The 144,179-nt window shown below is 38.5% G+C and overlaps 2 protein-coding genes and 1 long non-coding RNA gene across 3 annotated transcripts; 2 read left to right on the top strand and 1 right to left on the bottom strand.

Moving 5' to 3' along the window:
* Positions 1-46,879: 46,879 nt before the first annotated feature.
* On the top strand, positions 46,880-114,731 carry vstm2a (V-set and transmembrane domain containing 2A). The gene is made up of 5 exons (XM_063912305.1): positions 46,880-47,261; positions 48,390-48,556; positions 93,964-94,014; positions 95,568-95,904; positions 113,787-114,731. Exons 1-5 carry the CDS (start codon positions 47,183-47,185, stop codon positions 113,861-113,863), a joined length of 711 nt encoding a protein of 236 aa, XP_063768375.1. The 5' UTR covers positions 46,880-47,182; the 3' UTR covers positions 113,864-114,731.
* A 17,135-nt stretch (positions 114,732-131,866) lies between these two features.
* On the top strand, positions 131,867-133,632 carry LOC134883854 (uncharacterized). The gene is made up of 3 exons (XR_010168338.1): positions 131,867-132,128; positions 132,360-132,534; positions 132,789-133,632. It is a non-coding gene; the product is annotated as an uncharacterized LOC134883854 (long non-coding RNA).
* Positions 133,633-133,650: 18 nt separating this feature from the next.
* Positions 133,651-135,341, bottom strand: LOC134858143 (uncharacterized). Its single transcript, XM_063874049.1, has 3 exons — positions 134,951-135,341; positions 134,141-134,734; positions 133,651-134,016 (listed from the first exon to the last, which is right to left on the bottom strand). Exons 1-3 carry the CDS (start codon positions 135,296-135,298, stop codon positions 133,651-133,653), a joined length of 1,308 nt encoding a protein of 435 aa, XP_063730119.1. The 5' UTR covers positions 135,299-135,341.
* Between the last annotated feature and the right edge of the window lie 8,838 nt (positions 135,342-144,179).

Raw genomic sequence — 144,179 nt, 5'->3', positions numbered from 1 at the left:
TTTTTAGTACCAGGCACATATACTGCCTATTTTCTCTCTTTGGATAATATGAATATTGTAAAAAGTAAAAGACTGTAGAGCTCTTATTAAAGGGACAGATGGATTAGGAAAGAACTCTGCATTCTGGAACATTGAGGATGAATAAAAGCTGGAAGCGTTATCAATGTCATGGAGATCTATTGGTTGGTAATGACTCTCAAAAACTGTAATGCATTTATGTCCATTGCATGCATATACTACAGTGCTTGCTCAACCCACGCTTTATTTTGTATTAGTATTAAAAATGGGGCGGCCATGTTTAATCAAGAATGAGTCTTCCTGCTGTCTTCCAGGAAAGGGCCAGGACTCTGCAAACACAATCACAAGCCACAGTCATCAAGGAATTATCCTGTATTTGTATAAACAAACAGAAATTGCAGTTGGAACTAAATGGTCTGATATCCTGCACACAAGAACAAGCTGTTGTCATGCAGGATCTTTTCAGTTTCCCCTGCTATTCTTCAGTTGTCCAGGAATTACCCGGTACCCTGTGTAGCCCTGGCTAACATTTAATTAAACACGATGTAAATAAGTGAAGGTTAACATACATATGGTTAAAAATAGATATTCAATGCGTAACGGACTTAAAAGTTTAAAGGTTAGAAAGAGTTCTTAAGCGTAGTTTTGTCAACTAGGCGACTTTCTCGCTAAATCTGCTAACTTTCAAAATTTCAAATCTAGCTACTTGTTCAGGTGTTATTGGAGAGTTTTCTGCTGATCATGCCCTGGCTTGCAGAGTGTCCCTTTTTGGTCATTTTGCTGGTCCCAATTAAGCCCGGATAAAGAAGGAAGGTAGGACGTAGAGTAGGGCTGGGCGATAAAAGTATAACGATATGTATCAAGATAGACACATAATCAATATCAATAGATAATGCGTTTGATTTTTTTCTTTTCTTCGTTGGAAGAAACCAGAGCAAAGAGTCTAGCTCCGCTTTGAACCAGAGTGTTACCTTTCTTTGCCAGCTGTCCACCAGCTGGTTACTGGGAAAAAGATGAACGGGACGTTCGGAATCCGTTTGAACACCTCCGTTGTATTGCTGTTCAGTGCAGTAACGATGATAAAGATACTGTTGAACTGCATTATTATTCTGCAGACTGACTGTTGTATTTCTCTGCTATCCTCTAAACTTTCCTCCCTGTGCTTACACCTGTCCAACTCTCACCTCGCCTGCACTCCTCATACACACGCACCCACACAACTCCAAATCCCACAACCCCTTGCAGTTGCCCTCCTTAATGGAGCAGGCCAAGGTTAGTTGCACGAACAAAGGCACTCGTCCTCTGGTACCTAGCAACGTATGGAGTGACACGCTAATAGCCAATCATGGAGCAGTATCAGCTTTGGTTGCGCTATCTTGTTGTCTCGTGTTTCTTGAAAAACAGAACCAGAGTGGCGTGAGAAGTGAAAGATGAGTCTGCAGCAAGCGGGGAAATTGTCGACAAAAATGAAAAGGTCAGCTCGCCAGTATGGCAGTTTTTTGGATTTTATCAGTCAGACCGTAGTCAGATCAACGTTGTCAGCAAATTATGCAAGTCGTCATCCCCACCAAGACCGGTAATACAACCAACTTGTTTTACCACCTTAGTCGCTCTCACCCTTTGGAGCACAGTCGTATTCGACAACGGCCAACAACATCTGTTGCTGCAACACCGCAAAAGCAGCAGCAGACCACTGTGGAGAGGTACTCGGCATCAGTTCCTTATGCCTTGATAACTGAGGTGATTAAAATCAGAGGAAGGTTAAGTTTAAAATAAAAATGTTTAAATGTAGTATATTTTTCTCCTGGTCCTCATTTTAAATAGGTCCTAAAAATTATCAATATCAACCGATATGAAACACTAATATCGTGATACAATTTTCAGCCATATCGCCCAGCCCTAGTAATTCCATCCGACATAAACAATATTTTGATCAAATGTGATATTCTGACATTTAACAATACAGGAAAAAATTAATGTATGTAACGTGGGTCTAGATAAATGATTAAATTGATGGCCTTAAAAAAAAGGTCTTTAGTAGTTTTGGCTTGATTGTAAATCATTGCTCACTGTGGGTGGTTCGCATTTGCCCATTTAAACCAGCATGTGGAAAACAACAGGTTATTCAGTGGAAAGCATCAGTAAGGCAATAACCCAAAAAGCTCATTACAGCTTCCTTTTTCATGACCGACATATTTGGATGAGGCACATTCCAACGTTCACCTTTTAACCAGCATTATTTTTTCTCCCATTTTAATAAGATTTCTCATTTGGATTCATATTATCTAATGGATTGCACAATCTTATCGATTGGGGAATTGACCCAATGAACTGCAGCAGATAACTGAACACATTTCTGACCAGGCCTTTTCCTGTTTACTAATCAGGCAATGAAACAGGCTTGTGACCCCAATCAAACTGCACTACAAACAACAACCCTGTATAGCAGTTAAAGCAATTTGGGTTAAAAACGGCATTAATCAGTACATTATCTTAAACTGGGGCGAAGGAAATTATATTTCTTAGCCTACTGCCGTTGTGACACAAATAAAAGGTCAAAATAGGGTGGAGAAACGAATGGATTTATTGAGAAAGAAATAACCACAATCACTGCAAGAATCATATATGATCACATCCTCCATTGTGTATTTTAACTGAAAGTAATGAAAGCTATATCATCAAGAGGAGTCAGCCCGATAAACTAGCACAATTTATTCGTTTTTAATTAAATATAAATCACCATACTGCAGTGGATGTAACCGTATTCTTGAGATGTTTATAGGGTACGTATAAAGTTTGTGGAGAGCTGTGAGTTTTATTGTCTGTAATCAACTTATCCTTTGTGTGCTTGCCAAAAAAAACATTGTTAGTGAATTGTTAAATAAGAAAATCATATAAATACAGACCTAAACTCCGAAATGCATTCGTTCAGGAGTGTGGCCTGACAGAAGCAATCTTGTCAAACATTAACATTTTTGTTTGGAAAAACTCTTTCAAAGTGAGAACCTTGATACTGGATCCCGTGACCTTAAAATACAAGTATGGAGTGGGACAGCACCAGCATTTGGGCAAAACCACTTTGAACAGATTGTCGTACACATGCTATTGATTGGACTCTGCAGGGTTCCAATAGCTCATTCCCTGCCGAGCCAGACGGCGTTTCCCTGCCTCTCATTCTCGATTGTCATCAGCTTGCCCAGTTCATCTCACACATATGGAAAAACATGCTGAGAATGACAGAAAATGAACAAGGCTGTGCAATTTCATAAACCTAAACAGATCATTGCTTTGATGAATGACACACTGAGATTGGACAGAGGGAGAAACAGGATACAACAGGACTCAGAATAAAGATAACCTTCAGTTCCTCTCCTGTCTAAATCCACAAGATAGGATATCTGGCCACTCTTTCAGTCATCTCTGCTGCTTATTTCTTTAAATTCAGGAGCATGTGGGTAGATGTGCTATGTTCTGCTAGATATGTATTACCCTCATTTCCCAATGAAACAGGGTAGGAAGTACAAGGTGCTCTTTCCACAAAGAAAAATGATGTCCTTGGTGTGGCGCTGATTCAGGCAGGAGCTCTTTGATTACAATGCAACTCCAACACTCTGGGCAAATATGTCATTTGCTAGTCTCCAGGTGGCAATTGTACGTGTTATTAATGAACGTATTTTGAACAATGAACTCATGAAAAACATTTGGCTGCAATTTATGTTCTAATATTAGCATCTCAAGCAGCTTTTGTATCAACACAATACACACAAGGGCATACCATATGACTTCTAAATCAGATTTGCTACGCTTTGGCCCAAATGAGAACATTTAAATAGGTGATAAAGTGTATCCTAAAGTGGCTTTAATCAATACTATTTTATTAACAATGGCTCAGAGATGACAGAATTTTAATATCAGACTCTACAATTCTTCTCAGCCCTAGTGGTTGGCGATACTGCAAAATTAGTAAATAAGAAAGGGCCAGTTCTGCCGGTACCAATACTTTTTTACTTAGACAAGCAGCTTAAACAGCATTTCTAAAACCCTCATCTTCAACCAGAGAGGTCCTTTGCAATAATTTCAGCAAGGCTCCTTGTGATATCCATAACTCTTGGGTAATCACCTAGGTGAAATAACAAAATAATTAACTCTATATGATGTAGCCTATAAATACTAATGTTCCTTTGACTGTTAACACGGAAAGTGTTATTATATTCAACCATATTCATATTTCGGGTTTGAAGTATATAACTTTATATAGGTATATATTTTTAATGTATTTAGATTTTATGTAACCTGCTGAATTATTATATGACTGTCTAAATAGAATAATCAGTCTGCTAAAATTACAACTATGATGACCAAATACACTTTGAAAAATATCATTAACTAATGCTGGAGATGACTAAATCTTACTTCCATTTTAGATCGATCAGCCCACCACTCAGCTCTACAGTACAGAGCTTTATATGGTGACCTTCAGTTCAGGGTTTTAGTTTTATAGTTCACAACTTAACATTTTTGTCTCATGGTTCTGACCAAAACAGTGCTAAATGATATCAAAAATGAGACTTAAATGCATCCGTTGTTCACATTTATGAGTGTAAAAGAGTCATGTTTTCTGTGTTTTTCATCTGTCTTGTAGTGTGATATATAGATGTTGGTGTATTTTGCTGAATCACTTGAGTACTGTTACAGATGTGCATGTTCAGTTATGAGAGAAGAGGTAAACTGATCACTTCAAGCAATGTTGTCAACTTAACTTCTTTCTCAATAGATTCTTTAAAATAAAAAAGGCCTTCTCAAGTTCTGTCCGTCATGGCTCAAAAAAAAAAAATAGAGACATCTTTTCTTTTTGACAGACCATTCCCAGCTGGCTACTGACCAACACACAATCCTATCCTTTTTCCACATCTCGCCCTCTCCACCACCTTTCTCCACACCTCTTCTCTGCCTGTGTCAAGTTCAGCAACTTTCTTTCTTCCTGTCTCCTTTCACCTTTTTACTTCCCCCAGGTTTTTTTTAATGCTTTTTAATGACATATGCCCCTATGTCAGAACGTGCATGAGACTCATCGCGTGATCGAAGTGTGATTCAGTGAAACATACCCTGAACAACCTTCCGAACTTAATACAGAGAAGACCCTTCACCAATTCTGTGTTACGTTCACAGGTACGGATTTGAACCCATGAGCAAGACACAGATACAAACAATATTCAAAAAGTTCCGTTTAATCAAGTTTGGATAAGGCAGGGTCAAAACCAGGAAATCCACCAGTCAGACAAAAAAAGCACTCAAGGTCCAAAATCAGGTAGGCATGGTCAAAAGCAGGCAGAACAGGTAACTACGCAAATAACAACGGAAAAGCTGGAGCCCTTGGCAAAACACACAAGACAATCTGCCAGAGGACAAGTGGCAGTGAGGTAGTATAAATACTGTCGGGCTAATGACGGAATGAATAGAAGGTGAGGGGCGGGGTCGGGGAGCCCAGGTGAGGGGAATGAGCTGATTGCAAGAGCCGGGAGGAAGGCGGGATCTGAAATGACAGAAGAGTTATTGATATGCAAAACCAAAAAACTACCATAAATGTGTTGAACTTGTGACATTCTGACCTTAATACCTCATGTTGTTCATTTTTTCCAAAAGACTGTAAAGCTGTCTTAATCAACACACAGCCAGAGAATAAAAGAGTATTTTTCCTCTATTTCTATATTTAGTTGTAGTATTGAGCTACACTTCCTTCTGCAAAGGGTTTGATGGGGAGAGAGCTCAGCATTTTACATCAAAGATGTTTGTTCTTGCATGGTTTTACAAACTGTTGAAATAGTTGAAATAAAAACAAGTAAATTAATGCATTACATAGGAAATGTTGGTCTTTTAGCTTTTTTTGATTTTCCTTTGTCAGTGTTTAAGTTATTAACAAGGAAATTATGAGGACTAGTTCTGCAATCATCATAATGAGTCAGAAAAAGTCCCAGATGAGTGACTCTTTAAAGGCAGAAATGCTTACATGTGTAATGATTAAAGAATGTTCCAATGTATTACAAACAATATACTTTGACAAGTGTACAAGAGCCCTGCTTTTCACTTTTACAGTATGTCACAGCTGGGATGTCATTTTAGGGAGTGCTGCACAAAAAGTCAGAGATGGCAACTTCATACCTATGAGTTACTCCAGGTCTTTAAACTGGCTTCCTGTCGGTCAAAGAATGGATTTCACAATACTGCTGCAGGTTTAAAAAGCATTGAATGGTTTTTGAATGGCAAAAATACATTTCTGATCTCCTGCTACATTATTATGAACCATCCAGAACTCTCAGGTCTTCTGGGACGGCTCTGCTTTCCGTCCCCAGAGTCAGAACTAAACAAGGAGAAGCAGCGTGCAGTTATTATGCTGCAAATATCTGGAACAAACTACCAGGAACCTGCAGGTCCGCTGCTACTGTTACTTTTAAATCCAGGCTGAAACCTTTCTTTTTGCCACTGCTTTTAAATTAACTGTTCTTATCTAACGCTGGACTGTACACGTGTTTGTTTATACCTGTGTTTTCGTGTTTTATGTTTGTTTTTTCTCTTGACTGTTTTGAAATGCCATTGTATAATATGTTTCCACTGCATTATTTCTTAATGCTGTTAATGTCTTTCATTTTAGTAAAGCACTTTGACTTCCCTTCCCTTGTTGAAAGGTACTACCTTTGCCTTGCCTATGAGCTAGATACTATGGACTAAATTTTGTTTTGAGTACCAAAATCGCATCAATTAGGAAAGTATTGACAGAAGTATAACGGTATTTTAACTTAGTAAAAGTGTCAATACACCAAAAGCATTATTAAGGCCAATGCAATTGAGTTTATTAGATAAGGAATATACAGGCCGGTTGATATAGACAATAGGTTAACATAATACTTTGTATATAACTAAAAACTAAATAATCATCAGCTCTGAGATTGCACTTGCACTTTTTACCTGAATACAAACTAAGCTGCTCTTCAGCACGATTGGGACATACTACTCTGATTTTAAACGGACTGAAGATAGTACCTAGAATGCTCCTGATGCCAAACATCTTGTCCCATTTCCTACATTTATGTAGGTGTCTGTTTAAAGAGATTTGGAAGTGTGGTGGAAATACCTCATGGATATAAAGATTCAAGTCAAGAGATTGTCTTTGAATATTGAATAAGCTTTTCTGAGTCTGCAATCTGAATGAAGAGTGTGTATGGTGTATCTGGAGCCATTGAAACCCATGCTTCCTTGAGACTGAAACCCAGAAAACAACTCCCTTTCCTGTCATACAGAGCTACAGTTATCAGTAAATGAAAACATAGCATTGTAATATTTGGGAAAGAAGGACTCAGTACACAATAAATGGATATTTCTATTACAGTTAATCCTGTCTTACATTAAAATGACAAATACAAAGGGGAACTATCTGAGGTAAACTGTTAACAACTCAAAGACATGTAAAACGTGATATCGAGACAATACAGTCCTTTTTTATTGTAAAACTTCATCAGTGCGTTTGGAAAGGACTAATTTAATATTAATAAACATTTAATTTAATACGTCAATCATGTTTTTGTTTTAAGATCATTATATAGCTGTTAAAAATGTAGTTGAGTAAAAAAGCACAATATTGACCTTTTGAAAGGTAGTGGAGTAGAAGTATAAATTAACTGGCATTTAGATATTAGAAATTGTACAGTATTAAATGAAGTACATAAATAAGTGTACTTTCTTGTTTTCCAACACCATTCCCTTATAACCAAAATATCCATCTTTTTCATATAGGTCACATTCTGGACATATAAATATATACAGATACATATATAGTGTTACACTCTCTGTCACTTTCTCACGCATGTGAGTTAGTTCTTCAGATTATTAAAAATAAATGCTTAAATTTTGGGAAAATATATCATGTTTGTTTTCAAAACTAGCCTTTTTTAGTAATGCAGTTAGCTCAAATGACAGCACTCTGACCTGATATACATGATTGTACATTAGTTGCTTTTAATATTATGCTATATTGGTTATTATGGCCGTGGTTTTACTTGGTATTTGATCAAAACTAGATTTATTGATTTGATTGATTAACCTTGATTTCACAATTTGCAATGTTCAGAAACTGAGTGCAAACACTATATGTTGAGGATATACACATGTAACGTGGATAGAAACATTGTGAAACAACGTGGATATTTCGGCTAAACCGAAATATGAAAAAGCATCACTATATATCCAACAAATTCTTTAAATAACAACAGTACTCAGGCAATAACATACAAGGTTTACTGAGATGAATACTCCAAGCTTTTATAGCATTTCCCAAAATCCAGCCCAGAGTAAGTAGGTTTCCTAACGACACTGCTGCCAACATCCAGATAGATGCTGCCTGCTGTGTAGTGGGCACAAAACTCTGCTCTAGTCTGCACTCAATATTTGTCTTCATACATATGCAAGATACAAAAAAGAAAGGTACATTTTAGCATTCTGCTTTCTGTTCATTTTGTCTGTCCTAAAACATTTTCATAGCCAGTCATTCAAATGTTGTTTCCCTAATATAAAAGCCAGTAAAACAAAATTTAGTTGGATATTAAAGTGATGTAAAATGTAGAACACTCTTTTTTGCTTTAATGGAAACCCACTTGTTCACAATGCCCGAACATTGTTTATGTTGGCATCACAAATCGTCATAAAAATGAGATTACATGGAGTATATGATCCCCTACATTTCTCTCTTTCTGCTTCACCTTTCCCAGTTTAACAACAAAACAGATTTCTCTGATCTAATTTAGTCAGGCCTGCATTTTTGCCCACATGACGCCACTCCAGAAAACCCAGAATGCCTAAAGCCTTTCTTCAAACAGAACAGCTGTAAACATGTCATGCTCCACAGATGAAGCAGCCCCCCTTTGACCCGTTATTGCAGCCCCACCCCCCCTTGGGTGAATCAGTGTAATTTTACATTTGGCTCAACATTTCATCTCAGAGCTTGTCTCTGTGTCTTTTATTCAGAAGCTTCAGATGAAACAAATCATGTTTGAATACTTTGACAACAGATTATAAACTGCTGCATGTTTTAATACACATAAATGAAAACTGACCACTTAATTTGCAGGAGTCTTTTTAATCATGTAAAGATGTTGATGCTGTGTGACATTATTAAACTGGCATCAAATCTGCCTTCAGCCTGTCAAACTCTGAGGACACTGAGAGTTAGGCTTCTGGTTCTGTTCGGGCAGTCTTACACTAATGTCCAGAGGCATCAGTACAGGCTGTCTTGGAGCTTCATTAAACATCAACTGCAATGATGTATGAGTGTCTTTTCCTGGAGCCTCATCCTCCTACAGGTTATTCATTGCGTTCCCAATAGACTTGCATGAGGAATTAAGAGAGAAGAAGCTAAATCCTTGCACAGTACATTTTCTCCAACAGTGTTGTGTAAGGGTACTTATACAGCATTAGCAATAAAACCTTATGTGGTTTAACATGCTGTATAAGCGTACCTATAGAGCATATAAAACCGTTTTATAGATGCACAATAATTATTATTTGCATAGAGTTCAATTAAAAATATATATATCTGATGAGTTTGCTTTCAAAAAGTTTCTTTGTAAACGAATGTCTAAAGATATGTATTACTATATAGCCTACTTACATATTGCCAAACGAATGTGATGTTTACTGTAGCCAAGCATGGAGTCACTTCTGAGGCTATTCTGAAATGTGCTATGATTTTATTGCTCATTTGATTTTTGGTCTCTTTGTAGTCTTTATGTGTGTTTTTGAAGTAGTTACTTTTTACCTCTTACACACAGCTAATTTACATTTAGGTTAGGTTTTGGCAGAGAGCAACTTAAATGTCCCCTATTATGCAAAATGGACTTTTTGCTGTCTTTTATACAAGAATATGTGTCCCTCGTGTGCTTTTCCTCTTCACCCATGGTTTCATAACCGAAATGTGAGCTTACTTTACATTGAACTCCTGGCAACATCCCGCCCACGGGACACGTCTCAACCTATCGTCCCCCATACAGTATACAGTCGGCGAGCTGAATAACCTCCACAGCACCTCTGTGTATGTCTGTGTTCAGCAGGATGTCTGCAGGAGAGACTTAAAGTTGTTGTATATATAATACATATAATGTCACTGTTCTAGTGGTGAACACTGAGAAGTGTTTCAGAAATAATGCTTGATGTGGTTTGGAACATAGTATGGCGTTTGATCACAGCAGCGATTAGCTGAGTATCTTCTCCGGTAGAAAACTTCCACAGAGGAAAGAGAGCTGCATGAGCTGCAAAGGGGCGGGGCCAGCTTCAGGTCAGCTCAAATTTAAAGCGACAGTCACAGAATCAGCACTTCAGGAACAGGGCTGAAATAGAGGGGGATAAGGCATGCTACAATGTGTGATCTGTTTGGTATTTTGAGCAAAACATTTCACAAACATGTTTTGCATAGATATGGCCCTACTATATATTGTTCAATTATAGCATAATAGGAGACAACGTAAACAGTGTCATGTTCCAATAAGATCTTATTCCTTCTTGTCATATTTATTTTCAGTTTGGTAGTACTAAAATCAAGAGCTGTGTTGTATCTTAACCCACAAAATTGTGCTTGTGCTTAATTTTGTAGGTGAAATTGCGTCACAGGACACATTGTCCTTCTAACGCGTAGTTAATGTTTTAAACCATCACGTTTAGGTGACAAAACCTCTAGGCCAGGTTTATGCAACAAAAGTCGTTGGTTAGGATAATGAAAGAGGACATGATTCGGGTTTAAATAAACCCAATAAATAACATACAGACAAAAAGTCTTTGACTCAGTGATGTAGCATCCATCCATAGACAGAGCAGATAAAGCCTAAGATAATGGGACACTGGCAGCCATGGCACCCCCAGATGTGTTTTGATAAGAGGCGAAGGAAATATTCAGATCCAAAAAGAATCCGATCTACTGTAATAATACATTGTTTGACTTACTGACAACCTCCTTTAATGTTTCTTGAGAAGCGTCTGCCAGGTCCGTGGGGTGAGCAGCAAAAACCTTCCGAATGCGGTGAAACACCGCACCTGATCAGCACTCCTGCAGCGATACAGAGATGCATCTGTAAAATAAGACCCTGTCAAAACGTCTTATGTATAATGCACCGCAGGGATTTTCAATTTTATCTCTGACCTTTGTTGCCACCTTTTTTTTAAAAGCGGTGGCACATTTCAGCAGGAATTATGTAAATGAGAAGGTATCCAGTAGTGAGGACAAACATAGCTCACAGAAACCTTTGTGTTCCACTACTGAGTAAGGCACTACATCAAGGAAAATCAGGTCTCCCATCGTGTGTGTGACTTGCAGTGGGGAGGTTTAGAGGAAATGCTGCTTTGGATGTAATAGCTTATGTAAAACTGCAGATGCAATGGTGTGGCATATCTGTGTAATGGTTGGATGGCAATTGGATGCTTTAACCACAAGTGTCTCTACATCGCAGATGTTGACAGATTTTTATCACCCTTATCTTTTCTGAATCGCATCATATACATTTGGCAGATGTCCTTGGTCGAAAACTCCACTGAAAGTGAAGTGCTCTCAGATCTGCTGGTATTATGCCATTTCTGGTAGAGAAGAAGTATGCAGGAGGATGTTAGAATGTGCCTGAACAATTGTCATTGGAGCATCAAACACTGAAAAAGGCTTGGAGGTCAGCTTTAAAAGAAAGCAGTTTTGTTTCAATCCATGTTGAAATGCTCCTTTTGTCACTGGGCATGTCCTATCTTTGAGTACATTGATTATTGTGACATTCTTTCAACTTTGGGGTTGTTGGTGAGAACAAAATGTAACACTGACATCAAAGCTCAGGGAAAACCCACTGTCAATTATTCATAAGAAAATATAAGGTAAAAGACACGAAAGTCGTATTTTTTGAAAAATTAAGTGTGTGTCTGTAAAGCTTTTTGGTAATAACACAGTGTACATAAAGGATCAAAATCAGTTCCAACCGTGTACTAAAAATTATCTGAAAAAATGTGTAAGAAAAAAACATAGAATATACAACCCATAGAGTAAGCACAACTTCAAGTTAATTCTGTATACTATCCTATCCTGTACACTTGTCAGTAAAAGCCAAGTACTGTATGCGCCTTTTGAGTGCAAATTGTGAGACTTGCCATTTTACCTTTTTTGTTGGTGGATTGTTTTCTTTAATTATAATGATAATATTCTTTTGTATGCTAAATATGAATATAGTTCATAGATAGTTTTAGCCATGTTAACTCTATGAAATGCTTAAATATCTCAGCGACAAGGTTATTGGATGGTTTTGCATGCGGTTTGATACACACACATGTTCTCCTGAGGGAAGAAATCTATTCAACAGTTATGTCCTGATTTACCCCGCATCAAATAAGGACAGTTTCAACCAGTTGAATAAATATGTGTGACACACAAGGTGAAGGTTAACTATGCAATTATCATGTACTTCATTCCCTACATGGTAAATCTAACTCATTTGCTTAGGATGCCATGTTCCAGACCATTTTCTTCTTAATGTTGCATTGCAGAAACCTGCCAACATGATGGACATTTGATACACATAGGTGTGCATGGGTGCTGACATCCCATTATAATGTATGTCAAAGTGGTGGATGCGTGGGTTGCATGGGCAGCTTTCACAGAATATCCGTTAGAAACACTGTTATATGTGTGCAGATTCCATAGTATTCTGACTGAGTATATGCTGGGGATAAAGTATGAAAGTTGTATATTCAGTACAGCAAACATACATTGCTTTTTAGCAAGATGGAAGAAAATTGGATGTTAGATCAATCAGAAGTGTGTTGCCGTATTTTCAATTTTGGACCCTTTTTCATTGATTCATGGAAATTCTGTTACCTCATTGTGTTGACTGTGTTGGGACAAATCCTATCAAATATAAGGACTATCAGCTTACACAAACACTCACACAGACCCCCCCAACACAATACCATCAAGGTCCAGCAATGGAAAAGAAGGAAACTCATTTCTAACCGGTAAATATGATATCTGGAAAGTGTCACTCTGTCTTGTCAGCAATCGAGGCGACGTTGTTTACATTACTCTCGTCTGTCACCCATGTCAAACCAGCCTGAGTGAAATAGGAACCATAATTTACATAATGTGTCATCTCGTCTCAGACACAAGACAGTCGTTCACAATCTGGCAATCTGCATTTTATGGGAACCACTCCCCTGGCTCCAGCAGGACTGGGAGTTACCCTGACAGAGAAGAATGCACTCTACTGTACAACACAGCGGTTCCCCTGCAGCAACACAAAGCTCCAGCCGCACTTACAAATACTCAAATGGAACTTTATTACTAAAATTGCATCAGGAAAATCTGATTCATATCGTTTAGCAAGCACAAATATTGATCAAGGTCGATTTGCACTGAAATTTTAATCTGGCCAATATATATATATATATATTTATAGTAATTATGAAATAAGGAATGATTTATTTTAATGAGTTTTAGAATTATTTCCTAGGGGTGGATGGCTCTCCATCCAGTTTGTCCAGTCCTCCTATTAAAAATAATGGCATTATAATATAAATACTGTAAAACTATTGTTTTGGAATACTGACCCTATGGTTGGCATCCTGTTAAAATTCTGTAGATCACAAGGTTGAGCCATAAAGGTTTTTCTTTGTGGGGCCTTAACAGTCATAAAGGGGATCATATGTTTGTAAATAAAAAGGGATGATTCCATAAGGATGACGTAGTTAAAGTTAACATCACTCAATGGGAAATGAATACATATCTCCAGGGACTGCTGTGTTTTTTCTCTGGCTGACACTGACGATGTGCGCTGCAGTTTAAGCAGAGACCTTGGAGCGCCTTGGGCAGCGCCTCTTAACACAAGACACATAGCTTTGAGAGTCACACGGCTGCTGCCAACCATAAATTCAAAGCAGCAGAAGACTCAGATGCGCTAAAAAACAGATCTCATGTGGAAGCAGCCATACGGCCTTTAAACCAGCTGATTAGCAGCTGATTCATACTTTAAAGCTGTCTTCTGTTTCATGACATTTCCTGCAGTTGTGATGTCATTATGGTTTGTTTACGATACATGTGTATATGCTGACACACCATGTGTTAATGATGAAGATTTCAAGCTGAATGTTACCACAGTTGCTTCTTAATAAATTAGGACTATGGTTGCACAGTGGTTTCTTTTATGAAAGGCTTTAGAATTTGGAGATAAACATCAGATCTACAAACTCCGAAAATAGTCCTTGTGTCTTCAATCACAGCTAAAATGTGTTAACAATGGAACAAAGCTGTAACACAGTGGTCTAATGCCAACTAAAGACCAAAATGTGTGTGAGCTCATTTTCAGCGTGGCAATCATGCACACTCATAGGCGGGATAAAAACAGCTGCAAACTTGTCATCCTTCTGGCTGCATTACGACCAGACCACTCTGCCTGCTTGAGCATCATGCGACGGATCTCTGCTGCATATCAAACACTGTCCGTTCAGGCTGTGTTTCTGCTTCTAAGCTATTTGCAGCCATTTGTTTATGCACATTGTCTTGTTTCCATTACGTAATGTCAGTACTCTAGTCTTTGTTTTGTTTTTTATTCAAAGTATTTTTTACAGGTTGAGCAAGTCTGACCAAAAAAAAAATCTGGAAGGCTTTTATTTTAAAATTGAAAGAGGAAGGGCTGAGTTAAAACTAAATATCGGCTCAGAAAATGCTGCTATTTATCTATTTATGTTAGGTTCAATCCTGTATCACATTCACATTTTAAAATGTACAAATTGCTGTATTAGGAAGGTGAAGGGTGGATAATACAAACATTGTCGGATGCAGTCCACCAAGTTCCAAATTCAAAAAGGTGTGACGATGATTTCAAATGATGATCAAACCAAAAATGTTTTACAAAAAAAATTAAAGGACATAACCAATAACCACTTCTCCTTTACTGCAGTCCTTGTTGTTGCTAATTACCTCTCTTGTTTCAGACAAAATTGACAGGAATGTGCTTCCTCTGAGAGAAAACAAGTCACCATCTGCTTTATTTAACCCAGTAGTGAGGAGCAACTAGGAGGGGCGTTATGTGTTGTCAAGGTGCCTGACCAATATGTAGGGATTACTGACATAAAGATAACATGATCCCTCACTGACTTCCCACTTGCAAACATTGCCATTTGTGCTTGTTAGGGTGATAAGCAAGAGTCAACACCCCATTAGCATAAGTTGTGGCAGCCAAATATGACATCATAATGTTGCAACACACTGACAGAACAGGACATGTGAACAGTTTAAACATTTATAGAAACAGTTAGTAGCTTTTACGGATGATATACTCCATTAATATGACCCAAATGCAGAAAAAAGAAAATACTTTGATTTCAGGCTTGGTCCAAGAAGGGAAATCAAAACAGAACAGAACAGATCAGAATGTTCTGAAACACTACAAACAAGAATTCAACAATAACCAAAGAGAAAACCAAGACGGTAATAGAAGCCAAATTAATGAGGGGATAAAATGCAGGAGTAAAGAGCTCATGAGAATCAGGTGAACGTAAGCAAGCCAGGACAGATAATCCAAACAGGTGGGGAAATGACAGACAGGAAGGAAAAACAGACAGAAATACATATTTCAAGATAAAACTGACCAATTCAAAACCAAAACCTACCATCATGACATGTAAGGCCTTTTCACTTGATGTAAGCCCTTTCAGAACAACATGCATTTCATGTTTTTTAACTCAATACAGTGTATAATAGTTAAAGCTCAAAATATATGTTTCGGGGAGGCCTCAAAATTAAAAAACAGATAAGATAAGATACAGTACCTTTATTATGTAGGTGAACATAGCCGCTACAAATCTAGCTACTAATGTTATTGTTTGCTGTGTCAAATAATTAAGGACTGCTCAATTAGCCCAACAAAACTAACAATGGATTCTTTGGTATTGTGGTACATTTATAAATCCTTGAAAAAGGCACAGTTATAATTGATTTGTACAATCCTGTGTTCATTAGAGCAATCCTAACTGCGGCTGTACTGGTCATTTCCAGGACGTTGCTTAGATGGCAATTGTTGAGGGTCAGAGTCCAGCACAATTAAACTTTTAAACCATTAAGAGTGGACCATCTGGGTATTCATCATGTAAAGCATTTTTCTACATTGCTCATTGTGAATTAACTTTTGCAATAAATAAAACAAGTATAAGTACACTAATATGCAGATTGAGACACAGCATCTGTTTCCCTGGCTCTACTTAAACTTATGCACCAGGAAAACATTTTCTCGAGCGTTATTTAACACACACACACACACACACACACACACACACACACACACACACACACACACACACACACACACACACACACACACACACACAGTACCCTTAAACATTAGAAATGGTCAAAGAGCAGGGATTTTACCACTAAACAAACATCCACTGCTTTTGCAGATGTATCTATTCATGACTCCATCTTTGCAATTTTTCGCATTACTAGTTGCTCAAAAACAAATAAAGTTCACCCCCGCTGCCTCACACAAACTGATGATTACATTGTGGCTTTGACATTTGAGGCAGTACCTTGCCAAGTCGGCCCAAAACTCATTGCTCACCCTGTCCATTACCTCCCATAATGACCCTATTCAGAGACAGCGGGACCCAGCCTCGGCCCGGGGACCCGGCAATAATCCCCTGCATTAATTAGATGACCCCCGGAGACGGCGGCTGCCACTGCCTTGGTAGGCACATTGACAGGCTCTCTGCTTATTGTTTATCGCTGGCTGTAAAGTGTCCAGCAGTGGGAGAGATGGGGGAGATCAGAGAGAGAAGGATGGGGGTGGTCAGTTGGTGGAAGATCAGGCCAGATTGAATGGCAATGAAGTAGAAACCTCTTTTGTCTCTACCACAGTGTTGCTGATGACAAAAATTGTTCCTCTTTGAATGCATACTTTCTCACATCCCACAAAAATATAATAAGGGCATTACCACATGACTAATGCTGGGTTTAATACATGATTTGATTATTGACTCTTTCTTGCTGAGTCAACATACTGTATGCTGCATGTCTAGCTTCATGGTCTGCATGTAAACTTTGGAAAAATCAATTGATGCAAAAATCAATGAGGAATACTTTTTCTTCTTCCATGATAATTATTGTGTTGTGTTGAAATTGGCTATTTACACTTTTACTATTAGGTATTTGATTTTTTTTAAAGTGGTTTGTAGAAAACTGTAACCTATACAGTTATGGAATTAGACCCCGCTGCAGTTGTATACTGTTAACATCACATTCTACTGTAAAATGCTGTATAATATCTTAAATAAATACACTGTAGAAAGTAAAAAGGTAGTAAAAAACGAAATTGATTCTAAAAACAGAAAAAAAACAACTGACAGACCTTAAGCTTTGTATGTGGACTTTCTGAAGTTTATTTCAAGTTGTGTTTGAAGGTAAATGACATAGTAATGAATTGTTTGAAACAGGAAATCAGTTCATAAACATTCTTTTTACAACATTAAGAAAAGTAATGACGAACAAAGCTAAAATCACATTGTTAATAGCTGTGTAATAGGGCACAACATTTTGTAAGAACATTAAAGGAACATTATGATCCCCTGGAACTAAAGCTATTATCTTCACTCTCTTTAAGATCATCAGACTTAATTGAAAAAAACAATAAATCTATCCCTCAGAACATGGAAGTTGTTTGTCTGCTACTGCCTAGATTGGTTTGTTTGTTTTAGTGTCTGTGGTTAGGTCATATTCAGGAAAGAGAGACTATAACACCAACAAACAAATCGATTGATTCAGCAGTAGACCAGCAACATGTGTGTGTCTTCTGGGTTGATATTCCACACAGACCTCCTAATATAACTATCACAAATAACTATGAATCAAAGAAAAAAACTCAGCATCATCACATCATCACACAAGCTGTCTGTACTTCAGCGATACATTGAAACAACGGCCTGGGGTGCAAAACGAACGAATGACAATACAATTAAATCAAGTTATTTTGGTAAAACTAATGAAAAATATAACTAAAAATAATATTGTTTTTAAATATATTTTTTAATGTTTTTAAATATTATTTCTTTGAATATCTTAGGTCCTCAGAGCGGCTCGCCACTATTCAGGTCTCATTTCTTATATCTCAGATTTGACAGCCTGAAGTGCCGTGTCAGGTCAACAGTCAATTTTTCCACAGTGACATTTTCAAAGCATAGTACAATGTGCTGTTTATGACTGTCAGGTATGTAGGAAACACACATTAGATTCAACAATATCCAAGTCAAATATTCAACACTGATAAATAATGCAATTTAAAGAGCTAAAAATGCAACACACAGGTGAAAAGGGAAACAAATCGATGGAAAGAACACTATGTTTTATTAATCTCATTATTTCCGTCTGGCTCTGAGATTTGGAACCATCTCTAATACACAAAACATCCTTGAAGAAAGAAACATGATAGTGTAGAAAATAGAAATTGGCCTCATTGACCAGCTCTAGTTAAAAAAGTGCCTGAGGAGAAGAAAGAATGCTGGACATTGTGAAACATACAAACCCTTTTGTTTCAGTGCACACCCCCAAGCAGAGTATGCCTAAATGTTTGACTTAACGATACCCCTTCATGCAGGGATAAAAGTGTGGTGCTGTTTCCCTTTTAAAATAAATAAACATGTGTGGGCATAAACACAGTAGGAGGGAAGAGAACGCTTTGCCAAAACTGTCAGTATTCAGAAATAAGCAAAATGCAGTGTATCAGTAAAACAAATCAATGGCATTTCACTTATGACAACAACTCGAAGTGGTTAAAATAAAACCCAGACAACACAAAGTAAAATCTTGCATGATATGAGTCCTGTATGTGTTCAAGACCATGAACATGCAGCACACTCACGCTGGTGTTGTTAGCATGCACAAAACCCCTGCCGTTTATCTGCAGTGTACGAGGACAGAACCATCAATCCCCATCACAATATACCACAAAACGATATACAGTACAGAAGGTCTCTTGTATTGTTGCATTGCATACTGGCAAAGCTTCACTGATAACAAATAATATCATTTTTTTTCGTCAACAATTGTATACAGAAAAACCTAAAAATTATACACTTAATAAAACAATGTGTTTTCCATTCCTCTCCTTTCACTTTTCATAAAGCCTGATGAATCAAACCAGCCATAAACAAACTGTAGCAGTGTAAGCGGTATGACCTCAAAACTAGTGTTCCTTTTAAATGGGTTTCAAATAACTGTATCCAACACCTTATCAAAATGCAGTGCTAGGAACAGATCATTTTGTGCAAATAGCTAAGTAGGCTCTCTATGCTAAAAGGCCAGTTTCCTTCTTGAGATAATGAACATTTTCCGCCTATTACTTTTTGAATCGTGATTTGGGAGGATGACATCCCTCAGCAACCCATCTATTGCAGGCAACTTCCTCTTTAGTATTGCAGAATCGCAGTCACAACTTAAACAAACAGAGCATACAAGGATTATCAAACAGTACAGTCTTGCTGATCTCATGACTTATTGTCTGGGGCATGAAAAACAAATCCTATTAAAAACCATTGTTCACATTTTCATGTATAGCGTGAAAAAGATAATCAAGGTTAAAGCAATACATGAAGAACTAAACATCCTCCTTGTGTGCAAAGCTCATGTTATTATGTTTTGGATTTGTGTTCATATTTAAATCATACCTGCATCTACAAAGTGCTCCATTTAATTCTCATTAGGGATCATCAGCGTGAAACACACAAATATTTACCGAGCTGCTCGTGAACACACACACACAAACACACACATGCCTGAAACTCTAACGTCCTCATGAGTCACTTCTTGTGCTATCCATCAGTGCATTATCACGATGGGTGGCAAAGACTCATTGAATCCTAACTATGAAGCTGTGGTCTTGCGAAGCACTCAATGACATTTGGTTGTTCGTCCCACCATAATTGGATGTACTCAGAAATCCATCTTCAGAGGCTAATAAAGCACTGAACAGATTTCTGACACATTTTATGATTACATTAAGTGGAAAAAAATGCTTTATGGTTGCACCTCAGCACAGGCTAAAGCCATTAATTGTTCAAGGTTTCACAGAAATGAAGTAGTGCAGGGTTTAATGGGCCTGGATCTGCAAATGTTACAGCTGCATAAAATTGGAACGTAATTATTTTTCCCCAATTAAAATATGACGGAATTATTCTGCTTAAATTAGGCGGTGGTATTTGAGAGCCCGGAGAGATCTATAGCTTTTTTCATATCTAATTTTATTCAGGGCTGAGGATTATAATATATGACTGAACCCAAAAATGAAGGTGTGTGGTAAGACAGCAAGCTCAACCCAAGGCTCGTAGTCCCCCTCAGTCGAACCCCTTTTACTATGGAACAGAGGAATGATGTCAAATTAAATGATAATCTTTTTCTTTTCACACAAAGCAAAGTACATTGGAAAATAAGGGGTGAATATAGTTGTCAAGCCAAGATAAAACGTGTTAGTCCTGCACCTTTCATAAATACAATTTAGTTCAAGGTGCTTAATGTGCACTGAATTAAAAATGTAAATGAACATGGTAGACATGAAAAGGCAGGGATGGTTGGTGGTTATTAATAACCGGTTAGGCATTATGAGACTGAGGAGGAAGGGTTTAAGGATGTGAGGCACCCAGTAGAACAATTAAGATATTCTGCTGATTGTGATTCTTCACCCCCATAGTGCTACACATGTAAAAAGTAAAATCTGACACAAAAACTTTTGTTTAAAAGCAACTTGGTGATCCCAAACAAAGTGTTATTTTACAAGTTTTTATGTGCTAAAAAGATAATGAGTATAATTTCAATAACTCTCCTGTGATGTCACGGGGAATATATTTTTGATAGTGACTTTTATTTTGACACAGTAATTTCTCAGATTGGGGTATGATGTCACTTCCTGTTCTCGGAATAGTCATTTTTCAGTTGTTCAACGTGAAGGGCACATGTCAGCTCAGCTCCTCTGAACATTACCGTTCCATTTTGGTGTGGCATTGCCAGTAAGTACATTTGTGTTGATTAACCTGTAGAAAGAAGGAGTTAATGAGTAAGTTCATAGTTTAGGCGAAGTGAATTCATGTGGACACAGTAATGCAGCTATTGGACTGGAAATGATGTGTGACTCAGCTAATGTTAGCAATTCCTGTGTGGGATTTACCATTGACCTTATTAGCATGGAAGCTAAGCTAAGTATAGCATTCAGTTACTTATTTGTGCTATCTATCTGTATAGATATTTGTAATACTTACCTTATTATTTGGTACTTACCTGATGTTTAGATATTATTTACACTTACCTGCTGTATTTGTATTTATTTCAGTTTTACCTTCTTTTCAATAAACCTTGCTAACTACAAGACCTGCCTCTTCCTTGGGGGATTTGTTGAAGAGATGAGTTTAGCTGGCTGTTAGCTTTAAGAACAGTACATCTCCCATTGTAAGAAAACAAAAACTGTAAAACAGTAACGGTTTTGTTGACAGTTCTTCAAAATGTAAATGTACCTGTTGACTAATGTTAGAGTAATTCTATACCAAGTCAAGGTGTTTAAAACATTATTTTGTTAGTGACGTTTAAAGTATGATATTAAATTCTTCAAACTGCTGTTCATTCATCTCCAGCCAGTCTCAACTACTACTGCCAGAGATATACTGATGGTCACTGTGTACAGTAGGTTGCAAGATCATCAGCTTTGCATCGATCTTTCTGATAACACTGTAAAAAAGTGTGAAGAACAACTAATTGTTCGGAACGTGACACTTGGACTCAGATGCACGACCCAAAAGAAAGTTTCAAGTTCAAAAAAGGTTTTGACTTGAGATAAGGCAAAGTATAACAAAAAAATCACTCATAAGAGGCAAAACGTAGAAAAAGCAAACTGTAAACATGATAACCTAATAAACTTGACTAAGGAAGCTAACTACAAAGGTATCTTGGTGTGGAAAGCTGATTGTCTTGACAACACAAGGAACAAGACAAACTGGCACAGGATAAAGGGAGACGAGGACTATACTGTATATACTACAAGAGGTAATGGGACACAGGTGGCAACAATCAAGGGAGGGCTGACAATCACATAGGAAAACACACAAGGGCAGGAAGGATCTGAAATGAGAGGGAAAGGTAAATCAGGAAGTGCAATGACAGGACAAGACAAGGTGAACAAAGAGACTTGACAAAACATAAATCTAACTGGACTATGAACTAAAATGAAGCATATAAGATGAACCTGATTTACTAACTAAACATGACATGAATAAATTACCAGACATGAAAGGATGTTACACAAATGGCATAAAGCCAGTGGAAGTGTCTTGAATATTCAACTTGTGTGATTTTTGCTTTCATTATAGCAGAGATGTTTGTTCATTTTTTCCCCAAAATGATTCTGCCTTATTTGTTAATGGCATATGGCGTTCTATAATAAACTGAAATATAACCGCAAAGAATCCCCAAACTGCAACATTTCTAGTCAAAATACTTAAGTAATTAAACTTTTAAAAATAGGTAAAATACATTTATTTCATTACCAATTTGTAATGGACAAGACAAGACAAGACCATACCTGATGTCTCTAATGGGGGCTTTGGCTTGTTTTGTGTTTTTCTAAATAGATGTTATTTTTCATTTTCATTTCATAAAGAATTTAATGCTAGGTATTGATATATTAAATGAGGATATATTCTGCTCTTTTTCAGGTTCATATTTGTATTTTGTGCCTCTACTGTGACATCTTTACATGCTTTTATTTTCAAAAAGGTCTTTGGTTTTCTCATACTGACTGAGCTGCAGCACAAACGAAAGCCCAGTCTGCTCTGATTGGTTCCGTGGCCGACTCTGTTGTTATTGGTCAACCACTTGACCTGTTGAAATGTCCTGGCCATTAGCCTATCACGTACGATGTGTTGGAGTGCTAGCCAGTAGAAGCAGTGAATGTCACATAGTGATGTCACTATTTCACAAAAGTAAACAAAGAATTTCAATCGATGCGTTTCAGGCAGATGGGGAGTGTGTGGGAAAGAAACTTCCTCTGGAGGGAACTGTAGGATTTTTGACCTTTGCAGACCAATTACATGCACCAAGGAAGAAATAAATAATCAATTTTCTGCTGTTAATGCCTGTCTATTTTCTTGCCCGTAATTTCCAGGGTTGCTAAACTGTGTTAACTATTGTGTTGTTTTAAAATTACTCCATTATTGTTTCTTCACTTTACCTACAGTGGTGTATTTTCTGTCTTTGTTAAGTAGAATAGATCATTATAGAAACCGCTCAGTCAGGTATAATTATCACAGCTGGACATTCAGCCCTTGGATAATCCTTGTTAAAGGCGGAAGTGTAAACAGGTGGGTGATTAGTTTAGGAAGATTTAAGAAAGATAAGGGAGGATTTACAGTGTAAACTTAAGCACATAATGCCTCGAACATCTGCGAAAATAGGAGGAACGGACACCTCCGGCCTACCTTATTTGAAAACGACTTCCATTCCATAGATCCAGTCTTAAAGTGCTAATGGCACATGGCCATCAGGATAGCAATGATCAATTTAGCAGCCTAACCTGATGTTGCTGGAGATGGCTTATTGATGTCCTCACATTGCGTGCAGCAGAAAGGGTGCTGCTGGGGATTTAATGATAGATTGACTCGCAGGTTGAAGCTAGATCCTTTTAGAATGCTAAGTGGCATTAACCTTATCATGTAGTGAGTTGCTGAACAATTTCGAAAATAAATCTCAAAGTTCCAGAGGCAAAGATTCAGACTTGACAAAGCGTTACGAGGTGAACAAGGCAAAAAGACAGAATGGATGGGGAGGATTCAGACAAGAAGGTCCTCTATAATAATCGTAGCATGAAGAAATGAAAAAATGCCATGCGGGAATATCTTGTGTAATTTAAAGGAGATAAGTTGTTATTGTCCTAACTGTAATACCCTGTCATTTCTCACTGCTGTTTTAAGGTGAGTCACAGGCTGGTTTCATGAATCATCCCTTCATGCCCACACAGAGCTCACACACACATATGCTCTCATCAGCCTTGGTTGTTGAAGTTCCACGGCCAGTTGTTTCAAAGTCAGTATGTGCTCTGTGTGCTTATTTTTGTGCCATCTTACCAACCGTCCTCCCTCTCGTTTTTCCGGTAGTCAATCAGAGAGCAACGTCCCAATCTGCAATCTCGCAGGGCATAATTACCACGGCCACTGTAACAATCAGTTCCAGATACAGTGGTCGAGAACACGTTGCACTTTGTCAGTTTGTGTAGGTGTATGCTAAACTGCTTTACTGAGAGATGATTCTTCCTAAAATATGAAGATTAAAACAAAAATGTTACATCATCTTTAATTATGACTCACAACATCTCATTTAATCACATATGCAAGCGGGGATCAGGTCAGAGTCAAGATGCCCTATTAAAACTGTTGTAAGAAACTAAAATGTGAGTTGTGAGACTGAACTTTTTTTTCCTCCCATTATACTGTGTAGTTGAACAACATATTGTAGGGCCATGTTTGTGAAGTGGTTTGCTCAAAATGCCAAACAGATCACCAAATGTGGCATGCGACAAGCTCTAGCTAACATAAGCTTATCGAGGCCTACAGTGACGGAGAGAGTTGAAGAACTTTCTGGTGAGTCAACTTAAAGACAATGTTAAGTCCTTCATCGCATTCTCTATTGCTCTCGACGAGAGCACTGACGTGACTGATGTAGCCCAATTAGCGATATTTATTCGCGGAGTGGATGCTTCCCTGAATGTCACAGAGGAGTTTGTGTCAGTCGTGCCAATGACAGACACCACCACAGCTAACAACGTGTTTGTTAGTCTTGTCGGGGCCCTGGACAATCTGGAGGTGGACTGGAGTCGCGCTGTCAGTGTGGCTACCGACAGTGCGCATTTTATGATAGGAAGAAAGGCAGGAGTAGTTGTGAAGTTGAGAGAAAAGGTAAATGCAGCTAATCCAGAGCAAGTATTCTGGAACTTTCACTGTATACTCCACCAAGAGGCTTTGTGCTGCACAAGTCTGAAAATGGACCATGTCATGCGTGTTGTTTTTAACACTGTGAATTTTATCAGAGCCAGAGGACTTAACCACAGGCAATTCGACGCTTTTTTATTGGAAAACGACATTGATCATGGCCTTCCCTATCACACCGATGTACGTTGGTTGAGCCGAGGCGCACTGCTCAAACATTTCTACAAATTACGCACAGAGATAGCCGAGTTCATGCAGGGTAAAGGGAAGCCTGTGGTGGAATTGGACGGCCCAGAATGGACCAGGGATCTTACCTTTTTAGTGGACATTACCGAACACCTAAATGTGTTGAATGTTACTATGCAGGGCCGCAACAAACTCGTCACAGAGTATTATGATAGTGTTCGTGCTTTTCAAAGTAAACTGGCGTTATGGAAGACGCAGCTCTCCAAGCGCAATGCAGCCCACTTCCCTTGTCTAAAGTCTCAGCCTGTCAATCATCAGAGTATGGACAAGTTCGCAAACTTGCTTTCCGGACTCAAGCATGAGTTTGACAATCGATTCACGGTTTTTACTGAACTGGAAAAGGAATTTGCGCTTTTTCGCTCTCCATTCACGATTGACGCTTCCGAGGTCCCAGAGGCGATCCAAATGGAACTGATAGAACTGCAGTGTTGCGCACCACTTATGGATAACTACGCATCTGTTGCAATCGATTCATTCTATCAATCCTTGCCACCAGAGTACCAAGTGCTCACGGCCTTTGCAGGTAAAATACTTTCTGTGTTTGGGACAACATATTTATGTGAGCAGGCCATTTCCGTGATGAATATTAATAAATCGAAAGTGCGCAATCACCTGACGCACGGACATCTGAATGAGGTTATGAAAATAGCCATTGCTCAGAAACTGTCACCCGATATGGACAAGCTGGTGAAAGTTAAAAGGTGTCTGGCTTCGACAAGTAAAATGTAGTTGAAGTAGGCTGGTCTCCCCATTTGTCATAATCCAGGGTGATATGGGTGGGAGAGAATAAAAGGGGTTGGGGTTCACTTGTGATGACTGGTTAAGTGTGCCTCATCTGTTTGTTTTACTAATTCCTACCTGATATTCAATCACATTATTGTTGTCACCTATTGTTGGAGTACTTTATTCTGGCGCTTACTTTCTGTGACTTGTTTAGGCCTACTTGGCCTGGTTTTCTTTTAATTGGCCTAATTCTACATTGACGTTTTTTCATGTGCAAGCCTTCAATAAATATAATAAAAGTAATTAACAGTTTACACTTGTGTTATTTATAGGACATTTTTGGCACCTAGTGTCTATTTTGTTGCATTTGTAATTTATAAATGTAGGCTACTTGCATGGATAGGAAAATGTTACGTTTTTAGAGGGTAACTGTCTCCTGGTTTAGGCTGTAATTGTAATGTATGTAATTGTAGGCCTCATTGTGAGGCTATTTTGGTGCCAATGCAATTTCATTTTGATGTGTAGGCCTCCATGAATCATTTCAAATAGCCTGCCTATCCATGTGTTGAGTCAGTGTTTGGCCTTTTCAGTCTGAAAGTGTAATCCGGCCCCCTGAGGTCTCACTTGAAAAAATGTGGCCCCCTGTCCAATTTCACCCTGGCATCCCTGCATCCCTACACGTCTACTTATCGTCTATACTATAGACTATATACTATAGATGATAAGTGGATTGTCACGTGGGCAGGATGTTGACAAGAGTTTAATGTAAAGCCAAGCCACATTTCGGTTAAAGGTCATGACCGAAGCAAATCTGGAGCAGCTCGGAAGGAGGTGTTGTCCTTGTTTGTTTGTTTGTTTGTTCATTTATTTTTTGTTTTGAAAACATGAGTGGGGATGAACTATAACTTAATGACAACCATTTCATTAACTCTGTAGTTCCCTTATATATTTATTATCTTCTTCATATATACTTTAAAATGTTTCCCATTTATTGGTACTATCTCATTTAAGTAATTTCTTTGTGTTAATTGAATTATTGGTGTGATGAAATTTTGAATGAATTGTAATCTTGTCCCCACTCACCCTGTAAACATTTAAATATATATAAAAAAAGCACAGGTCATTTATTTTCAGTTCAGTTTATCGAGTACTTCTGATTCAGATTTTTAAAAAAATGTCACTTTAGCTTTTTCACAGCCACATGTAAACAAAACTCAAGAACAGACAAAAAAAAGAAAAGAACAGGAAGTCTTAAAGGTGATTTAATTGGTTAAGAGCTGCAAGACCCCACTTATGTAAACCAAACCAGAAAAACCAAATTAAACGTCTAAATCAAATAAAATGCAGCCCTAAGCTAATTCAAAAAGTATAATGGAATATGGCCCACACTTGAAACTGTGCTTGTCTTATATCGAACAAATCTTAGTTGATAAGAAAAAAACCCAATACCTTATTTCCATAACAAGTTTGAAATATAGCCTCCATATCTTCCCTTATTATAAAGCCATCTGAGTCTGAATCTGTCTGCCAACAAAATAAATGAAACCCTATGGAGAGCTGTGATGGAGGCTGTTTTTTTCTTAAAGCATTTTCAAGTTTAGAGCATAATTTACCACCATTTTATTGATTTAGCCAACTAATAACTTAACGTATGAGTCAATATACCCCACCTCTAGTGAGTGGCCTAGTCCTTTGTATATATTTTTGTATGTGGCCCTCAGTGAAAACAGTTTAGACACCCCTGGTCTAAATGCATAAGTGTCCATGACCTCCAGAACTTTGAATGAAAGCACCACTGTATTGTTATGTTTGGTTAAGTTAGGATTGTTACAGTTAGGGGTGCATTTTGACCCTATGGTTAAAAGGATAACTGTGGGAAAGGTTAAGGAAGTGTTTGAATGTAGTGGTAAAAGCAGGAAATATACAGCAGCCTCCTTTGTTTAAGTCCAAAGTTTGGTCGATCCTTTCATCCAACATGGATTCTGTCACTATGTAACTATGTCCCCTGACTTCCTTCTTTGTTCCCGTCATAATTCCTATAGCTATTAGAGGGTGGTGTCACTTGAAGGTAAACTGATAATGTTTCAGGAATTTTGCTGAAAAGAATGACGCTGTGTACTTGCAATTTTTGGAAATCAAATTCTGATGAGTGACATTGACCCAAGCTGCAGGTTTTTACTGTCTTCAAGTAGCTTGTGAGTTCACTGTTTGACTTTCTTGACAGTTAATCTTCAGCAAGTTTTTACTTTTCATGGCAAATTCACTGGTAATAAAACCTTATAGTTGGGATGTTTTTGCTTTAACACTAGAATTCTCCTGAATATTGGCCAAGACCTTCCTATTCAGGTGGTCTCGGGCACCGTTGTTTGGACCACACCAACACTTGACTGATGGAGTTTACACCAGCCTTAATGAAACAGAGTAAATCTGAATGGAATCAAAGCTTTTTTTCTCCCAAATATTAATGGAATGATCTTACAAGTATGACTGTGGTTGTTCATACTGGCTCAAATATATTTTGTGACAAATAATGTTTTATCAGTTGTGGAAAGTACGTTACAATGTGCATCAGATTTAAAACAACATTCAATATCAATTGTAAATGAGCATGTCTGTCCATTCAGATCCGATGTAAGAATGTCGAAATGGATGATATGTAAACATACAGGAAAAGTTAGGAGGAATGTGCTTCTGGTTTATCTCTTAGGCCAAGCTATGCTCACACGTGTCAGTGCCGTGTTCAGTATACCTATTTTGAATGCATACTCAAGTGATGCACAGTGTGGATGAAAATTCAATGGTGCAAGGAGCAAGCATTAAACTGATGGTAAACAACATTTTAGAAAAAGATGTATAGCCTAATAATCATAATTGTGTTAAGAACAAATCTCGTACGATTAAATGACTGTAGAGTGATCTATATTTTAACCCTTGATTATATTTATTTGAACCTTTCTTCCACATTTTGAAATCCTTGCTAAATATCTGTACATGGGAACCATGCTTAACAGGATAGGATATGATTTAGGATAATGAGTGTTGTCATGGCAGACCCCCTATGGTTAAAGTATGATTAGGCAATTCATTCACTCGTTAATTTTGAAGAAAAATTAAGTTGATTGACTCGCTTAAGGAGGATTTCTAAAACAGAACAGTTAACATCAAAGCATAGATGCAAAAGCTAACCACTAGTTCACCATTCTGTGTGGGTGAAGCTCCTACATTTTCCACAGCAGAACTCAAGGGCAACAAAAACTTTCATTTTTGTAAGCAGCAATTTTTTATGTTTAGTCTAAAACCCAAGATGAGGACATCATCGGGGATTCTTCCTGTGTACAATCTATGTGCCCTCTCAACAAGAGGGCAATATTCAGGGACACTGACAAGTCTTCTGCAATTAAGTCTACGCTTTGTACTCAACCACCCACACCTACAACACCCACAACATTCCTTGTAAGAGGACACACTCATTTCTGTGTAGGCACTGTACATAAAATTTCAGTCATAGAATCCTCCAATATACAGCCGCGGAAAAAATTAAGAGACCACTTCAGCATTATCATTTGCTTTTGTTTTAATATTTATAGGCATTTCTTTGGGTTAAAATATTATTTTTTTGTATTCCATAAACTACTGGCACTTTTTCTCTGTGTTGGGATTAAACAGACACTAGAATGGCTGCCATACATGTAGAGATAAAGATTTAAGAACCATTTGGAGTGGTACATGTAATGGTACCGCTCTGGACTGTCAAATGCTCAATGCAAAGTCAAATTAGGTGGAAAATTCACGACATAACCACATCAGGAACACTTAATCCATCCGTGACATATACTGCTAATTAATCAAGAGCTTAGAGAACATACTGAGGATTAACATTACCTCAAAGTCTAGTGTTAAATCAAAGAGAGTGATCATGTACTATTTTAAAAGCTGTCTTACCACTCTTTCACATGTGGTTGCATCATTGAACGCCGTGTGTTTTGGATTTTTTTTTACTTTTGCTTCTTTTTGAGGGGGGATTAAGCCTTCCTATGTGGTACAAAAAGTGTATAATGGAGTATGTAGGCATGGCATGCTATAGTAAATACATTAAGATTAGGTTTATAATCAATAACATGATTCCTTAAGTCCACAATTGCCAGCTCCTGAGGAGAACCGAGAGAAGTAAATACGATACGTTAAATGTGGAAAACTGGGTAATCTATGACATCTGGATTGATAATGGTGGGGGCTGTCCTTTGAGCTGACTGATTAAGGCTCTCTTACATTAAAGAGAATCTTGCCTGGAGTGCATCTTTAACTTTTCTGCCTGATCCCTAGAATCCTTAGCTTTAATGGACAGCCAGGGAGGCAGCCCTTACTGCCGACAGTCTTCCATCTGTTTATCTGAAGCTGTGATAGATGGGCTGTGGAAATTTCCTCCCCCTTGTGTAGCTGCAATCAGTCTCCCCATCACTACTGATAACACAGCGTGCCAAAAACACAACCTCAGAATGGCAGCAGGTCTTCACAACAAACTGGGTTAATGATGCAGGAGGACTGCCTGTCACCCTCTGGACTCACAGAGGTCCAGCCTAGTGTTTATCTGTCTATCACAACAATTTGGTCTGCAGGCCCCAATAGAAGCAAACACAAGAGGTGGTTTATAATAAAGGAACTTTGTTAACGCTAACTTATGCACGGACACATTTGCTGTTTGTGGTTTGTTGTTTCATTTTAATTTGGCAACCAACCCATACCTGTAACTAAATTAATGTCTATGTATGCCTCGCTTGGCACTTGAGCATCAGCACTTGCAAAAGAAAGCCTTGACAAATTTCAAACAAAATCAAGATTCAAGACAACCCAACCAATTAACATAACATTATCAGTAAAGAACAACTTCTAGAAAGTCACTTTGTGGCTGTTTGTCTTTATAGTTAGTTTTAGTAGGTTTTATAAATACAGTTTATACTGTAGATTTTTTCAAGGTAGGGCAGACATCCAGAGATTAGGCACCCTAAAACAAATTTTAACACTGTAGTTAAAGTATAGGTTTGCATTAAAACATTTTTTACATTGCTCATTATTGTGAGATAATAAGAAAGAAGTATTTTGGGACATAAACCATAGTTATTTAACTCCATATATTGCCTTGGACGCTATTTTATGTATGCATTATTTTCTTTCCAGACAACCATTTGCTTCAAGTCAATTTATTAGTTTATAAAACCATTTTTTTTGCGAAACTATAAACTGGTTTGAGCATTGTTAGGTTTCATACAAAATATTCCTTGTTGAAATGTATGTCAGTTACCTTGAACTTGTATTAAGGTTTGGTTAAATATTAAAAGATTTTACATAAACTTTCAAAACAAATAACTTTTGGTTTACCAGGAAGTGCAAAATACCGTATGCAATATTAGACCTTCGACCTTTGGTAAAAAAGCTGCAAAGCATATGGACCAAGTAGGTTATGATTAAATATTGATATTTACAATGAGGGCTTACTAAATAGTTATGACTAACTTTGCTATTGGCATTTACACCATTGGAAAGTAAGCTTTTATGAATGATTTAATCCTTTTTAAAGTGCTTTTTAGAAATAACTAAAAAACTGAAATAACCAGCATTACAGAAGTGTCTAATTCTGGCAATCAGGTATAAACAAATAATATAACATGCACTTAACTTTTCTCAATCCTCTTCTCTCCAGCAGTTCCAACCAGGCAACAATTATCTCTGTAGGCACACGATAAATTTGATTTCATTACATATTTTATCTTCTGATGCATGTTGTTCAATATTATTAGATTAAGCACACAGAGTGAAGGCATTAGGTTTACAGCATCACATTTACAAAGATATAGTGGGCTTGCTGAAATCCACCCTGGTGAGATGGTTTATTGGCATTAACTAAGCAATTGTGTCATGATTTTCATGCTGCTATTAATTACCCCGTCACATGTATTTGCTGAGAGAAACATAATGCCTGAAATGTGTCCCTCTAACTTTGCTGAAGAGATTATTTATCATCAGGGGTTGTAATTATGCCTGGGGCTCGGCATATTCAAATGGATTTGCTATGGAGCTGATAGCATAAATGTTTGATGAGATGTTTTCATTGATGTGTGACTGGCTTTGCATTATAGAAATAGAGGGGCTTACAGGTTTCCCTCATCCCTGACAGTGTTTGCGTCGATCATTGTTGATATCATCAAAGACTAGTGGAGATTATTTTAGCAACTTACTTATTCCATTCATATATGTAATTTTTCATAGGTCAGTAGCCTGCAGCATTAAATCAAACAGACGATATGGGTACTGCTATAGCAGAAAACATTGTGTCTGTCTGTGTCATCAGACTAACATCAAGTCAAGTCAATTCCATTAAATAGGACAAAAGACAAATGTGTCATGCTTGCAAAATAAATCATCTTTACTTATGCATGTGAGTTGGTTAAGGAGATATTCCATAATTTATATATATATAATGGTTAGATTTTAGGAAAGCTTTCTTCCAGGATAGACAGGCATGCGGTAAGTGTATGGTATGTAGAGTAGACAGTGGCTGTAAAGTACAATTAGGAAAAAGAAAAGACATTAGTCCTGGGAAAACACTCATATGATAGATTTTTGGGAAATTGCATGCCCCAATTGTCCTTTACAGAAAGAAAAAAACAAGATCCTCCAGGGCATGATGGTGTTACAACATGTGAATAATTGCATTTGCAGCTGCTGTTTTGGTTCAAACCTACCCTCTTCTCCTCTTTTAAGTACACCACTAAATCACTTCAGTAGGTGTTCATGGAGCTAAGAACAATCAGAATCAAAGAGTAGTGAGATTTTACCAATGTGTGAAGGTTAGGATGCAGTTTCCTTCATAAATTCCTCTATTGTCCTGATATCAGTCTTGGTGTGTTATGCATTCTAAAATCTTTGGTAATGCACTTTAGTTTATCAGACACCAACATTGTGTCTTTTACATTTCCGAGATTGATTCCTTCCCTTTCTCTCCTTCCATGTTAGTCCAACCCTTCTGAGCTTCAAACAAATGAAGCAAGGAAGAGAAGAGTCAAGGCAACAGGCATTGGACAAAATGAGACATCCTTCCTCAGGGACATTTTTATGATGTAATATATTAGTATTCTATTAAAATGTGACAACAATTAAACATGGTTAGGGTTCAGTTTACGTGTAGGCACAATCAGCTTTTAAGTAACCTAACCGAAGCTTAACTTAACAATATATTGGCTACAGAACCGTGTCAAATGTGAAATTGTCTATACAACAGCATGTCAGGTCCAGTCATCAGAGAATTGTGCACCGCGTTGTCAAGCAGCACAAGGACATCAAGCAAAGGGAGGAAAAAGGTCATTATAAATGTAACCGTCCCACATAAAATAAGGTTACACTTAATCTGAATACTTGAACAGGATTATATGAATATTTTAATATTAATTCATTGATAAATATTCAGGGCCAGGCCTTCTTTAATCTATAGCTTAGTCTGATACATTTATAGAATGACACCCTTTTTCAATCTTATGTCACCATTTATTGCCCTCTTCCTGGCAGGGAATAAACCGGCCCCTTCTGCTGCCTAAGGAGAGATTTTAAAAAGGACAAATATATTAATGAAATGTACCTTTCCTTTTTTTTGCTTTTGCAGGCAAGGAGAGAAAATACTATCTATAATGATTCCTCCAAATTATGTTCATTTCTTTTGATCAAATTCAAGTTGTTTTGTTGCAAGAAATGTATGTGCCATTAGCTTGTACCATATCTTATTTAAAGGTCTCCTATTATGCTATATTTGAACAATATATTGTAGGGCAATATCTACACAAAACTTGTCTGTGAATTGTTTGGCTCAAAATACCAAACAGATCACCCATTGTAGCATGCCTCATCCCCCTCTATTTCAGCCCTGTTCCTGAAGCGCTGATTCTGTGACTGTCGCTATATATTTGAGTTGAGCTGAAGCTGGCCACGCCCCTTTGCAGCATCATGCAGCTCTCTCTCCTCTGTGAACGTTTTCTACTGGGAGAAGATACTCAGCTAAACGCTGCCGTGATTCAAAACTATATTATGTTCAAAACCACATCAAGCATTATTTCTGAAACACTTATTTTCTCAGTGTTTACCACTAGAACAGTGACATTATATGTATGATATAATGTCACTGTTCTATTATATATGATGTCATAACCGAAGCAAATCTGTACCCCCATTTGTACCCCCATTTTTAGAGATGTGGGTAAGAAGGAAAAGAGAGAAGGTTGTATTTTCTCACACTTTGTGAGTCTCCTTACACACCGGGGACACATTTGTATGTATAAAAGACATCACAAAGTGCATTCTGCTTAATAGGGGACCTTCAACTCAACCACAAGTCAAATGAATTGTGCCTCAGTGTTTTGAAGCCGACCCTGACCTCTGACCCGTCAGTACAACAGTAAAGGAAAAAAGTGTTTTCACAAAAGGACCAATAAAGTAAAGGATTCCATTTTAAGTTAATTGGGTTTTATCTTGTACTACGAGGGTTGTATTTTCTGACACTTTCTGAGTCTACTTACACACCTGGGACACTTATTTATGTATAAAAGACATCAAAAAGTGTATTTAGTATAATAGGGGACCTGTAAATAGCTACAAAGATCCAGTTAAATGATACACAAAATATTACAGCAATCAGACTCAAGAAATGTCTATGTATAATTGTTTTTGTTTTTTAAGTCAAACTTTATAAATCAATGGGTAGAGACCTACTTGAGCAGATAAGGTTGATTGGACACAAACACACTGTTTATACATTGTAACACAAAGAAGTAATTTTCCTATATCAAATAATATTGACATTAAAAGGTCATGTTAAGTAGACACATAATAATTCAGTATATCGAACAATAATAGATACATTACAGTTAACATGATGTTTAAAATGTGCAAATGTCAATCCAAAAGATCAGGGGAAAAACGTTTATACCTATCCCTTGTGGGTTTTTTTTAATATTGAAATTCCTGTTCTCAGTATTGTGACAAAATATATTCAGTTTAGTTCAAAACATAAGTAGAGAAGCATAACAAAACTAACAATATAGAATAACAAGTCTTAACTCGAATGAATTTGGAGTTATGAAAACGTCCCAAAATTAACCAATAATTTACAAGCAACTTTGATTGAACATATGCTCTCATTCATCTCTGTGACTGTAACCTCCCATGGAACATTTAAGTCATAGACCAGATAAGATACATAATCTAATTTTTCCTGGTCCCTTAACACCACAACTCTTTCTCCTCTTATCTAAGGTGACTTTGAAACAATGAAACTTGCCCACAAATGGAGCAGAACAGGAAGCCTTATATAGCAAGGGCTATTAGGGCGGGGATTCAGCTGGTGATCAAATTCATGATCACAAATCTGCTGCAGTGTATGAAAAATGTGTGCAGTTGAAATGTTTTTTCCGAATGTACCTAAACAAAAAAAATGAGGACACTTGATAGACAGAAAGAGTCTTAAATGGGCCCATGCTCTTTTACAGGTTCATATTTAGATTGTGTGCCTCTACTGTGACATGTTTACATGATTTTATGTTCAAAAAGGCCTCTTTTTTTATTCTGTGCTACATCATCTCTTTTTATCCTATGCTGAAACAAGAGCTCAGTCTGCTCTGATTGATTAACTGGCTGGCTTTATTGTGATTGGTCCACCACTTAGAGATGTCGCACCCCTTAGCCTATCATATCAAATGTGTTGGAGCGCTAGCCAATAGCAGCGTGGGTGTTACATAGTGACGTCACTATGTTACAGATGTAAACAAAGAAGCACATTCAAGGCTTTTCAAGTAGCGGGGGAGGGAGTGTGTGGGAGAGAAACTCCATTTGGCATGAACTTTGAAATTTGAGCCTTGGCAGGCCATTTACATGCATAAAGATCTACATGATGCTCTACAGAATAGGGTTAACCCCAAAAAGCATAAAAGCGCCCCTTTAACATTCATGGAGAGCATGGATTGGTGATGATTGATTGGTTAAGCTACTCCCAGGTGCCACCTTACACCATTAGAACTGGAACACAACATGGTACCATGAATACAAATACCAGAGACATGAATCACAGATATCCTTTGCACAGAAGGACACTAGAAAAGGGAGGTGATGTGAGCAGCAACAGTCTCCTGTTTCTTTTGGTTATAATAACATTGTAAAGTGAATGCTGAGGCTGAGGCAAATCTCTGCAATAATGTCTGACTGGGAAAGAAGAGAAAGGTCAGCAGATCTGGCAGGATGTTTACAAGAATGAACAACAGTCTAGACAGATTATATAAACTACTGTACTCAGAGGTAAAACGGTTTGGCTAACAATTTCAGTTTTAATGTGTTTCATGCCCAATTTGACTTCTTTTATGGCATATATGTAGATATATGCAGTTACCCTGGAGATTAAAGTTGTATTACCAATAGTTACTGATGGGGAAAGTGACAAAAGTTAACAAGTTAGAGATAATTATTATCTTTTATCTGAAACGGGAGATCATCACCTGAAAAAAAACATACAAATTTGGACATCAGGACACTAAGCAGGCTCATGAATTTTTCATGCAACGTTCAGGGGGCCTTTTATACCTAAACACATTCCTCAGAGCAGACATGCCTTGTTCCCTTGATAATGATGATGACCCACATGATACTTTGTCAGTGACTGCCGTGCAGCTTAGCCATAGATCTGAGGAAACATTCTACACGCAAAACCTCTTGTTTTTTAAGGTCATTCCACTTTGCTATCACACTGATTGCTTAAGTGATCTCAATTGTTATGCAAAGACATGGCAAACATGCTGAGGACAAACGTGCTTGACAGAAATAGATAAGCATTTCACATTAAGACTTAAACAAAAACAACTAAAATTCAATGCCCTTGTCAACTTAAATAAAAGGTCTAGAGTTGCTCAGTTTAATATGTTATCTAATCCAGCATTGTATCCTTAAATGTTGTATAGGGTATGCAGGGTTAGTATTGGAATAAACACTTTTTTCAATTTGAGTTGTATTTCTATTCTCTTACAATGGGCTCCAGTTACCATTTCAACCAGGAATTTGAAGTAGTTTTCTTTCGTTCAAATTTCTTTAATTATTTTCTCATTGGTTTTCTTTAAACAAAAGGCTATGGAAACCAAATGGACCTTTGTAATCTCTGGCTTTAACATTTTTCCTGGGCTAGCTGCTTTGTGACCACAACGAAAGCTGCAATCATTCTTATGTTTTATATTAAAATGTGAATGTGATGAATCCATTGGAAAAGGATCACTCTGCAGCTCCCCTCTGCCTGGAAGATTTTTTAGCATATGCCATGGCGATTTTACCACCCATAACTTTATTATTTTGTTACAGTCCCTTTTATGCTCTGATAAACCTACTGTAAACTACCTGCTCAGCAACAAACAAAAACTGCCCAACTCCTTAGTTTGTTTGGGGTCTTACTTTTGGTGGAACACCAAGAAATTCTTTCTCAGACATAAAGACCCCAAACTGAATGTTGGACTTCATCAATTGAACATAAACAACTCAAATGAATCAAATTGTTCCTCTTTGTCTACTAGACAACTCCATGCTCCATAGCCTCTCTGTTAACATGCACACTTTACACTTACACTTTACACTGTACTCTTATATTATATTTTCATTTAATATTCCATGACATTGCAGTATTCACCATCTGTATATTTCTTATTTTTTATAAATTAGCTATGTTTCATATTGTATTGTATTTTGATGCGGTAACAAAAAAATGTCTCTATTTGGGATAAATAAAGTATTTCTGATTCTGATTCTGATAGATGCTTATATAAGTGGCCACTTGCTAGCGGGTACGCCATTATAATTTTATAAGCTCATACTGTTTTGATTTGAGTGTGTTCTGATGATCCTAAGTAGCCAAAATTAAAACAATAATTATATCTCTGCTTTACAGTTAGTGTGCTGGTTTTAGGGACACATGTCTTGACCCAAAATAAGCTCTTACTTTCAAATCATCATGTTCCTACATCAAATCAGATGTTTACTTGCTTTTTAGTTATAAATGTGATAGCACAGAATAGACTAAAATCCAGACCCACCTCAACAGTCAAAGTAGTAGTAGTTTTAAACAATTAAGGGTCAGAAGCAGCAAAAAACCATCAGGCAGGCAAGGTCTCACCATTCCAGGAAACAGGGAAGGGTTCATGCAGGCAGGAGCCGGCAAAATGAGCAATAATGCTTGAAAGCTAGAGCAGATACAAACTAGACAATCAGGCCGAAGTGACTGTGTGTTGTCGGCTGGTGTATAGGCTGCAGGGCTTATTGGGGAATAAGGAGCTGGTAAGTGTGTGGGTGGGAAATGTCAGGTGATTGGTATGGTGGAAAGGGGTTACTGCAGGACAGGAGGGGGTGGTAGGATCTGGATTGACATGGAGATTCCATATATGGCAGAGAAACAGAGTAAACAGACTGCAAAAACTAGAAATTGGATGGAGTTATGACAGCTGTTAAGTATGATTGCCATCATGCCACCTCATGAGAAGAAAGGAAGCCAAGGTTGTGGAGTGAGTAGAGCAACCAAAAGGATACAGTTCTCAGTGGCCTGCAAGTCTCTCAAAGTGAATACTAACACACACAAACTCGTTTTTACTCACTAAACATTAACTAATTAAAGGTTATCTTTTAAAGGTGTTGTTACGACCGGCTTGCAGGCCGCAACAAAAACAAGGGAGAAACACAAGGGATTTGCCGAAAACAACTTCAGATTTATTCATACAACTCAAAAAACGCCTATGCGTCCAACAGTTCTGGCCAATAAAGACCAAGACTTGGCGAGAGGAAGTGGATCGTGGGGAGAGCGTCCGACGCAGGCGCTGGACAGAGTCATGGGGGCCGTGACTAAGGGCAGCTGGGGTTAAGTTGATTCCTGGGGCACCGGTCAGGTGTCCCCAGTTATGTTGATTGGCCTCCCCGGCCCCACCCCCATCCACAGACCTGCAACACACCCACGCACATACCGTACACACCCCCACAGGCAACAGGCTCTACGGCCGTCACATTGTGCTATGCATTTTGAGCATACTGTTGGTTGTAATGGTAAGTGCCAATCATAAGAAAATGTTGCCTAATTCAATAAATGTACACGTTATAATTCTTTGTTTTACTATAGAGAAACAAAGTCTCAACGATGACACCAATGATATTCTCTATTTTGTTCCTATTCAACAAATCCCAAGTGAAGACCCCATCCAACAATGAATGTATCATACAAGCATAAATTAAATGAAGCCTGATATTTTCTACCGGGAGAAGATACTCAGCTAAATGCTACCATGATTAAACCCCATATTATTTTCAAAACCACATCAAGCATTATTTCTGAATAATGATTGATTTGGTTTTACCACTAGAACAGTGACATCATATATACAACAGATCTAAGTCCCTCCTGCAGACATCCTGCTGAAGACACACACACACACAGAGGTGCTGTGGAGGGGATTCAGCTTGTGACTGTATATGGGGGACGATAGGTTGGGACGTGTCACTTGGATGGGACGTTGCCAGGAGTTCAATGTAAAGCCAGCCCACATTTTGGTTATGATGTCATAACCGAAGCAAATCTGTATCAGCTCGTTTGTACCCCCGTTTTTAGAGATGTGGGTAAGAAGGAAAAGAGGGAGGGTTGTATTTTCTGACACTTTGTGAGTCTCCTTACACACCGGGGACACATTTGTATGTATAAAAGGCATCAAAAAGTGCATTTTCCATAATAGGGGACCTTCAACTCAACCACAAGTCAAATGAATTGTACCTCAGTGTTTTGAAGCTGATCTTGATCTCTGACCTGCCAGAAAAACAGTAAAGGAAAAAAGTGTTTACAGAAAAAGACCAATAAAGTAAAGGATTCCATTTTAAGTGAATTGGCTTTTATCTTGCACTACACACCCAGAGTCAGCTCAACTACTTCTTTCATGGATGACTTTCTCCCTGCATCAAAGGTTAAAGAGTCTACAGGATCATCTCACAGACCCCCTCATACAGTTCAAACACCAGAGCTGCATCATCCTGACTTCAGTAGGGATGTGACATCGCACTCCGAAGTTGATGATGATAAGAAGAACTGAGAGCCATCAGCATTAGAAAAGTAAAAGAGATTAGAGCAGTGAAGCAAAAAATAAGCAGTTCAGGTAAATTCAGACAAACTACATTTGCATTTTTTAAACTTTAATTATATGTTAATACCCTCTCTGTGCACACATTAGTGTTGTAGCTGTTGCTCACTGTACGGTACTACACTTAGCTTGTGGGTGCTTTGGGGCTTATTGATATGCTAGTTGTTACACAAACAGATTTTATAACCATGAAACCTTGGAAAGCAAGATAACGAGAGATGAGACAGTTTGGTAAAAGGCATTATTATTGTGGCAGTCACATTAATGAACATTACTGAATGCACAGGCAATTAATTACTGCTTGCATCATCACCCTGGAAAAAGTGTTTAATTATTTTTTGATGCACTCTGTTGCACTCAGCGAGCCTTGTAGAGTGTGCTCAGGCTGACAAAATGGATGCTGGCAGGGAACCAGCTAAACTGTGGTTTCACTGCCTAATGGCTATTGTACTGGCAGGGCAGATGGTATTTCTTGACAGTGGAGATGCACTGAGGTCTGCCGCAGCAGAGGTGACACTGCTTGGTTTTAAAGGTTTTTCTTTCTTTTTTTTCTCCAAATGATCAATGTCTACGGCAGCTGATCAGGACAGCTCAAAGCACCAAAACATATAACACTGCAGATACTGCATAGATAAACTTTTTTAAACAGAGTTAAAGCTGCTCTGGAAGAAAGTGCTCTAAACAATACAGTAGCCAGGATTCTATACATCCCGAAGAAAGTTAAAAAGGTCTTTATGTGTTCAGTTCACTGCTATATTGTCTGTAAATGTTACATTGCACCATAGGTGTCAACACACTGACACAACATTCTTCATAATTTGTTTCTATTTACTACAAACTAAATTACAAATGATAGGAAAAGATAATACTGTAGCTTGGGAAACCTACTTTGTAACAAACCAATCATTGACTGTATGTAAACAGAAGGAAGTGCTCCCCCAAGGTGTCAAAATCGGGTGATTGATTGACCCATCCATTTACCTTAAAATGGAAAAAAAACACATTTTAGCTTGAGGCTTGAGAAAAGCTAAACTAACCTACTAAATTAAACTGGGTTCCAATCTAACCTGTGGCTCATGCTGGATGTTGCCGCTCCTCTGTCTCTTTTTGGTGGTACAATCTAATCAAAGCAAAAATAAGCCCTAAATATAATCTTAAAGAAAAACAAAGAAGAAAAGAAGATATTTTTGTGCCGTTCCATTCATTTTAATCTTTTTGTTGTATCTGTGTCTCCTTTTCTTGTTCATCTACGCAAACAAAAAAAGCCAAAAATAGTGTCTTCCATTTAGAGCCTTTCTTGTGATTGACCATTGTGAGTCTGAAATGTTATAGGAGTCCAATGCTAAATCTTCCACTCCACAAATGGGGTTAAGTTGGCACCAGCCCTCAGGGCACTTAAAAGTTCCAGGTTTGCTATGTTGCCATGTCAGCATTATGGCCTTATTTTTTTTACCTGCCTGCATCATCTCTTTTTCAGCTAGCTATTTTATTATGTTTTTTTTTATAGATACCTATAGTATCATCATTTTTACTAACCTGGATTAGAGGCCCTTATTGTAAACCTGCCAAAAGTAAAAATCTATGTTTAAGGCCTACAGATTTTCTGTTAATATTGTGCGTATATAGTGTACTCCAAAATTCATTTTACAAAAAAAAAAGACCTATCACTTTTCCATACATGCCAGTGTTTTAAATCAGAGATAAGCAACCTCCCCTGAAAGAAAACAAACACTACCTCCTTTTAATTCCTAAAAAAAATAAAATAATGTATTGGTCATGCCTTGAGAACAGATGTGCTTTTTCAAAGGATCTTTCTACCCCCTGCCAATTAATGTGTTGGGAAAGCAATGAAATATTTGCTTTGCTCGTGACACAAAAGAGTCATAATTCACACCAGCTGCTCGAGTTCTTTGTCAGCTAATTATCAATAAATGTCATATTTAGACATATGAATAAACAACAGATTGAAAGACAGTTGTTTTTCTTCTATCGTTAGAAAAACAAACAGTCTTAAGAGAAACACAACGATTGAAGCAGGGAAACAGAGATCAGGAACAGTTGCCAAAGCATGTCTTTGAGCCGTTATCTGACACACAGTGACTCCACACTGTTTGTTTGCCTATAACCCAACACTGATTCAAGGCTTTAATTAAGCAAGTATGACATGCTTGATCAGAGCACTAGGATACAAAATCAGATTAACTTGTGATACTCTAGGAGAGGCTCCTCGGGTTTCACAGCGGGGATTCTACATCATTCAAGACTGTTTTAGATCTTTTTTTGTTCATTAAATATTTTCTTTCAGCGTGATAGTTGGTAATCTTCCTTGAGGAGATTGAAGGATTTCTTTGAAATGTATTTTGGTTTGTTAGTTTTATCAAAGACAACCAAGGGTCATTCGGAGAGCACAGACCCAGGCCAAGGCTGTATTCATAACAAGTGATGTTTCTGATGAATACCGTGGGCTAGTTGTTTTTTCTTATTTTATACAACAATAAAAAACTATTGGGTTAAGGTGTTTTTTTTACTTTTCACTGGATTTGTTATTTTCGGAAGACACAGACAATAATAGAAATACAAAATGTCTTAGTAAAATTTGGAAATATTTTTTGGAGTTTACTCAAAACTGAAAATAATCATCTTCCCAATCATATACTTTTCTAATTTGTTCAAATATAGTTTAGACGGTATCGAACAAATTGAGTTGGTGAAGCACAAAATGCATTCTGACTCTAAATGAATATTTTATGACGATCCAAAACCTATAGTTATTTTTGTGATGAGTTTGAAAACCACTATAAATTTATGATCTTCATTAACAATAAAAGCAGCAATACTTTATAGCAGAAGTAAGCATTCTTATTATTCCCTTTTTGTTAATGCATGGAGAATGGAGCCATATAACTAATTGTATGATTCAAACCAGTCTGAGGGTTATATATCTGGCAATATACAGTATCTGTTGAAATAAGAATTTATGAAACAATTTCAGCTGCTTTGGGATTTGGATTTTTTTAAACTATCAATAAGGGTTGGACTATAGCTTGCCACAAATCTTTATACCAAATTTTTTTTATTTTCAATACAAATGCGCAGCCCATTTTCAAGTCAACATTGTGGATTTATTAAAAAAAAAAAAATTGACAGTATCATTGTGCATTTGATTAAAGCCGCCCACATGTTGCAGAATCACCTGATTCCAAGGTGACTCGCAAAATGTCCTCATTAAATTGTGACATGCCGGGCCTCTGAGCACCAGGAGCCGCTGACTATCAGATGTCAACATCTGACTTCTATGCTTAGATGACTTTGAAATTACAAGAGTCAGAAGCTGACCACAACAACGGCTTCATTTACACACACCACTTGACTAAAGATGGAGATATATTATGGTAGTTTAAAATAGATTTTATGGATTAACTGCAGAATTTAAGAGGGTTCAAAGAGTAAAAAAAAACAAAAAAACTTAAAACTAATCAAATGTATAATTAATACCTTTAAAAGGCTCTCATTTTTGTATTTAAAATGTTTTTCCTAGGTTGCTGCTGTGTAATCTGGCTCCTTAAGGACATATTTGTATTATATATTTTTCTAAAGTATAAATACAAATGATATAAAAATATGAATTTTCCCCTTAACTTGCATTAGAATGACTAAAGAAAGGGATGTGAAAGTTACTATGGACAGGAGGAACAGTTACAGAAACCCTTTTTTGCAGGCATGTGAGTATTAAATTAATATAGATTGGAACAACTTCGAACATATCTCCCAATATGCTGACCATTTAATCTCAAGGAACCTTTCTTGCGTGTCTTATCATTCTACTATCAAGTCCTTTCTCTCCTCTAATGTCCCTTGTTAAAATAAACGCTGTAAATGTCCTCCCTGAAGCCTATTTGAAGCAATTACGGTTGAAGGCTTTTGGTTTATTAACAATGAGAACTTGTTGCCCATAATAAAACATATAAAATGTCTGAGCTTTTGAAAGTGGGGAAATGTTAGTCGGTATTGTAAAACCGTAGAACACTTACAATATATACAGTGTATAATGCTTGTGATTCTTGCTGTTTAAAATTGTTTGCACTTTGAAAACATAGCTTGGTATTATTTTAATGCAAAGGAAAAAATTCAAAGGCTTCATTGTCATATGCACATTATCAACAGTATATAGTTGTTGTCAAATCTTAAGTCCCAGGCTCTTCTAACAGTGCAGCATACAATATACTCTAAGATGAGAAGAAAAAAATACATTAAACAGTGCAAGAGAATAGTGCCAATGACAAAATGGTTCAAGTAAAATACGCACCAGTTAGTAAACTATGTAAATATTAAATAAAACTAATAAAACCAAATGTGAAATGAGCCAGTGGGTAAATTGACCCACCCTCGTAATCTAGGCAACTGTGCCACATTTGTTGTCATGTGACCCTAAAGTCAGGTAGTACCCATCATTTTTTTTTGGCTCTGATAGGGAAAAGCACACGGTAAAGTGATAAATGTGTTTTTTTTAACAATAAACCATGTTTTGCATGTCAAAGTAAATGTCAGGTATAATTACTGTTATGTCAAACCAAATGTATCCAGGTCTAAAAGTGTATATCATACATGTTGGTTATTTAACAATGTGTAAAACCACTGAAGTTAAATGAAGTGTGTGTAATAAAAAAATTAAAAAAGGAAACATAATTCAATGTAGTTTAACACAAGGGATCTGTTTTTTATGTTTTAAACATTTTAGAAAAATTATCATGTCAAGAAAGTACAATAGAAAGACTGGGAGATGGACCGAGCAGCCACTGATGGCAACGGTGGAGAATCCATCAGAGCAGTGGCAAATGACAGAAGTATGGATAGGTCAACCCTGCATTTACACAAAAAGGAAGGAGGAAAACGAAGTAAAAACAGTACGAAAAATTGGAACAGCAGAGGCAAAGAGGGTCTTCAAACAGGAGAGAGAAGGAGCTTGCACACCATATCAAAAAGACTTACTGACCAGTTCCATGGCCTTACTCCAAAGACCTGCTGTGAACTGGCATTTGAATAAGCAGAATATTCCTTTAACAGACTCAGGATTAAACTTGGAAAAGTCAATTGCTGAATTTACCCCTTGACCCGAATCAATGTACCCCTTAGATGGGGCAAGTTAAGCCTCAAGACCACTTTTTATTAAGAAGTCACATTTTGATGGCACTTTGTGATAGATGCATTATTATCATTTTGATTGACAGATGACATCCTGAAATAAAGGTTGTTGTCATTTGACTTCTATCAAAATTGTCCTTGCTTGAAGGACAACCTAAATAAAAATGTGCTCATCTTACCCCACTCTCACCTACAGTGTAATAAAATAGAGCTTATTGGTTTGTTGATGGGGTGAAGGGGGTCTTTGCTGTTTAGTACATTATTGCATGCTTACATTTAAAACAGTCGACCACCAACACCAGGGTGAACACTGTGTTTCATTTAGACTAATAGGATTAGAAAGCTTTATTAATCCCCAATGGGGAAACTCATTATGTTTGCAGCAAACAACAAACACATAAGACCAAAATTAAATACTACCAAAAAGAGCCATTTGAGACATGATTAACAGATGAAAAAAGCTAAAGACCACATTTAAAAGTCGATTAAAACATCTGCTACTGGAACAAAATACCTTCTGATCCATTCAGCTAGACACCAAGGCCACTGAGCCTTTGAGTTCATAAAAACAATGTATGGCCCTCAAAACCCTTTTTTAATTTATTTTTTATTTGGCCCTTGATCTATTTAATACAGTTATCTGGAGTGAGTCTATGTGTAACCCTCCCTTTTTGAGTATTCTATTGATCCTGTTTTATCATCTGCGGTGCTGCTGCCACCCCGAACAGAGCACTGCATAAAGAATGGACTCCCTGATAATAAAACACACAAAGAAAGCCATTATGTCCTTTACCAGGAGCAAGTTTAATATTCAAAGTACAGTTGTGGATCTTCTGTGAACCACATGACAGCAGGGACCAGTGATTATGCTAATCACCTAAATACCTCTGCCCACAGACACTTTTGTTGATTGAAGAGAAAAGTGCTTGTCCCAAAAGGATGATCCCGGATTGGTCTGTGAATCAATTAAGAGCATACATTTGGAGTGGCACGTGTTGTGCCCATTGCAACAAAGGGCAAAGTGTTCTCAGTCCGCCCTGGAGACTAATAATATCCCGGCTGGATCTCCACTATCCTAATGACTCAGGACATGCTATATTGCCCTGCACATGCCAGGTCCCTGCTCCACCCCCTCCCTGTTTGCTACTATCTAATGCTACAATATTGTTTTATAGCCTCTTAGACGGGTGGTACGAGTGTGTCCTGACTGCATAATCACTCAAGAGTAGGACACACCCACACTAAATATGCATACTTTTTATGATAAGAATGCTAGCTTTTACATGGGAGTTTATTTATATCATTTTGTGGGGGTTAATTAGCACAATTGGATGACGTTTAGATCACATGTTATTTAAAAAGTAAAGCACAATAAACAAACTCCAAATATGTCCGCGCTCGTAACTGAATCAGTACAAAAATAAAGCTCTCATACAGTATAAGGATGCACATTTGTGTTTGGCACTAAAATGCAAGGTGTAACTTCAAAATAAAGCGGTCAAGGTGACAGTAAGGGGTCGGCTGAGCACCAGATTTGCAGAGGTGTGGAGTGTGTGGATGCCACAGTGATCCACTAGACTGACGTCTCTCCCGTAGCGCAGACGAAGCCCGCAGCCCGGTTATTGTACAGACTTCAGTACAGCCAAGCAGTCGACAGTCTCTCCTGCAGAGGGACAGAGAACGGAAAAAGAACTTCATCAACGACGAGCTGTAGCTTTCCAGCATGTTCCACCTTCGGCAATCTCCGTTTAAACACACTCGCCCAGCAATTGTTTGATTTTGCTGGCAATTTCTTTTGGAACCGTTCGCCTTTTACCCCCTTTCGGCTGATGTAAAAAAAGCAACCTTTCTATCTTGGAATGATGTGGACCTCTCATGATACTGTTGGATTTGTTTTCTTAGCCGGATTTTGCGTGCAATTTGGATCCTCCTTGGAAGGTAAGTGCTGCATATTTTCGCAACGAACAGTCCATCTCAGTGTCATCGTGTCGAGCTCGCTGCCATGGTGGGCTCCGTACAAAGTGCTAAAAGTGCGCAGTCTTTCTGGAAAATCAAACGGGGTTGTTTAAAGGAAAATGTTTTACGTGAGATGGAATAAGCCCAAACAAGGGTAATGAAAACTGGAAATGAAAGATGAAGAATGTTGCGTTTGTTACCCCTTGATGACGAACAATACAACTGTTGATTGTTTGAAATCAAGTGGTTCTATAGCCTATAGTGTCGAAAAAGAGCGCGTGGCTGTTTTCTTATCGCATTAACAAAGCAAGAAATCAGTTTGCTGCTTAAGTAATATATTTATTCTAACAGCTCCTTGCATAAAAAGTGAGGGGTCTTCCGTTAATGTCAGCACCATGGACAGCTGCTGAATGCGGTGTCCGTGGTGCAGAACTAGGACTGAGATGTACAGTTTTAAACTGCCTCTGTGCTCTTTTTACCACTCACGAACGCATTTCTAAATATCTGATTATAAGTGCGCACAAACCGAGATATATTGTCTGACTGTTCCTTATGCAGAATTGGAACGATGGTTTGCTATGGAAGTTTGCGTGCACGGACATCCTCGCTCATTTTTCTGTCGGCGCCTCCACTCTCCTAAGCGCAACCCTTTTCGGCTCATACAAAGCATATTCTTTATGACTGCTTGTATATTTCCCTTTATACTTTCTTCTGTTCGTCCTATAGTTAAATGTATTTCGTTTTTTATCGTGGTCACAGATAGCACGAAAACGGCTACAGAATGAAAACAACTCCCATATAAATCCCAACCTGCTCGTAATGAACTATATGGTTAGATTACCAATGGTGCGACAGTGCCTCGGTTAGATTTCCGATGAAGATGCTCCGTGAGTGTTTGGGGGAGGAGGCGGGGGTCTCCTTCAATTATAACAAGCACACATCTTTATCGAGCGCTTGGTTTCAGTACAGCTGCTGTCAGCGGCCACATTCATGGGTGCATTCACAAGCAGACCATTTAAGTGATTAATTCATTTAAATGTATCTGCGGTATAACTCACACCACTGCCCCCATCATAACCCCCCTTCCCCCTTTTTTTATTTTATATGCAGGTCACTTCACGGATCTGCCCTCTAACATGACGGTTAAAGAGGGACAAAACATAGAAATGGCGTGTGCTTTCCAAAGCACGACCCTGTCGGTGTATTTGGAGATCCAGTGGTGGTTCGTGAAAGCACCGGAACCCACTGACAGCGAGGAGGAGGTCGATGCTGAAGAGGTACAAGACAGCTCTTTTTTTCCCGTTCTTTCCCCCTCTCCCATCCTAACGTGCCAGTTAAGTTCCAAGCACACCTGCTCATAAAGGGAATAAGGGTATACAACAAGTATCTGCGTAATTACGCACCTTGTAACATCAGCGTTGTGCTTTTTGTGAAAACTATGTCAGGCATTCATGTTTGATTTTTTATTTACCTATTTTATAACAAGGTACAATGTGTTATGACCTTCAAGTATTTAACATGTTGCCCGATGTGATAAGAAATGTAATGCACAGTTGATTTTTACATTTAACGTTAAAATCCCTTAATACGTTTTTGAACCACTGTTAGATTATCATCAAATCAGAAGAAGGTCCATTATTATAAAATTATTTTCAGATATTTAAACATCCATCTAAATCTGTATGTGCTAATTTATTTGATATTTTTATTTGATCTGTTTAGCTTCCTGGCTTCCTACAGTTAAACTAATCCCTTCACACATTAAGCACAGCACAGTCCCATCAGGACAAATAAGAACATTAATCAAGGGCTACTGTGGAAAAAAAGGGCTCGTTCTGGATATTAATTAGATGATAAATGAAGTAAATGAGCCTGACTAGTCATGAATGGATAGAAAAGTGGCTGAATCAAAACAGCCAAAGAATATTCTTGTATATTGCCTCATTAAATGACACATTGGAAGCTCTTTGGCATTTGTGTTATGTATTGCTGTTGCATTACTGCTCGCTATGACGGCTTCCTTCGCACTCAAATAATGATTGCCTGCTTAGTGGATGAGATCGCTGAATGTGTTTACTGCATTCAAATGGATGGGAATGATGTGTTTACGTATTGTGTGGCAGGTAGCTGCATGTCAGGATTTGGAAGAGTTGCTGTATTGTCATGACAGACATCAAACGGTGCTCTTTCTATTTTTGTGACAAAGAGGGAAAGAGATATGTATGTGTGTGTGTGTATTTGTCTATGAGTGTGTGTGACAATGGGGTGGTCCGATATCCATGTGGCTTTAATTATTGTGTCATTGTTGCTGGGCTTTCATAGTAACATGGGCCAGGCTTTGATGTGGGTTTGATCCCACGTGACTCTTGGATGTCGGGCTGAAGTAGGCTATTGATGCAGACATCTCATTGTTACCCACATTTCTTATCATCGAAGGCTGTTTGAAAATGAAAGCCGGTGTGTGTGTGTGTGTGTGTGTGTGTGTGTGTGTGTGTGTGTGTGTGTGTGTGTGTGTGTGTGTTGTCCTGCAGTGTTGCAGTTAGAATGGGAACAGAGTCAAGGCTGTCTCAGTGATGCTGCCTGGGAAGCAGCTGGTCTCCTGGAAGTTTAGAGGCAGGGAGCTCAATGACTTAGAATGCAAATATGTATGCAGATATAAGCTGCCAGCATGAAAAGTAAGAGATGTTGGATCTTTAAAAATGACGACATGAAAAGAACAACGTGGAGAAAGCAGTTTTACATTGAAATGGTGCAGCAAAGGGAAAGTAAGAGTCGGGTTGCTGGGTGGGTGGATATTTTATCTTAAACTCTCAACAACCCAGGATCAGTTCTTCAACATTACAAATGAATATACAGAGAATTTGTTCTATTTATGTCTAGAGTTGGAATTTTTCGCATTCAATCTTAACTTTTAATCTTTATTTATATATTTGAGCCTTTTAGTTATATCACAGTAACCCTTACAAAATCTACATTCTGGCATACAGCTTTTATCCACAACTTAAACAGAAAAATGCATTGCACAATGATAAGTCAGTGATACATTATCAAGCTATATTTCATTGTCACATTTCACAAATTGTCTTGCCTTTGGGGGGAAAAAATCATGGGAACTAGATATAGACAAATGGAAAAATATAATGTAGACATACACATTATATAAATGAACGCTTAAACAATCTCTTCAGTTATTTTCATGACATGAACATTATTAACTACTAATTAGTGTACCAGGAGGAAAGAAAGTTCTGTAAATCTAAAATGGAAAAGAACAAGGGATTGATTTTCAAACAGTCATTTCTAACCTTTTCCAACCTACTTAATTCTGTCAACGGCTATTCATATGGTGATAAGGACTCTAGTTCAAAGCATAAGAATTATTTTCTAGCTGCCAGCTTGCAAAAGTTAAAGTCTGATAATTTTGGCGAACATCCAAGCTTCATGTATATTTCTACTTGCCGAAGAAAATACCATTATCAATTTGTGATTGTTTTCACAAAAACTAATTTGTATTGGCTGAAAATCATTTTCTTGTTGGAACGCCTGTGCTCATTTCTGCACTGGGCACGGATTAGGGAAGGAAAGAAATTAACAAACAAACATGTCAATAGAGAAAGCTGCTGTTTGGCTCCGACTTCCACAACAAGTGTTACGTGATTCTCTTCTCAGATTAGAAATGACACGATGCCAGTTCATAACTATGCGCAAACACAGAGACAGAAACTAAATATTCACACCTCCATCACAAAGAAGATTCATGTTACTGATAGCATTTGCAACACTCGTGATGTTATTGATTCAAGTCATGTAGTGAAGATACACAGAGAGAAAGAGAGTGATGTCGAGCATGAGTGTGAGTTAAACATTTGCCGTTACGGAACATGAACAGATTGCTGTGGCAGCAACGGGTCATCACTTGGCATTTTGGCAGCAGATTTTTTAAATACAAAGTGAAGCTGCGCTGGGAATGATAACACATGATTATCCGGTGTTATTTTATATTATTCTATATGTTTTTTGGTGCTATGAATCATATTTAAAAGCAACTCTCAAAGGATGCCAAATCATATAATTATGAGGATGAGATTTTAAGTTATTAGAAAGAGAACTTATTTATTAAAAGACGTCCTCTTAAATGTGTCAAGATGACAGTAATGAGCTGGATGAGTACTATAATGTGACGTGAATTGTGTCATACTGATCCGCTACAGTCCTTTCTCTTCACATCCACTGTGAGGAGGTTAGGTCCCTTTTTTGACCAAGAAAGTGATCCAAAATCATTTGTGCATTTTATAGAAATTGAAGTATGTCACACAAATCTCATGGAAAATGTTTTCTTTTGTAATTATGCTTAATCAGGCAGACATTATAACTTATTACACTCAGTAGTTTAACTAAATGTTTGTGACCCATTGATGTGAAGCATCCTATCCTTATCTCCTTAAAATGAGATTTTAGTACTACTTATGTGTTTTGCCAATTTGTTGTGAATAAAACTCAATTGCTATGTGGCAAAATTCACTCTACGCCCAGACCATCAAGGTTTGGTCTAAAGGTTGATAACGTTAACACTTTATCTTGGGCTTTGAGACATTTTCTTATTATTCAACCAAGTCTATGAGCTCAACTTACCTAAAAGATACATTATCAAACTTCGAAAATAATAAACTAAAAACTGAAATCAAGTCAGAAAGCAAATCACAGAACTATATATATATATATATATATATATATACAAACTGTGTTTTGGTACTACTTTCATATGCAGTTCACATCCATGAATGCAACGTTATAAAGTATAATATACTTATGTTTATATAAATATGCTCACATTTGTTTTTCAATGGTGCAAGAACATATACAGCACAGAATAGTTTCTAAATTGGTGTTATGTTGCTTTATGATTATATACATCATTCTACAATAGAAGGGAGTCTAAAGTAGATCCAATTGGTACAGATAAAGCACACAGCTCTTTTGAATTTACAAGAGATTGTAACCTGGCACTAAGCAAACTAAATGGAAATGTACATTACAGTAAACCTATCTAATATTAAAATGTCCAATAAACTGGTTGACCTGAAGGCAGAAACAACAAAGTCTTAGTTAAGTGCGTGAATTTGTCTTTTGTTTGATTTTCTGTCCAATTACATTTAATACAGTCCAACTGCTACCTTGGATCCTGCGCTGATAACCTGTATATTACAATTTGAATCAATAATAGTGGATATTGTACATCCTGATCAACACCACGTTCCTGATCAAAGCACATATCATTGTGTATAATGTATGTAAGTTCGAGGTTATAACATAATGTACTTTCACTGGTGGAAGTAATGCCTACACCAACACTTAGCATACCTCGAGGCTGTGAATTTCTGCTTTGCTGCCCTGACCTCCATCATAGAATCAGGAAGCATAAAGAGAACCGAACACAGCCTCGAAGGTAATTATAATAACTGAACACTATGTCACACATGGTGGACGCAGAGCTTAATTTCCATGTTTTTCAATTTAAAAATACATTAGTAAATTCTTCCTTTGGTTTCAAACCCTAAATCCCTCTTATTCTGAAGAGGTGAATTCAATTAGTTCCCGGAGTTTGATCTCTCTTCTTTATCCAGCTAATCCGACCACTATTGTTTGCTAGGAGATCAATTTATTGAGTGAATCTTCACAACCCTGTCCACTAGTAATTCTGTTTAGTGTGGGATTATGTTTGGAAATAAGGAAACAACAGAGAAAAGCTGGGTTTTATTTCTGAAGGCAACTGTTTCAATCCTTTCAGCCAGTGCTCGGTGGGTTTGCAGTGTTGTATTTCGTATTCCTACCTCGCTGGAGAATAAATGCATACGAAATAAAAACAGCTTGGAATCAATTTAATGCTTTCTGTGAGAGGAGAGGAATCTTTGCATATCTGAAATATCAGAAAAGCTACACCTTGACAGTTTGAATTTCAAAGCTGGATCAAGCAAAGGCACAAAGAATCAGAGATGATGCTGGAGACTCGATGCATATGTGTGCTGTTTAAAAATTCATACTGCATTTCATTCCTCAAATACCGCCTGGAGTGCATAAATGGCTAGGCTGCTGGATTCAAACCTGGATTTACCTGACCTGGGAGATGTTAAAAGGCGGTGTGTTGTGTCTGTTAAAGTGAGATGAATTAAGAAAAGGTAAGCGGACATGATGCGAGGTTGCCCTTGACTAAGCCAGTCAGTGAAAATAAGATCAGCTGAGGCCTTCGTACGGAATACAAACGACCGTTACATAAAAAACAGGCTGGCGCACTTTGAGCAAAATGCTCTGAAAACCTGTGCAAGGTTTACCTCTTTAAACAAGTCAGTTTATAAATCCAGTGGATGTAACAACAAGGAAACGTAAAATCCATTGGCGGCCGTGCTCTCTGAGTGACCTTACTGTCTGCGTCTCCACCCCTCCATCACTACCTGACTGCAGCCTTCTCCGACACTCTTGCTGAGATAACTGCATCAGGAGTCAATATGATGCTCCAGGAGTAGTCCCGGTAACTGCTCTCATCAGCCCCATCAGCCCTGTATGCGCACACACGTCTGTAATGATTGTAATGGTTTCCAAATGGCTTGCAGTGATCATGCCTGCTGCTTTCATTTTCGACTAGTGGACTGTGGACCCCTCGCTGTCAGGCTCACTACAGTCATCAGTCATGGAAGGAAGGCTTCTTTGAAATCATTACTGCATTGTGCTGCTGGAGCACTGGCCCCATGTTACACTGCACCATGCTCACGTTGTATTTTTCTCTCAAAATAAAAAAACCTCCACCCATTCAACATACAATTATAGGACGTTTATTTCTATTAGCTTAAGATTTCTAATGTCCAACTCTCAAGGGAATTTGTTTAAAGCATTTCTCAATCAACGTAATAGGTGAAAACTATTTTTGACAATGTTAAACCATTATTAATAAAGGTATAGGAAAATACAACCGAACTAAACGACTTATTTACAAACTGTTAACATCTTCTTAAAGTCCAACGCCAGGTCAAAGCATTTTTTTATCAACTTTTCTAATGTTTTTTTTGTCGAAAAGAACAAAAATGAGTGGAATATTCATCAGATTTGTTTTATAAGCCCCAAAACATAGAGTAGGCAGACTGATAGACATGTTTTATTGACAGCATACAAGGATAAATATTATTTAAGAAAATATTTTGCCATTCTGTTCAAACTTTGTTGAAAAGCAAGCTGAGTTCTGGCTGAGGGTGTGATGGGAAATCAGTGCACAACAGAATAGAGAATTTGCTGTTAAATGCAAATACTTGTGTTAAATTAAATGACTTCATGGGCTTCATAAAAGGAAGCCCTCTATGCAAATAAGGAACCAGTAATCAGCCTGGTTAATAAACATATATGGGTTTGTTTTGTTTATTAAACCAAATCAATAATTAATACACACACATACCCTTCGGGGAGGTGAGTACATGACTATAATTTACAGAGCACATCTTTATGCTGACGAAAAGTAACAAGCAAGAATGCAATATCAAGTAGGACTTTAAAAAGGTCTCACACATGTCTACTTAATAAGAAAAAAATGCACTATTTTCAGCTATGGATTGATTTAGTGAGTATTTGACGCAGTAAAACGTTGAAGGATTGAGTCACAATAAACTGAAGTGTGTTTTCATGGTAGTGAAGGAACATGTCACTCATCAGTAAGCCTCATTCATGTGTTCAAATAGTATTTAGACAACAATGAGGCTCTATAGCATAAGGGAATAAGAGATTGCCTGCAAACCAAAACACACAGTACTTAGAATGATACTTGTATTGTAAATACGTCAACGGTTTTCTATTTAGAGGGCATTCATTCTCTCATGGGGAAAATGTGTGTTATGGTGTCAAAGAGAATGACAGAAGGAGCTCTGTCAGCTCAGAAAACCATAGCTTCTTCTATTGATTAATCTGATTCAAATGAATTTTTCTTTAAAGTGCTGGGATGACTCATCGGACCGTTACGCAATACAAACATAATGCGTTTTGAAATGTGAAGGTCATAAAGCCAATTTTCCCTCTTTCAAGGATTTTATTTGTGTTTGGATTTGCACAATTTTTTAATGGGATTTTTCTTTTACGGTTATGTTGACACTCCTCTTGTTTTTTGGTGCTTTTTGCTCTGCACCATGGTCTCATCAAAAAAAACACAACATTTTTAGAAAAGCATGTACACACATGTATAAAACTAAAAAGGTTCATACTGTAGATAGAGCTAATATTTGTTACCAAGAACCCCAATTTGGGCCCATTCATGTGCTGCAGAGGAATAAAATGATGGAGGAAGGGATAAAGGGAAGAGCAGATGGAAAAAACATATGGGAGGTGGGTGATGCAATAGGGATACAGGATGCCTTTGGGGAAATATCTGAAAGAGATTCATACATGCATGCAGAACAATTTCTCATTTACTCTCCCATGTGCTTCAACATAGCTCTGTAGGCATATATTAGCAAAACATGAACAAAGCAGACTCAAAAGCAAAGACTCAACGCAATTGTTTTCACTATAACAGGAGAAGAGCCAGTTAGCTAACTAGCTAGTTAGCTTAATGACTCATTTCAGTAGTATTTGGAAGCCCACATGAATGCACAAGTCTGTTTACTGGCAGTATTGTACCATAACGCTAAATCCCCTGAGCGGTTTTATGCTTTGCAAAGAGATGAGAATTATGGCCCCATTGGTGTCATAGTGGTGGTCTATTGTTTCAGGAGTTAATAATGTTTCCTTCCTTATTTAAGTTTTTTGCTCTAATGCTCACACTCAAATCTGCAATAAGGCAGTGCAGTGTTCTTATCGTTTCCTCTCTGATCAGCCTCCAAACAGTGACTGGACTGTGCACTTATCTTTTATCTACCCTCCGGTCTCTGAGGATGTCTTACACTGTAATCGCATCATGTTACTTGTCTTGCTGCCAACTTTGGATCTCCTGTTATCCTACATTTTCATAACTAAAACAAAATCATTCATGAATGTTGTTTTTGGAGCTTTCAGACCTTTCATTAGATTACGTTCTGACCCAGTCTCATATGTTCAGTGTCTGTGTACATAGTCCACTATAAGTAATTAACCACTAAGTATTGAACAAAATGGTATTTATAAAGCACTTCCTTGAAACAAGGGTTAAGTGCCTCACAATTACAGAAACATTTAAAAATATTTTGAATAAATAAATAATGAAGCACCAATGTTCACTGTTTCTATGGTTTTATGTGTTACATTAAATTCAACAAAGATAGAAAAGCAATGTTGTTGTCAAGCCTGACGATGCCTAGCAGATGATCTTAGTAGGTAATGAGAGTGATATCAAAAAAGAAATGTAGTCTATTTCCATAAATGGCAAACCTTTCCCTTGACAAACACATGCCGTAATCTTCAATCTTAATAAATTCAACAAATACAACATGTAATAAGAAGGTTCCACTGGTCCACTATAAGTAATCACCCTCTAAATATCGAACAAAATTGTACTTATAAAGCTCTTCCTTAAAACAAGGGTTAAGAGATCCACAGTTACAGAAACATTTTAAGATAATTTAAATATAAAATTATGGGATTTTTAAAAGGCCAATGAAGCCCCAATAAAATGCTGTTGAACATGCATAGAATTTAGGCTTGAATCTGAAACACTTAACATAGAATGCGGGATATGAGGGAGACCAGTCTAGCAGTCAGCACATAAAATGCTCAGTCACCTGTGAGCACAGACAACAAGGAGCCCTTGATCTGATGACCCGAGGGGCCTAGTTGAGCTGGAAGGGAACAGCACATGATCAATGGAAGTGTGAACTGCTTTAGAAATAATAACAATGATTTGAAATTCAAACAAATCGATGTAAGTCATATTTCCCTAGAGAAGTGAAACAACTGAAGGACTGTGGGAAACGAAATCTTGGGTGTTCCTGTGTTGCGATTGTTGCTTGGCTTTGAGGAAAAACGTTACCATACTTCATCAATTCTGAGAGTCAAACGGAAATCTATAGAATTCACATCAATCACTGTCGCTGTCACATACAGTATATATACATCCACTGCAGCCAATAAATTCACAAACAGCTTTTCCATAATCCATCGTATTGCTTTTGGTGCTTGAATCAGCAGCAGATAATGACCAGTGGTGGCAGAAAAAGGGCTTAAATACATCACAGTGGGACAGGAAATTAAACATGGATTAGGGAGATGGTTTATCCTTGCTGCTTGATAGTAGAGGCAGATTATGACACATGCGTAATGATGGAGGTGTAAAGGTTGGCTGTGGCTTTTACACCATGGAAATCAGCTTATATACACTGACTCGTTTCCTCACATTGATCTGAATGCACAAGCTCTAATTTATATATTGCATTGCTGATATGGCAGTGAGGATTATGTTGAGAATAGCCTGCTCCCTGATGTGATGCTTGTATTAATTCAAAATATCAGCGCTTCACATTGGTTGTGGTTTGTCATAGGTGTATTCAACCTCAACGTTGGCTGGAATAGCAATCCATTTACCTCTATTGTATTCACAAATAGGAAGGAAACGTTTTATTGCTTTTTCTCTACTGTTGGACATCCAGGGCTGCACACACTTTTCTTTCCCTTCTGTTTCACACAGACTTATTATTTTCTTGCCAAAGCGTGGCATTAAATGTGTTCGCTGTTCAGAATGGTGAAGTATCCACTGTCACAGATGCGTGGTCGTAAACAGCAAAGTCACTTTATTGCTTTTGATGTCAGTCCAACTAACCGGCGTTCAGCCCATCTACTGCCAGACAAGATGGGGGCTGGATCTCATATCTGCCTTTTTCTAACAGTCACTGCAGATAATTCAATCAACTGATCCTCTGCTGTCACTGTTCTTCTTGACCCCTCTGTTACACTGTCACCAAAAGGAAACTGAATCCATTTGGTGTCACAACAGCAGTTGTCAGACTAAGAGAAGTACTTTTCAAATTGAATCTGAGGCTTCTCCAAATGCCTACAGAAGATGCCTTTGATGTCAGCTCTGTTGGTCTGCTTTTCCATTGTTGGAATCAGACCAAGTAGCAGCCCTTTGCTTGCTCTGTTAATCTGCGCTGTGCTATCCCACAGAGGAATGACCTTTTGTCAAAGCACAATCCTTATTGATCACGTTTTGCACATTTTTATCTTTCGTTTTATAAATATTTTGAGGCAAAATGAGGGCATTCACGTTGAGGTGGTCCTTCAATTACTTAATTATATGCTTATTAATGTTGTCTTTTTTTCCAACATATTCATTATTGATCATATCCTAGTCTCAAAGTCAATGTAAATGTTTATTCAGAAAATAGTTAAATTATATAAACTTCAGCAATGACAAATACATTCCTTTGCTGACACATGCCCAGCATTTACAAACAGCACTGTAACCTCATGTAATCTTAACTTCCTGATTTTACGTCAGCTGTTTTCGCTTAAATAACACTAAGTGCTAAACATTTTAACATTTAATTTACATAATTAAGATAAAAATGATTTGAGGTAGCCTTCAATTACTTCATTAACCACAAACCATGCAAATATGTTCAATTGTGTGAATAAGTGTTTCTTAAACAGCTTCCATTGTGTTATTCGTTTTTGTTTGTTGGTGTTTTAAAAAAGCTGTGCATCTGGCTTCGTGATTTGCACGGTTGGACACTCAGGCTCACAGTAGTATTGGTTAATCAACACGTACTGTTTTGCATTGTCTGCAGTTAATATACATTTACACATAAAACAGTTGCTATTTGGTAATCGACCCTTCTCACCACCAAATAAGGATGCATCAAACTCTCTAAAACTTCGAAGCAATTTGTTCTTTTGGCTTCATTGCACTTAATAATATAACTAACCATCATAACTAATACAATTGTCATTTGTTTTGAAGCTTAATAAGGTCAACTCTGAAGCATTTCAGATTGTACCGAAGCTTTTTATAGATGTGCTTTATCCATCTTCCAACAGATCTTCATACTCAAGTGTCCCTGAATAATTTCAGAGAACTCATTAAGAGCATGATTAATCTTAGCAGTACACGCTGACGCTGTGTCACCCTTAATAATTGTATTGATGCTTTTATTAGGAACTAATTTGGCTTGCTTTCCCCCTACTTATTGTGATTATAATCTACTTTTATTACCATATCCTTTTTTTGGCTGTTGTGTCCATATTCGTTTAATAATGTAATTTAATATTTTATAACCTGCACAGCAGTCACATTTCAAAACATTTAAAAGCTGAATTATTTTTGGTATAGTATTTAAAAAAACTAGAATTAATTGTTGTATTAGTGTGATATACTGAATGATACCGCATGGTGAATAATTTGATATTTAGCCAGTTATGGTTTGCAGGTGTGTAGTTGACGAATGCATTACATATATCTATATAGTGCTGATAATACTAATATTAAATACATATTATCAAGCCATGTCCTTGGCTGCATGTCATAACTTGTCTTTCTAACCCTAACCCTGTCTATGAAACAGGAAAATAACAACATACAATGGGAAAAAAATTGTTCCAATTCTTAAATATTTGTTGTGTTGATAAATACCAGATAAAATGATTGTATAGTAATGAGAATGATGCTTAAATGGAAACAATAACTCGATTGAACATGATTTCTGACGTGTAAAAGTACAAAGGTGGTGTGCTCTTGAGGTTACAAAACCCCAGTTTGGAGGGCAGGACGACCGTACAATACATAAAGCAGACAGAACTGCTTTATTTTTACTCCAGATCTTAATGGTAGCAGGCTATCGCTAGAGGAAGAGTAGAGGATGATTTGTTTCAGCTTACAGGACTCATGGCCCATAATGCTTTCCCTCAGGAGCTCAGATCTAATGCAGAGGACTTTTATTGGCATGATTCATTTCTGTAATTGCTTCCCTCCCCTTATTCACCTATCTTCACAAAGATAATTACATACCCAATGCCAAATTTAAAAGATATACTATATTGTTTCCTATTTAGAAATAATTACTTAAAAGCACTATACATTATATAAAATGGCCATTGCTGCTGAATACCAGTAAATAGATGCATTTCTGGGTTAGAAATCTTTGCCCAGACAAAAGTCAAAGTCTACATAATTACTTTTGAAATGGCCTGGACAAGTTGGAGCCACAGTGGAGCCACATACCGGCAATAACTGACTCTAATTTTTAGAAAGCAGCAGTGAGTATGACTTCGTTTTTTCCACAGACAAGCCTATGTAGCTCAATGGGAGATACAAAAATGTGAAAAAATCAGTGCATAAACAAATGTGACAAGATGAAGTCATTGCAAATCATTAACAGTAGCAGGGCTGGATTAACCCACCAGGGGAGCCGGGGCAAAAAAAATTAGCTGTCAGCCCCTGTTGGGCATGCTGTTTCTTTCACTCTGTGAATACTAGGCGTGGTACTGAATACAAATACATGTTCATATATATAGAGATAATTCACTCTTAACCACATTAAGATGTATTTTTTTTGGCATGAGGCTTCCTATTTTCCTGGTTATAATTTAGAGATGCAATACACTGCTACAATCTGCAGAATTTTGCTATGGTTTGTTGTGCAGTGGGAAATCAAATGTCCCTGTTGTTGCACATGTATTATTTTCACAAGGTGATCCCATATTTAAGCCTGGTATCCTAACAGGCTCCTGTTAGGGACAATAACTAAAACCAAGGCCAAGAGAGCTTTTCACATTTTTGAATGTATTTCTATGCACAAACTTCTGTTCGTTCACATATGCAAAATGACTCACTGAACTATCCCTTTCAAAAGTATATCATACATTTCTTCTATTCATAACATACACTTGAGATGTTCTCCTTCCAACAGAACCACCGAATCATGCAATCCAACAAGTTTTCTGACTTGCCTCCACATTTGCACTCACTTACTTTCCATTATTATTTCCACCGAGTTCCAGTCCCATAATAAGCACAAATTGTACCTGAAAATGTTCCATGTAAGCACAATATAACATGCAATATTAAAGCCTCTAAAACTGGATGTCAACTCAAAACCCCTGACCGAAATAGGGGCACAAAATAAGGCCATGGGTGATGCTTTAAGGTCACTACCATTAGAGCACTTTTATCAAAGAAATTTGGAATTAACTGAATGACCACAAACTGACATTGCAGACAGTGGACCTCCTGAAGGTCTGAGTCCTCAGGCAGTTGCTTAACATTACAATATTGAGTGGTAGTTTTTATGTTTAGTACACTGCGTCAAAATGCAACGTTTTTTTCGATTCAACCTCCAATAGTTGCAGCACAAAGCAGATTTTTAAATTGCTTTGAAGTACTGTAGGTATCAAGAAATGCCTCCCAATGAAAAAAAAACTTGTATCTCAGTTTTGGACTGCCAACATAGTGCAAAATATAAGGTAATGGTTTTATGGGGTAGCACAATTCACAAAAGTAGACCAAAGGTCACGAAGATGATCAATTGTAGTTGTTAATGAGTTATACAAGCTGAGAAAACTACAAATCAGCCAATTTTTAGGATCAGGATCTTTTTTGAAAATGAAAAAAAGTCATCATAATAAAAATATCTTCAAAAACAACAGTCAAAGAAACTGACCCATTTGGATGGTTTCATTACATACAGTACATACACGCTTACTTTGTTATTTTAAACATGTGGTGATCGTCAGCAGGTTGAAGTGAAGTGAACCTAATGAAGTGAAGTGACAAACATTGAGTAGGAACTGTGCAGGAAGTGTGACTTCCTCCGACAACAGCCTCATTAGTCAGCCCCGTGTGTTTGCAGACATGATGCCGAAGCAGCTACTGTTTAGACATCAGGTAAACATGAGTGAGTTTGTAATTGTATACCAAATACACTTTATCATATGACTTATGTACATATTTGAAAAGACATGCATTTATTTTTTTCTCAGAGGATTCTTCCTTTCTAAATGAATGAATACATAGCGAAATAGGATTTTCATTCACTATCCATGAAAAATGTGGCATAAAATAGACATGACAAAAGAAATCACAAGCTCAGTAAAGTACAGAGAACAAATGCAAAGACATTTTGCATGTCAAATATGAGCATTCCTACAAGATAATGAGGCACTATTGGGCCACCATTGAATCTCTGTGGCTGGACTCCGCTCTAAGCTTTGCCAGTGTGTTTGGCATTGTCTGTTGGCTGCAGTCGGCTCTTATCAGTGGTTATCTAGGCAACCCATCATGTTAAATCAGCAGCAACAGGCAGCCTGGGAGAGACAGATGTCTGAATGGCTGCTCAGTGGTCGACAAATGCAAGGAAAAGTCTTAATAAAAAACATGAATAAGGCAGATGCTTTTATGCCGGACAAAGGGGCTAGCTTAAAGTAGGAAATGGACTCATGGATTCATCACGTTTCGCAAAAGACAATGATTAGGCACCAGATTGAATACTATGATTATTTGGAGACTATTTGGAGATCTGAGTGTTTTTCATTCCATGCTTTTTACTTTTTGTTTATTTTAAATGACATGCAAATTAATCTCCCTGGCACTCTATGAAAAAGGGCCCTCAAGCTAAGCAAACTTTACAGTGCCAGCTGGAATTTTCTAATCAGACACACATGTGTTTTAAATCTGTGTTCTCATTATATATGACAAGATAACTATCAATTCACAGCGGCAAGGAAAAGATAGCTTAATTAGGAACAGAGACGTGTCTTAGCCTGATGCGGGCATACTAGCTATTGTGGTGTGTCTAAATGTGTTTAAGTTTATTTCATTTATCAAGAGAAGTATTCACGCAGATTAAGTTTATGTTTATGCTATATTGAACTATGCTACTGAACTTAATCACCATAACAAATAGCCCATTATTACAATTATTATGACTTAATATGGAATGTTTAACTTTTTTTTTTTTTTTACAAAGGACAAAATGTTCTTTCAAAGTTTTTTCCAAGCTGCCAAGACAAATCAGTTGACAAATACTGACATATTTAAATGAAAAATACTGTCTACAAGCAGTGGAAGCAGATTCAATAATTTCAAGCACACTGTTCAGTATCTAAAGTGGTCAATGAAGCAAAGAATTACGTGTCAAAATGAACAAAATGCAGCCCAAAATCTTTTTCACCGAGGGTACCTTAGAGGACTAGAAGAGCCTGTGCACATTAAAGAGTATGATTATATGAAAGTGCTGTCAGTGCTGATGTGGGGCTGACATTGGAGCATTTCAACAGTAAAGGTCTGATGCTGACAGACGGGGAGACAGAACCTGGATAGGCAGGTAATAGAGAAAAGGTATAACAATTTTAGAAGGTATTTTTTCAGACTCAAAGAGCCCAGGAAAGTTCTTAGAAAAAAAATAGAATGAAAACGGTTGAAAATTTGAAAGGTCGGTGTATTATGTGGGTGATAGTGCTTCGCTGTATCTTCTCCACCGCAGATAGTTAAAGATGGATTAGAAAAGTGTGTGTTTGTGGGTGTGTGTGTTTTGTGTATGTGTGTGTGAGACAGCAGAGAAATGTGACTCCAGCAGGCCTGCTATATCCAGGGATAATAGAGCTGTCACAGTGTTTTGACTCAGGGCATTGATTCTGCCTTTAATTGCTTTAGGCCTCCACTTACGCGATAGCAGTCCGCGGATAATAAATGTAATGTATTGTTGCACTAGAACAGTTATGACACTGATCACACACTGATATGTACTCATGTGTTGTCAGTGCCAATAATCCTTTTATCGATTGGGGCCGCCTCCAAACAATTATGGCGATTGTTTAGGGGCATAACTCAGACGGCGCGGTGCTCTGTTTTCATCCAGCATGGATATTTTATTGAGCCAAACTAATGATTTCCTGCATCCCTGCCTTGCTCTATTTACAATATGACTCTTCGTCCACAATGATTTTAACAGCTCTAAGACTAACATTTCTCTCAGGACCGGGCTCAAATACCAGTACTGCAGCAAACCTAGATCCTTCCAGTTTGAATTAAAGACATTTCTCTTTGTTTTTATTGAACTTTTTTTATCATTCATCTCGATAATGATGCTCTTTGCTGAGGATCCTTTGATACACTTAGAAAAAAACTCACTATATCACCAGTTATCAAACTAAATCTAAGTGACTTTTACATGCTCGTGATTAGTTTCATATAAGAAGTGACTGATGGATGCAATCAATGCTCATCTATGGCGTGACCCTGGATGATCAACTGTTCTTTACTGCTAACATCGCTGCTGCAACCCGCTCCTGCAGATACACTCTCTACAACTTCAGGAGGATCCGTCCCCTTCTGTCTCAGGGGGCAACACAGGTCCTGGTCGAGTCTCTGGTCCTCTCCTGCCTCGACTACTGCAACTCCCTCCTGGCTGGTCTACCTGCAAACGCCATCCGACCTCTACAGCTAATTCAGAATGCTGCAGCCCCACTGGTCTTCAACCTCCCCAAATTCCTCTCACACTACACCTATCCTTCGCTCCCCTCACTGGCTGCCAGTGGCTGCCAGAATACGCTTCAAGACACTGGTACTGGCCTACCGAGCTGTGAAGGGATCAGCCGCTTCCTAAACCATACAATCCAAAACGTGAACTTCGCTCGGCGTCATGCCAATCCATCTTGCTAATCCATCTTCGCGAGTCGGACCCAGGTACCCCTCAAAAACACACCTGTTTGCTATCCTGGCTCCTAAATGGTGGAACGACCTCCCCATTGACATCAAGACAGTAGAAACTCTGAAAGTCGCAAACTGATTTGCTGTTTCGATTGTATCTTGGAAATGAATGTTGTTTGCACTTCTTGTAAGTCGCTTTGGATAAAAGCGTCAGCCAAATTAAATATAATGTAATCTATACAGCGTAGTTGAGTTTGAATGCCCTCATCATGCATGTGAAATGTATCATATAAATGTGGTTTTCATAAAATGTGTTAGAAAACTCATTCATTCAAGGAAATGTGAAATAAAATGTTAAAAATAATTAAATGTGACTGGTTTCGGATGTCCATGACAAACAATGTCATCCTGCTAAAAGCCCAAATTAATGAATTTTAGTCAAGGGGAAGACATTGTGCATTCGGTGTTAAAATAGTGTATATTTGTCGGGATAATACTGTTTAAACTAATCATAAAGACAGAAAGAGCTTAGTTTATGACTGTATAAGAGAATTGTAAGAATGCAAATGTGTTTGTCTGCGATCTGGCGACGATGTTTGTCCTCAGGGAAGATTAACATACCTTCCCTGGTGCTACTGCACTCAAGGACAGCCCTTATCCTAAACAAAGAAGACATACTAGTTTGAACCAGTGTATGCCAACATTTTGATTGTAAAATACCCTTCCTTGCATACAAGACAGGGTAAGGACACCATTCTGGATTGAGTTTTACCATCGCTGTACGCAGGGCCGTATGCACCATTGAGGTCACCGAGGTCCAGACCTTGTTTTTTCGAGGTGTATAAAATAAAAGTTGTGAAATAATTCCCTAAAAATGACTGGGCTCTATTTGAGTAATTAATTCCCCCTGGGAGGACATGCCTCAGGATGCTGCGCTTAGCACAGGCTGAACCAAGCACTGACTACGTTACAACGTCATCTCATGCTGTTGCTATAGTTACCATGACGCTACTCAGCGCGAGACCTACTACTAAAAAAATGAAGATTCTGAAAGGGGCCGTACACCACCTGTTCCTGTGAGAGGTCGTTCTCTGCATTGAGGCGGCTGAAGACCTGGCTACGATCAAGCATGGGAAATGACAGGCTTTCAGGACTTGCAATGATGCACGTCCATAGAAACAGAGCACTGGATCCTGAAAGGATTGCATTGGCTTTTGATAGAAAGGTATACCATCAATGCTAAATTAATCCTTGAAATATTTCTTATTTAAGGCTATTCATGTTTGGAATATGATGGTGTATTGTCAACTATCGACATTCATATAGACTAATTCATGTCATTTCAGTGAGTCGATATTGAACTGCCCTCTCTTTGGCTGTTGACCACTGCCCTCTACATGGATAATCAACACATACAAAATCAACCTATTGTTCCCTTATGATTACATTTAGTGTGAATTTTCTTTTAATTGAACAATTTAATTAAACATTGTCAACATTCATTTTCAGACGTTTCGTAATCATTTTAGCCTCTTCTGTACGTCCTTCCAAACGCCTTAAAAAGCACATATCTAAACAAGGAAAAAAAAAAAAAAAAAAACCTATCCAGCTTTGTTTTAGGACCTCGGTATTTCCAAAAACCTGCATACGGCCATGGCTGTACGTGATGACTTTTTACTTTCTTGCAAGATATAAATACATGTATCCTGATTATTGAAATTCAAGCCTGTGTGAGGGAGATTTGTCTAACAATATTCAACAGTTCAACATTCTGAGCTCAGTGAGTTAATTACAATACAGAACAATGTCCTGATATCCAGTTGTTATATTTAGTGGTAAAGCTACTGTAAGATTCATGTACCCAATTGCTTTGTCTGGCTTATCAGGCTCATTGGCTTGATTGAAGCTTAACTGTCCTCACCAACTACAGATAGCATACAATAGTATTTGTATGACGCAAAGGGCTTAAGATTTAAAGGATTACTAATACATTGCTTTTTTTATGGTGCTAACATGATTCTAATATTGCTATTTTTTAATTATGTATTCCTTTGATTTATTTGACAGCTCTACTGTTTTAATCATTATAATTAAACATATTCTAAACATAAACAAGTTGTAAGAGCAGCATTTATTGATTTCCGTGAGTTCTCTGATATTACCACCATGAGCAGTTCTTCATGTTCATATTGATTCAGTCAGCTGTTATGGCTGTTGCCCGATCTGCCCAGTGTCTTTTTTGTTTCATTATGAGATCAATGTGTTGGAAGTGCTCCCCTTGAACTCTCATAATGTGTACAATGAGATCTGACAGGCCACCATATGGCATTAGGCAGGATACAGATGCTGGTGAAACAAAGAAAAAAACTAAGAACGCTCTGTTACAAAAATACATCGTGGTGGTAAAACTGCCAACCCCCCTAAAGCTTCTGCCAGATTTAACAGTATATAAAAATGAAAAAAAAAAATGAAAGCTTTAACGATGTAATATAATATCAATGCTGAGCAGTTTAGTGCTGTGTCATGCTCAATTGGATATTCTGGAACTCATAATTGCTTGAAACTGTAATAGGCTAATTGTTGACTGTAGTGAGTTAAGGTTAATGTATCTTTCTAATTGAAGCTTCATAATGTTTGTTGCACATTGTTTACAGTGATGGTGCAATTTAAAGAAAACCAGGCTGTGTTCTAACTAAACCGTCTACTTAAACTGTGTGTTGGTATGTATAAAAACACTTGGAATGTTAAGTAGAAAATACTTTTTAAGGGTGGCTTGATCGACAGTCTTCCCAACGTCCCATTAGGACAACAGTTATCTACTGACAGCTTTAAATTAAACCATACTTTGGATTGGTGAGGGTGATGGTGGGGACTAGAACATTTGTTGTGTTCAGCAAGTAAAAGTGCTTTCACATGATCAGCAGTAAAATCACTCTTTGCTTTTGCAGAGCATATACAGTAGATCAATTGAATGTCTTCTCCGCAAGTGTACAGTTTGGTTTAGTTTTCCTGCGAGCACAATTGACTGTATCCTTGGGTGGGAGACAAGTGACTCTTAAGGTCAGTTGGCGATGCAAAGTAAAAAATGCATTTAAAAATTGGGGTCCCAAATCATATAAATACATATACTAATAAATAGACAGAATTATGAAAAAACAAATGTTGGGATTTGTCCGTGACACAGACACAATCACTATAAACAAATCATGGAATAACTAAACCTTAGTTGATTGGTTACATATGTTAGCAAACGGTTACCATTTCAACCGTCATGTACAGTAAGGTGTGATATTTTTTGTTACATTCCCTGATGAATGTGAGCCTTAAAAAACCTCCTTTTAGCTCTGTCATTGACAGTGTCCGTCTTTGGTACAAGTGTTAATGTAAATTAAAAAGCTTTATTTGTATGTGGTAGAAATCTGCTAAAATATTCAATGTTTTAATTAGGATCTCAAATCAATGGTAGTTTGCTACTGGGCAATTAAGTGTACAGTTGCTGTTTTGAGCTTTGTGCGCTGGCAACAGCGCAGCTGGCAGAAAAAAATGTTGGTAAGGCTGAAAGCTGTGAGAGTGAACCAAAACAACAGAGTTGGGGTCCATAGAACAAAAACAATAAGCTGAAAGACTTTAAAACACTTCCTATAGCTCAGGAGAACAGCATGGTCCCCTGATTATTCTTTGATGGATCAAACGATGAACTATGGAAGTATTTTGAGCAATAGTTAAAATAAATCTATTATTCAACGTAGTTGTTTCCAAAATGTGTTTGCCAGAGATTTGCACAAACCTGATTGAGATCCTGGGCATCAATTAAATATAGCTCTATCTCTTATTTCCCTATTTTGAGATTTGTTTTACTTTTTCAGAATATACTCACTTCCTCTCTAAATGTCATTTCAAGACTGTTTGTAGAGTCTGGCTGGCCTAGAACCCCCAAACAATAACACTCGATAAGCTAAAAGCTGCATAGAGCTGCCAAGATGGTTGTTATTTCCCGCAGGTCTGCAGTAATAGCAACCCTTTTTGTATTAAAGAATCATTTGGTTTAATGTTCATTTAAAAAAATGTCCCTTAATGCAATGTTAATATAAACTGAATGAACCTTGTCTCATGGGTCTAGATCAACTCGGACATAGAGATCTCTCTTTTTTTATATTGCTGTATCAGAATCAGAAATACTTTATTAATCCCAAATTGGGAAATTGTAATGATTATGTTTGGTTTTCTATTCCTCCAAGCTGGGTTGAGCTCATTTAAAACTTACTTTATCCTGTGACACTGCCGCATCACCTGTGTCTTCACATTCATTCCACTTTAATACCTCACACCTAATTTAAATGGCCACTTAAACCTGTGGGTTTTTGTTTGAATTAATACCAGACTTGGATTTTCTTTCTTTCATTTGTGTACCTCTTTGTCTAGAAAACTGACGTTACCATGGCAAATGGAGTAACTGCCTGGGAAGGCAGAGTGAGAGAAGAAAAAATAAAAGGATTGCTGTTGGCATGGAGGGGTGGAGGAGTTGTCACAAGCCTGTACAAAATTTGGATTAGCATTTAGGCAATTTTCTACAGCATGCCTGAGATGATGAGGCTGCAGCACTTCTGCATACCCACACTGAAAATACACTCCTAGCAATGTTTTATTCAAGTATTATCTGTGGTCTCCCATTGCATAACCCTAGATGAGAAGGCACACAATGCTACTGTGGCAAGAATGTGACTAACAATTAAATAAGCCACTTGTCATTGCTCTTTGTGTCTACACACAGAAGACCCGAAGGAAGATTTCAACTCCCTAACATAAGATAATACAGTCATGTCCTCCAGATCTTGTTTTTTCAAATTTCGCAATTTCAGCGATTGAGTCGTGGCTGGCTTATAGAAATAGGATACTCCCACACTGCAATCCTTCTATTGACTGCGCTGTATTAGTCTCAGGTCAGAAGAAGGCCAGCAAACACTTCGAAGGCAGAAAGGCAGAAGTTCTTTACATCACAAAGTGTGTGCGTGTGGGGTGTGTGTGTGTGTATGTGCAGGAATGACTGATTCAATATCCTCAGGTGGAAGCAGACAGAAAGCACTTTGGGTGAGTAAAGAAAGTCATTTCAAGCTGTCAATCAAAGAGAATCGCTGACATCTTCTCAAAGATGGAGGTATCAATCACCCAGAGTGCAGCAGGGTTTATACTGGCAAAGCAGTGACATTAGACCCATACTGAGGACTTGTTACTGGGGATCTCTCTCTGTTCATTCTGAAATTGGGGATCAGTCAATCTGCAGTCAGTCTCTTTATTATATTTAGTAAGGTTGTTCCTGCTTTTTGGTTGTTGTTTTTTTGTGTTTGAAAATGTTCAATATTTCTGATTCTATTACTATTACTGTTACGTTCCCTTAAAAAAGGTACCGCTAGTATAATATAAAATATCTGGGAGAAAAAAAAAAGAGAGGAAACTGATTGGCAAAAATTTGGAGATTTTAATTACTCAAGAAAATAAGGGACTATACAAAGTTTGCAATCTAACGGTAAACCAAAAAAAACTTTCTTATAAAAGAAAGCGACAGCAATAACCAAAAAACACTAAGCTAAGAAATATAATTTGTTAAGACAGCCACAAGACTTCAAACATAGCAAGAAAGATGTACAACAGAGTAAAATCAAACAACAAAATTGAAGGTTTTTGTAAACTTTGATGGTGAAAACAGTCAACAAGCACAAGGAGTTACAATACTGTGGCAACATGTTTTATTCCACAGGGTTAGTTAATCAGCCTGAAAATAAGGTTCAAGATAAGAGCAGAGCATCTGATGGTTGCTGACAATATTGCTGTCTGTTTTTCGGAGCAGCGTCAGGTAGGCCCAATAACCAGTGATGGGTTGAGACCACCTATATCGAGTCCGAGTCAAGACCAAGACTTTAAAGGGTCGAGTCTGAGTCAAGACCAAGACTTCGGGATTTTGGGGTGGTCGAGACCGAGTCAAGACCGAGTCTTTGGAGGGTCGAGACCGAGACCTACAAAAACATGTCCATTTTCAAGACCATGGATTTAATTTGAGTTATTTACCATCACCCCTGTTAATATTCTATATCTCCAGCTTCCTTACAGGGAGTTGAAGTGAAAATATAACCCTCTTCGTATAGACTCTTGTAGGCTGTCAAAATACATGGAGGTCGAAAGGAGCTCAGCTGTGGTCAAACTGAACATTTTATGAGGTTAAAAGTTAAAACTGTAAAAAGTATATAAGTCTTTGAGATAGATATTGAGCTCCTTTGACAGATAGTGTGTTAATAATAGCAACGTAGGATTTCACACAGTGTGAAATTTAATGGCATTATATAGCTCTCAACATAAGTGACACAATCCCATTTGTAATGCAGTCATACTGTATTTACAACACATACACCATTATACAGTCTAATGCAATAATAATTACAACAAAGACAGTGCTCTTTTGCACCAACACACGCACACACGCGCGCACACACACACAATATTACAATCTGATAGAAAAACACATACACACTATGGATTGGTTTAAATCCGGCCTTTCCGAGAACCAGCACCTTATCGTGGTGGAGAGGTTTGTGTGCCCTGATGAACCTGGGGGCTGTGTTGTCTGGAAGCTTGTGTTCCTGGTAGGGTCTCCTATGGCAAATTGGTCTCAGGTAAGGGGCCAGATTAAGATTGTTTCAAAAGACCTCATGGAAAACATACTTGAAAGCGAGGATACCCGGCCCGGAGGAAGCCTCGTGGGCGAGCGTCTGGTGGCCGGGCTTGCCACGGAGCCTGGCCGGGCACAGCCCAAATAAGCAACGTGGGCAACCCCTCCGCTTCCCCGTCCCACGGGCCCACCACCTACGGGAAACAGCGATGGGGTCGGGAGCGCTACCAGAAGGGTGGCAGTGAAAGCAGAGGGTCTCGACGGACCGGACCCGGGCGGCAGAAGCTGGCTTTGGGGACGTGGAATGTCACCTCTCTGGGGGGGAAGGAGCCGGAGCTTGTGCGGGAGGTGGAGCATTACCAGTTGGATCTGGCGGGGCTCACCTCTACGCACAGCTTTGGCTCTGGAACCTTACTTCTTGATAGGGGTTGGACTCTATTCTTCTCTGGAGTTGCCCAAGGTGTGTGGCGCCGAGCAGGTGTGGGGATGCTCACAAACCCCCGGTTGAGTGCCGCTTTGTTGGAGTTTACCCCAGTGGACGAGAGGGTCGCCTCCCTACACCTGCGGGTTATGGGGGGGAAAACTCGGACTGTTGTTTGTGCTTATGCACCAAACAGCAGTTCAGAGTATTCGGCCTTCTTGGAGACCCTGAAAGAAGTCCTGTATGGGGCTCCCAAAGGGGACTCCTTGGTCTTGCTGGGAGACTTCAACGCACACCTTGGCAATAATGGAGACACTTGGAGGGGCTTGATTGGGAGGAACGGCCCCCCCGATCTGAACCGGAGTGGTAGTTTGTTACCGGACTTCTGTGCTAGTCATGGATTGGTCATAACAAACACCATGTTCGAACATAAGTATGCTCATAAGTGCACGTGGTACCAGAGCACCCTAGGCAGGAGGTCTATGATCGATTTTGTTATCGTATCATCGGACCTGAGGCCGCATGTTTTGGACACTCGGGTGAAGACAGGAGCGGAGTTGTCAACTGATCACCATCTGGTGGTGAGTTGGGTCGAGTGGCAGGGGAAGCCTCTGGACAGACCTGCCAAGCCCAAACGTGTAGTGCGGGTGGACTGGGAACGTCTGGAGGAATCCCAAGTCCAGGAGGCCTTCAACTCACACCTCCGGCAGAGCTTTTCAGGCATCCCTGTGGAGGCTGGGGACATTGAACCTGAGTGGGCGGTGTTCAAAGCCTCTATTGCTGAAGCTGCGGCGGGTAGCTGTGGTCTCAAGGTCTTAGGTGCCTCAAGGGGCGGTAACCCTCGAACCTCCTGGTGGACACCAGTGGTCAGGGAAGCCGTCTGACTGAAGAAGGAGGCCTGCCGGGATATGTTATCCCTGGGTACTCCCGACGCAGTTGCAAGGTATCGACAGGCCCGAAGGGCAGCAGCCTCAGCCGTGACCGACGCAAAGCAGCGGGTGTGGGAGAAGTTCGGAGAAGCCATGGAGAAAGACTTTCGGTCGGCACCAAAGTTGTTGTTGTGGAAAACCGTCCGACACCTCAGGAGGGGGAAGCAGGGAACCATCCAAGCTGTATACAGTAAGGATGCGACGCTGTTGACTTCAGCTGACAGGGTGTAAGGGCGGTGGAAGGAACATTTTGAGGAACTCCTGAACCCGACAACTCTGCCCTCTATGTTACAGGCGGAGCTGGAGTATGAATGGGGGATCAACTCCAATCTCACGGGGGGGAGTCACTGATGTAGTCAAACAACTCCACAGTGGCAAAGCCCCGGGGGTGGATGAGATCCGCCCAGAAATGCTGAAGGCTCTGGGTGGGTGAGGGACTGTCATGGTTGACACGTCTCATCAACATTGCGTGGAACTCGGAAACAGTACCGAAGGATTGGCAGACCGGGGTGGTGGTTCCTCTTTTTAAAAAGGCGAATCAGAGGGTGTGTGCCAGTTCACATTATTCTGCCTCCCCGGGAAAGTTTACTCTAAGGTGCTGGAAATGAGGGTCCGGCTGATGGTCGAACCTCAGATTGAGGAGGAACAATGCAGATTTCGTCCTGGTGGTGGAACGACGGACCAGCTTTTTACTCTCGCAAGGATCCTGGAGGGGGCCTGGGAGTACGCTCATCCTGTCTACATTTGCTTTGTGGATTTGGAGAAGCCGATGACCGGGTTCCCAGGGAGATACTGTGGGAGGTGCTGCGGGAGTATGGGGTGAGTTGTCCTAATGGCTTCATCGGTCTGTAACCTTCAGCACTCACTGGATCGGTTCGCGGCTGAGTGTGAAGCGGCTGGGATGAGGATCAGCACCTCCAAATCTGAGGCCATGGTTCTCAGCAGGAAACCGATGGACTGTCCACTCCAGGTAGGGAATGAAGCCTTACCCCAAGTGAAGGAGTTCAAGTATCTCGGGGTCTTGTTCTCAAGTGAGGGAACAATGGAGCGTGAGATGGGCCGGAGAATCGGAGCAGCGAGAGAGGTACTGCAGGTGCTTTAACGCACCGTTGTGACGAAAAGAGAGCTGAGCCAGAAGGCAAAGCTCTCTATTTACCGGGCCATCTTCGTTCCTACCCTCACCTATGGTCATGAAGGATGGGTCATGACCGAAAGAACGAGATTGCGGATACAAGCGGCTCAAATGGTTTTTCTCCGCAGGGTGGCTGGCATCTCCCTTAGGGATAAAGTGAGAAGTTCAGTCATCCGGGAGGGACTCGGAGTAGAACCGCTGCTCTTTCGCGTTGAAAGGAGCCAGTTGAGGTGGTTCGGGCACCTAGTGAGGATGCCACCTGGGCGCCTCCCTAGGGAAGTGTTCCAGGCACGTCCAGCTGGGAAGAGACCGAGGGGTAGACCTAGGACCAGGTGAAGGGATTATATCTCTTCGCTGGACTGGGAGAGCCTTGGAATCCCCCAGTCAGAGCTGACTGATGTGGCCAGGGAAAGGAAAGTGTGGGGCTCTCTGCTGGAGCTGTTACGTGCGCGACACTGACGGATAAGCAGGAGAAGATGGATGGATGGATGGATGGATGGATGGATGGATTGATTGATTTAAACTAACCCTTGGATGAATTAAAGCAAATGTTAACTCATCAGAACTTACCAGAACACCTTTAGAATAGGAGAAAGAGAGAGAGACATGCATTTGCTTGACTACTCTGCCCATAACTGCACCATTACTGCAGTATTTCATCAAATAAACAATTTCTTTTGATACATTTTTAGTGTAATTTCAATAACTAAACCTTGCTCTCGAGAAGCATGTAGTTGCATTTCAGAAAGATGAGAGAAGAGAGCATTCTATGACTCAAGCGGGCACGGTGGGGCCTCATAATGATTCCTGCTCTGCTGAAAACCCTCTCCACTGGGGCTGAGGACGCAGGCACAGACAAGACTTTCATGGCCAACATGTGGATTTGAGGGAATCACTCTTGGTGTTTGGCCCAGAAGTCAAGAGCATTGTCAATGTCTATGTCTTGAATAGTCTCAAAGTATTTAGGGACCTGTACTACAATACTTGATTGCTGCACTGAGCTGCACTTTTTGTGAGACTTGTACCGGGACAGCATACAAGCACATTTCCTTGGTGGGGAGTCATTGTCCTGCTCCAAAGTGGCACCCCAGTCATCTGGTTCTCCGTAATGCTCTGCAATGTTCTCAACCTCTACGATCAGTGTGTCTGGAAAACACACATGGAATAAAAAATGTGTTGGAAATTAATGTTGGGTTTAATTTATGCAACTGTTTTCAAATATTTCCTGGAATAACATTAACATCATAGTATTGTTAAGTACAAAGAACCACACCCAAATTCAACTCACTTTGAAAATTACGTAGTTCATGTATTAGCACTATTGTCCTTTAATAATGTTGTCAGTGGGTTAACGAGTGAGCAGAATGGCCCTCAGAGCAGCTGGTGTGCTGATGTGGTAACTTTTCATATGCCAGTAAGAATGTCAATTTGAGATGAGCTGAGGTAAGGTCACATCCTGATCCACCCAACTTAGACCAAATGGTGGGTCCAACATTGTGGCAAGGAAGTAGATGGTGTGATTGAAAGGCTACTCCTTTCCAGTCTTCTCAGCCATGTTGATGTACACAAAAATTCCCATAAATCTTTTCAGGAATGACTCTCGCAGTGCCCTTACTAAAGGTCTGCATTGGGTATGGGCTTCTTCCATCTTTAGAATATGTGTGTTTAGGTCCAGGACAGTAGGTACAATGGCACTGATGATGACATGTTTCTCACCTTCTGTGAGGTCTGTTGCTTCTGCAAACGGGGCCGGATTGGCAGTGAGGTCTTTCAGTTGGCTCCACTCACGAGGACTGAAAATAACATTAGCAAAGTCGTTGATGCACATTTCTGTGAGCATTTTGAGGTCAAGAGCTGTAAGTGCCTGCACCTGTTTGAAGGTACTGTTCCATCGTGTAGTGTTGCCTGCAGGGACAGTTTTTGCCGTGCCAAACACAGCCTCAAATTTGTCTTTAAATTTAGAGCTGCTATGTAGGAGAGTAGTGAATCGTGAGGTTTTTGCAATGGCCAGACCAATAGATTTAACCTCCTTCATCCCATCACTTACTACCGATTGAAGGGAATGAGCAAAACAAGAAAGTCGCTCCCCTGTTGACCCAACGAGTTCTGTGTCCTCTGTGTCCATGTCCTCCCACAAGTGTTCATCATCAAGTTCCTCTTTCTCACTTTCTGTGTCATCTGCGTGCTGCTCGGGCATTTAAATCTTGAAGGCACACTTCATATTGGTAGCGTTATCAGTTATAATATAGCTTATCTTTTGACTGATGCCATATTCTTCAATGATTTCTTCAAAAGCAGCAGCAATTCTTTTGCCACTGTGTCTCCCTGTAAAACGTCTGCATTCTAGCAGGTAGGGTGTCAGAGCATAGGAACCACTTGAACTGCATACTGCATACAGGGAAAGAAAAGAGTGCAGCCTATGGTCGGACCAGATGTCAGTTGTTACAGAGACGGATGATTGACTCTCCAACCTCTCAACAATTGTTTGCTTAACCTTGACCTCCAACTCAGGTATTCACTTCTCAGATATTGTTCTTCTTGAAACTGGTATGTACTTGCTGTCCATAACTTTGAGAACGTTTTTGAAGTGCTTGTTCTCTACAATAGAGAGGGGCACAGAGCAGCCAATAATCAAATCCTGAATTATTGCTTGATGTATAGCTTGCTGCCTAGGTGACTATTGGCTGTAAACTGACACCTTAGAGAAGCATGTTGCAACACTTGGTTGGGTGGCATCTATGTTCTCCTGTCCTGCCTTGTACTCCAGGAACCTGAAAAAACAAAGGGGGATTAAAGAAAATGTTTAATTTTATTACAAATAGCAATTCAAAATTGAGAGCAATCCAACCAGCACTTAATTCTAAGGCATGTGTCTCCAAAATCATGCATGCCAGAAAAGAAAGTGACATATTTCCTTATTTGTCATAATCTGCTCTACAAGTCTACATTAGATGTCAAGTGCTTAACTTAAACCACCAGTAAATGCAGGTTGTACTTTCAATTTAAGAGAAAAAAAAAAACGCTGCGAGGGCTTTGCTTGGTAGAACACAAGTAACCCTAACCCGTATTTTAGCCCTTTAGTTCTAATGTTATTCAATCCTGGATTCATTTGTCTGTCGCCTCGCCCTCTAACGTTAATCTCTCTCCTGTTTCACTCCTTCTGGCCAACCATTGCTTACTGTTAACGATAGCCAGCCAACGGTCATCTAGTTTATCATGACATTGAGGGACAAGACAAGCTAATGTTGAATCAAATGTCACAAAGCCAACTACTTGGAAACAGCTAACAACATTAACATAAGCTAGCTAACAGTTAACATTAACGTAGCGTTACAAGTCTAGCTTCAGTTACCTCTCAGGGTGTTTCCTTTGGGCGTGTCGGTGGAAATTTGATGTGGTGCCAGACGTCTCAGTTATTATTATATTACAGAATTTGCGCTGTGTTTCTTCCTTGAACTTTTGCTGCAAATATATTTTTTGTGGTTTAAGAAAGCAAAGTTGATGACCAAATTGCTCACTCATCTTGGCGCTGAGGACCAGACTGTTGAAAAATATCTCTGGTTGGACGAACGACTTCACAGGAGCATGGCACACAACAATGTGAATCAATGGATTCAATTTAATTTATGTTTTATTCATATGTATAATTAATATGTATAATACATTAAAAAAGTATGAAAAATGAAACAGTGTATCATGTTATGTGGTGGAAAAAAAAACGGTCTCGATGTCTCCCTTCGACCGATTCAAGACCAGGGTAAAATTGCTTTCAATTCCGAGACGAGACCGAGTAAGTGAAAATGTGGTCTCGACCGGACTCGAGTACTACAACACTGCCAATAAAAAAAGCAACCAAACCATAATAGATTCCAACAGACTTGTTTTGCCATTGCTGGAGACAACAGAATGGCCTTTGTACAACACCTTTCTCACACAGACAATCTCTTCAAAAGTGAAGTGCTCCGGAAGAGTAAAAGTCATGTTAGTTCGAAAAGATAGATAAATTCCCCGAAAGGGGAATCCGTTTGTTACAACCAGTGCAAGAAGCACACTGACAGATTGATTTTTTTCAAGTATTTGGGATTTTTGAAGATGTGGTTTTAAAAAATTAGGAAGTTGGCATGGGTTTTTGAGCACTATGAAACATGTAACGAGACAGGATTTCAGCACTACCTAGAAGTTGAGGTTGGATTCCCGCACAGTCTATGTACACATGAGTCTTTGCATGTTTTTTTCAGGGCCAATGTCATTAAAATATGGTCCTCACTCCTTGCACAGACATAAAGCTTAAAGCTCTTACTTCTTACGCCTCTGTTTCTTGTGTGGATTGAGCACATAACTAACACGCTTAGCTCAAATGTCTCCTGTAACCACAATACTAGTGCAGGGCAGTAACTACATGTATACAGGTGGCACTACTGTAGGAAAAAAAGATCATTTCCTTAGCAGCATGCCCAGAAAACATTTGCAAAACCGTTGTTCAACTTCCACAGATCGAGAGGTGGGGCAATTTTAGTCTTAACTCATATTAGATGATGCCATTCAATGTCATGGTTCAATTCACAACTAAAAGCATGCCAGCATGTCTGTGTTAGCGATTAACCAGAGGGGGGCTCTTCCTTTAATTTGTGCTGCATGACGGACATTACAATTGAAAGGGATTATCCCATTGAGGGCCTGCATGTTTGTATCAAGCATTCAGAGTTGATGCTTTGCCCGAGGATGTCGCTTGAGATAAAACAGAGAGTGGTTGATCCTTTAGGGAGTATAATCTTAAAATAAGTGTTGAGGCATTCTTGTCATTAGATTTTAATCCTGCTTTTGTACAAGGAGAAAGTGTTGCCTAATAATGGCCCTAAAGGAAAGATTAGAGGATTGAGGAAATATTGGGGTTGATCCTCTCTGGCCCATGTTTGACCAACAGCAAGATACATGGAAATTAGATTTTTGAGTTGCCTTGAAAGTGTTTTTCGAGAGGAAGATTCAACCCAGACATAATTCCCAATAGAATATGAAGTGATTAAAGTCAGGGTAAATAATCACCCTTTGGTCGATAAAGAATGCATAATCAGTCAAAGGAAGATTTTGCCAGTAGTTGCTGAGATACTCTGCCCAGCCAAAAAAAAGGTGGAAAACCTGGATTTAATCAAGCAAATAGGTAAGAGCCTTCCATTGGATAATTACTGCATGGGTGATTATGTTTCAGCTGGCAACAAGTTATTTAACCCTAACTGATGCTTTGAGTAGCTTTTAATTTGTCATGTCGAAAGACATATCCTGTGGTCGTGGAAAAGATGTTAATCTGTTTCAGAAGGGTCAAATTATTGGCATGCATCAAGCAAAGAAAACATCTAAGGAGATTGCTGAAATCAGGTTAAGAACTGTCCAACGCATTATTAAAAACTGGAAAGACAGTGGGGAAACATCATCTTCGAGGAAGGAATGTGGTCGGAAAAAAATCTTGAATGATCGTGATCGGCGATCACTTAAACGTTTGGTGAAATCAAATCATAGAAAAACAACAGAAGAACTCACGGCTATGTTTAATAGTGACAGTAAGAGTATTTCCACAAGCACAATGCGAAGGGAACTCAAGGGATTGGGACTCAACAGTTGGTAGCCGTAAGAAAACCACTTGTCAGTGAGGCTAATCAGAAAGAACGGCTTCAATTTGCTAAGGAGCAGAAAGATTGGACTCTGGAGCAATGAAAGAAGGTCATGTGGTCTGATGAGTCCAGATTTACCCTGTTCCAGAGTGATGGGAGCATCAGGGTAAGAAGAGAGGCGGCTGAAGTGATGCACCCATCATGCCGAGTACCTACTGTACAAGCCTGTGGGGGCAGTGCTATGATCTGGGTTGTCTGCAGGTGGTCTGGTCTAGGTTCAGCAACGTTATGTTCCCAAAGAATGACGTCAGCTGACTACCTGAATATACTAAATGACCAGGTTATTCCATCAATGGATTTTTTCTTCCCTGATGGCACTGGCATGTTCCAAGATCACAATACCAGGATCCATCGGGCTCAAATTGTGAAAGAGTGGTTCAGGGAGCATGAGACATTATTTTCACACATGGATTGGCCACCACAGAGTCCAGACCTGAACCCGCTTGAGAATCTTTGGGATGTGCTGGAGAAGACTTTGTGCAGTGGTCCGAATTTCCCGTCATCAATACAAGATCTTGGAGAAAAATTAATGCAACTCAGCGAATGCGTGACGTAATCAAACCTAAAGGTGGTCCAACGAAATATTAGAGTGTGACCTTTTTTTGGCCAGGCAATGTATCTTGTACTCTGGACCAAAGTATTGAAAAATTATCCAGGTAGATCTGCAAGATCAACAATTCTTTATGTAAGATGCAAAGGGAAGCTCTCAGGCTGCTCCATGCAAGACTACAATTAATCATTTTTTTCACCATCACATAATTAAAGTCAAACTTTTCCTGTTGTAGCTGCAAACATCTGCTTTACAGTTCATGTTTTCACAATTTATTTCTCCCCATCTGCTCTCCAACGCCCACACCTCGAGCGTGTCCCCTGACTGCAGTGATTGTTTACCATATAATATTGATTAAGACACTAATGCCCTCCTGTGAGAGAGTTGAAGAAGTTGCCCAAGGTTGCTCCTCAGTTGAAACACTATCCATTACCCATGAGTAACATGCAATTACACTTTAAAGATAGATGACTGTCTGGATGATGGGTCCAGGATTTATTGGAAAGCTTTAGTACAGGCAGTATAAGACTGCATTGTCTCTTTTATGATTTACAAATAATGTTTGAATGATATAATACAAGCCTGCTAGACTTTATAAAAGGAGGTTATTTTGCATGACAATTCAAGCTCAGTTTTAGCAGTTTACCATCTTTTTTAGAGGACTATGACTTCTAAGTGCAAATTCTCCTCTTCCATGCTTTCATATCTCCCTTCTCATTTTTGGACATTTTGTGATAACTATTTCATTACCTTCAGAAGTTAGGCATTTGAACTTCAAAGCTGATATGGATTCATGCCAAAGTATTCTGGAGAGACTCTCTCTCTCTCTCTCTCTCTCTCTCTCTCTCTCTCTCTCTCTCTCTCTCTCTCTCTCTCTCTCTCTATTTTTGCCACTCCCAAACTTTGTATTTGCTCTAAGAGGTCCATCGCTCGTAGAATCAAAGCACCACTGGAGTGCACCCCCTCAATAATGCAGTAGGCACACCTTCACTGACCAAGATTCACAGCGGGAAAAATGGAAAAGGTTCAACTCAAAAGCCCGGAGACAATTATTAATGAACATTCATTTGAAGGCACCTTTCCTGCTGTTGCATTCATTTCCACTGCGGCTGACAAAAACAGCTTGTCAAGATATGAATATGTAAACCCTGTTAATCTTATGATACAATTCACACCATTTTAAAGCACGATTAAATCTATGATTGAAAATAACATCCATTAATACACATGAAATGGAAATGACACAAATTGAAATCCTGAATGTGTGGGAAGCTTCAACCATAATGCCCCTATTTGCAGCCTTTATAATCTTACATTTTGGCTAACAAAAAACATGTGCCAAATAAGCTATTAGTTGGTCATTGATTGTACGGCCAAATATCACCAGATTGGATTGATACAAACTTAGACCGGTTTATTTTAATTTCTATTTGTTCTTGAGATGTTCATACTTTAAATTGTTTACTTCTTATTTATTTTTTTCTATTATGTGCTATGACTTGTGTTGTTTATGCTGCTGCAATGCAAAAACTTCCCAGTCTGGGATTAATAAAGTCATTCTTATCTTCTTATCTTATCTTATCTTATCTTATCTTGGTTAGTTTGATAATGACTCAGAATCCTGATGGTTCTCATAAAAGTTCTGGGGTAATAAAAGCATCTTGTTTCATTTCTTTCTATAACTGCATAGATATTATATATAATGACCTCCTTCAAATGCATAAATAACTATTAATCGTAAAAAATATGTGTATCCAATATGTTTATTTCACATTTGACGGATTCATTACTCCACCTATCGACCACTCCTGAACCCCGAAAACACCGATGGTGCCAAAAAGGTGACATAGAAAACCAGTTACGTCAGTGTTTCCAAATGAAAAGAAATCAAATAATTCAACACGTTTTTTTTATTTGAGGAAAAAAGTATGAAGCATTAAATCAGAATCAGAATCAAGTTTATTGCCAGGTACATTTACAGATACAAGGAATTTGATTTGGTGTTTATCCGCACTGTTTGCAACAACTCTTATTATACCAAATTTAATTCACAATACATCCAATTTTGCACCATAAGTATTGACATCTGAACCGTAAGACATAAAAGTGAAAGTGAAAGTACAGTCACAAAGAGATTATGGGTAGTGATAAATGGTGACAGGTGATGGCGCATTGGAATAGATAAAGTGTCGCAGATCCAAGGTCAGGCTTCTGTCAGTCCTGACTAAAGTAGTTCATTTAAATTAAAATCCAAGCTGGTAATAACTGTCCATTCTTTATCTTTATTTCCCACTTAATGGCTGATTAAAACTGCAAACTGAATTTGAGTCCTTTCAGTATGTGAACCTTTTCCCTTTTTCATTTCCACTGATGAATGAAAATGTGCCAAATTTGTAGTCTTCTTTTGTTTTCCTGCACTGCAAGCTGCCTATAGTGATTTACCACCAGTGGATCATTCAAAACCCTATTTGCATAAGCAGGACATTATTAACAGAATAATGGAAATTGCCTGTCCACACGGGTCTACACTGCAGCAATGATTAGTGCCCACGCTAACTCTTAAAACCATAAATGGGGTCCTAAATTTATATTTTGTAAACTTGAGCATCAACTGCTGACATTTCACGGACAAGTCCAACACATAACTCTTTGAGCTGAATCACTTCCTGAGTGGATGGTTTCCGTTATTTATATGAGTAAAATAACCTCTCTCAGACTCAAATATCCATTCAAATATTATGTTCAATTTTGATGTAGATTCAAAAGCAGTGAGTGCAATTCAACACTTTTCTGCCATTAGGAGGTAAATACAATACCTAAGAAGTGACTTCAAATCTATTAAAGTTCCCCTTTTATGCAAAATGCACTTTTTGCTGTCTTTTATACATAAATATGTGTCCCCGGTGTGTAAGGAGACTCACACAGTGTCAGAAAATACAACCCTCTTTCTTTTCCTCCTTACCAACATCTCTAAAAACTGGGGTACAAACGAGCTGATCCAGATTTGCTGCCGATATGACGTCATATAAGAAATGTGGCTTGGCTTTACATTGAACTCCTGGCAACGTCCCGACCTAACGTCCGCAAAATATACAGTCGCGAGCTGAATCCCCTCCGCAGCACCTCTGTGTCTCTGTGCAGGATGTCTGCAGGAGGGACTTAAAGCTGTTGTATACTGTATATAATACATGTAACTGTTCTAGTGGTAAACACTGAGAAGTGTTTCAGAAATAATGTATGGTCTGGAACATAATATGGTGTTTAATCACGGCAGCGTTTAGCTGAGTTTCTCCGTTCGAAACTTCTCTCTTCAGACAGAGAGATCATGACGTTCCAAAGGGCCAGCTTCAGCTTAGCTCAAATTGAAAGTGACAGTCACAGAATCAGCATTTTCGAAAACGGGGTTGAAACAGAGGGATAGCAGACATGCTAAAATGCATGATCTGTTTGGTATTTTGAACAAAACACGTCAGAGACAGTTTTTTATATATATTTCAGACCTATAATATATGCCATAAAAGAGCATAATAGACATTTAACTCAGATAAGCCTCCTTAATCACATTTGCTGAAATCAAAGAACATGAATACGAGGAATTTTAAGGCATTTCATTCAGTCCTGCAATAATAATGACAGTGTATAGGTTTGATGCAAAAGCCAAACAGTAAAATTGGTTCATAAATGTCAAAGGTATTTTGAAACAGACCCATGAAAAACCGTCCGCTCTTCATCATTCATGTTCAAAGGCAAAGAAAAAATAACACTGATCTAAAAGGGACTCCAGGGCAATCACAAATAATTGAAATATTTTCTAGGGTCATCGGAGCCAATTCAAGTTTTTCAATATATTAGAATTAAGAGGAGACATCACAACAGCCTATGGACTGAATATTTATCGACCCAGCTAGATCCCATTTTGTAGAAGATAAACACGATATAAGTCTGATTTGTTTCCACCTCTCTTTGAATGCAGTCCATATTTCAGTGAACTATCTATCAGCTATTATTTTATTAAAAGGAAAAGGATGAACATACCCTAAACCACAAGAATGAGCCTTACCACTGGTCACATATTCTGTAAATACTGATCATCTATCATTAGAGCATGCCACTCCCCATAAGAGTAATAAGACACAATAAAACCCCAGGCTTCATGTTGTTCATAAACACTCACATTGTCTTAAATGACATCTGCCAGAAATCCTCCTTAGAGAACATCAAGTATTAAAAAACACATTTTGGGAGCGGAACAGAAAAACATTTGCTAAAGTACTTCAGTTTGTGTTATTCCTTAGGTGATTCTTTTGCTAAGAAGTACACCACATAAGCCTGCTTGGTAAACATGGTCATGATGTTTGGTTTACTGAAATGGTGAATCAATTGTGAAATATTTATCCATTTTGGGTGGTGAAGTCCAAGCTTCTAAGGTTATATACAATGTTAATGTGTAGTGAGGGGTTCAGTTTACTTTTTAAAATACAAAATACTAAAAGAAACATGTGCCAAGTGCTTCATCCTCCTTTTCTTTCAGCATTTATGAGGAATATTGCTCAAGGTAAAGATACAGGACCTTTGGGGCACACTACTTAATGAAAACTGGCTTAGAAGGAGAAGTGGGAGGTGTTTTGCTTTTTGGAAGAAAATGTTTGGGTTTCACCTATAAGTAACCCGTGGTATTTATCATTTTGATCTATTTATTACAAAGCCTGTTTTCATGTGCTGCTTCTATTATTTTACCACCCCTGTAGCTCCTTTTACCAGTCAACTCCAGTAAGCAGATTACAGCCATGTCCATTGAATACAAACTCTTGTTCTGCAAAGTCTTCAGGGGTATGTTTCAAATATTTTAAGGGTTTTGTGAACTCATTAGGAATGTATCCTTTAACATTCTGTCAGTTCAAATGATATTTTCTAAGATCATTGGTAAGTGGGTCTGAAATACAAGGGGTCTCATTAGTTTTTTGTTCGACAAAGAACATGACATATTTTGATATAGCTCAGCAAAAGAAATGAGACCATCGGATCCTCATAAGAAGAGCAGAGTTAATTCAAAAGTTGGAAGGCTTAAGATAAAGCTGCAATAAGCATTGATGTATAAATGGCCACCTTAAACTACAAACTAGAACTGGACGAGAAACAGGGCTCTGGTTAATTGAAACACTGTAGCTTCACCACTTGGTTCATATTAAAAGCTATTCTCTTTGTTGTCACTGATGGAAAGGTCTTTTTCACAAGCAGAAAGAAAACCAGCTCGTCTGAAAGATCTCCTATATAGCAGTCAGCAATGCATGGTCCAAATAAAACTGGACAGACCAACGGCTGATGACCGTTTGAGTGATTCTAAGCATTTCGGTTCAGGTTTTTTCAAGATTTCATTAACAAAATAGCCTTGTTGAGAATTAAAAGCGCTACTAAAGCTGTCACAGTTCAGCTTTCCACTCAAATGTCACCCCTCAGCTCTCATCAGGCATTCCTGTTGCGAGTAGTAAGTACTTTGTCATTCTGTTAACCGTCGACTTGAATTGACATTTCACTCAGTGTCTCCCATTTCATTCAATATTCTTCGGAGACTGCCTTTCCCTCCGTCCCATCATTATCAGCCAGCCCGTTTCACCTTTTTTGTCTTGCTTAAAGTTGATTAGCCAGCCAGGACAAAAATTAAACTCTCAAATCAATTAGGGTTTCTCAAACGAGCAGATTCATTATCATGCTAATTCATCACGACCTTTGTCTATTTACAACATTGGAATAGTGGTTGCGCTTTTGCTTCGTGCTAATCTAGAAGTGTATGCATTAAAAAGGATAGATGCTAAATATAAAAAGATCATTTCATTTTTTTTTGTCAGTTTAATTTAGGATGTAATATAGAATGTTTCTATTCTCCTAATTTTAAAAGGATCAGGTGAACGAATGAGCACACACAGCATAGAACTTGTGTAAGAAAGACCATGACAACATTTGTTTTTAAAACCAAGACCAGATTGTAGTGCCTAAAACCAAATAGTTACATACCATTCACATTTAAGCCATGCTAGCAGCTCTATGTATTACTGTGCATGTCTATCTGTCAGTATGTCCACCACTTTGATCCGGCCTGATAAATCTTAATTGAAGGACGATAGATCTCCAAGGATAGAGTACACTGATGGTTATCATATGAGTGTTTTTCTCTCCCGGACCAAGTAGAATGACACTTTGCCATACAATTGGCAGCAGTTATCCAGGGTTAACCATCACCATTCAGCTATATTTTGTTTTATTTTTTTAATGTCAATTAGCAAATATAAGGAGCTAACACACCAAACTAAGATTGTGTTCATTAAACCTGAATAGAATCTGCATGTAAGCATTGTTGTTGTTCGGCTGTATACTTTGTCAGTTTAGATATCCCGATGTGTGTTTGTTTTAAAAGCCGTTGTGGAGATACAGTTGTTCTATTCTGCTCATAGTCATGGCCAGGTCAGTGTTTTTTGAATTGCTATGCTGGAAAAATCCTTAATGAACAATGTTCAATGTTTTTCTTCTACCTCTTTATGTGCTTCATAAAAACATTCAGGGCCATCTCCTGTAAACACATTATGTGTGGAGGCTTCTGTAAAGTTATAGGATAGATATTTAGCTTTTTATTTGAAACATTGGTAATGCCTTATCAGTCACTGATTGTGTATATGGAATGACCTTGATTTGGGCCATCACCATGGAGCCTGCTTGAAGGGATATTACCTAAACTGGATATTGCCTCAGATGGAATGGCATCAGGGATTTCTGTTAGCAGACAACTCAGCCTCAGTGCAATGTGAATGGTGCTCGAGAGAGGTTTCTTCTGTTGACTGCTCCAAATTTCACTGGACATTTTAGTGTTGGTGGACATTTTACATATACAGAACAACAGCTTTATCATTAACATATCTCTGAAGTTTGTCTCAAAGGGACCTGTTTTTATCCTCTATTGCCAAGAACTGTATTGTATGACACTTATTGCTGAATATTTTAATGCACTACCACCTGTCTGTTTTTTCTACCCATAGTGGTTAGTCATTTTACAGAACTTAACTGCTTCATTCAGATCTGTATCGATAAAACCCAATTTGTTCTCAGGCAATTTGCAATTCTTATCACAACACACTGATAAATAAATAAAAATAAAATATGAGAGATATGCACAAAACATGCTGCTTCATTATAGCAATGAGTAATTATAGCTGCAGGCAACAATAGAGTTACCAGACTCCAGTCTGGATATTTTAGAACAAAGAAACTAAACTGTGTATTATTGAGTGGGTTCTCATACTCAGCAAGACGTTCTCATAATTTCAAAGAACTAAAGGTATAAAGGTTATAAAGTACATCATTTTTGGCTTTCTTGTTAATCCAAGTTTCTGAAGGTCGCAACACTGAAGCATCTTTTAGTGAGTTTTAAAATGAAGATGAATGATAAAGTAATAAAGCCATTGTATTGCATAGAACGGCAAATAGAGAGAGAATGTCATTAGTTCAGGAAAATAACTCTATTATTTTCATAAATTGTTGCATGTTATATGCTGAAATTCTGATACAGTACATGGATGAAAGAGATTTACCTAAGTGCAGCAATTTTGATGAAACTTGAAATGATGATTGAAGAGCTGAAAGCACTATAGAAGGAGACTAATTGTAATTCATTCAAGCTAACGCTGGGAGATTTTGTTGCTCGGACACAGAGAAAGTCAAGAGCCTGTCTGAGGGTGTCTGCTTTTTACAAGAGCAGTAGCTGAATAGAGGACAAACCTCGATGTTGCACAGTGGCACTGAAATGTTCTCATTTCAGTACTAATATGGCTGCTAAAGTTTCTGTTGGTGCCATGAATTGAGCTGAGATTATACCATTGATGCAGTGCATGTGATTTTATGGCACAAAGTCTGAAAAAACATCATCTGGTACCTACTCTTTCAGTTGCACTTTGAGACCCTCTAACAGTTGAATAAGAACACTCTTTTGGTCTTTAATTTCTGTAACATTGGCTTGTCAAGGAATCATTTCCCTTCACTGGATAAAGTAATGGAGTAATTGTACACAATTCATGCACTTTCATGTTTTTTACACGCATAATTGCAGGCTTTACATGTAATTAACATAGCTCTTGTCATAAACCAATGGACTGTGAAGGGGATTAGTGTTTGCATGTGAATGGGACCCCTGTCAGCTGTGGGATGTAATTAGGGTTAACAACTAGGCTTAGACCCAAAACATCTTCAAGCAGGAGTCAGTGAGCATTGTAATTAGGAAGCACTTTGCAGAGCACACTATCGTGCTTTATGTACTTTAACTTTGCACCCTGTATGGCACCACTTTGTTCCTTAAAAGATTGAATTTGTATGCATGCAACATTCATATCTCATTATCAGATTTGATTAAACTGACCTGGCTGTAATGGATATCGATTGCGCCAAAGGATCAATCATAATTTGCGGTGTGTCACTGAGTATCAATACTCTGTCAATTTGTAGGTGAATTACACATGCAATGATGACTGCATTTCCCTGGATAGTTGTTGATATGTATTTTTAAGATAAATTAACAAAGTAATAAACAAGTGAGTGTGGTGCTTGGGCTGGATGATAGGAGTCATATGAGTTTGAAAGCTACTCTGTTTTTGAATTGAAGAAAGGGCATATCAACTCCTAGATTCGACAGTTCACACGATTTTACACGACGATTACCCACTATTTTGAGTAGGTGTGAGAGAAGTTCAGATCCACAATGGCAAGTGTAGCTAACCTAAACCTTTACAGATTTAGGGGCAGAACTTGTATAATCGTGCTATGACAAATCCAAACCCTTTTCCTGTGGTTGTGACAATGTCATATTTTCACTAAACGATTACAATGGCCAAAATAAATCACAATAAGGATATTAATGCGATATCTTAATAGTAAAGCTCTCTGTCACAAAGAGAGTATACAAATATATATATATGTTTTCAATAGACTGTTATCGTCACTACTGTTATCACCACACCCCTATTCATATATTTTCATGGCTGTTTCAATGCTACAGTTTTGCTGGCTGTACTGGCTGTGAAAGAGACAATGATCGAACCGCTGATCTTTATTATTATTAATGGACAACTCGCTCCAGCACCTGCTCTTCATTTCTGCCATATTGAAGCTGACTGCCATGTCTTACCCACCGCTTTTCTCAGCAGTGGGTAGAGAAAGCCTGTTGGTTGATGTCTAGCACAGTGCAATCAGAAAGTGCTTTTAGAAAGGTCTCCTTTCAGATGACAAAACTTGTAATTAAAGTTGAGATTTGTTTTTCCTTTCTATGATGTAAGTATCCTTATTGATTATTTATCTTTCAATAAGAATGTCTTGTTGGAAAATAAGTCCGTCTTATGGTTTTCTGTCAGTCACCTTTTTTTTGACAATTTTTCTCTGTTTATAACGTGGCAGCGGTCTGTTTTACATGAAATCAAAGCACTTACTTTATTATTCCATGCTTTATGCTTTATGCTGCCTTTTGCAGATGTAGTAGTTAAACCCCAGTGGAAGTCAAAGAAGAAAAAAAAAGACACAGATCCTCTCACATGTAAAACATTATGGATTTGTGATGGTCGATGTTTCTCTGGTTGCCTCATTTACCTCGACTTCAGCGCATGATGTCCTACATTCCTAATCAACAGGCCATGAACTCATTCATTTCCATCAAAATGGGTGTACGGGCATAAAATCATCTTCAAAAGTGAGAACATTCTATCTGTTACATTTGTCTTACGCAAAACAACTCATCATATTTCTACATCTTATGCTGGTCTGTTTTCTGCTGCTGTGGGTGAAGACACTATTATCTCATCCTCCTCCATGATGGATTTTTCCTTTTATCATGGCAAATAGGGGCTTTACAAAGAGAGCCTTGCTCTTTGATTCAGAAGGATTGACAATATGATGTGGTGCTTCAGATCTCATGAGACATTTTGTGCTTTTAAACCCAAATGATGCTACTCTGGAAACACCCTGACATTGTGTCACATGGTAAATATTTGGCTAGTTATAGAAAAAGAGCAACATCAGTTAAAAACAAAATGAAAATAGAAAGTCTCAAATATCAGCTAAGACCCTATGAACGCAAATGATCTCAAAGCTTTACCAAAAATAATTCAAGTCACGATTCCGACTTTTGACATGAGAAATTAAAAAGGACCTGCAAGTTTGACTTTAAAAAAATATGAATTATTTATTCCCATACGGATATAGTTTGAATGCATTTGACAGATGCCTATCACATTGTGCAACCAGGAGGAAATGGTGCATGACAAACAATGCCCTAGTTTCACCTCTGCAAGTGTACAGTAAAAGCTACAGTCAGTCAACCATCAACTATAAGTTTGAGCCTGATGGGCTTTTGACAACCTGAGACATTTGTTTTGCCTGGGGCTGATAGAAAATCAATAAGCTATATCTGAAGGCTGAGATTGGGTTTACAGTATATGTCATGTACACCAAAACTTCAAAAGCCCACAAAAACAAGGTCTGCATTGGTGTGCATTTTAATGCCAACAGTGTCAACTCAAATGGAAAAATAATCACAAAACCCAGGTGTTTTCATCCAGCTCTGGCTGACTGCCACACAAATCTCCCTTTTTGCTTTGTGAGAAGTTCAAATAGCCAAATGAGCATGTTTCAACTGTTATAGGTATTTCTACTGTCAACTAAAGTTTACACACACTGAAAAGGTGAAACCAAGGTAGGGTTTATGATTTGGATTTTGTTTCTGTCAATGATTCTCCAATGTCATACTTTTAATCCAATGGTCAAAGCAGAAACTAAAGATAGAAATGACATACATATTAATAGTGGCATGTTTAGTCATCAACTACAATATATAAAAAATGAATTGTCCTTTATTTTTAAAAGGTTGTCTAATTTCAAGTTGTAAAATGTATTCTAGGATGACCGTTTAAATCAAAGCACACAAGCATACTATATAGTTTAATCCATTTGTTTTTAACACTTCATTTTTTCACGAGTGGCATGCAGGTATTTAGCTGATATATTATTGTTTCCTATTATATATAAAGGGTAACTTTAATGTCTTATATGTCTATTTCAATACCGAACCAAACTGGCATCATATTATGGAAACTAATTATGTTCTCTCTGCCACCATAGCTGAATTTCATGTGTCAAATGAAGTCTATGACCTGAATTTAACCTCTTGTGTTTGTGTTTGTAAAGCGGATGATGCTGGATAAACTAATTCAAATATTTTGTCTTTTGAATGTGTTTTCATTTGCTGCACATGACTATCATCCAGGTTCAAGGCGTTCACATGAGATACTATCCAGTCACAGTAAGAGCTGCAATACAATCACAGCAACACAGGGTGGTCTACCCTATACTTCAGTTTAAATGATAACAATTTCTCTTCGTGTGACGTTAATTTAGACGCAGCAACTCAATGGAGCTTTTTTGATGCACAATAATTGCGAAGCACATTTTACAAGAAGTCATTTTAAGATTTGCATGAAGAATGGCAGCATGTCATGGTGGAAGGGCTTTGCAATAAAAAGACAAGCGATTGAAATTGAGATACTTGCGAGCTGCCGCAGCTTTGGCTCAGAAGGCACTCATGTGATTGAAATGAAATATAAATGGGAAAATAATGGAGTTTTTTTCCGACAGTATCATTGAAAACTTTTGCATTGGTGTCATAGGCTCCAAAACTTACTTCTGGTAACATTTGTCAGGAACACATGTAGATAAAGAAAAAGTTGTTTGTTGGAACAGTTAAATGCAACAGAGATAATTCCCAATAAAAGGTCTCATGGTTTAACGTTTTTATCTGTTCTTTTTAATGAGACACAGTAGCAACATCTTAGTGGCAGCCTTTTACAGCGGATGATAAATGCCAGGATACTGAATTGATATTGGACATTCATTATGTCACAATTAACTTAATTGCATTTGCACAGTGCTGGGTGACTAATGGGTTCACACTCATAAAATACCAGCAATTTTTTTTTTGTTTTAGTGCCTACAAATTCAAAGAGTCAATTTGGATAAATTATTTAAGAATGTTTGAGAGGCAGAGGTGAAATCAGACGTGTATTTGTTCTCAGTGTGTGAACAAGGCAGCTTACCCGAGAACCAGCAGAGAGAGAATTTCACAGAAAAAAGGATTCAAATTCTTTATCCTTTTATCCTTCCACATTGTTGTTAATGTTTCAGGGTTAACACTCTTTTTTATTGTAGCTTTAAAAGGGATTTATAAAGAGAATTACATAATCATATGGAAGACCCTGTGAAGATATAAGTTGTTTGGTGAGTCATAATAGAATATTGCAAATTGATATGGAGCAATGAACATAATATTGATTGCGTGTGTTCAAAAAAATAAGTATAATTAAAACAAAACATTAAAACAATCAATTTTATAATACACAAAACACTAGAAACAAAATTAGGCCAGGCGTTTTGTGATGAAAATGTATTTAAATAGCCCCAGGATTTCTGGAAATGACATTTTTTGAAAAGCAATTAAACAGTTTTCTATCATCTTCTTGGTCACTGTGACGATTTTCTCCTGAACACAGCAGCCACTATGTTTAGAACAGAGTGGAGCGTCTTTCCTCGAGTGGAATTCTTACTTTATCCTCTTCGGGTGACATATATAGAGTGCACACCCAGCCCATATAACCACTGTGAAGTTTGTAAAAGAGGAGGCTGTAATTGATGACTTGAAACTGCAGCGCCAAGACACGAGGACAATTAATCCTGCCTAACCCTTAAAGACGTCTCCTTGATACAATAGAGGATGCCAGGTCCATCTGCGGAGTCAAGATGTAAGAGTCATGCATACATGCAGACAGGGAAAGCTATGGCTCCTAATTCTGCTCATTAATCACCTGTCTGCAGAACATCCTCCAGAGAAATACGCCCGGTTCCTCCGAGGTAATTACAGCACTTGAAGGAACGCTCTCTGCTGCAAATGCTCATAAGTAGCAACCTTATTCCTCTCCTACCTGCTTTCTCTGTCTCATGTCCTCAGGACAAACTTCCTCCTCCTCCTCTCAAGCCTTTTCTGCTGCACAGCTCTTGCTCCTCTTTAGCTATGTAGTCAGCAGACTTTTTTTCCGGGCACACATCCATTTGGCATCCAATGTGAGATAAATAAATTATAGCCTCTAAAATCAATGCCCAGTCCATGATGTAGGCTGTAGGCTTAGTACTTGCCACCGGGCTAGAATTATGCCACTGGGACTTGAACAGGGGCATTTCTTGATCCGTTGCAGAGACTAATGGAGGTTTTGAGGCATCATTTGTCTTAAAAAGCAAAGCAAATCAGTTTGTCACACAGCATCCTGGTCTGAACCTGTTTTCCCTCTCGAATCATTGCAGCATCTGGAAACTATCGTAAATGTCTCTACAGAACCACTCAAAGAATCTAAAAATAAATGAAAAACAGTGGAGAGAGTAACATCTTTGTGCATTTATTTTTAAAGGCTGAACAGTCCCAATGCAATCACTCCATCTGTAAACTGTGTGTTGATTTTGGCATGAAAGATTTATTCTGTAAATGTCCGCGCATGGGTGATTCCCTTTTTTAAAGTTGTTGTAGTAATGTTGTAGCTGATTTTACGGATTATGACACTAGACTTGCAAATCATATATATTTCAATGTGTCCTCAGCAGTGGAAACTAAGCAGGAAATGATCACTCTGCTAATGCTCTTTCTTGCTCTCTTGTTTTTCATTTTTCCCAGATGGAGATGATACCAGAGCCTGATCCTTATGACGAGGGGACAAAAATAAGTGTAAGTCAAAGAATACGTCATGTAACCCTGGTTGCAACCTAGTGCTTATCGAATGTGTGCCATAATGATGCAAGTTGGCAGCATATAATTTCAAGCAAACACAACAGCAGCTGATTTCACCATGAATAATACACCTTCAACCAGAGAAAGGAGCTAATCAGTGAAATCAGTGGCAGAGTATTATTACTGTCAGAGTGCTTCCCTTCCGGTGTTCATGCCCCAGCAACAGTTCTGCCTTCTTTCCTGTCACTGTGTATATGCATACTGTGCCGAGTGCAACACACACCACACTTCCTCCAAATGAGTTATGATTACATTTTAAAGTAATGGCATGGATATAGAAACATCTGTTACTTGTTCAGTCTGAATTTAAAATGTAGCTGCATTCCTGGTTTTCAATAATTAACTTAAAAAATTAAATAAAAAAAAAAGATGCTATAAGATATGCGAAAAGACAAAATGTTCGTGCTGAATGTATTTGCATTTGGTGAGGTTAAACAATGAAATCATGTTTTGAGGCACTAACAGCACGTGTTAACTATTAAACTGAAACTACAATCTTCTCTAACCCTATATTTGCTCTTTTGTCTAACGGCAGCCAGTCTCCGGCGTCAAACTGCTGTGCTTTGTCAACCCGCTGTTTACCTTAATAGCCTTTTTACAACCTCTGTAGAATTGCAGAATGTAGCAATATGTGAACTGAAAAAGAAAAAGGAAAAAAGGTACCTATAAACGTCATGTCTCTAATATTTATTTAGTATATGTGAACTTCAAGTTAAATTGCTTTGATAAAAGCATGTTATAGAAAGTTTTCTCCGCTGTTATTTGTCCTGTACAGGCCACTATGGTCAGTTGTGGATTGCGGACTTGCTCACTGATCAAAATATTGCACTTAGAGGTCTAAAATGTTGAGTTTTTAACTGTAAAACATTTAATATAGTATATAAAGAAGTTCTTACAAGCTTTAACATTGCAATCATTGCCTAATTAGTGATGAATATTTATTGTTATGTAGAAATTCTTTGAATGTAAAACCAGGTTTTCAGGGTAGAAAATATATACTCACTTGTTTCACCAAATGCATATACATTTCTACACCCCTTAAAGAGAAAATATGATATAATTTAATCCTTCAAATTAACATTGCAAATCATTATTAATTGCTTAACTGAGAAATTTTTCTCAGTTTAATCTTCATTTTATTTAATTCTGTTGCCCGATTCAAGACCAAACCGTGTTTTGTGCTCAAATCAGTAGGCTGAATATATTGGATCCACTACTATTGGTTATAAAACACTCAATGTTCACTACAAGATGGAAAGAAAACCTTTATCATGCTTATGGCACACAGTAGAGAACCTCTCTATTAGCCATAGCACCTAGCAATATACTTTAACATGCAACTATCGGTGACACAAAAGACTGAGTTCTGTAGTTGAATAAATATGTCAAAGGTGTAATGCTCATGGAGCATATTGTAGATTTAAGTGTGATGATGTGTGACGAAAATGTTGTATTGTTCCATGACTGTTCTCTTTGACTCACTCTAACAGACAGTGAAAGTCCAGGGCAACGACATCTCACACAAGCTGCAGATCTCCAGAGTCAGCAAGAATGACGAAGGACAGTATGAGTGCCGGGTGACACGAGCTAACTACGGAGAGATTGTGGAGTATAGAGCCCAAGCCTGGCTGAAAGTCAATGCCACAGCCAGACCACGACGACCTCTGCTGCCTCCCAAGAAAAGCTCCCCGCTGCACCTGACAGACAAGAAACCGAGAAAGTCCAGCTCATCTCTGGGCCAGGACAGCATGAGTTCAGACCAGCGAGTGGCCTCAACCTCCACCTCCCACACATCCTCCAATACAGCTAAACACAACCCCGCCTCAGGTAAATAGAGCGTTATATAGAGGGTTATATAACAAGGGCACAGTAGAACACAAAAAAAAGCCATGTAGTCAGATACACCGGTCTGATGAGCTCCACATGCTTGTAAGTCACCTACCTGAAAAATGGTGTATGGGGGAGATACCTAACAACCAACAACAGACCTCAGCATGCATTTATACAGCAGTCAAGTGCAAAGGGGCCATTTCAGAAAACAGACCATCTGGTCACACTGAACTGACATAGTGCAGGTGTTGCAGAACAAGAGCACAAGCAGGAAAATGTGATTTGAGAGCCAGAATTCACAGAAGTTGGCGAAGTACTTGATGATTCTTTTGTAATAATTAATAACCTTATCAGCATCTATGAGGGGCATATTTTGGAGTTACTATTGGTCACAATTGGCACCATGTAGAAGGAATTTGCAATTTATTATCTCCTGCCAATTCCAAAAGCTGATAGCCCCAGTCTTCCTGCCAAGATGGTGGTATGGTATTATGGTAGTTGTGTGCTGTTCTTGAATAATTGAATTCTGAAAGCGTAGTAAGCTGTCATTTGACTGGTTGCACATTAAAAATGTCATTAAAAAATGTCAAAGGTTAATTGGTTTGATCTTTGAGTGCAACTTCAAGGGCCTAAGGTGGACTGTTACATTTTAAAAGTCTGTTTGGAGTACAGCCAGACATTATCCTGGTGATTTCATCCATGTGACCATGAATGATTATAAACTTAAAACAAAAAGTAAGGAAATGTGCGTTTGGTAGCTTATTTCTTTGATGTAACAATGCTTCTTGGCAATAAATCTTTCCGTTGGAAAGCTTGTTTTCTTACCTTTAAATGGTGCCACATTTGTGGGGAACATGCATTTGTTGGAGGCGCAGCAGAGCTGAGTATGTTGGTTGCGCCCCTGAAAAATGTAACAAATCTCCACTGCCAATGCCAAATTGCAGCCAATCACCGGTCTCGCATGGCCGCCAGGAGGCCTGCCTCGACTGTCCTTCACCGTCTGGCCCACTTGCACTGGAACCTCAACATGTGGAGGAACATTATGTTCAGCACTGAGTTCAGATTCTGTCTACAGCACTTGGATCCCAGGGTCATGACCCACTCGACCACAGTGGCTGACTTGGGACAAATACTTATTGAAAAATGGTTGCCATCCCACAGCAGTGTGAGGCTGGTGACTAGCATGAGGACGAGAGGCTGTTGTGGCTGTGTATGGTTCTTCCACACGCTACTGAGGCTGCTTGGTAAATTAATAAATTGTTAATAAATAAATTGTTGCCAATATGACTTGTTTCATCAGACTTCAATCATAGAAGCCACCAAACAACAACAAAAGAGCCAACAGCAGAAAAAGGACACAAAGGGAGAGGAGATTTGTCACATTTTTCACAGGAGCAACCCACATACTCAGCTCTGCTGCTCCTCCCATAAATGCATGTTCCTCACAAATGTGGCACCATTTGAAAGGTAAGAAAACAGGCTTTCCAACTGTATAAGAGTTATTGGCAAGAAGCATCCTTACAACAAAGAAATAAGCTACCAAACACAACTTTCCTTACTTTTTGTGTTAACTTTATATAAAACATTTACAGAATGTGTATAGGTATATTTTAAAACAAAAGCTAGACAAGCATTGACTGATATTTGTCCATGTATTTTTTATTTTAGTGTTGGCAATTCAAGATTGTAAACATTAATATCATTCAGAACCCTTAGTGTGCACAAAATTACCAACAATCCTTTAGAAAATGACTTCACAAAAGGGATAGGATATCAATTTCATCACTATAATAAGGCCCTTGCTGGTTAGGAACATAGACAACAATAAGCTAGTCAGGACATGGGAGGAAGGGATCTCCTTTTAAGGTTAATTATTAACTGCGTAAAAAATAGGTTACGGATGCACAAGCACTCAGATATTATAGTATTGTCGAAATTAGTTTGGTTCTTAAGGAACGATTCAAACATCAGCATTAACTAACATTCTCCACAATTATAAGTACAGCTACTTACTGTATGTATGCATGGATAGAGGCTGCCACTAATACAAACTTTATACTAAATTCTGTCTAATAAACCTATGATTTCACTATACAATTTTAAACAGAAGCGACTGTTTTTAATTGCAAAAACATCACTAACTTATGGTCAAGAAGGCACACAAACATACTGTTTCACAGAAATGTGAGGCTGAACTGCCAGCTGCTTTCTACAGACCACCGACTACAATTTGAAGGGGGTGTGGCCTATCTACAGATTTAATGTCTTTGCTCATGCTTCTTCAAGTTAGGTGAGATATTTGTACAGTCACCTTAAACGCTTGTGGTATCAAGTTGCATCTCATAGCAGCAAATGTGGAGGATGTAACTGGCCTGTAGAGCTCAAAAGGTGAAAAAAATTAGGCTTTGTCAATGCATACCATCATGTGTCAACACAGTCTGTCGTTTTATTTTATCTTATTTGGAGTGTTGCAATTGTCTTTTTTGAGGGGTGAGTTACAAGGGAATTGCCTGCTCGAGAATGCCCAAAATGTTGCTGCTAGGCCTACTCACTAATTCTAGGAGATAAGAATACAATATATCCTTTCATGTGTCTCTTTGCAGGCTTCTCATGCGTTGTGAAATTGATTTTAATTCTTTGCTGTTACTGTTACGGCACTACTCGGTCAGGCTCTCAGCTATATTTTGAATGTTTTATCCTTTATAAGCAGCTTCTGAGATCCTCAGGCAGGATTCCTCTGGTGCTTATTAAAACTCACCTTAGTACCTTGGGTATTGTTGCTGCAGGCTCTTCAGCTCTAATACTCCCTGCCTGAGCAGGCTAGCCAACATCAGTCGCAACTTTTTGGGGATCTTTTTCACATTTATTTTTTTCGTCTGTCAAAGCTGCCATCATTTGCTTAAAGCTTTGCATGAGTAAAACTTGAACATGACTGTATTGGTGGAATGACACACTTGAACCTGAACCAAGAATACTGAAAATATTGAGGTAAAAGAAACAAGCAGATTTTGTCCAGGATATTAGTTTTTTCATGTCTTTACTAAAACTAACATCATCAGAAAAATTTGAAGGAGGCTATAACTTCTTAAAACGCACTAACTGTAAGGCTTTCTTTTCTTTTTTTTTCATTCAATTTAAACAAATGAAATGAGTCGCATTTACTGTCCTGTCTGTTATTAGATTCAGCTGACTGCAAGAGATATCAATGTATTCTTGTCTTTCATAGAGCCAATAAGGCTGAAATCCTTCCTAAGACGTGTGCGGTGTAATACCTATTGAGTTGTTTTAGTGAGTGCAAACATCAGCCTTTGCAATAAATGGAAAATGTGCACACCAAGCAAGTGGAGGATAATTTAATTTAATTATTGGTAAAGGTCAGCTATGTTCCCAGTGGAGTTCTTTGTCAAACATGAAGATAGTTTATCTATTTAAAGAATGCCTTCTCTTTAAAAAGGGAATAATTCACAGCAAGGAATTGTAAAATGATGTCCCATTTCTATGGTGAAGCTATCAAAGAAATTACTTATTATCATTGCCACATTTTTTGTAATAATTTGATCCCTGTGTTGACAGTGTTACTACAACAACATTAATGTGTGAACATTTAATGATACTGCCGATTAGCCACGTTTATTATAACTAATTATCATTTGGAAGAAGTTGTCTTGTATTATTTAAAATTGGCTACCAGCATTAACAAAAACAAATATACAGGAGTTTCCATGTGGACCGCCGAGGAATTATGGACATCAAGGTCTAATGTGCTGTATAACAATAGTTCAAATTCCTCTAATGAGCTAAAGGAATGTGCTTCCTAATTCATAACCATTGTTAAAACGTGATTCTGTCTAAACATAAATCTCAGAAGGATTAAGTACTTAATTGTTACAGTTTGAAGACTAGAAACTCTTGTGAAAACTTTCTAAGAACTCAAAGTTATTTCAATGCTGACCTTGTTTACCGCTCACCTTTCAAAGCTCAACGTCTGATACTAAACAAATTAACGACACAACTCCCAATAGTAATTGAAATTATTTTATGGACTGGATTATCGTATTTCTGCCGCTAAGAAACAGAAAAAAAAACTCTGTTCCACGGCGAACCAACAGCTGGAACTGCGACAACAACAACTTTACGGCAGCACTGTTTTTCTGTAACTGTTCAAGTCTGTTCACAGTTTCTTATCCACTAACAAGTCCTTAAATACTGCAGAGCCCATACCGTGTTCCTGTTAGTGTTTACTTCCTGTCTGTCTTCTTCTGGCGAGTTATCTGACATCCAGCGCTCCGTCTTTTAACATCTTTTCCTTTCTCTTTCTTGATTCTCCTTACATGAACAACTTCTTGCGGCCATGATGATAAATAATCAATTCAAGACAGGATGGTATCATACCCTACTCAGTAAGAACCTTAAAGGGATAGTCCGGCGAAAATTGACCCCAGGGTCTTTTTCTGCATGAAAACTGATCAAATAAGCCCTCCAGAGAATTTTCGCATATAATCACAACCAAAATAGTTCAAATCTGAGATAAATTAAATGAACAAAATGTATCTGCATTTTCACTCTAGCAAAATATCACATAGTATGAGCAATAAACCATCCTTCACCCATAATGTATATTGTCATATTTGAAATTTAATGTGGAAGGAGTTTAAATAATGGTTTTAGCAGATTGCCATATTTACTTTCTTGTATCTTCATCGTGTTTAACTTGTAACAGCCTTGTGCAGCCTAGCATTAGGTGGCTCAGCGGGAATTGTCTCTCATTACCTTTTTGCTTTATTTGAATTTCTGACTATCAAACTTTGTACAACAGTCCTGCTTCTCTTCATCTTTAAATGTCAATCATTTTCCAGCTGGTCAGACAGTTCAAACACTGAGTCGGCCCTGCTCTGGGTTCTGATACCCCTCTGCACCCTGAAGCAAAACACAGAAAGATATTACTTGCCGCTGAATGGAGGTAAAAAATTGAGTAATCCCTGCGGCTGCAGAGTCAGAGATTATGAGGCAGCCAAATTATGCTGACAACTGTGTTGCAATGAGTCCTCTGCGCGGTGTGTCTGACACTGATAAATGCCTCTCCGTAGCTGCTCAGGCAGCCCTAGCCACCTTCTCGGAGGCTCACAGAGGTGTTACGGCTGAAGGCGACAGAGTTCTATTACTGCTTTGAAGAAGATGAGCAACAATAGGTAAATTGGCTGAGATTAAATTAAATCTGGGAGAGTGCACATATTTTCCTTTTCCGCATTGCTGCATAACTAAACAATGAGGCACTTTCCAGATGGAGGGAATGTGACTGGCTGGTGAAGCAGTTGCAGCAATAGCAGCAGTAGTAGCAGAGTGGTCTGTTCACAGCTACTCCCCACCAGTGTGTCAGATGTTGTTAGGTCACAGCTCGGCCTCCATTGTTTCTGGCAGTGTTTTTCTCTCAAAGCTCAGAGGTGACCAGGGCTGAATGTGTTTTGAAAAAAAAAAGAAGAAAAAAATGTCCCTTAAGCCAGACTTGTTCCCCACTCCTGAGGCCAGCCTGGTTAGTGAATGAAGAAAAAACAAATATGGACTCAGCTTATTGCATAAGCATTCATGCAACAAGAAAAAGCACTGACCTTGTTTTGTTTTTTTTAAACCACCATATTTTTTCAAACTGCCTCAACTATATGTCTAAGGAAAGATTACCAATGAGTCATTGCTTCAGTAGGTGGTTAAGAACCACCGGACTGCTGTTCATACTTCATTTAAATTGCTCAAGCAATCGCAAGCAAAGTCAATGTGTCATTTCGAGTTTGTGTAAATGCTTTTCCTCCCTCACTAAAATGTTTTTTGTTTGCCTGTAAATCTGGCTAATGTAAGAGAGCGCTGAGTGGGGAAAAGTGTGAGACCCAATGAAGCCTCGCCATGTATGTGGCTAAATGTCTGCACCAGTGGTACTTTGTGTCCTCATACTGAAGACCTCTTTGGATAAATCCACAACAAAGCATTTGTTTTATTTTTAAGGCTTTGCTGACGACATTTTGGCATCTGTTAATGAACATAAACCAAAGTTTTTCATTATGCACAACTAGAGTACAATTAACAAAGAACCTGTAAAGGCACAAATAATACATAGTGCTCTCCAGTATGACCGGGACTTCCCGCCACGCGTGTGATAACAAACAACAACCAGTGAGACGTATGTCGATTATATTTCTTTATCTGTTGTGCAGTGAAACTTTGATTTGTCACAGTAACAGAGGTGAAAGCAGTTGAAAGATAACAATAAAGAGAGAAAGCAAAAGCTAGTCCGAGCAGCAGCCTTTAACTTCACTAGAAAATAATATTTTATCACGCAAAAGTGTCGTTTGCTTGAGTGCATGTAAAGATATGTTGATATTTTGAGTATCAAACACATGCTTTTATCGTGAAAGTTCAACAACACTAATATATTTATAATTTTACTAAGCAACCAATTGTAGAGTAAACAATCTTCCTCTTTACATCAGAAAGTGCATGCCCAGTGTTTGTGATTTCATATGCGCATTCAGACGTGTTAGTGGACAGAAATGATGTGTGTAAGGAGATCACTTTTTAATTTTATTGGTGTTTTCAACGTTTAAAAATCTTAAGATTCGTAAATTATTTATCTGCTTGTTTATTTTTGAAGTAAATGCATATTTATATTTATCTATGGTTAAGTGTTTTTGTTGGATGTATTACGTGTTTTGTTGAGACTCAATAGAGAAGAAGCAAGTGAAAGTAATAAAAGATGAGGCTCAATTAGTACAAGCATTAAAGAAAAAAGCTGAAACTTTCATAAAATCTGTATTTTTTTTTCAAGGGGGGTACTGTGATAATGAAACAGACTGGAATAAAGGTAGAACTACCCCCTGGTGGGGACCCACATTAATTCCTTATCAGTTGTGTGTTCCAATTGTCAGTTATGGCTTGGAAAATGTTTGCAGTAATGTCAGATAAAACACACAGAACTGCTGGACTGATCTTTTCAAACATAGTGGATAGTAATTTTGCAGCTTTTGCCTTACCAAACAGATTGTGTTTTACGTTTAGACTGAACCACAGATGAACAGTGAAGCTGCAAGGTAATGACAACCAGTTGTATTTATCCAGTCAGTCATCCAAAAATCCAGGCATGGCTTAGGCAGCCAGACAGTCAGATAAATAGTGTATCATTCAACAGCCAAATCATACAACGGGTTTTATAACAGAGCCGCCATGCAAGTACGCAAGTGAGTCAAAGAGACATTCAGCTAACCAGTCAGCCAGCCAGGGATCAGCAAGAATAGATGGAGCTGGCACTAAGCCAGTTTGAGCTCCCTGTGGAGGTGCTGTGGTGATTCACCTCCCTGCCTCACTGAACCTGACTGCCTCGCTGGCCTAGAATTGATATTCCACATCACCATTTCACCGAGCCAAAAACATTTTGGCAAAATGTAGTGTTGTGTTAGGTTAAGTAGGACAAAATGAAGAGTATTCAGTGTGGGTTTATTCTATCCCAGCATGTACAGAGAAAGCCTAAGTATGTTTCTACCAGCTCAGACACTGCAATTATGCCTTTGGAAAAGTCAGTTTGCAGTCCCTCACACTGTGAAGGAAAGCTAGGAAATTACATGCAAAACATGTAAACTCAAAGAAACATGTGCTTTTTTAAAGCCTGTGATATTTGGAAGTCAGACTCCCTCAAAGTTATGCCCTTGACACGTTTTCCCCTAGCAAGAATTCAGATGTAAATTTATCTGAAATGCCTTATAGGGAAAAAGACAAAGTGACCTTGTCAACCAAATTTTGACAAGAAGTGGGTGGAGTAGCTTTTAGCCCCAATGATGGATAGATCAAATAATACCATTGCTCCCCGGGCGCTGCACAATAGCTGCCCACTGCTCCTAGTACTAGGATGGGTTAAATGCAGAGGACCAATTTCACTGTGTGTGCTCTGCTGTGTGCATGTATGTGACTAATAAAGAGGGTTTCATCCTCTGATTCTATCACTACTGCCCACAAAAGGTAATTTTCCTGGGTTTTCAGCATTTTTGTATTCTTTATTTGCTCAGCAATTAAAATGCATGGTAGGTTAAAACAAAACAGCAATAATTCACAAAGGATTTTCCTTTATTGTTTTCTTAAAATAGCACAGGAAAAGGAAGTACCTTTACCTTGCTTACTGGCAAGATACGTTTGCAGTAACAAAAAAAAACTCACAAAAATGAATAGTTATGGGGATAAGGGTGGGACATAGTGTTGTGTGTCACATGTTTGTGTCTTACCTGCATTTTTAGTGCCAATGATAGAACAAAAGGGAACAAAATGCATGCTTGTAGGTAGGGAAGGCTAAAATAGTCTGTTTTTTTGTAAATCTCATAAAATCTGAAAGTGTGTTTATGTCAAGTGAATTCAAGTATAGAAGTTGAGGGATAAATATTGTGTAAGATGAAAGGGAGAGCTGCATAGGAGAGCCATTAGTTACTTAGTTATGCTTGCTCGCCAATCAAAGTTGAAGCGGCAGCATGACACACAGCTCACCAAGACAATTAAGGTACTTGGAAACTCTTAGTGCGTGATTACTGCAACAATTGTGTGACTCATCTAAGAGGCATAACTCAGTCACACAGACATGTGACTTAGAAAATACATTTCAATACATTTGCATTAAAATTGTAATTAAAATACACTCATAACCAGTCCTGTGTTTTTTTCAATTCAGGATTGCAATGTTTTGCCAACATTGTTGTCATGGTCTCAAAAGAAAAAGGAAGCAAACAAAGCTTTTCTGTACTCTTGGAAACACACTGTACAGCAGGAAATGAACAGCTAACTTAAGTGTTTGCTTCAGTATACTGACTCTGGTGTAACAGCTTCTTGAAACTTAAAAAAATAGTCTGTCCCACTTCATTGCAACGTTAACCTAAATGATAGGAATACCAGCCAAACTAAAGAACGAGACGTAAATTAGCATGCAGCTAAACAACAATTCAACTAAGTCACATGATGCATGGATTGCTGAGGGTGATGACTGCACCATTTGGGTTCAGAGAGAGCAGTAGACTCATCATGCTGTTTGTCTGTCTGTGCGTTCCTTAAAATAATTACAAAAAACGTGAAGACAAAAACACAACTGACACCCTGATTAGAGTTAGGGGGCTGACTGGACTTTGGAGCTTCTCAGTATATTAATTTGCATATTAATGGACACAGTGTTTGATGGTATACTTTTGGTTAATTTCAACTGGATTACTAATCTAACCCACTTTTTATTTACCGGATCAAATTATTTCTATGTGTATTTTGTTTTACTAAACCAAAAACAATATGTGGCAAATATCAACTAAAGCCATAGAAACAACTTCAACAGCTAATCAATAATGTATGAATAACAATATTTCTGCTGTGTTTATGTTGATCTCTAGATTCTAGAGGGAGTGTAGCACGACTTGGAGCTGCTTCAATGCTTTTTGAAAATACATCTGTAGGATGTCAAGTCTGACACAAAGAAATGACCCAGCACAGCAGTGCAACATGCAGTGACCCGTCATGTTATTCCCGGAAGGATATCAGTATGACCCAGCACTGGCCATGCCTCTTTTAGATGTTTTTTGAGAGAAATAGATGGTTAGGTGTGTTGTTCCAGTAAATATTACCTAATATCCAGGTTAGATATAAGTATAAGATAATAATCCTACTAGTCCATGTCAGCAAACCCCAATATTGCTTCATATATTGCATCAAATAGATGTTTGTAAGACCCAGTCTTACAGCATGCACGTTGGGTGTTCTCCCTATGGCAGTGTACATTAGATGTCACAATTTTGCCAACTACAGAACATGTATCAACATTTTGTATAGGGTAAAACCCACAAGAGAACATTTTTGCTTGCTTTAGTTTAGCAAACGATTAATATGATCAAATCCAGTCTCTTTTTCCAACAGTGGAGGATATTTTTGCCTCCAGTTCATTTAAAAGTTCCCTGATGCAATCTCCAAACAAAGTGACCCACACAGTAACTCTATACACATACTGTAGCTCAGTATGGTCAGTGTGGATATTGTTAATAGAAATACGAAAATAAATAAACAAGCAGTGATTGGTAATATACTTGACCTGACTTGTGTAACCACACAAGTGTCTTTATGTACTGTCAACAAAATAATAATACATCAATTTAAAGGTCTCCTATTATGCTATACAGCAGGTAAAATAAGTGTTGAACACGTCACTGTTTTTCTCAGTAAATATATTTCTAAGGGTGCTATTGACATGAAATGTTCATCAGATGTCGGTAACAACCCGTGCAATCCACACATGCAAAGAATTCAAACTATAGATGTCCATAAATTAAGTTATGTGTATTAAAATGGAAAGGGAAAACGTATTGAACATGCTTACTGAAATGTATTTAATGTACTTCGTACAAAAGCCTTTGCTGGTAATGACAGCTTCAAGATGCCTCCTGTATGGAGAAACTAGTCGCATGCATGGCCCATTCTTCCACACAAACAGTCTTCAAGTCTTGAAGTTTCCGTGGGCCTCTTCTATGAACTCTGATCTTTAGTTCTTTCCATAGATTTTCTATTGGATTCAAGTCAGGTGAATGGCTGGGCCATTGTAGCAGCTTTATTTTCTTTCTCTGAAACCAATTGAGAGTTTCCTTGGCTATGTGTTTGGGATCATTGTCTTGCTGAAATGTCCACCCACATTTTTCCATTCATCATTCCTTCAATTATATGAAGTTTGCCAGTGCCGTATGCTGAAAAACAGCCCCACACCATGATGTTCCCACCTCAAAACTTCACTGTTGGTATGGTGTTTCTGGGGTGATGTGCAGTGCCATTTGACCTCCAAACATGGTGTGTATTATGGCATCCAAAGAGTTCAATTTTGGACTCATCTGACCAGACTATATTCTCCCAGTATTTCACAGGCTTGTCTAAATGTTGTGCAGCAAACTTTAAACGAGCTTCAACATGCTTTTTCTTCAGCAATGGAGTCTTGCATGGTGAGCGTGCATACAGGCCATGGCGGTTGAGTGCATTACCTATTGTTTTCTTTGAAACAATTGTACTTGCTATTTCCAGGTCTTTCTGAAGGTCTCCAAAAGTGGTCGTTGGCTCTTGGACAATTCTTCTGATAATTCTTTTCACTCCTCTGTCAGAAATCTTGCAAGGAGCACCTGGTCGTGGCTGGTTTATGGTGAAATGATGTTCTTTCCACTTCCGGATTATGGCCCCAACAGTGCTCACTGGAACATTCAGAAGTTTAGAAATCCTTCTGTAACCAATGCCGTCAGTATGTTTTGCAACAATGAGGTTGAGAAGGTCTTGAGAGAGCTCTTTGCTTTTATCCATCATGAGATCTTTCTTGTGTGACACCTTGGTAATGAGAGACCTTTTTATAGGCCATCAGTTGGGACTGAACCAGCTGATATTAATTTGCACTGACAAGTAGCAGGATTACTTTCTAATTACTGATAGATTTCAGCTGGTGTCTTGGCTTTCCATGCCATTTTGTACCTCCCTTTCATCTTGTGTTCAATACTTTTTCCCTGTCTCATCCCATTTTATACACATAACTTAATTTATGGACATCTATGGTTTGATTTATTTGCATTTGTGGATTGCATGGGTTGTTACCAACATCTGATGAACATTTCATGTCAATATCACCTTTAGAAATATATTTACTGAGAAAAATTGTGAGGTGTTCAATACTTGTTTTACCCGCTTTATTTGCACAATATATTGTACGGCAATATCTATCACTTTTCTGTGAAGTGTTTTGCTCAAAATACCAAACAGATCACCCACTGCAGCATGCCTCATCCCCCTCTATTTCAGCCCTGTTCCTGAAGCGCTGATTCTGTGACTGTCGCTTTAAATTTGAGCTGAGCTGAAGCTGGCCACGCCTCTTTGCAGCATCATGCAGACATCTCTCCTCAGTGAAAGTTTTCTACTGGGAGAAGATACTCTAAATGCTGCCTTGATTAAACCCCATATTAGGTTTCAAGGTTTTATTGGTCATATGCACAGCATATACAACAGACACTATATGTTGAAAATGAAAATCTTATATCCCATGCTCCTCCAACAACTCAACATACATGGTGCAAAAAAGATAAATGAAATAGTTGAAAAAGAGAGAAAAATATTTACAATAACCAAAATAAAGATTTAAGGATGTGAAATATATACATATGTGGAATACATTGTACAGTAATTTAAATACTTTACACTGTTGAATGAAGAGGTATGGACAGATGCATATATTACGTATAAACAGATGTATATGTCAGATATGTATAATATATAGATATGTATACTATAAACAGATGTGTATGGCAGATGTGTATAATATATATATATATATATATATATATATGTGTGCACTATTAACAGATGTGAGTAGACATTCACAGAGCTCAGGTGTTCAGCAGTCTTATAGCCTGTGGTGTAAAACTGTCCCTGAGTCTGGTGGTCTTGGTCCGGATGCTGCGGTACCATCTGCCAGACGGCAGCAGACAGAACAGATTGTTGCTGGGGTGATGGGGGTCCTTTATTATCCTACCGGCCTTCTTCCTACACCGCTGGGTGTAGAGGTCCTCCATGGAAGGCAGCTCTGTCCTGGTGATGTGCTGAGCAGTTTTCACCACCCTCTCTTACGGTTGAGGGCGGTGCAACTGCCATACCAGGCGGTGATGCAGCCAGTCAGGATACTCTCGATGGTGCACCTGTAGAAGTTGCAGAGTATCCTGGAGTCCATGTTGAACTTCCGCAGCCTGCGGAGGAAGAAGAGCCGCAGTTGAGCCGTCTTGGATATGACCCTGGTGTGATGTGTCCATGTCAGGTCCTCACTGATGTTTACCCCGAGGAACCTGAAGCTGCTGACTTTCTCCACAGGAGTCCCGTCGAAGGTGATGAGTGTGTGTGCCTGTCTCTGCCTCTTCCTGTAGTCCACAATCAGCTCCTTTGTTTTGCTGACGTTGAGATGGAGGTTGTTGTCCTGACACCAAGATGTCAGGGTTCTGACCTCCTCTCTGTACGCCGTTTCTTCGCCGTCTGTGATCAGGCCGATGACGGTCGTGTCGTCAGCAAACTTGATGATGGTGTTGGAGCTGTGTGTGGCCACACAGTCGTGCGTGAACAGGGAGTAGAGGAGAGGGCTGAGCACACAACCCTGAGGGGTTCCGGTGTTGAGGGTCATGGTGGAAGATGTGATGTTCCCCATTCGCACTGCCTGGGATCTGCCCGTCAGAAAGCTCAGGATCCAGTCACAGAGGGCGCTGTTGAGCCCAAGGTCCCTGAGCTTAATGATGAGCTTGGAGGGCACAATGGTGTTGAATGCTGAACTGTAGTCAATGAATGTTATTGTTCTGTTGAATATTATGTTCAAAACCACATCAAGCATTATTTCTGAAAAACTTCTCAGTGTTTACCACTAGAACAGTGAGATTATATCTATAATATATACAACAACTCTTAGTCCCTCCTGCAGACATCCTGCTGAACACACAGACACACAGAGGTGCTGCCGAGGGGATTCAGCTCGTGACTGTATATGGAGGACGATAGGTTTGGACGTGTCACATGGGTGGGACGTTGCCAGGAGTTCAATGTAAAGCCAGCCCACATTTCATAACCGAAGCAAATCTGGATCAGCTTGTTTGTACCCCAGTTTTTAGGGATGAGGGTAAGGAGGAAAAGAGAGAGGGTTGTATTTTATGACACTTTATGAGTCTCCTTACATATCGGAGACACATATTTATGTATAAAAGACATCAAAAAGAGCATTTTGCATAATAGGGGACCTTTAAAATACATTAATTGAAGCCACTGGTTCGAAAGGATTCAGTGCTGTAATGCAAAGCTGATGGATTTGGATCAGCCGTTACACGTAGCTCATGAGTACAATAAACCCCTGATGGACTCAGTGAAGCATGGTTGTCAAAATGGGCAGTTTTAGGTTGTATACTGTAATTAGCCCAGTGCCACTTCATCAAAAAGGATAGTTGCTTAATAATGATGGAACCAACTACATAATAACAGAGGCTACTGTCGAAAATGTTTTCAGAAAATCTTCAGAATTTTTTTCAGTAACAAATCCAGGTCTCTACAGTATTAACACAACCCAGGATTAGCCAAACCAGGAGTACTTTCCAATATCATGTAGTACATTTTTAAGAAAAAAGCATGGCGCCTGAAGAGACCTGTATGTTCAATGCTCGAACATTTAGCAAGGTTTATCCCCAAAAGCCTTTCATCTTCTTTTTTAGATTAGTCATGCAGAGCAGGATAAAGCTTGACTGATGTGGCACAGGTGTTATTTTTACTTTATAATCCAATATTGAAACCTGGGGCTTTGAAAACCATGTAGGCTTTTTCACTGTGTTGACATAATTTGATGACTCTAGGTACTGTATATGGCTGTGAATTAAACAATACATGTACACTATGGTAGAAGGAGTAGTAATGGGAGCAGCAATAAGATTCCCTACAAGGTTTTATAAGACATGTTTTAGAACCTGTTTAAGCAACAAGACCATTTTGTTTTGGGTTTGGAAGGAATAGAAGTTTAGGTTAAGAAACAGACACAATGTAAAATGAAATATTGTACAGTGAGATGAAATTAAAGGTCCCCTACTATGTAAAATGCACTTTTTGATGTTTTTTATTCATAAATGTGTCCCCGGTGTGTAAGGAAACTCACAAACTGTGAGAAAATACAACCTTCTCGCTTTTCCTCCTTACCCACATCTCTAAAAATGGGGGTACAAACGAGCTGATCAAGATTTGCTTCAGTTATGACGTCATAACCGAAGCATAAATGTGGGCTTGCTTTACATTGAACTCCTGGCAACGTCCCGCCCACGTGACATGTCCCAACCTATCGTCCCCCATATACAGCCGCGAGCTGAATCCCCTCTGCAGCACCTCTGTGTGTCTGTGTTCAGCAGGATGTCTGCTGGAGGGACTTAGAGTTGTTGTATATAATACATATAATGTCACTGTTCTAGTGGTAAACACTGAGAAGTGTTTCAGAAATAATGCTTGATGTGGTTTGGAACATAATATGGGGTTTAATCACGGCAGCGTTTAGCTGAGTATCTTCTCCCGATAGAAAGCTTTCACAGAAGAGAGGGAGCTGCATGATGCTGCAAAGCGGCGTGGTCTGATTTGGCTCAGCTCAAATTTAAAGGGACAGTCACAGAATCAGCACTTCAGGAACAGGGCTGAAATAGAGGGGGGTGAGGCATGCTACAATGGGTGATCTGTTTGGTATTTTGAGCAAAACAATTGACAGACAAGTTATGTATAGACATTGCCCTACAATATATTGTTCAAATATAGCTTAATAGGAGACCTTTAAATAATGTTTCTTACAGTGATAACTATTTTGATAACAAATTGTAAGATGACAGTCAGATGAATGCATATGGATGCACTTAACAGAGCACAGGTATTTAATAGTCTTATGGCCTGTGGAATTAAACTGTCTTTGATAGTGGTTTTAGTCCTGATGCTGCGGTACCGCCTGCAGCAGACAGAACAGTTTGTTGCTCGGGTGATGGGGGTCTTGGGGCTTGGGCTTTTCTTCCTGAGCCGCTGGGAGTAGAGGTCCTCCATGGATGGCAGCTCCGTGCTGGTGATGTGCTGTGCAGTTTTCACCACCCTCTGAAGAGTCTTACAGTTGAGGGCGGTGCAACTGCCGTACCAGGCCGTGATACACCCGGTCAGGATGCTCTCTATGGTGCACCTGTAGAAGTTGCAGAGTATCCTGGAGTCCATGTTGAACCTCCACAGCCTGAGAAGGAGCTACAATTTGCAATGTGCAGAATTCAAAGGGGATGTGCAGTACTGACAGTATTAGGATGAACAAGATATTGTTTACATTGTGTGCATTAATGTAATGCATAGAATCTATGATGTGGCTGAAAGTCAGTGTCAATTACATTGGTTTAATACAAACTGAAAATGGGGAAATATATGAATTAAAAGGTTTTATATACTGTCTCACTGTGTCTTGCTCTGACTCGTAGCTGAAGGCTGATTAATTATTCTCTGTGTGAAAGATGTTTTGGCCCAGAGTGATTGCTGCTCCTCTGTGGCACTCCTGTGCTCTATATCACCTCAAGCCAAATGAGATGTGGTGGGGAGGAGTAAAGGGTCAAAGCCTTCCATCTCTCTCCCCTCCCCACTACAATTTATTTTCCATTCCCCAATCCCCAGCAGCCCAGTCAATCCAGGGCTGGGCCGCAAGGTTCACAATATCCCTTAGGACAATTTTCTGTTACAACTATCGCCCAAGTCTGCTACAGGAATCTAGTCAATGTCAACATGATTTAGTGAATATTTCATTTTCTCTCTCCCAACTTTGGCTTGTTTCACAGGATTACAACTCCGCACTTCTGTTGTTTCTCACATTTCCATCTTTTCAAGCTGCGTAAATCCTTTCTTTGTCTGTATCTGCTGAAGCAGAGTAGACTAACTTTTGTCAACAGAATTATGCTGCATGGAACTGTATTTGTAACTTTGCTCTCATCATTCTGGTTTGATGTCCCTGAGACAGAGGCAAATCAAAGAGTAGGCTGAGGATGCTGTGTTCTAGTTTGCAGTTGTTAGTCATGTCAGATGCTCAGTAAACAGTCAGAGCTGCCTGCAGTGGTGATAGCAGTTTGTTAGGGCCGAGGCAACAGAAGCTGTCCATGTAAATCATTTTCATAACACTTCAAAGGCTGTTTACTTTGAGGAGGGTTACATTTGTAGTTTTCTGTGGTTGTTTGGTAAAATAAAGTAGAATTTATACAACAATATCAAGTTTAAGTCCACTCATCACAAGACAGTATTGGATATTGACAGGTTTTTGTTTATTCCAGTATTTAAATTAAGTCAGCGACTGCATTATGTATGTATATAAAGAGATGCATATGTAAATAAACGCATGACTATAATCTCATTGAGAATCAAGCTCATGTGTGCAACACTTTTGTTACAAATAAGAACTCAAATGTCCAATTTTCTGTCGTGTGACGTTCTAAAAATAAATAAAGTCAATAAAGGGAGTTAATCAACAATCTTATAATGTTTGGCATTTTGCCACAAATTCAGGAGTCACAAAAAAAAAGAATCTTGAAGTATTTTTGCAATGTTATGTGTTGGAATCCATGCTCTGCAGCTGAACAGTGTTCACAGGCTGAATAGGTGACCGCAACCTTATGGAGCAAACTTAATGAAACCATATGGTGTAACATTTGGAATGCAGAGGAGGGTGAAACACAAACAGGCAACCACATGTTAGAGATCACACAAAATACACAAGCTGTTCCACTGCATGAAAAAATGTGCTTTTATAACTTGAGGTGGATATGTCATTCCGGTGTGAAGGTTAAGAATAAGAGCTTCAAACTCTGACACAAATGTTTTTGGTACCACTTTACAATAAGACTACCCTTATAAACGGTTTACGAATCATTTGTAATTCATTTATTAATTAGGTTGTGAACACTTTATAAATCATTAATAAGCTTTTATAAGACAAGAGATAAACAGGGCAACTGTGACCAGTGGGGAGAATCAACTCAGTGAACAACAAATACAAAGGATGTTGGCTTGTGAAAAAGACAAATAAGCTAGGTAGCCAATATAAGGCTTAGTCATCTTGCCAAATAGTGAGCCTGTGTATATGTATGAAAACTATGTTAGAACTGATTTGTAAATGGTTCTTAATGATCAATAAAGTGTTTATAACCTAATTAATAACCTAATTATAAACCCTGTATGAATCCTTTATAAGGGTAGTCTTATTGTAAAGTGGTACCCATTTTGTCCATGTCCTTTAGAGCTACATATATAAAATGTAACATGTATTTTTGTTATGTGTGTTTCTTTTCTGTTCCCAGGTACAAGAATATCATCCAACTGTGGGCTGGCTGTCCTCGTTCTGGCATGTGGTCTGGTGAGGGATGCCTTGTTATAATTTGAAGAACTGAAATGGTTTGCGCCCTGATCTCGCCCCTCCCTTCCCCCATACTCACATATACAGATACAAACACAAACAAAACACATACACACACACACACACACACACACACACACACACTCACACAGACACACACACACACACACACACACACACACACATGCGGACAGCAAAGTTGGCCCTCATTACCCCGCCACTACTGCTCTTGCACCCAGCACATTGTTATTAGCCACTGTAAACACCAGTCACCTTTAAGCCAGTTGGATTACCTTTTGTACAGATGTCGCCACGGCACCAACGCTCCGGTGTGAAAACGGACTCTGTATCTTGTTGGATAACTCTCATGGAAGACTGACTTTCTTATGGTTTCGCTGTTCCAGTAAAAATGTGTTCATTGCTCAAAAGTGAACAAGAAAAAAGGAGAATCTATATTTGTGTAATAGATATGATTCTAGATATATATATCTGTTTTATTTTAAAATCCTATTAAATACTGTATGTGCTGTATACATAGCTGAAACTCACCGTATTGGCCATGGAACTTCATTGTGAATAGGCACTATGGCCCTCTCAAATAATCAAAAGAAACTAAAGTACATGCTAATTTAGACTGTTGTTAACATTGACCATAAGGTTAAAAAGGTGAATTCTTTTTCAGCTGTATTGGCCATCTAAATGTTCTTATGCATCATGTTACATCTTGTTAGTGATACATATACCGCTGTGCATGCGTTTTGGTCTGACGGCAAGAGGGAAACAAAACTAAATTGAGCTACACTAGTCATCACTTGGAGTTCCGTATGTCAAATTTAGTTGTTTTCTTTTGTGCTAGCTTTGGTGTAAAATAAAAATATGTCCCTTGTTATTTTAATTTGTATTGCATCCTTAGTAGGAATAGAATGGGTGTCATAATTTATGCGTCATTGAAATTCCCTATACGGATGACTATTTTTAATTGACATTTTTAAAGGCATGCTTCAGTTGCTTAGCACCTCCCTGGTATGTCAAAAAAAAAGAAGGGATAAATAGCTATTAAGCCAATTTTCCTCATAAGTATTTCAAGTTTCTATTATTTTAATGCCAGCACACAAACACACACACATTTGCAAGTAGATGTTTGAGCAGCTGGATGACGTGAGGTGCAGTGCAACACAAGTAAACTGGCTCATCATTAACATTGTACGCCCAATTTTGGGAGGAATACTTTAGTTTTGTCGAAACTATCTATCTTGTATCTTACAGTAATATATTTTTATCTTTATTTTCAGATGATATGTCATAAAGATTTTTATTCACGCGAAGCATTTATAAGCAAAACGCCTTGACAATCTGACACAAACATCGACAAAGATGTTTTTTGGTTTTATATTGGAACAACAGATACAACGGTATAACCTCTAAAATCAATGGGATTCTTTTGTTGTTGTTAACTTTTGAGCAGAAAGGAAAATTGTGCGCCATCCATCAGAAATGCAGGTGTTTCCAATTTAAACTGAAATATTTATGAATAATAGAGTAGGTTACTTATGTCTCAAAAATCATACTGTAAGTGAATGTTATCCACCATGAGTATCATTTGGTAAGACCCAGAAGAACATGCTTTTTTTTTTGCTTAATTGATGCCCAAAATTGAGCTTAAGGTAACATGAAGCATGATTATGTAGTTTCTCATGTGTTGTATAGTATAATCTAACATTCATACATGACATAAAAATGTAATTGACAATGTTTACTGTGCTGTGTGTTTTCAAAAAGCAACATATTCACCTCCCTTTAAGCTTTTGTTCCGCTTTGCAGACAAAGCAACCAACCCCCCTGTATAGTTGTACTCCATTCCTAAAGAACTGTGGAGGGAAACTTGTTGATTCAGCACCATGGTTCAAAGGCTGGCAGTGCTTGTCATGGGAGCAGACCAGAGACATCGGCAGCTTCCAGCCAAGGGTACAAGATGTGCTAGTGATTGAGGGCAACGCTGTCTAATCCCTCAAGTTCCAAATAGCTTCAGGGTATAGTTGGACAGTTAATCTACCATCACTGTCATATATATCCCATTCTGCTGGGACTGGATATCGATTGCTGTGTTTTGAAATGAGAACATGTTATGTAATATGATTCAGAATGTTTAGTCTGAAGAAAAAAAACAACATATTATTTTAAAGTAGAATGGGATTTTAATGTTGATTCTATTGGAAATGGAATTTGAAAAGCACTTTGGAGAGTTGGCAAAGTTTGAGTGGACAGTTTGTCCAACCCTCATGTAAAAAGTAACAGATCTGTACAACTTGTAAATGAAATAATCAGCATGTTGACATGTTTTAACCCATTTAAAAAGGCAGAGGCCAGTGATGTTCTGTACTTGTAAAAATGGTGTCATGTACTCATTATTCAAGTTTTAATAAGTCCAAAGTGGGTTTTCATCTCTTCAAAATGAACTTGGATAAAAATGTATACAACAAAAAAAAAATCTATATATATTAGAAACATCTCCTTTTAAAGCATTCATCCCAATCTAGGGGACTCATTGATTATGGGACCCTGCAACATATCAAGTAATAAAGAAGGAGAGATTGGAGCGATAATTGATTTGATATTGTGATTGAACTGATGAAAAATGAGTCGTGAGTTTGGGATGTAATGGAGGCTGAATTGCATACAAGCAAAAAGGTCTCTGTTAACAAATAGTGAGTTCACAATGACGGCAGTTCCTTCATCTGGGATGTTATTTCAGAAACACAGCCTTTCTCCTTTTCTGTTTTATATGCCACACTACTCATTCACTCTAGATGTATTTGTTTCTTCTGATGTATTTCATTTCAATGCGGTCCTGTCTGTTTGTTGAGCTGTCAAAAATTCTAATGAATTATAGTTCTCTTTTCTTTGGTATTGTGTGAGGCTTCTGTACTGGAACATTGCAACAGTTTGTATTATAATTACAATATCAGAATAATATTTAAATAAACCATTTTCACAGATGAAATTCAAACACTGAGGGATTCCATCTGTCTCGTTGGTCACACACTGAGCTTTATTGTGAGTGAACTGAAAAGAGTGCTGACTACAACAAAAGTGGAGTTACGCATTAGTAAAGCCTACTCACTTTTCATTGGATAGTACTGCTAAATGGTACTCAAAATCAATCCGCCTTTCATTTGTGCAGCAACCAAATCAAAGAAACAGAGATACAGAAATGGATGAGAGATATTTGTGATGGAAACTTCTGAAGCAATGGAGACGAAACTCAGAGAGACACGGTGAGAGCTGGAACTTCATGGCAAACACTAAAGGTTTATTATGGAGTTAACGGCCGGAGAATTGACAAGACATTTGCTGCAGCCACGAGTAGACAGAGCGGTTGCCCGACCAATTCCAAAGATCTCTTCTGCTGTCTGAGGTTTTAACTAGTTCAAGTGTATAATCAACATTCCTCATCAGTAAGACTAAACAGATATGACCCTGAATCTAACTAGAGCTGTCGTCCATGGAAAATAATGTACTTCAGGGAACCTACGTTCCAGATAAGAAGGGCTTCTAGATGTCCCTGAACATGACATCTCATGTCAGCTTGTGCTCGGTCAGACACTGGCAACAACAAAGCGCCCAAGCTGCCCCTCCTTAAGGGAGATAAAAACACACCCCAATGCCGAAGACCTATGCAATGGGAAAACAGACAGAGGAAAGAGAAAATAAGCAGAATATTCCCACTAAAAATGTAAAACTCGAAAGAGCATTTACTGAAGAAAATGTGTGTGAATGCTGTGTGTAAACCTGCTGATTGGCCTGTATTTCTGATGTCTTAATAATCACATGAAAACTGACATCGGATGACATGGGTCATTAGGCTTTGCTGCATTGCGGTCATCCTATTTGTTAAATGTCTGTGTACAAGAGTGAGCATTTGAAAAAATGTAATTAAGTTGTATAGTGCCAATACAATAGGATCAAATGAGCCTCCATAGACCTGAATGTAATATAAAACTTATAATGGCTCAGGTTTAGGTCATCTTTATGACATTATGTACACTGGATACATGTAAACCAAAACAGAGTCTGTTGTACAGACAGGTGCAAAGGTTACTTCAGAGAATTCAAGGCACCACGCAACTTGTCATAACTCATGAACTGTAGATATCATCATCATAATGACTTTATGTGCAGTTACCAATGCACTAGAGTTAGCTATTTAACATTTGACTGCAGTTTGTGCTGTATACAGGTGCTGAGTTATAATGAAATTGACCTAAATGGGATTCCATAGCATTTGATCCATTACATAACACAATACCTTATACACTTTAGATGTCATCATGAAATGATGTACGGATAATTGGTGTGCAATGCTTTTGGAATATCAACATAGTTTGCAGAATAAATAGTTACTGTGTTATAAAATGGTCAATGAAAAGTGTCAAAAATATTATTGTATATCTTTAAGAACAACATTTTGACTTAGATCATTTCACAATTTCAACACAAACCGTTCAAGACAAATGATTCCTGTGATGTTGAGGAGTGCACGTGGTGTGTGGCAATCTGCAGGTTATACTTTAAATTTGTCTTACTGCGGTTCTCTTGGTTTTGGAAGTCAGCCTCCATCAGTGCGAACCTTGGAAGCAGGAAACTTCCTCTGTTGGTAAAAATTGGGCTGTCAAATCTCATCATCCATTCATCTGTTTGAAAGACAAGATAGAGGAATAGAAAATAAGGACAGGGGGAGAGAAAAGATCCTCTTCGGAATTTAGCAGGGAATTTGGCAGCGCCTTAGCTAATCAGGTTCACTTAATCAGTGAATTCAGATTGCAAAGCAGGGAAAGTAGCAAATGCAAGAGAGATAGAAGAGGAACAATGCAAAATTAAACCTCTGCCAGTCTTTGTTAATTCAGCAGGCAATGACACAGTTTTTTATGTGAAGGCAAAAAGAGGGAAACCATCTGCCTGCCTCTGGCACTCTAATCAAATCACTGTCCCATTGCAGCACAAAGAAAGAAAGAAGGAGGAGATTATCGTAAGACTTGGTTTGTTTAAATCTTACATATCCATATATGCTCTTTTGGCAATGTCAATGAATCACTGATGGCAAGCATATGTTTGTTTTTGCCACTGAGGAAGAAAACAATACTGTGATATAAGAGAAGCTTGCAAATGCTCATGAAATATACATGCACACATTTTATAGAGAGAAACCATGCTGAGCAAGAGAGTTGCTGTGATTTCAGCCTTAATACAAAGCACCCCACCGGCAGCACTGCGTGGAATAGGCAGTGTGGTCTCCAGTGCTTCCTTAGACCTCGAGAATGACATTGTACATCAGATAGAATGGGGACAACCCAACCATAACAACACTATGGGGGTGCAGTGGCCTAAAGGTTAGAGAAGTTGATATTTCAGCAAACAAAATAGAAAATCTGTCAAAAAGTCTGAAGCTTCCCAAATACCCTCTAAGGCAGGGGTATTCAACTCAAATTCAACGAGGTCCAGTTAGAGAAAATTTCCTCAAGCAAAGATTTGGAACATGAAAATGTTTAACTGGTGTTATGAATGAGTGTGATATACGTTAGTTGTGACCTAGGAGCTGTATCAACGTCTGAATGTAATCAACAACTGACTGTCTCATCAAACAAAGTGCAATTCAAAAACAACAATATTTATTGTCACTTGAACTATACAGATATACAGTATAATACTGTAGATATGTTTAATGTTGCACTCGGGCTGCATTTAAAATAACATAGAGAAAACTAATAAAATAGCTTTTGAAAATGTGTGCATCTTAAAAGTGCTTAATTTTAGAAAAATTAAATAAAGTGCAGCAGCAGCTTGAGTTTCCCGTTTCACATCTTGACTTAACAGTTTCAGCAAATTATATAACATATCAGTCCGAGCACATCATAACAATTGAACAGTTTTAAGGTTTGTCTTTCTTTCCCTCTTATATTCCACTCCCTCACTGACTTTCTTTTGTTCAGTGAGAGAACTGAGCTCTAGCCTGTCCGGCCAGGATTTTAAATCGCGGCTGAAATGGTGTCAGGGCCATTCTCATACACATGTGAAGGTGTTCATTGGTGCTTCACTCACCGCCTTCTCTCTCTGTCTCCCGCTAACTCATCTCTCCCCTCACTTTTCTCTCCGTCTTCTCTTTCTTGCCCAGAGGGCGTTTCCCAAAGTCAAGGAAGCATGCTCAACTGCCGTCATTTTAAGGACGCTACGTCATAGAGCGCCGCCAAGCACCGTTCCAATGTCGAGAACACTCAAAAACTTGCGCCCTCTGTTTTTGACAATTCTGAGAAATTTCAAGGATGCATCGATGGATCCTCAGTAAGCAAGAATACCAACACTCCTCTACGTTCACGCTGCGCGGTGTATTTGAAATGGCATAATCCAGGCAGTATACACATTCAAATGTAAGTGAAGTTAGTTGAAAGTTTTCACAAATATTTGGTGCCGTATTACGTTATTCATATAATGTAAATGCCAAAAATGCCATTAATGGCTATCGGTGAGAAGCTCTTGCAGGATTAAATGTTGTTAGACAAATGCACCAATAATTTGCAATGTTTGTAATGTACATATGTAATTGTTACTTAGGCTATATAATTTACATGTTGATAGCACTTTGATTGAGCATATGAGCTTGGAAGACCAGGTTACTCGAGTGCAGGCAAAAAAGAAATGGGACAACCTGAAGATTAAATATAAGGTGAGGAGCAGGATGACAGCAATCATTGAAACATATATTTTTAAATTTGAGGTGAATATTGTTTTACATTAAGTGCCTTCTTGCTGTGCCGCTGTAGGTATAACAGGGAAATGTTAGATTGCTAGTAGACTAGTTGTTTTTTATTGTCAGGAATGCAAGTGCCCTGCCTCCGGTCAGGGTGATAGTGGAGGAGGATGAGGAAAGCGGAGCAGGAGCAGGAACAGGGGCAGGGGCAGGAGAAGGAGCAGGAGGAGCACAGGGGAGAAGACAGAGGGAGGATCCCTTCCTCCAACTTCTGAAAGAGGACATCCTAGCAGATGAGCGCAGGGAGAGGGAGTCCAGGGAGCGTTCGGACCGTTTTGTCTCTCTCCTTGAGCGCCTTGTTGAAAGGCAATAGATAATTATAATTATAATAAATATATACGTTTATCCAAATTGACACGTCTTTGTCTTTTTCCTCCTGCATAATAGTAATTTACCAGTGTATGGTAAGAAGAAGTTTAAAAGCGGATAGGCAGTATTAAAAGCACGAGCGGTAGCGGTAGCGCGTCCACACTAGCTAGTCGTTCCAAAGTCCGAACGCTCTGAACACTAAGTAGCACTCTAGCCGCATTCTCCATAGACCGCGACTAGCAAGGAAGTGTTCTAGAAGGATGCTTCCTTGACTTTGAGGAACGCCCTCGGTCTCCCGCTAACTTGTCTATTCTTCATGTGTTTATCTCCCTGTATTGCTCACTCATCTCTTTCGCCCCCTGTTGGCGCCGGTTAAAATGGAATTGCCCCGTCAAAATGAAAATCCCTTATTAATGTATTGATTATAGTTCCGGGTCCGTATAGGTCGGCGTCCGGACCCGGAACTGGACCGCCTGTTAGTGAACTATGCTTTAAGGGCTTGTCATGACCTTTAGACTTAGTAACATGCATACTTGTGGGTCTTGTATTTGAGAGACATCTTCCGACCTCAAGAAAAAACATTGACTTTCACACAAGAAATACCAGATTTTTGAAGCAGATGCAGTTATTGTTCAATTGTGGACTGAAATATTTAAATTAACATGTTGTTGATGTTTTGATCAGTTTTTCTGGTTTGTTATTGATTAGTTTTGGTGTATTATATCCAGTGTTCGAACTATGCCGAGATTTTCGGGGGGTCCCATTTTTCTCTCGGGGGGGCTTGACTCAGAGCGCGGATCTCGAAAACACTATTTTAGAGACCCCCCAACATTTCCCAAATCATGTTTTCGGGGGATCTCGTGTCAGTTTCAGGGGGTCTCGGATCCCCCGAGTCCCCCCGTAGTTCGGACACTGATATATCACTTTTTATTACACGGTTTAGTTGAATACTCGATTCTGATTGGTCAAATCCGAGCATGTGACATGTTGGTAATACAGTAGTACAGACCGCTGTCAAGGACTTATTGACTGTTGTTAAGGAGGATCAGGAAAGAGAAAGCAAAATATGTTAAAATACGGAGCGCTGGACGTCAGATAAGTCAGCAGAAGAAGACAGACAGGAAGTGAACACTAGTGAAACAGAGTTTTTTTTTTCTTAGCGGAAGAAATAAGATCATTTTTGAGTCAATACAATTATTTCAATTAATATTGCGAGTCGAGTCGTTAGTTTGTTTAGTATCTGGCGATGTAATAAGCTGATCAAGATCCCTCCTTTCGTGTCGGGCTCCCTGATCAGCCTGTCTCGTGTTCTTTTCCCCATAATGACGGCCTCTCTGCGCATTAGCCCTTACGTATGCAAGCGATACAAATACCTTTAGCGCATCTTAAAACGAAATAACGTCTAATACAAGCTTCATATACTGACAACTAACTCGGCTAACAATGATGTTTGGCTGACAAACCAATGCAGCCCTAGTTTTTTAATTAAGAAAATGAAAAAATACCAACTCCCTTTCTTTCTTTCTGGAAATTTTAAACACACCTCATGTTCTATGTTTAATCACTAACTATACTTGGTTAAGGATAGGGATTAATTTTGGTTAAAAGAGAGCATTGTGTGGTGGCAATTTCTTTATCAAACATGGATAAAGAATCAAACCATTCAGCTGTCTTTTAGGTATTTTATTTCTTGCAAGAAAGTTCATTCAGTCATAGGCTACAGAGAGCAGACTGTCTGCAGAATAAAAGACCAAGAATAGGGTTTGGGTTGAATATTTAAACACAGAGAGGAAAAAGGGGGGGTCAAGCTTGTTGATAATGAAAGGAGGATTCAGTTAATTTTAGGGAGGTAGGGAGGCCGTACCTATAAGGATGTTCTCAGTTCAACAGAAGTCATATGCTTTGTGGACCATTGTGGATGAAGGTGGACTAATCCACCAAGGCTTCACCCTTACAGTAACTGTGCATTTGATTACGATAGCCTATACTTGTTTAGGAAAATCCCAATGATGATTGCTCTGAAAACTAATACAAACACATAATCATAAATGAACAACACAAACACTAAGCACATAAGGAGGTTAGGCTGTGGGAGGCGCAAACAGTATTGGCATGAAGGCATCCATAGAGTAGTAACAGGAAGAAACTTTTCTTGTTGTACACCAAAATGAAAAGTATACATTCTTCATTTCAAAACAGGGGTCAAAACAGGGTCAAAACAGGTGATGCGAAACATACATGACTAATCTCATCGTTACTTTAGTGGTCTGCCGGTGGTAATGCTTATTATGCCCCAACCTTTTAAGATAATGATGATGAATCTGAATGAAAGGCCAGAGGATGACGTCCAAAATCATCTTTAGGGGACCATGCATACCATCAGTTTTAAGTCAACGTTGAGTAAGGCTTTTTGTTGTCCTTTGTGTGGTCACAGACAGAAGCCCAAAGCTCCTACGTAACACTAGGATGGGTCAAATGCAAAATATAAATTTTGCCTCTCGGGGCAAATTAAGGGTTCTTTCGTCTTCTTTTCTCATTGTCGTTTGTCGGGACCTGGTGGTTGTAAGTGGAAACGTTTTTATTTTACCTGCCAGGTCAGAATGTGTCGTTTCTTAATGATTACATTTTCCAGAAGACACAGAAGCAAGAAAAACATACTCTGCAAACATTACCCTGAATAAATAAGTACACCAAAATCTATATATAGATAAGATATGCTCTTAGCAGGGCCTTTAAAAGTCTTACTATTCTGGGTAATTTGTATTTCGCAGAAATTAATACAAATCCTCCCACATGCTTTCACAAATGCTGACCGGTGCCCCTGTCTCAACAGGATGAAGGGTCCTCTGACAATGTCTTATGTTTGCGATTGGGATCTGGTGGCTGGCAAAGCGCTAACAAGCAATCCTTCTCAAAGACATTCTAACAAAGGCAAATCAATTGAAGGGCATTTAACTTTTTCTGTGTGTGTGTGTGTGTGTGTGTGTGTGTGTGTGTGTGTGTGTGTGTGTGTGTGTGTGTGTGTGTGTGTGTGTGTGTGTGTGTGTGTGTGTGTGTGTGGTTGTGTGTGTGTGTGTGTGTGTGTGTGTATGTGTGTGTGTGCGGGCGGGCGGGCGTGCGTGCGTGCGTGTGTGGGTGTGGGTGTGCGTATGCGCGAGCGAGAACGCGAGCGAGAAAGTCGTGCATTATTTATTTACACTCATTAAAAGTAATCAATTGTAACTGGCATTGATGTAAGAGTCTTTATTGGGCTTTCAGGAATCAGTCACTGTAATGTACCGTGTGACTTTCTAACCCTGCTTGATTGTTTTGTTCCACAAAACGCCCAGAGGAATGGAAATGTGTTTGTGTGTGGACCCATCAATGCTTAGCATCTCTCAATGCTGTAGGATTTATGAACCCCAAAGGATTTAAAAGAAAACCATTGGTCTAACAGCCTGAAATATACTGTTGTGAGCTTGGGATGACTGTCAATGACTGAATAGCACAACAACAATGGCCATGTCACCTTAAGGTGTGTGAATACAAAGCTCTGAGTTTAACCCAACATGAGAGACGGATAAAGGAGAAGGAAGGCAGTTATGGAAATGTGCTGCACTGCTTTAAGTGAGTTGGGGTGGTGATTAAAAAAGAGCCCAAGAGAATTGAGTGTTGAATATGTGTTGACAGAATGGCAAGTCTGCCTCATTAAACTATATAACTGGGGACAGGCATGTTCTGTTCTCCGGAGCACTTTCCTTACATGTAAACAAACAAATTAGTTCCTATCAGTATACATCATAGATGTTTAAAGATGTGTGTTTGATGGGGTCTATTAAATGTCTTTGTATCCAGCACTCAAAAGTGATACCATGCTGCAGTTCTAAATCAAGTGCCATCCAATATGGAAGACCCTCCAGCAAAACCCTCGGTTTTCCTTCAAATCTTCACAGGTTGCCATAGTGTATGGAGTGAACTGCATACACAGGAGGATGTGAGAGTGACACCCTGCTGTCAAACCAATTCAAAGTTGGTTTAGGGGCATACCAGGTACTGAAAACAAATCATTGACGGATATGTCCCTTACCTTCTCCCTGCTAGGTTTCCTAGTGAGCCCAAATAAATGTTGAACTTATATTCATACATCTTTGTGAGTTATCAATATTTAAGTTGTACTCCGTTTATTTTGTAAAATGTACAATATGTTGCAATAGCAGAACTTAAAAAATGTCTTGGCTAGATTCTGCAACGTTGCAATGGTAAGGCAAACAAATGCAAGTACTAGTCCGTGGATGTTCTTCGTTATTTGTGCTTGATGAGGATTTACACATTAACACACTTTTTAAACAATATAAAAACTAGTTGTAAGTATATTTCCCATGCTCATGTTAATTTATGATATTTTAATGCAGATAAGGTATCCCTCATCATATTTCCATACATCCATATAGAGGAAATTAATAGTTGATAATGGAATTGCTCTTGAAATATAAACACATTCAAAATTAAAATATGGGATCTAAGGAATTGCAAGTTAAATGTAATTTTATTTGGATAATCTTGGCTCATATAAGCAAATTATGTCAAATCCAATGTTTTATGCCCTGATAATTAGGGACATTTTTTTAAAGTCGGCCTGAATACACTACATATCATCTGTAACAGCCCTTAGCACTTGGATGAATTGTTTCAAATTAGAACCGATAATATTGAAAATATACTCAGGAAGCTAATTAGGCTTTCATAAATGTGAGCTTCTATCATCATAAACAGTCAAAACAAAAAAAAGTCTTGAGCCCAGGGCTATCTCTAATTCTGCACTTGACAGTGTGTGCCAAGACGCATGATAAACGGATAATAATTAACTAACATTACAAGAGTAAAACATGTGGTTTTATTGTTGGGTGTTTTTAAAACTGCAGTGTGTAAAGATTGTTTCAGTTGAATCACTTAAAGAAGACAGCTAATCATTGACTAAAAACATTTGAATGATTGCGTTGTTGCTGTTGTGTCTCTATGCAGGCTATTAGTTTTAATTAAACACAGTGTTTGAATAAATGTAGGTGCAACAATAGAAAAGGATAGATAGTAGATAGAAGATATTTATTTTTCTGTAGCAAACCAAAAAAAAATTGCAAATTTAGAATTTGAGTTTAGGCAACCAAGATTCTAGGTGAATTGCAAAGTACAGATTGAAAAAAGAAAGCTACTGTGTGATGCCTTGGTGAATCAGGAGCTAAAACGCACATTCCGGCTTCCTATTTTTAAATCACCTTTTTTTATTCAACTTTAACAATGAGCAACGCTTTCTTGCTGAAACTTCCTGATCAAATTCACACAGTAACAAGTTCCCACCGGGTAGCTGCAAAGTAATAAATCAGACCCAGAGTATAGGGTCGGAAATGCAATAGGATAAAAAAAAGAGAATGTCAGAAATGACGGCAGGTTTAGCCCGCCTTACCACTTTTGCCTTAAGAAATGGTTGGAAAAAAACTGCACAGCCTGCTCCATTTGAAGCATGGGAGACCTCCCAAATGAGAACCCTGCCGTTTTAAGCATTTACAAGATGTTGGTTCCACTGTGGATAGAGTAGATTTGAAATGACAACAAAGTGGATTTTCAAGTGGAAATGAGGGCTGTGTCATTACTAAAAAATGAACACAAATGAGATGCAGCCTTGACAGATGGAAATAGTAATGCATTTGAGAGCTATTTCATATCTCTTATTTGTTTGTAATTTTTGATTACAGTGTGGAAATGGTTTGCTATTCTCCTGCTTTGCTCAGTTGCTGCCTAAACAGAAGCGGCAAAGAAATAATTGGGGCCACAATATTCTGATGGCCACGTAGTAATGGCTACTTGAAGAACTCCCTTTCACTCTTTCGCTGTCCATCACCTCGAACACAGCCTTTTGCTCCCCATCTTTACTTAATCATTGACTTCATTTCAAAGCTAGAAGAGCCAACATTGGGAGAACCTTCTATTGCCATTCCGTAAATCCCATTGACTGGTATTGAAATAGATGTCATGAGGCAGGATGGAGGAAAGGCTGAATGTGCTAAGCTAAGAAAGGACAGTAATACGTGTCATTGCCTTTGCAGAGACGGATCCCAAGTGTGAATTATGAAGCCATTTAGCCTGATGCCTGTCACAATTAGCTCTAAAATTGAGTCGAGCTTTGAAATATTGCAAATTACATCATCGCTGACACATATTAGCAATTTGCACATGGCTCTCAAGGAATTGTCTCAATGAAAAAAGTTTTTAACATTGAGTAAAGTAATGTATATTTCTATTCATATCTGTGTAGTTGTGTGTGCGTGTCTAACTAGGATTTACTGTGTTGATTTAGCATGTTGATATTGCCAGGGATAGTAAACATGCTGGTCATTTAGCAAAACAGCAGGTTTACACAATGGGAACATAATTGAGAAATATTCCAAAGTTTTTTGCTCATATTTTGAATTGTACCTCCATTCAGTATCCCACATGTGATCATGAGACTTATCATGTTTGTTTTTATCTCAAATTAATTAATTTACTTGTACAAACTTGACCTTTTAAATATTTAATTATTCACATTCAAGTTCTTGTTCAATGCTAAACAAAAATTGAAGCTTATATTGTATAACACTCAACAAGTCTGACCCAGTCAAATTATGTGCATATAATTCAGTTCCAGCCTTCTTAATGTAGAATTATTTTTGTTTGCTTGGACAGTGTTTCAATTTTGAGCTGTTGGGGGTTTGATGTCTTGCTCAAGGGCACCTCGGCAATGCATTCTAGATCAATTTAACAATATATTTTTGAATGGAAAATGGATTATGGATGTTGTCATGCATAACATATAATGAAAAAAAACATAATGTGGAGATTTTAAAGGGCGCCTGTATGAATGATTACAGTAAGTAAAACATGTTTCAACTTTCCGAAATATTTCAAACTGGACTGAAAATGTCACCCTTTCATTTCATGATCAGGAAACAGGTTAGGCTGGGCTATGCTTCAAATGGATTAACTTGTACGAAATGTCACCTGAGAGCAGCTTTTCCTTTTTACTGCATTTATATACAAGTAATAGCAAATATATTTGCACTTGATTTGGTTTTTCTATTTACATTATACGGAAAAATCCAGACACCTTAACATTTCACAAAGTTGTTCACTGATAACATTTTTCTAGTTTTCCAATTTTTATATAAATAAAATTTGGGGATCATAAGATCATTGTCTGGCAATTATTACCTCACCTTTGGGGAATTTCTTTAAAGATTAGTCCATAGTGCTGCTATGGATTCCTTTTTTTTTTTTTTTTTTTTCATTTAATGGATTTGATGCCTTTCTTAGATGAGATGACAGAAAAAGAAAGGCATGAGAGATGGGGATGGGCAGCTTGAAGTGAACCAGGAATACTGCCGTTGATTTCAGGAGCCTAAATCCCTACATTTTTCCCAATAGGTTGTCCCGTCATCGAAAAAAAAAAACCAACAACATTATTTTTGAATATTTTGGGCCATCAATGACATTGCTTGTAATAGCATTAAGATCACTACATATGGGGTGTAACATCAGTTAAATGATTTCGTCCATAAGATCATATGGAAGAGCAGAAGCTTGGCTCTTTCTGTTTAACATGCGTGTCAAATTTAAGATATGAGAAGGCTTCAAAGCTGCTTCCCTGCTGTTTCATGACATTTGCTGTGTCCAAGGGAGGTTAGATGAAATGACCTGAAAAAAAGAGCACTTCAACTGGGTCTTGCTACAGGGATAGTCTAATTAACATTTTAATTAATACAAAATATTGGTAACTCGAGGGCATCCTCAGAGCCATGTCTGGGACAGACTCATTACAGTCGGTGTTAGCCTCTCTAATGCTCCCCTCCGACCTGTTACCTGGGAAAATGTCATCCTCCAGAAGAATGAATAGATGGTGATGGATTAAATTCTTTGGTGTATTTTTAATGCTTCTCAGTAAAATATGTTGGGTAGTTCCAGTCGAGCGGTTAATTTTTTTTCATATTTAGAGGGGCTGGATTTACATTTAAAAATAACTATGTTACACATACGTACTGTAAACACTTGAACTACATGATACTGTCATGTTTAGTCATCTATAATATAAGCATTCATATGAAAAGATGTGTAACTAGAGGCCCTAAGCACAATTTGCAATAAATACTATTATTAATTTGAACCTCTCTATTAGGCCACTTCATACTGGCGCTCCTAGATTTATTGTTATACATTTTCAAATGTTCTATGGCCATAGGGGCTTAGTGCGCTTGTGTGTCAGGCTCGCTTTGTTTGTAAAAGTCTGACATATATATTGATGTTAGATGACAGCCAGTCAGTGGGGTGACACAAAAAGGCTCTGTGAAACATATATTATCCACAGTAAGAAACTATATTCTGCATTTTGTATCTGAAGGACTGTGATTACAAAATTTGCTTTAAGATTGCACTAGAAAATCGTACCGAAGAAAGGCAGCGCGTAGGAAAGATGGAGTGTACAGAGCTTGGTGCTTTGTGTATCACAATTTGATGTGTTGTTTAATCAGTTAATGTGCTGTTATTATCATCAAGGCACAGTTCACCCATAAACACCATAAAACTAATTTCCCCCTCATTCATTCTTTGAGATAGTGACGCTATGGATTTCAGTGCTTCTGAGATGTTAGCTCAGCGTTATAAAATGAATTGGTCCAAAATCTAAATATGAATAACAGTGTTTTACACAAAAGCAAATGTATTAATTAGAAAAATGAATCATGATATCAACAATTTTGGTTATCACTACTATTAATGGTTTATAAATCATTCATTAATATTACATCAATCCAAGAGCAACAAAAATACATAATATTATGGGGAAAAAAGAAAAACTACCAAACTAAAATTGAACATGATAATAGTTAGGCATAGAAAAAAACAAAAGAAGCATCTACGTGTAGTACCTATAAAGATCATTTTTGACCAACACATTACCCTAAAAATCTTCCAATCAATCCTAGAAATCATCTTGTGCTTCAGAAAATGAAATTAGGAAACAAAAGTATTTTATTGATATAACAAATAAATAGAACACATAAAATAATAGACTGCTTTTGGGGCATAACATTATTAATAATTGAGCTGATATAAAATGGAAGGAACAAAAACTAAATATAAGCAGCTCCCGTCCAAACACAGGCCGAGTGCAATAAAAAAGTAGAAATGTTATTACTGTGGGTCACTGCAGGGGAACCAATGTCATCTGTAGGTAAATACAGCAATACGGAGTGTGGAAATGTCATTTTCTGTGAATATAGAATCTGGTAAAAATGTCCCCACCATGTTTGAAACCTTATCACTGCCCATCACTGGAATTGTTTATTCAGGTCGGTTCGGACACTTAAGTTGAAAAGATCACCCCTCATGTGTCCTCACAGCAGCAGCAGCAGAAGTCGGGCAGCTCAGTGATGGTCTGAAAGAGCATGTGGGGCTGCTGATCTTGTCTTTGGTTCAAGCGGCAGTCAGTCCTACTTGCTTTTACGCGCACAGACTGAACAGCCGAGAGCAGCTTCTTGGCAACGAGAGCCACAGTAGATAGTGCAAGAAGAATACAGAGACCTGGAAATAATATAATTTTATAATAATTATAAAATATTTAAATGTTTTATAATTCTAGTGTTCTATTTTGTTCAGTTTTAAAATATACATATACATGACATACAGCCCCGGAAAACATTGAGACCACTTCAGCATTATCATTTACTCTTGTTTTATTATTTATAGGTATGTTAAATTATTTTTTTATTTTATTTTATTGTATTCTATAAACTACTGACAATTTTCTCTGTGTTGGAATTCAACAGACACTGGAATGGCTGCCATACATGTAGAGATACAAATTTAAGAAACATTTGTAGGGGTCTCTTAATTTTTTCCGGAGCTGTGTATATAAAAAAAATATTACTTTAGCCATTATTAGAGAGTGCCTGTTTTGATAGGGGAAGATTCGAACTGGATTTGAACCTGGTTCTACTGGAGTGGCCCAGTACATGAGCCAACTGCGTTATACACTGAGTCATGTGGCAGCCCATTTTTACATACTTATGAGGGGTTTCAAGACTCAAGGTATATTTTTGGGCTAACTTCTGTCTGCCAACATAACAAAAGTGCTGTCAAAGTCTCTGGTCTGACTGAAGAACATCAAAGGACTGCTACGAGGTTTTTCCTATGAATGATGATATAAGGTACCTTTTCCCATTTTTTAACAAGCCACAGAGCCAACAAAGCATCTTTTTTGGAAGAGCTAGTTATAAGAACAGGATGACAATGTGTTTGCTGTCCTTTTATGTTTTGGAAACTTTGGCATTTCTGAATTTCCAAAGCGGTGGATAACAAAGATCCCTCAAAACAAGAACAAACTAAAACATACTTACTTAGCAAAATATCAGCATGAACATGCAGCACTTTTGAGAATCTAATCCTTAGAACAACAGCATTGATTTAGGGTGGCGCAATTTTGTACAGCTCCACAAACACTACTGGAGTGGTGAATGAGGATAAACCACTGAATGAATCAGGCCTTGGTTTTTATGGTGTACTGTAGCCTCATGTGAAAACCCACGATAACACACGATAGCAGAGCGAACAGGTGAGGCGTAGAGCAAGGAAATCATTGTCCACTAGTTAATCGAGCGCGGATAGTGTCGTGCTCGCGGACGGATAAAAAAACCAAAACAAACCTAAATGGGTCGTGAAATACACTTGGGCGGCCGTTAATATACCTGGGCAGCCCGCCCAAGTAAAGTCTGTGTGTGGGAAACCCTGTGTTATTAAAAACATAATAGCTCATAGGCGTGTCCTAATGACGGGCGCTATGAGCTTTCATAGAGCTCCTGCAGATGATGTCATATATGCTGGTCACGTGACGAGATACGACAGGGGCAGCCATTTTGGCAGTCATCGCGGCAGTAAATTGACAGGCACTGGCAGACTGTCAAGGATGGTGGATAACTGCTGTGCACCAGGTTGCACAAATAGGCGTGGGAAAAAGAAAGGTGTATCGTATTATCGCATTCCTAAAGACGCGGAGAGGAGGGAGAAGTGGATTGGAGCGATTAAAAGAGCCAGGAGCCTTCAGAAAAAGACTGAAAGATGGGACCCCCCCGGCCGTTGGCTTTCGCTTATGCAGTGATCACTTCATATCAGGTGGGTGAAGGAATACAGTACAATGCTACAAAAAGTTTCTGGTCAGTTTAATTAAATTTAATTAGTTTAATTTAAGAAGTAGCACCCAGTTATTATAGCTAACGGACACTGTGATGTCCCTTTTTAACTCAACAAGTGTGGCTCTGGCGCAGCCTAGCCAGTTAGCAAGTTAGCTTGTAGCAAGCTAGTGGTAAACAAACCCGTGTTGAAATATTCCTTCTTATTTTGTAGGGAGAAAGAGTGATAATCCGTTGAGTCCGGATTTTATCCCCTCAATTTTCGATTACCTTCCATCTCCAGAGAAGAGGAGACATAAAACGAGACTGGAGGTTTTTAACAGAAGGCAGAAGGCTAAACTGCACAAAGTAGAGCAGGCAAAGATATCTGCAGAAGCCATCCGTCAAAGGTGGGTAGATCAAACTCCTGTCTGATTACATGTTGGGTCTACTTGTGATCGGTGTGTTATTCAGATTATTTTATTTCAAATAGTTAACTGCCGTGATATGGTTATAAACAATAACGTCACACCAGTCATTTAATGAAGGCTAATATCATATGATTTCCATTAAACATGTCAAACTGTAAACATGTAAACATGTCAAACTGCCATCAGTATTGTATGCATGAAAGCTTATTTTGCTGCTTCTGTGTTTTCATCAGGACATCAACTGATGCAGCCCCAGAAGACCATATCACAGAGCCTTTGAAGGAGCCCCCCATCACAGATCCGTTGGAAGACTCAGCCGATGATCCTGTCCAGCCTGAACCAGTAACACCACCATGCACCTCTGAAACCTGCTGTACCCGCATCCAGAGTCTTGAGCAAGAATGCCAAGCTCTAAGGGCTGAAAATGTGTTGTTAAGGGAAAAGATTAATAGGAAGACCCTGACAGAGATTAGTTTAAATAACAATGATAAAAAGGTGAATGTCCTCACTGGGCTGGCAACCTATGCATGTCTCATGACCATTTTTCAATATCTGGCTCCATTTCTCAAAGTTAAATCATCAATAACATGTTTTCAACAATACATGTTGACTTTGATGAAGCTTCGAATGAACTTAACATTTGACTTTTTGGGTTTTTATTTTGGCATCGACCCAACTACTGTCTCCAGGCACTTCAAAAACTGTGTTAATTTGATGTATTGTAGACTGGTGCCAAGCCTAGTGGTGTGGCCTGAAAGAGAATCTTTAAGAACATCTCTTCCATATGTATTTAGAAATGGTGACTACGAGAAGACTGTTTGTATCATTGATTGCTTTGAAATATTTCTAGAGAAACCAAGTAGATTGCGACCCAGTGCGCAGTGTTACTCAAGATACAAATCACATCACACCATGAAATATTTAATTGCCATTTGCCCTCAAGGTTCAATTTGTTTCATTTCTACTGGATGGGGAGGTCGCACCAGTGATAAGTTCATTACAGAACACAGTACTTTTTTACCTAATATTCTCCCAGGGGATGTTGTTTTGGCAGACAGGGGGTTTCTGGTGAAAGAGTCTGTTGAAAGGTTAGTGTCACATGTCACAATGTTTCATACAATAAGTAATCAAATGCATATGCCCATTACTTTTGGGATGATGAACATCAGCTGACACCTTACAACAAGGCAGAAACTTTTGGGATGCTATTTGGAGTATGTTAGGATGTTCAACTGCATGTTGACATTGGCTGGAATTCTCTGCCCATGAATACCTGGTAGCCTCACTGCTGAAAACATGGGACTTTGGGTCACATATCTGTCTTATGAGAGACACGGCTGGCTTTCTGAGGTCTGTTCTTGTTGCTGCTCTGAAGGTAGATCCTGTCACCCTACCACTCCTTTGATCAAACCAAATTCTGGACTTGGACTGTGCTTGGGTCTCCTCCTCTACAATATCACTCTGAAAACATGGCAATCCAAACAGTTTCTCATTTACATTGCAAGATAGCGCACACACAGTACACGTGCACATAACATGGTAGATCTTAGATTTCAGTCATTAGTAAACAGAATATGTTATGTACCTGTTCTTCAGTGACAGTCAAGTCCTCAAATATTCCTTCTGCACGCTCTTGTAATTCAGCCAGGTTCAGGTCTCTTGCCTTCTTGTCATACAGACTGGTAAGGGGTTCAGGTAAATCTAGCTTGACAGCCTTGGGTACATAGGATGTGGCGTACCCGCGAACAACTGACAGGACTGCAGGTCTGCAGGACTTCCCATCTTGAGTCCGGCACTGTGAGAGATTTTGGTAGAACTGTGTTTGCTCAGCAGCAGTCAGGGGTGGGAAAGATGGGGGCGCAGAGGTACCCTTGGTGGAATTCCCCTTTTTATTTTGTTGAGTATGGTTGAATATGATGTCCTTGCCCTGCAGGTACTCCACATTCTTCGCAGCATCCTCACTGGGAGAGGCCCACTTGCATTTTTTGGATGTGCAGCTGATCTCCTCGTGCCTTGCGTTGTTTTTTCCCCACAGACTGAAGAGAACAGCTGACACATGAGAGCAGCTCTCCCCGAGTCCCGCTGTGCAGTTGCAGTGGGCTCCCAGCACAACACCGTCGTTCCTCACCACCACCCATGGCTTTAGTTGACTTTCATTAAGCCTTTGGGAGTGATTAACCTATATGAAATTCCAAAACAGATAAATAAAGGTAAAAAACGCCAGCCACTTTGGTTGAGTACGATCAAAAATACAAACTAGCAAGTTACAGATGCACTGCAGTAGCTATCCAAGCTAAAAAACATGCTAACGTGACACTTCCATAGCTAGCCAAGCTAATAAACAAACAATGCTAACGTGACACTGCCTATCAAACTGGAATAATTTAATACTTACCCTTGCAGTGATGATGCCGAAGTTTTTGGATGTAAGACTCCACAGTTGAATGTTGTTTACGAAGCCGGACTGACACCATTTGTAAGCCTCCAAGCTTTTGTACGCTCTGAGGGAGTCTCCTGAGTACACTGATGGAAAGCTTACAAGATAGCTGTGGATGTCTGCGTAGCGCAAGTCGGGTACATCGTCTTCAGAGCAGGAGGTTATGCTCTTGAAAAGCACACCGGGTGAATTATATGGGTCGCTTATATTTAATCTCTCTAATTTTGTACTATAAAGCCGAATTTCACTTGAATTAAAATGAGAAGTATACTCGCTCGGTAAGAAAACACTGGCACCGGTGGTCATGTTGACTGCCAAAATGGTGGCTCCCAACCAAAAGTCACGTGACCGCAGGAGCTCTATATGCACTGAAAGGGCGAATAAGAGAGCTTGACACACACATCATTCACAAAGATGTATGCGTCAAGCTCCATTATTGGCCCCCTAGCTCCGGCTGTGAATCACGTAGGATCTCGCGGGAGAATGCATCAGAAAGAAGAGAGTTTACCGATTCCGGCTACATTTCTACGCCGTAATATGGCATAAATATTAATAGAACCATTGCGAAAACGCGCCGGAGCATTCGTCGACCTCAGGGTTTTAATGACAAAGTCGAGTCCTTTGGTGTCACCACGAGTCCGAATTCACGAGTCCAAGTCCGAGTTCAAGTCATTAGTGCTCAAGTCCAAGTCAATTCACGAGTCTCTAAATTTAGCTCACGAGTCGGACTCGAGTCCGAGTCCCAGACTCGAGTACTACAACACTGAATGAGGAGGACTTTCAATGAATACTGCATTTTTCTGATAATCTTAGTGATGTAAATATTCAGTTTTCATTTCAAAATAAAAAACACAGCAGTAAAAACCCATTTCATTTAAAATAAAATATGAATTACTTTTCCAATTGCTGTGATCCTCGCTTCACAAGATTTCCAGATTTCTTTAAAAACATTTTTTTTTGCCACTTGAAAAATATAATTAATTGTACGCGCAGTCTGTGGTCTCTTAAAAAGAAATCCTTTACTAGAAGGAAAAAGCAATGCACAGCAAATGATTGCACAGTTGGCGATCACAGTTTTCCCTTTGTGGTGTTTTTTTTTTCTCCTAAACTCGGCAGATCCTTCTGGAGGATAATTATTTCAAAAACAGACTATCAAGATTTTGTCATTTGTTTAGTCAATTCTCCTGCTATTTGAGATGTCACGTTAGCATACTGCGATATAAGGGCCACATGAAGTGATGATGATATGCCACCTCAACAAACTCCAACTCCAGCCGCCTCCTGACACGCACAATGAACAGATCTCCTCCCAGAGCAGAGAAAAAGAATGTAATCTGCCGGATAAAGATGTGTTTACAATGACAGAGTGGGACAACAGGCTATTATCTCTTCTTCATATGTCTCTTATTCATTCTGTCCTACATACTTAAATAAGAAGTGCTTGGGATAAGAAGTGCTGAAAACAAGCCTGTATCATTTCCCCATACCGCATGCCTGAGGCAATGATATGAAGGAGGCTTTGCAACCACTATTATGTGGAATATTTGGAACATGTTCAACACATCCTGTTTTGTGTCTGCTCAATTATCTTCATTTGTTGGAGATTTCAGCCATTGACTGTATATTTTCTGTAATTAATATACGATTACTTTTATTTTCTGTAATTAATATATATTATATATTAATATCTGAAGGAGAAAACCTAGAGCAGCATTTGATGGTTTTTTTGTTCTTATTCATTTATTCTTTTTTTTCTGTGTGCAGCATGGCTTGGACAGATTTCTCTTTCTACACCAAATAGATTGTGTTATATAAAAGACGAAGGCTGATCTCAGAGGAAATAAAGAAAAGGGTCATGAGCAAACTCAGGACCACATTAAAAATCCCCAGCAAGGCCTCTATCCGTATGTGCAGCGATCCCATGGGGTAGTGGCAGCCACGCCACCGAGGAAGTGTCCTGTACTCTGCTCCAGTTAAAAAATAAAAAGGAAAAAAGCACTCAGAGCCAATGCGACTCAGTGGAATATGCATTTCCTTTTAGAATATGTAATACTTATTCAAACACCAAAGACCATAACAGATTGTTCTTGGCTTGAGTTGGCCTAAAGGTGCATTATACCATTCATTTACAATCATTGTATGTTTGTTTCATTTTGATCCTTTTATCATGGCTACTGCCCACCCACCACACTTTATTTCTAAGTACGCACCTACAAACATAATGCATTTTCAAGAAGTGCAACAATTTATATTTATATGGCAAATGTGACACTTAAGGTTTCAACCTGGCATGTTAAGTTGTAATTTGGTGTGTTTTGGAAACATATTACGTATATGTTTTAACCAGATAAACTCTTCACAGAATTAGTTAACAAGATCTGCTCACAGCATTAGCTGCCAAGCACTTCCCTCTCTTGCTAGCTTGAATCTATATCATCCTGCTACTTGAGTTTTCCACCTTTTAGTCTCTGTCTGTTACAGGGCTAGCCAACACTAGCCAACCTCATTATCCACCCGGGGTGTTTCCGTCCTGATGGTGGCTATCGTTTTACCAACCCATTTTGGATTTGACCAGGTTGACTTCCGCATGACGAAAGCATCAACTTAGCTCCGCTCATCATGGATGTCTATAGACAATGTAGCCCCATCTAAATCCACAGTGAGTAAATATTAAAAGACAAAATAACATTACCTCAGCTTTGCATAACTCTGATAGTCAGTCATATTTTGAAAAAGGTGGTCTAACCTTTTTCAAAATATGGCAGAGTTGGCAGAGTTGACCACCGTTGTGGTCAACTCTGCCAGGCTCTTGATGGGCTTTGCTAACTAATGTCTTCAAAGTAGCAGAGTAGCACTAACTAATTGAGCAGAACACATTACTGTCGGCTAATAGCAGTTTCGCTAATTCAAAGCATGGACACAGAAGTCTGTAAAACTACGAAATAACACAGCATAATATCGCTCAACATATTGAATAATGTTAGAACAAACCTTGTACCCTTATTAGCCAGTTGCTAAAAACACAATTTAACTACTTATTATATGTTCATTGTAGCATTGTCGATGTCATTACATCGGTCACTTTCACTGCTTTGTTGTCCGTTGGCTTCCGGTAGAAGTTCTTTCGAAACAAAAGTCTGGATCTCATAACTACCAAAATAAAACTGCAAAAAGAAACTCCAAAGGTCATTTACAGTAGGTATACAGGATACAAGGATGTTTTAGACATGTAACATATTCAACCAGTCAGCACAATCCACATTTAGTATATGTGCTGTCGATCTGCAATCATGGCTTGTATTAATAGATTTGACTGGTGAAATTGGCAAATTGAGACTAGAAATGTTAAGTTCACTAGAAAGCTAACTTCAAAAAGGCTTTCTGATAATGACATCCTTCGTCTAGGCCTTTCATCAATGCCAGTGAAGATGAGTCAGAGAGACACAAACTTTTATGACTGTTACTGTTACTAAAGGCATTCCAAGAGATTTATTGTTGCTTTTAACAGTTTTCTCTCTGAGTGTATGATTCTCAATAATCCAATTCTTATGTGCAGATGACTGAGACAAGGCAGGAGCTCCTCTGCAGGTATTTGATCATCATTCAGGCAGTGCTGTTTACCACTTTCCACACAATGATGAAATAATGAAATGTGGCAAGCATGGACTAGGAAAGATAGAAAATAAAAGGTTCCCTTGAACAATATGAGACAAATACACATCTATCTGCAAGAAGATAAAAGCAAGGCAATACAAGTCCTCAATTCCACTGTTGCCAAAAATAACGATGATAATGACTGTTGCAGAGAGTACCTAATTATCTTTTCATACAGGACCCAACCTTTTCCCACCTTTGCTATAGCTCCTTTTGAAAATGGGTCTCTTATGCCTTAAAATAACCCCGAACCTGAGAAATAAGCTTTATCTCTTCTTCTAACTTGGACTCCAGCTGCGTCGCTGAAGGAATTAGCATTGTGTAATGCTCAGTCACTGACTGTGTGTCAGTGCTCCACCTCCTGCTTTCACTTTGTGTCGAATCAAAGCTTTGTTTAGCATTTATGCTGAGGTGTTAGAATCGCCTACGATTCTGTGCTGAAGTGAAACCAACTGTATCAGTCCAGCGAATAACAGGTAATTGATCTTAAGGAGAATTCAAAAGAAAGGTACTTACGGATGTGTTTGATGTTCACTGGGTGGCATAATAAGACTAGAAACTGAAAAGTCAGCTCAATTATTGAAAATATTCAATACTAACATGCAGAATCAAAGTATTCAGCTTAATATACTGTGGCAGACTCTTGCACTATGTTTTTTTTGTGGGTTTAATGTTTAGTGTGTTGTCAATATTTGGTATTTATACTATATTGTTTATTTATATAAATATATATATATTTATTTATATTTACATATTATATAGATATACATTTAACACAAAAAGTAAGGACATTTGTGTTTGGTAGCTTATTTATTTGTTGTAACAATGCTTCTTTGCAAAAAAATCTGATACCGTTGGAAAGCCTGTTTTCTTACCTTTCAAATGGGGCCACATTTGTGAGGAACATTCAGAGGAGATTTGTTACATTTTTCATGGGCACAACCCACATACTCAGCTTTGCTGCTCCTTCCACAAATGCATGTTCCCCACAGATGTGGCACCATTTGAAAGGTAAGAAAACAAGCTTTCCAACGGTATAAGATTTTTTACAATAAATAAATAAGCTACCAAACACAAATGACCTTGCTTTGTGTGTTAAGTTTATATTCATTTTATAATCAGTGTCTTCTTATATAAGGTGTTGTGAAATCACTGAAGGTGGCAGGCCTTACCTTTGGGAGCAGAACTGGCTCTTGTTACATTACTTTTCATTTGGCTAAGGCCTTTATAAAAAGCGACTTACAATTAGTGTAATAAACATAGAGGCTCAAATTTCGGACAACAAGCAAAGTGCAAATATATTCACTTCAAGCAAGTCATAACCTTATAAGAACTGTTGAATTTTTTGCAAGGCCTAAGCTAACTCTGTAAACTGCTTTTTTTCTGTTGCATTAATTTAATTGCAAAGATGAGACGAAACAGATTTGTTTTCAGTTCGCAACGGAATATATGCATGGTTTCTGCTGTCCTTATTCCACCATTTAGGAGCCAGGATAGCAAACCGGAGTGTTTTTGAGGTGTTCCTGGCTCCCACTCCAGGACATATCTTCACCAACCACACTGGCACTGAATATTAGACATGAATGATATTTGTTACGATAGTGGTGAGGCAGCCTTGTTAGCGATTACTTTTATATGGCATTTATTTGTTTTGGAGGAAGAGGAACTGGCACATACAGCACGGACATCATAAAAGATATATTTAAAATGACACAACACACAAAATCAGCAACTACAGGAGTGCAACACCAAAGACAAGGGTTCTCATCCTGAGTCAGGTAAAGAAATCAATGTATCGTAGTTTTGGTTAAATGTACAGTAAACAATGCCGGTCTAATGCAAAATCACATGCCTTTAATAATAAGACCATAATATTTCCCTATCCTAAACTAAGTGCTGCAAATGCCAAAATATAACATTAATAATGGCCAATCCTATTTTGGTTTCTACAAAAAGGTGATATATTGCAACAGCAAGAAAACAAATGAAATATGCTGGGTAAATGTATAAATCTAATTTGTAGAAGAGGTGTTTGGATTGGGAGAGTCAAAAATGTAACGAGCCATGACGATGAGTTTTAAGCATAAGAGCTACACTCATTTTCTAGATCAAAACAACATAATCAGTCATTTCAACAAATGCCCCAAAACTAGATATGTTTACACTTGAGTGAATAAGCCCTCTGGCATCTGTTGTAGTGTAAGAGGAGCAGAGAAGGGCGTCAGAGCGGCAGACTCTACACAGGGAGGAGGTCGAGATGGTTGAATGCTTTAACAAAACATCAGACTTTGAAACAGAGGGCCTCTGTTCGTTTTCTGTTTCTAGCAGACAGGTTTTTTTTTTAAGCGTTAACAGAATTGTTTCATAAACTTAAACTTTCATAAACCATTTGTTTTGTTTTGTAACCAGAACCATAAAGGTTCCCTGACCCTAACAACGTTTTAAACCAAATCAAAAAGGTTTCTAACCTCAACTAAATTCTTTTTTGTGTCAAAACCTTAAAAGTAACGTTGGCAAATCATCAAATATATTTTAACAGTGATTTATAACAGTTATCGAATTTAAAGACAAATTATGTCTGCCTGCTGGTATTCGTCAAATCAGAAGCCATTCTATGTTTCAGAACATCACATGAATTCCCAGTAAAAGGAATAGAATGCCAGATGTTTGGAAAACCTTGGGGTAGCGATGTTGCCCAACAGGGTAAATATAGTTTTGGAATTACCAGGTTTTTCCCGCTGTGACCGAGAGTCACACAATCCATGCCTGTCACTTTTCATCTCTAACTTCCAACTACCAAAATATCACTGTTCAGCAGGTGGGGGATTGAGGGTGAGACAGGAGCACAAGAGAAAGGCAGTGTAATTGCATCTCAGCAGATACAATGAAGTCATTCATGTTGAAAGCCATATTCACAAGGTCATGTATTAGGTTGCTCGTCTCTTTTGATCTGTTTCTCTGAAACAGGAGGTAGAGGAAGAAGAGAGCAAAGTGGAGGGGAAGAAATTGGTGCAAACAAAGGTGGCTGTCGGCAATTCGGTCTGTGTTGTGTTACTGCCATTTCATAACAAAGTGGGTAATTGCAAAGGATGATTTCATGCATCCGACACATTTTTAACAGGAAATGAATGGAGTTTAAAAATGTTAGCACATGAGGCAAAGACAGGAGCCTAACACACCCTTTTACTCACATTTACACACACACGGTGTACTCATTGGGGGGCACAGTTATTGCAGAGGCCTGTCAGGCTCGGGGACTGTTGAATATCCATCGTCGCTTTGTTTTGGCGAGAGCCGTCTGAGGTAATACTTGCATGCATTCCGTCTTTTCCTCTGCAAACATCTGTCTGAGGAGGTGCGTCGATATGATGTATGGAGCTGTTTTTTCGAGGCTGAGCTAAGAAGAATGGAGCCCTGCATCACTTAGCATCCCATTGCCAGACACAGCCCAGCCATTACACCTCCCAGAAGTATCAGGCACACCCTCGCTTGAGTAATTTTGCCATCTGTTGACAATGTTTACACGGCGGGTGATTTGTCATCACAAACAGCAGGGCAAAAAAATTAACAAGCTTATTTATGATCCGAGTTGCATTTGCACAATAAAAATGCCATTGGTCATGTAAAACAGTCAGAAAACCATTACCGGTCTGGGTGAAGCAGCATTGGAAATTCATTCTATGGCTCAAAATGTAATGTTGTGGATTTAAGTATTTAATACGTGTAAATAATAGCTTTATTTCCGAGGCATCTGAAAATATAACACTAAAGTGTACATTAGTTTGAAGAATTGACATGGACTTTTTCTTCTGCAAAGCTCAGTCCCCAGAATTAAAGTCCTGGGAGCACAATGCTATTTGCACCTTTCCAAAGAATGTAGCTGAGAAAAGGTCAAACAACAAATTGAAATCTTGGCCCAATATTAGATGTAGAGTGGGAGCTGAAGTGTGGAATGACTATGATAAAACAGCAAGACATGAGAATGGGGGAGGAAAAAAAGAAATCATTCACAGTATGTCTCAATGGGCATTTTGAAAATCTTGTACAGCGCTGGAAAGTGTCTTTTAGTTATGGGATCGCTCTGAAATGGTCCATTCCTGTAGGAAAAGAATCTCATTTTAAATGTATAAGTTGGAAAAGGTCACAAGATGAGCAGACAGGCATGTGAGAACTTGTGAACCATCAAGAGACAGCAGGTCTGAAGAAAAGATCAGAAAGAGAAGAAGCGGAGCGTTATTTTCTTAGCACCTAATGCGCCTGGAGACACTGTTATATTATGTGCGTGCAATTTTGGATTTGCTTTTGTACATATACAATATCCATCTGTCAGGCAAGGGAAGAAAAGCAAAATGGGATCTAACTGAACGGAACGAAAAATGAGTCTTATGTTATGCCTTACAGTATACTTTTATCACTGATCTCACGTTTACTGTGACATTTGTGAAAGGATGGGCTGAATGTGTCAAATACATTCCAACACAGAGTACATCTGATTAGCAAATACTTGTTTTCCTTTTTTTCATCTCTCTGCATATGCAATAATGTTATCATTTTCAAAGCAAGAGATAAAACATTATACCAATTAAAGGAGTCATCATCCTTGTTCTTTCTTTCCTGTTTTATTTTTGAAATGTTTATTTTGAAATGTTTTCTCCATTACCTGTCTTTGTTTTCATTTTGGTTGAGTCATCTTGGCCTAATTAGTTTCATCTACCCTACCTGGATTATCTGAAATATAGGAATACATGTTTTCCCGTCAACTCTTCCATGTGTCCTGCATTTGGGTTCGTCTGTGCTACTTCCGTGACAAAAGCATTTCTGGGTCAGTGACGTTTTATAATTTCAAAACAGCAAAAAACTAAAAATTAAAAGACAAGTCAGATTTAGTATTTTTGTGTGAATCTATATGTATATTTTATATTTTTATAAGTGCCTCTCATAAAAAATAACAATATATGGCATTTTAACGCGTTTCATTGTATACACTCCTGGAAAATATCATAAGGTAAAACGAAATTATTTTTAAAATAAATGAAATGTGATGTTCAAGACGCTGTTACAAACAACTAAAAATGTAACACTTGATCTGTAAGTATTCTATAGCTAGTTGCAGAATATCAACACTTTAACAACAAATACTGGATAGTTTGTCTTTAACGACTGCTGCATGAAATCTACTAACATTTGATCTCTTTATTTGCTTGTAAAGAGGCAAAAATGGCTTGCAGTTATATATATGTTTATATTATATTAGTTCTCCTCCCTTATTTTAATTTACCATGTCAACTAACGTAGTATTTTGTACATTTCTTTTACCGCATGACAGTACTATTTAATGTGCTATAGTACATGAATCCAATAAAGTGATGTAGGCTAATTCTGAATAATTTACACAAGGTATCTCAGGTGAACCTTTTATTAACAGTAGAATATATTTTCCAATATTCCAAGGCTACAAAAAAAACAACAAAATAAAAATAACATTGTAGAAACAAACAGTAATTTTTTTTTTATCTTGCATCAATTAATCTAA

The sequence above is a fragment of the Eleginops maclovinus genome, chromosome 21 (assembly GCF_036324505.1).
Source record: "Eleginops maclovinus isolate JMC-PN-2008 ecotype Puerto Natales chromosome 21, JC_Emac_rtc_rv5, whole genome shotgun sequence".
Lineage (NCBI taxonomy): Eukaryota > Metazoa > Chordata > Actinopteri > Perciformes > Eleginopidae > Eleginops > Eleginops maclovinus.
Note: the sequence above shows the minus strand (reverse complement) of the source record. Positions and strands in the feature narration are given on the sequence as shown.

Excerpts from the sequence above, each read along its gene's own strand:
- vstm2a (XM_063912305.1), top strand. The coding sequence starts at position 47,183 with ATGATGTGGACCTCTCATGATACTGTTGGATTTGTTTTCTTAGCCGGA. Across the intron at positions 47,262-48,389 it reads ATTTGGATCCTCCTTGGAAG|GTCACTTCACGGATCTGCCC; the intron begins GTAAGTGCTGCA and ends TTTTATATGCAG. Across the intron at positions 94,015-95,567 it reads ACGAGGGGACAAAAATAAGT|ACAGTGAAAGTCCAGGGCAA; the intron begins GTAAGTCAAAGA and ends TCACTCTAACAG.
- LOC134858143 (XM_063874049.1), bottom strand. The coding sequence starts at position 135,298 with ATGACCACCGGTGCCAGTGTTTTCTTACCGAGCGAGTATACTTCTCAT. Across the intron at positions 134,735-134,950 it reads TCGGCATCATCACTGCAAGG|GTTAATCACTCCCAAAGGCT; the intron begins GTAAGTATTAAA and ends AATTTCATATAG. Across the intron at positions 134,017-134,140 it reads TGACTGTCACTGAAGAACAG|AGTGATATTGTAGAGGAGGA; the intron begins GTACATAACATA and ends CCATGTTTTCAG.